The sequence below is a fragment of the Anomaloglossus baeobatrachus genome, chromosome 1 (assembly GCF_048569485.1).
Source record: "Anomaloglossus baeobatrachus isolate aAnoBae1 chromosome 1, aAnoBae1.hap1, whole genome shotgun sequence".
Lineage (NCBI taxonomy): Eukaryota > Metazoa > Chordata > Amphibia > Anura > Aromobatidae > Anomaloglossus > Anomaloglossus baeobatrachus.
Window position 1 is genome coordinate 420,983,157 of NC_134353.1, and position 144,179 is coordinate 421,127,335.

The 144,179-nt window shown below is 45.7% G+C and overlaps 1 protein-coding gene across 1 annotated transcript; it reads right to left on the minus strand.

Annotated features, from left to right (window-relative positions):
• Positions 1–21,069: 21,069 nt before the first annotated feature.
• On the minus strand, positions 21,070–107,863 carry SIRT6 (sirtuin 6). Its single transcript, XM_075337862.1, has 8 exons — positions 107,723–107,863; positions 96,980–97,107; positions 80,364–80,546; positions 67,902–67,961; positions 57,073–57,168; positions 50,193–50,273; positions 49,986–50,109; positions 21,070–21,406 (listed from the first exon to the last, which is right to left on the minus strand). The coding sequence occupies exons 1-8, from the start codon at positions 107,786–107,788 to the stop codon at positions 21,155–21,157; spliced, it is 990 nt and encodes a 329-aa protein (XP_075193977.1). The 5' UTR covers positions 107,789–107,863; the 3' UTR covers positions 21,070–21,154.
• Positions 107,864–144,179: the final 36,316 nt, after the last annotated feature.

The window sequence follows — 144,179 nt, forward strand, 5'->3', positions numbered from 1 at the left end:
ATGAATCAATTCTAATTTAGTAATTTGTGTTATTTTTAGAGTCTGTGCTTTGTGTGTGTGTGTGTGTGTGTCCGCTAAAGGAATCCGCACCATCGCATTTACAATCAAGAAATTTTGCACAGACATCCCATGTGACTCAGGGAACGTCATAGACTATGTTTTGACTGGAAAATTTAACCCCGTGCTTTACAGTTTCTCTAAAAAAATAAAACCTGCCTCCATTAAAGTGAATGGAGGTGGGATCTACATGTTATTAATAGCAGCTGTGAGTGGTTGCTATAGGAACAAAATAAATTGTCAGTATAAGAAGCTTATGTGTGAGGTAATAAGATGTCGGTGGAGAGACGGATAGAGAGACAGAAAAAGACAGAGAGAGACAGACAGAGAGAGGGAGAGAGGCAGTCAAAGAGACAGACAGACGCAGACAGACACAGACAGACAGACACAGACAGACAGGAAAAGAGACAGGCAGACAGGAAAAGAGACAAACAGAGAGACAGACAGAAACAGAAAGGGAAAGAAACAGGGAAAGAGACAGGGAAAGAGACAAAAACAGGGAAAGAGGCAGAGACAAGGAAAAAGACAGGGAAAGAGACAGAGACAGACAAGGAAAGAGACAGAGACAGACAGGGAAAAAGACAGACGAGACAGATGGGGAACAAGACAGACGGGGAACGAAAGACGGGAAATGACAGATGGGGAACGAGACAGATGGGGAAAGAGACAGACGGGGAAAGAGACTGACAGACAGACAGAGATTGAGAGAGACAGACAGACACAGAGATAGAGATAGACAGAAAAGAGAGACTGATACAGAGACAGACCGAGAGATAGACACAGAGAGAGATAGAGACAGACAGACATGGATAGAGAGACACACATGGATAGAGACAGACACACAGACAGACAGAAACAGATAGAGAAAGGGACAGACAGACAGAGACAGACAGAGAAACAGACAGAGCAGAAACTGCTGTGTCAATACTGACTTGAAAAATCCAATAGCTATATGTAAGAGTGAAAATGTGAAAAATGGAATCTGCATTACTGCCATGAACATATGAATCAAGAGAAATTTAGCTACTGAATTGATCAATGCAATAGAGCCCCAACACTACGCCAAAGTATTTCTCTACGTTGGGGTCCCTAGCTTGTGTGTGTCCTCTCATGCAGTTAAAAAACTTACCGTGTATGGGAAGCTGAGACCCAGGCTATTTATGCGTATGATATGGATTGGCAATAGGTGTGGTTGGGGAGGGTTCACAAACGAAAAACTACTAACAAATAAGGAATAACGTTTGGAACACCATTCTAAGTCTGAACTGGGTGCAAAAACCTAAAAAACATCACTATAGAGAGAGAAGGTATGCACACCAGTGACTATGCAAGGGGAATACACGTAATAGCAGAAACTGCTGTGTGAATACCGACTTGAAAAATCCAATAGCTATATGTAAGAGTGAAAATGTGAAAAATGGAATCTGCATTACTGCCATGAACATATGAATCAAGAGAAATTTAGCTACTGAATTGATCAATGCAATAGAGCCCCAACACTACGCCAAAGTATTTCTCTACGTTGGCGTAGTGTTGGGGCTTACATATAGCTATTGGATTTTTCAAGTCAGTATTCACACAGCAGTTTCTGCTATTTCATGTATTCCCCTTACATAGTCACTGGTCTGCATACCTTATCTCCCCATAGTTCAGACTTAGAATGGTGTTCCAAACGTTATTCCTTATTTGTTAGTAGTTTTTCGTTTGTGAACCCTCCCCAACCACACCTATTGCCAATCCATATCATACCCATAAATAGCCTGGGTCTCAGCTTCCCATACACGGTAAGTTTTTTAACTGCATGAGAGGACACACACAAGCTAGGGACCCCAACGTAGAGAAATACTTTGGCGTAGTGTTGGGGCTCTATTACATTGATCAATTCAGTAGCTAAATTTCTCTTGATTCATATGTTCATGGCAGTAATGCAGATTCCATTTTTCACATTTTCACTCTTACATATAGCTATTGGATTTTTCAAGTCAGTATTCACACAGCAGTTTCTGCTATTTCATGTATTCCCCTTACATAGTCACTGGTGTGCATACCTTATCTCCGCATAGTGATGTTTTTTTAGGTTTTTGCACCCAGTTCAGACTTAGAATGGTGTTCCAAACGTTATTCCTTATTTGTTAGAGAAACAGACAGAGACAGACAGAGAAACAGACAGAGACAGACACACAGACAGAAAGAGATAGGCAGACACAGACAGAGAAGGACAGAGAAAGAGACAGAGAGACATACAGAGACAGACAGAGACACACAGACAGAGACAGACAGACAGAGACGGACAGAGACAGATGGACAGAGACAGACAGGCGGACAAGGCCCGTGTACTACAGCTAGTCTAATATATAAAGCTGAGTGTATGTCTGTATGTATGTCCGCTAAAGGAATCCGCACCGTCGTATTGACAATCACAATCACTCCATGTGACTCAGGGAATGTCATAGACTATGTTTTGGTGGGAAAATGTAACCCCCTTTACAGTTACTCTCCAAAAAACCTGCCTCCATTAAAGTGAATGGGGCTGGGAGCTACAGGATATTAATAGTAGCTCTGATTGGTTGCTATAGAAACAAAGGAAATTGTTAGTATAAGAAGCTTATGTGTGAGGTAATATGATGTTGGTGTAGAGATGGATAGACAGACACAGACTGAGAGACAGACAGATACAGATAGACAGAGAAAGAGGCAGGCAGGGAAAGAGACAGAGACAAGCAGACAGAGACAGATAGGGAAAAAAAGCCAATCAGACAGAGAAAGAGAAAGACACATGGGGAAAGAGACAGACAGAGGCAGACAGGGAAAGAGACAGACAAAAAGAGGCAGACAGGGAAAGACACAAAGACAGAGACAGACAGGGAAAGAGACAGAGAGATAGGGAAATAGAGAGACAGGGAAAGAGACAGATAAAGACAGACAGACAGGGAAAGAGACAGAGACAAACAGAAAAAAGGCAAAGAGACAGGGAAAGAGACAGACAGAAAAAGGCAGACAGGGAAAGAGACAGACAGAAAAAGGCAGACAGGGAAAGAGACAGACAGGGAAAGAGACAGAGAGATAGGGAAATAGAGAGACAGAGACAGACAGACAGAGAGGCAGACAGGGAAAGAGGCAGACAGGGAAAGAGACAGACAGAGAAAGAGACAGATAGAGACATACAGAGAGATAGAGAAATAGACAGACAGGGAAAGAGACAGACACACAGAGACAGACACAGACAGAGAGACAGACAGAGAGATAGTCAGACACTGATAGAGACAGAGACAGAAAGAAACACTGAGACAGGCAGACAGAGACAAACAGGGAAAGAGGCAGACAGACAAATAGACAGATAGACAGACAGAGATAGAAACAGACAAACAGAGACAGAAAGAGAGACATAGATAGAGGAGACAGACAGACAAAGAGATACAGAGACATACAGGGAAAAAGACAGACAGTCAGACAGACAAATAGACAGAGAGAGACACAGACAGAAATAGAGAGACAGACAAAATACCAGTGTATAGTTGGACCAGAGAATGTTTCCAATACTAGTTGATGAGAGCTAGGGTAGGCCATTATGTTGAATTAAAACTGTAATCTTTATCAGATGGCTGTTGTAGTTTTCAAGAATTCTATAATTTCAACTGAAGTAGACCCTTTTTAAGAGGTTTAGTCAAGGCATAAGAGAGATGGGAGCTGTCTTAGGAGGTATCTAATATTGGATCAAGAGTGATATTCAGGTCTTCACATAACACCAGTTTCCCTAACCAATTGGAGAGTGGTATTGATTCATTTAGTCTTAAAATTCACTTTGTCTTAGGGGTATATGCAGTAATGATTGTAAACCACTTGACCATAGATCGAGAAAGAAAGGATAATATATATTGAATACCAATATTCTAAATAAATATATTTCTAAAGGTGCAATTGAAATTAATTTCTCATCAGATGTCGGTAACAACCAATCCCATCCACACAGGCAAAGAAATCAAACCGAAGATGTCCATAAATCCATAAATTAACTTATGTGTAATAATGAGAAATGACACAAGGAAAAAGTATTGAACATGCTTGCTCAAATGTATTGAATACTTTGCACAAAAGCCTTTTTTGGTGATGACAGCTTCCCCTGTATGGAGATACTAGTAACATGAATTGTTCAGGTGTCATTTTGGCCAAATCTTACACACAAACACTATAAATCCTAAAGTTTCTGTGGGCTCCTTCTATGAACTCTGAACTTTATTTTCTTCTATAAATGTCCTATTGGATTCACGTCAGGTGATTTACTGCGCCAATCTAGCAGCTTTATTTTCGTTCTCTGAAACCATTTGAGTTTCCTTGGTTGTTCCAAAGTCCAAACTTCACTGTGAGAATGGTGTTTTCGGGATGATATGCAGTGCCTTTAGTCCTCCAAACATGGCGTGTATTATGGCATTGAAAGACTTCAATTGTCATCTCATCTGACCAGAATATATGCTTCCAGTAGTTCATAGACTTGTCTAAATGTTGTTTAGCAAACTTTACATACGCTTGAACAAGATTTTTATTTAAGCAATGGAGTCTTGGAGTGTGCATACAGGCCATGGAGGTTGCGTGCATTACTGATTAATTTCTTTAAAACAATTGTACCTGTTGATTCCAGGTAATCCTGTAGCTAAGAAAATCGGTGACATGTTCAATACTGATTTCACAAACTGTATATATAGCCTCTGTGTCTATAAAGCATTTAATAATTTGATGTGTCAGTCACTTGTGGATAGCAATTGCCAACCTCTTTGAATGGGTGATTGGGTAATTAGCAAAACGCTAATTTGTGTAGTGTTTTTGCTTATCTTCCTGGTGAATGATTTGTTTAGAAATGGATTTTCTAAAAACTAATAATGTGTACCTTACCTCAATGGAAGTGGTGAAGAATTTATGCTTGTTTTTCAGGAATATTAAGTCCGCCATGGTATAGAACATTCTTCCAAAGGCATTCTTTTTAAAATAGGCCAAGCTAGTTGATCCCCATGGTTGTACAGAGAGTAAGAGAAAAAGGTTAGAAAGGAAATTAAGCAAATATAGGTAATAGGAATCAAACGCAGTATGATAGCTACTGCAACAGACACGAAACAATTGCAGATGTATGTTTTAATGAGCATGACAAGCTCTCCCAATGAACTGGAGGGAGGGGGAGGGTAGATATGTCACCAATCTCCTTTTAGTAATAAATATGTTTTTACACTGGCATGCAGGTAAAGATATGTAACCATGGCCGGCTTTACCTATGTGCGAGTGGTGTGGTCACACAGGGCGCCGGCCGGCAGAATGCAGAAGGGGCGCCCAGGGAGCAGAAATTCACTTTCACTTTGCTGCTCCTTCAGTGCACAGGTTCGAGAAGAGGGCGTCCTCCCCTGCTCTGCGCTTGGTGTACTGTCTGCTCCCTTCTTCACCAGACAGAGGGGGGAGGGGCGCCTGCACTGCCGGAGACGCTGCTACAAAAGACCCTCTGAACTGGAGCCCAGGAAGTAACGGTATGTGAGTATAATGTGCTGTGTGTCATATCTGTAATGTATTATGTGCTCTGTGTGTGTGTGTGTGATGTATAACGTGTGTGTACTGTATATTGTGCAATATCTAGCTGTCTGTCTGTCTATACATCCATTCTGTTTGTCTGTCTATACATCCATTCTGGCTGTCTGTATTCTGGCTGTCTGTCTATACATCCATTCTGGCTGTCTGTCTATACATCCATTCTGGCTGTCTGTATTCTGTCTTTCTGTCTGTCTGTCGGTCTATAAATCCATTCTGGCTGTATGTATTCTGGCTGTCTATACATCCATTCTGGCTGTCTGTATTCTGGCTGTCTATACATCCATTCTGGCTATGTGTATTCTGGCTGTCTGTCTATATATCTGTCGCGGGCGGGGAGGGTGCCGCTGCGCTTGCTAACGCTCGGGTCCTGCGCTGCTGCGATGGCTGCTCGGTGGCTCGAGTGGTGGGCCGGATCCGGGGACTCGAGCGGCGCTCCTCGCCCGTGAGTGAAAGGGGGTAGTTTGGTTTGAGGATTTGGTCCGTGACGCCACCCATGGGTTGTGGTGAGGTTGGGCACCACCGCTGCTGGTAACGGGGATTCCGGGAGCGATGGCAGGGAGCAGCTGGGATGTTGTTCTACCCCGCCGTGGGTAGGGGTTGGTGGTCCCGGGGCCCGGTGAGGTGACGGGGAGGCAGGGTCGGGAAGGTGCAGGGTAGCTTGGACTGCGCAGCGCGGTGCCGGACGGCACGGTAGTACTCACTTAGCCACAAATGTACGCAAAGTCTCTGGTAAACCAAACGGCTGGATGGACGGGTCCCGAAGCCGGCTGCTGTGGCTTCTCCCGGACGGTTGGTGGTGGCTGCCTTTCCCTGCACCTGTGTGTATGTTCGGTCCCGATGGATTCCCACTGGTAACCCACTCCCCAGCGTGTATATGTGCCGGAGGAGCCCTTTTGCCCGCAGGCTCTGGCCCTTGGAACTCTACCTGTGGCGGTAGCTTTATTTCCTTTTGCTGGTTGGACGGTTGCCTTCAATCGGGTCTTGGCTGTTAGGAAACCCCTGGGGTTCTGGTCACTGACAGATTTGACCTCTAGTGGCGGCTCCAAGCCTGGTCGGGGTCCGCAGGCCCTGCCTGTGTGTGCTGGCTTCACTTCGCTCCCTGGTTTGGTACCGGCGGGCCACCGCCCGTCCCCGGTCCTACGGTTCCGCGTTCATCTGCCTCTCCTGCAGATGGCCACCACCGTCTGCCAACCTTGCTCTAAGTGCCCGGGCCACACACCCGGACACGGTCAGATGGCTCCACACTCCTCTCTCCTTCCCTTCCCTAACTGCTCTCCCTTCCTTTTCCCGCCTCCAGGACTGTGAACTCCTCAGTGGGTGGGGCCAACCACCTGGCTCCACCCCACCTGGTGTGGACATCAGCCCCTGGAGGGAGGCAACAAGGATTTTGTGACTGGCTGATGTGCCTGTCTCGGGGTGGGGGTGTGTGTTGTAGTACCTGTGACGACCTAGCTAGTCCAGGGCACCACACATCCATTCTGGCTGTCTGTATTATGTCTGTCTGTCTATACATCCAATCTGGCTGTATGTATGATGTCTGTCTATACATCTATTCTGTCTATACATCCATTCTGGTTGGCTGTCTGTCCATACATCCCTTCTGGCTGGCTGTCTATACATCCCTTCTGGCTGTCTATACATCCATTCTGGCTGTCTGTCTATACATTCCTTTTGGCTGTCTATACATCCCTTCTGGCTGGCTGTTAGTCTATACATCCATTCTGGCTGTCTGTATTCTGTCTGTCTATACATCCATATTGACTGGCTGTCTATACATCAATTCTGGCTGTCTATATTCTGTCTGTCTATACATCTATTCTGGCTGTCTGTCTATACATCCATTCTGACTGTCTGTATTCTGGCTGTCTGTCTATACATCCATTCTGGCTGTCTGTCTATACATCCATTCTGGCTGTCTGTATTCTGGCTGTCTATACATCCATTCTGGCTGTCTGTATTCTGGCTGTCTATACATCCATTCTGGCTATCTGTATTCTGGCTGTCTGTCTATACATCCAATCTGGCTGTATGTATGATGTCTGTCTATACATCTATTCTGTCTATACATCCATTCTGGTTGGCTGCCTGTCCATACATCCTTTCTGGCTGTCTGTCTATACATCCCTTCTGGCTGTCTGTCTATACATCCCTTCTGGCTGTCTGTCTGTCTATACATCCATTCTGGCTGTCTGTATTCTGTCTGTCTATACATCTATTCTGGCTGTCTGTATTCTGTCTGTCTGTCTATACATACATTCTGTTTGTCTGTCTATACATCCATTTTGGCTGTCTGTATTCTGTTTATGTATATACATCCATTCTGGCTGTCTGTATTCTGGCTGTCTGTCTGTCTATACATCCAATCTGGCTGTATGTATGATGTCTGTCTATACATCCATTCTGGCTGTCTGTCTATACATCCATTCTGGCTGTCTGTCTATACATCCATTCTGGCTGTCTGTCTATACATCCATTCTGGCTGTCTGTATTCTGTCTGTCTATACATCTATTCTGGCTGTCTGTATTCTGTCTGTCTATACATACATTCTGTTTGTCTGTCTATACATCCATTTTGGCTGTCTGTATTCTGGCTGTCTGTCTGTCTATACATCCAATCTGGCTGTATGTATGATGTCTGTCTATACATCCATTCTGGCTGTCTGTCTATACATCCATTCTGGCTGTCTGTCTATACATCCATTCTGGCTGTCTGTATTCTGTCTGTTTATACATCTATTCTGGCTGTCTGTATTCTGTTTGTCTGTCTATACATCCATTTTGGCTGTCTGTATTCTGTTTGTATGTCTATACATCCATTCTGGCTGTCTGTATTCTGTCTGTCTGTCTATACATCCATTCTGGCTGTATGTATTCTGTCTGTCTGTCTATACATCCATTCTGGCTGTCTGTATTCTGGCTGTCTGTCTATACATCCATTCTGGCTGTCTGTATTCTGGCTGTCTGTCTATACATCCATTCTGGCTGTCTGTATTATGTCTGTCTGTCTATACATCCATTCTGGCTGTATGTATTCTGGCTGTCTGTATTCTGTCTGCTGTCTATACATCTGAGGAAACAAACTGTGGACAAAAAAGCGCAATAGAGTCTTAACTGATAAACAGTAAGGAGGAAAATAATGGAAAAACTCACCAAATCGGGGTTGTGCCAGTCACAACTCCTATATTAGCGTGATCACAGGGTGAATCAGCTGTAGCCTCGAAATTTTATGAATATGAGTGGTTGTAGAGGAGACCGGGTTTTATGCCGCACTTTTCACCAATTCCAAGATGCAGATAGGGTTAATCCATGTCTTTTATTAAACAAGAACAGGTCTACGCGTTTCAAGGGACTCAGCCCTCTTCCTCAGGACATGTGCTAATGACAGGATAATGCAGTCTAGAGAGACAAGACAGTACTTATATGCTTGTCATAGATCCTCCCTTTTTGAAAAAAATTGGCGGGATCTTTATCCATTTGAAAAAAACGGTCAATTATTATTTAGAAAAAACGAAACTAAAACTGATATCCGAAATGACAATAAAATGATTCCATGAAATTTTTGATTATACTCAGAATAAATGAATTTTTTTTTTTTTTTTTTTTTTTTTTAAAATATACATAGAAGGATTAAAAAATATATATGTGTATGTGAGTGGTCTGGAACTTCAAAAAGGAGGAAAAATATGTTTTTAAATATATACATGGAAGGATTAAAAAAAAAAAAAATAAAATATATATATGAACTGGTGAAAAGTGCGGCATAAAACCCGGTCTCCTTTACAACCACTCATTTACATCCAATCTGGCTTTCTGTATTCTGGCTGTCTGTCTAAACATCCATTCTGGCTGTCTGTATTCTGGCTGTCTGTCTGTCTATACATCCATTCTGGCTGAATGTCTGTCTATACATCTATTATCTATTTATCAATTGTATATATATTTGGCTTTCTATCTGTCTGTCTATCTCTCTATTATATATTTGTCTGTCTTTCTATTTATCCATCAATCTGTCTATTATATGTCTGTCTATCTATCTATAGTGCTGGCCAAAAGTATTGGCACCCCTGCAATTCTGTCAGATAATACTGAGTTTATTCTTGAAAATGATTGCAATGACAAATTCTTTGGTATTATTATCTTCATTTAATTTGTCTTCAATGAAAAAAATAAATAAAAATTGTCATAAAGCCAAATTGGATATAATTCCACACCAAACATAAAAAAGGGGGTGGACAAAAGTATTGGCACTGTTTGAAAAATCATGTGATGCTTCTCTAATTTGTGTAATTAACAGCACCTGTAACTTACCTGTGGCACCTAACAGGTGTTGGCAATAACTAAATCACACTTGCAGCCAGTTGACATGGATTAAAATTGACTCAACCTCGGTCCTGTGTCCTTGTGTGTACCACATTGAGCATGGAGAAAAGAAAGAAGACCAAAGAACTGTCTGAGGACTTGAGAATCCAAATTGTGAGGAAGCATGAGCAATCTCAAGGCTACAAGTCCATTTCCAAAGACCTGAAAGTTCCTGTGTCTACGGTGCGCAGTGTCATCAAGAAGTTTAAAGCCCATGGCACTGTGGCTAACCTCCCTAGATGTGGAAGGAAAAGAAAAATTGACGAGAAATTTCAATGCAAGATTGTGCGGATGTTGGATAAAGAACCTCGACTAACATCCAAACAAGTTCAAGCTGCCCTGCAGTCCAAGGGTACAATAGTGTCAACCCATACTATCCGTCGGCATCTGAATGAAAAGGGACTGTATGGTAGGATATCCAGGAAGACCCCACTTCTTACCCCGAGACATAAAAAAGCCAGGCTGGAGTTTGCCAAAACTTACCTGAGAAAGCCTAAAATGTTTTGGAAGAATGTTCTCTGGTCAGATGAGACAAAAATAGAGCTTTTTGGGAAAAGCCATCAACATAGAGTTTACAGGAAAAAAAAAAAAAGAGGCATTCAAAGAAAAGAACACGGTCCCTAGAGTCAAACATGGCGGAGGTTCCCTGATGTTTTGGGGTTGCTTTGCTGCTTCTGGCACTGGACTGCTTGACCGTGTGCATGGCATTATGAAGTCTGAAGACTACCAACAAATTTTGCAGCATAATGTAGGGCCCAGTATGAGAAAGCTGGGTCTTCCTCAGAGGTCATGGGTCTTCCAGCAGGACAATGACCCAAAACACACTTCAAAAAGCATTAGAAAATGGTTTGATAGAAAGCACTGGAGACTACTAAAGTGGCCAGCAATGAGTCCAGACCTGAATCCCATAGAACACCTGTGGAGAGATCTCAAAATGGCAGTTTGGAGAAGGCACCCTTCAAATCTCAGGGACCTGGAGCAGTTTGCCAAAGAAGAATGGTCTAAAATTCCAGCAGAGCATTGTAAGAAACTTATAGATGGTTACTGGAAGCGGTTGTGCGCAGATATTTTGGCTAAAGGTTGTGCAACCAAGTATTAGGATGTGGGTGCCAATACTTTTGTCTGGCCCATTTTTGGAGTTTTGTGTGAAATGATCAATGATTTGATTTTTGTTTCATTTTCTTTTGTGTTTTTTCATTGCAAGCAAAATAAATAAAGATAATAATACCAAAGAATTTGTGATTGCAATCATTTTCAAGAAGAAACTGAGTATTATCTGACAGAATTGCAGGGGTGCCAATACTTTTGTCCAGCACTGTATCTATCTATCCCTCTATCTATCTATCGCTCTATTATCTATCGATCTGTCTGTCAGATATGTATTTGTCTATCTATCATCCTTCCAGCGTTGGTGTGGCACACAGACAATGATGAATGCCCCGGTGGGCTCTCCAACTGGACATAGAGGGGACCTGCCATCAGGGGTGCCGCTGGCATCAAAGATTTGGGGCTCCAGCCCAGAATTTGTTGCCCAAAGCCCCGAATCTTCTGCAACCACCGCACTGAACTGTGTTGGTGTTGCGTTGCCCCGATACAGTTAAATCCTGTGATAGAGCACAGAGCAACCTGCTCTATCACTGCCCGCTTCCTAAGCCACAGATTGCTGCAGGCCTGTGTGTTAGCTGATGTTGGTATGCTCACGAGAGCAGTGCAGGGACATCATTGCATCGCGCTGCCTCTGGAGGCCGCCATAGAAGAGATGGAGGCTGAGGTGCTGGCAATCAGGATTAGGTGACTATAATATTTTTTTATGTCTATATGGGATCTGTGGGGGTTCCTGTTATATATGAGGCTATATGGGGGCCCCTGCTGTATATATGAGGCAATGTAGGGGGCCCTGCTATATATAGGAGGCTATGTGGAGGCCACTGCCTTTTTATGTCTATATGGGATCTGTGGGTGCTCCTGTTGTATATAAGAGGCTATGTGGGGGGGCCCCTGCTACAGTTAGGTCCAGAAATATTTGGACAGTGACACAAGTTTTGTTATTTTAGCTGTTTACAAAAACATGTTCAGAAATACAATTATATATATAATATGGGCTGAAAGTGCACACTCCCAGCTGCAATATGAGAGTTTTCACATCCAAATCGGAGAAAGGGTTTAGGAATCATAGCTCTGTAATGCATAGCCTCCTCTTTTTCAAGGGACCAAAAGTAATTGGACAAGGGACTCTAAGGGCTGCAATTAACTCTGAAGGCGTCTCCCTCGTTAACCTGTAATCAATGAAGTAGTTAAAAGGTCTGGGGTTGATTACAGGTGTGTGGTTTTGCATTTGGAAGCTGTTGCTGTGACCAGACAACATGCGGGCTAAGGAACTCTCAATTGAGGTGAAGCAGAACATCCTGAGGCTGAAAAAAAAGAAAAAATCCATCAGAGAGATAGCAGACATGCTTGGAGTAGCAAAATCAACAGTCGGGTACATTCTGAGAAAAAAGGAATTGACTGGTGAGCTTGGGAACTCAAAAAAGGCCTGGGCGTCCACGGATGACAACAGTGGTGGATGATCGCCGCATACTTTCTTTGGTGAAGAAGAACCCGTTCACAACATCAACTGAAGTCCAAAACACTCTCAGTGAAGTAGGTGTATCTGTCTCTAAGTCAACAGTAAAGAGAAGACTCCATGAAAGTAAATACAAAGGGTTCACATCTAGATGCAAACCATTCATCAATTCCAAAAATAGACAGGCCAGAGTTAAATTTGCTGAAAAACACCTCATGAAGCCAGTTCAGTTCTGGAAAAGTATTCTATGGACAGATGAGACCAAGATCAACCTGTACCAGAATGATGGGAAGAAAAAAGTTTGGAGAAGAAAGGGAACGGCACATGATCCAAGGCACACCACATCCTCTGTAAAACATGGTGGAGGCAACGTGATGGCATGGGCATGCATGGCTTTCAATGGCACTGGGTCACTTGTGTTTATTGATGACATAACAGCAGACAAGAGTAGCCGGATGAATTCTGAAGTGTACCGGGATATACTTTCAGCCAAATGCCGCAAAGTTGATCGGACGGCGCTTCATAGTACAGATGGACAATGACCCCAAGCATACAGCCAAAGCTACCCAGGAGTTCATGAGTGCAAAAAAGTGGAACATTCTGCAATGGCCAAGTCAATCACCAGATCTTAACCCAATTGAGCATGCATTTCACTTGCTCAAATCCAGACTTAAGACGGAAAGACCCACAAACAAGCAAGACCTGAAGGCTGCGGCTGTAAAGGCTTGGCAAAGCATTAAGAAGGAGGAAACCCAGCGTTTGGTGATGTCCATGGGTTCCAGACTTAAGGCAGTGATTGCCTCCAAAGGATTTGCAACAAAATATTGAAAATAAAAATATTTTGTTTGGGTTTGGTTTATTTGTCCAATTACTTTTGACCTCCTAAAATGTGGAGTGTTTGTAAAGAAATGTGTACAATTCCTGCAATTTCTATCAGATATTTTTGTTCAAACCTTCAAGTTAAACGTTACAATCTGCACTTGAATTCTGTTGTAGAGGTTTCATTTCAAATCCAATGTGTTGGCATGCAGAGCCCAACTCGCGAAAATTGTGTCACTGTCCAAATATTTCTGGACCTAACTGTATATACAGTGTGTCCACCCATATCCTGTCCACCGAATTAACTTGAGAACGGCAGCAGCTATAGGCATAGAAGTGTTGTCTAGGTATAGTAAAGTAGCTATGCGCTACGCAATGAAACCACCTATAGCGCCACCTGGTGGAACACAACGGAGTTAGCATTTTTATCTCGAAAATGGAACGAGATAGAGAAAAAAGTGAATTAAACAATTGTAGGGCATCATCAATTCAATACGAATCGACACCTTGCATACAGAAATGCTATGATATGAAACCCATGATCTCCCCCCAAAACAATGAATGCTGGTCACACATATGGCGTTCATTTAACTTTGATGCTCAAAGTTGCCACCGTCAGCTGCAATGCACATCTGGACTCTGGACAGCATACTGTATCTTGCTGCACGTTGTGCATTATGGTAGGTGACACGTTTGCACAAGCATCAGTGATACTTCGTCGTAGGTCCTGCAATGTTGGTGGATGGGTTGCATACACCTGCTGTTTGAGGTGACCTCACCGAAAGAAGTCCAATGGGGTCAGGTCAGGTGAGCGTGGAGGCCACTCCACGCAGCCACCATACGCAATGACTTGTAGGAAGGTCTCCATGAGGTATCGCTTCACGTCCGCAGACTTGTGAGTTTTACATATTCTTATCATAGCATTTCTGTATGCAAGGTGTCGATTCGTATTGAATTGATGATGCCCTACAACTTTGTAAACTTATCTTGTAGCAAAATAACATTGGAGTTTCATACGTGACATGGCGTAACTGTCGTCTGCACATTACATGTAATGGTTTAATGTAGGTATGAAGGCCATTCTATCAATGTAATACATCGCCAGCAGCTGAGGTGTATTATGCGGTTCTGCAGCAGCAGAGATGTGTATTATGGGGTTCTGCAGCAACTGAGGTGTATTATAAGATTCTGCAGCAGCTGAGATGTGTATTATGGGGTTCTGCAGCAGCTGAGGTGTATTGAGATTATGCAGCAGCTGAAATGTGTATAATGAGGTTTTGCAGCATCTGAGGTGTGCATTTTGAGGTTCTGCAGCAGCTGAGGTATACACGTATGATGAGGTTCTGCAGCAACTGAAATGTGTATGATGAGGTTCTGCAGCAACTGAAATGTGTATGATGAGGTTCTGCAGCAGTTTAGGTGTGTATTATGAAATTCTGCAGAATATCACAATTCGGCGTGGATGTATTGTACATATTTTCCAACAAAATTATTTGCAGCAATGCTAGCAGGTGTGAGCCCAAACTGGTTAATAAAGGGATTACATATATGCCGTAGTTCTTCCATACAAAGGGACCCTCCCTCATGGTGTGTATGTGGTATTGCACCTGTCTGTTCAGGTCATTGGAGCTGATAAACAGCGACACATACACAGTGCCCCCCGTCCTTATGATGTGTATGTGGTACTGCACCTCAGTCTGTTCAGGTCATTTTAGTTGAGAGGCAACAACACATACACACCATGAGGACGGGGGGGTGCTGTGTGTATGTGTTGCTGCCTCTCACCTAAAATGACCTGAACAGACTGTGGTGCAGCACCACATACACACCATGAGGACGGGGGGTGCTGTGTGTATGTGGTGCTGCACCTCAGTGTGTTCAGGTCAGTGAAGCTGAAAGGCAGCGACACATATAACCTGAGGACTCTTTATTATGTAGAAAGAGATTTTTTTCTAATTTTGTACATTCCCCTTTAACATCTGTATTTTGGCCTTTTTGGACCGGAGTAAACGCAGCATCGGCCGCTGGCTCCATCATGCATTGTCTGGTATCGTCCTGTACATTTGTCCTCAGGATTTGTATAGTAGATGCTGATCCCACCAATGGGGCCACGACCTGCGCTGCTGTGAGTGTATAGGAATTTAGATCATCTCTCCACGAAGAGCAGCAGCGCCTCATTCTCCAGATATGTGGCCCCATTGGTGAGATCCACATGTACCATCCATGATGTAATATCCAGGAATACGGCATGGTTGAAATTGGAAGACCTCTATAAGAACGAGGTCAGCCGTGGTGAATTTTTGAGGTGCAGATTCTCCAGCACAAATCTGGAGGAGTTTATTATACATTTGAAGAGATCAATTTTCTTAGGGTATAAAATAAAATGTCCTCCTGTCCTGGTTTGTTTCCTGGGAGACTGGGTAAAAAAAAATCAGTGAGGGTGGGGGGCAAAGGGCAGTTTCGCACAGGGTACCATTCAAGCTAAGGCCGGCCCTGTATGTAACTATGGCTAACCAATGTGAACGACAAATTACAGTACATTTCTTCAATAGAGTGGAAACCTGTAACTGAAGTGGAGTATGAATATAAGTAGTTTTATAATATTACTAGCTCTAGTACCTGGCGTTGCCCGGGATAGTAACTAAGTGTCTCTCTCACTCTCCCGCTCTGTCTATCTGTGTCATTTTTTGTGTGTCTGTCTGTGTCTCTGTGTGCATACGTGCGTGCGTGCATGTCCAAAAGAGCAGTTGCACTCAAGTAAAAGGAAGGAGAAAAAAAAACAAAAAACAAGAATGTAGATGGTGAACATAGGAATGTGAACATGCAGTACTGCCAAGGAAACATGAAAATATTTTTTTGAAAAAAATTAGTTACTTCGCAAATAAAAATGGCCAAATTTACTTGCGCCCAAACACCACGTCAAGGTGTAACTCATCTGGGTCCTACTCTAATTTTTATGCCTCTCTTGTCCAAACTAACCTTTTATATAGGCTAGAATAGAATAGAATCTGCAAAAGGAAAATTAAAAACATCTGAAATAACTGGGAGGAGTGCACAAAGGACATGACTCCATAATATTCATATTCCAATGTTTACCAACTACCGTATATACTGGCGTATAAGACGACTTTTTACCCCCTTAAAATAATGGCTACAGTGGGGGGTCGTCTTATACGCCGGATATACACATATATCATATATATCATACAGCATATACAGCGGATATATAGCGGATATATAGCAGGGGGCCGCACTGTGTGAGGAGGTGTTTTTTTTTCACTGTCCAGTATAACCAATAGGATTAGTGCAGTAACGCCAGATTCCCCTCGCATCCATGCAGGGACATTAATGAAGAGCTTACATGCTGGTGTAAGTGTGCATATTGCTACAGTACCGTAAGTGCTGCTGCCGACCTCGCCCCCTTTCTCGGCCCGGTGACTCCCCCGCCCCTGCACTAATCCTATTGGTTATACTGGACAGTAAAAAAAACACCTCCTCACACAGTGCGGCCCCCTGCTCTTAGCATACTGAAGCATACGCCAGCAAGACCTGTTACAATATCGCAGCTTACAGTTATGATCACCAGGCACTTGCTCTCTTGTTTGTTTTGCAAAGTTTTAGCTTTACCATACATGTTTGAAACAACCTTATGTTTATAAGTGATAGTTTTGCTGCTATATACAGTACCTGCAGACTTTTTTTCATTTGGGAGCGGGGTAGTCTTATACAGTGAGTTTATCCCAAATTCTATATTTTTAGGGCAGAAGTTGGGGGTCGTCTTATACGCCCAGTCGTCTTATACGCCGGCATATACGGTACAGGCTTGTTTTTTCTCCTTCCCTTTACTTGAGTGCAACTGTTATTTTCAATATTGTATCTCACGTTTAGTATGCATTAGTTTAGATTATGAGATTAGGAAGTGCCAGCAATTTTTCTAGAGTGAGAGTGAGAGAGTGTGTGTGTGTGTGTGTGTGTGTGTGTGTGTGTGTGTGTGTTTGTTTGTTTGTTTGTTTGTTTCGGGGGGGGGGTCTCTCAGACATTATACTACCTCACACGTAAGCTTCATATAATTGGAATGTCCTTCGTTGCCTACAGTAACCAATCAGAGCTCCTATTAATGACCTGTAGCTTTCAGCTCCATTGACTTTATTGTAAGTAGATTTTTTTGGGCGAACAGCTGTAAAGCGAGGGGTTAAATTTTCCCCAAAAAACAGTTACGTCGTTCCCTGATTCAAATGAGGTGTCTCTGCAAAATTGCGTGATTGTAAATGCAACAGTGCGGATTCCTTTAGTGGATAGATAAAAAAAAATTATATAGTATATATATATATATATACACATATATACATACACATACACACACACATATATATACATATATATATACACACACACATATATATATATATATATATATATATATATATATATATATATACACATATATATACAAACACATACACATATATACATACACATATATACATACACATATATACACACAGACACCTTTATATATTAGATCATATCAATAGAAAAACAGGTACGGCTCTATCACTTGCATCATATAATTTCCTGTATGGTGGAAGTGGGTGAGAAATCTATACTATAGTCTTTTTCAGGTGCAGCCTTTACAAAAAAGGGGGGGGGTTAAGATCAAGATGTAAAGAGAAAAAGGAGGAAACAGAATGAAATATTTGACATTCAGAGTTTACCCATTATGGCAAAAGTGGTCTCCAATGCACCATGAAAGTTAGGAGAGAGTCTCTGACCGCAGTAACATATTTGACCTGGAGGGAGTCACTTGTGTGTAGCTGATGAAGACAGGGCAGATAAGTCCCTCTATTTTTTTTCTTGAACTCCAAGACAACGAGTGTTAGGGGCCCTTTGCACACTACGACATCGCAAGCCGATGTTGCAATGCTGAGCGCGATAGTCCCCGCCCCCATCGCAGCTGCGATATCATGGTGATAATGTTCACTACGGCAGCTATCACTACGGCAGCTTCACATGCACTCACCTACCCTGTGACGTCGCTCTGGCCGGCGAACCGCCTCCTTCCTAAAGGGGCGGGTCGTGCAGAGTCATAGCGACGTCACACAGCAGGCGCCCAGTAGAAGCGGAGGGGCAGAGATGAGCGGGACGTAAACATCCCTCCCACCTCCTTCCTTCCGCATAGCCGGCCGGGACGCAGGTTGGAGATGTTCCTTGCTCCTGCGGCTTCACACACAGTGATGTGTGCTGCCGCAGGAACGAGGAACAACATCGTAACATCGGTCTTTCCCAATTCATGGAAATGACTGACGCTACACCGATCATACGATTACGCTTTTGTGCTCGTTAATCGTATCAAAAATGCTTTACACACTACGATGTCGAGAGCGTCACTTTCAATTTGACTCCCCCGACATCGCATCAACGATGTCGTAGTGTGCAAAGTGCCCCTTAGAGCTGGTCAATCGGGAAGAGGAATGTTAGGCACGTCCAGATTGTTTAAGTAGGTTGGTAGATCTGCTAGATAGCATAATGCAAATGTATGTGATCCCTTGCCCACTCTTAAGAAAAAAGCAAACTTCCAGCGGAAGGGAATTCCCCAGTCTCTCAACATGTACAAAAGAGGTTTTTAAGTGCAGAACGTTGCATTAGGGTATGACAGGAGAGGTCTGGCAGAATTCAAATTGGTTTACTGTTATAATGTAAGGTTTTGTTTTTTCTGGGCCTCAAGTATGATAAATTCCTCAATTACATAGAAATTGACACAACATATGTCTCTGGGGACAAAGTCATCAAGGTGCAGAGGCCTCAGAGAACTATGTGCTATGTCAATTTCTATTGGCAACCCCCGGAGGCAGTACGAGGAGTCTATTGAAGATAGATATCAGAACAGAATGGATGGCAGTTGCGGTGATTGATTCTGGCAGACCTCATACTCAAAGGTTATTACACCTATTTTTGTTCTCTAGATCATTTACAGTTTGCTGTTAGTGAATAGAGTTGTGCCGAGGGTTGTTGGATACGAGAATTGTTGTCCTCTTGGGTTTGAGACAAAACATCTACATTGACAAAATTTGAGAATTTTTTTACCACTTAAATTTTAAAAAAAAAAAAAATTAAAAAATGATATTTTTGTACTCCTACTGACCTGCAGAATCATATTGCCAGGTCAATTTTAACCCTTGCACCCAGTTAGATCTTTTTCATCTTAGTTTTTTCCTCCTCTTATTCCAAGAGCCATAACTTTATATATCATATAGCTATAGGAGGGCTTCGTTTTGCAGGACAGTGTTGTATTTTTGAACACCATTCATTCTGCCCCTTAATGTACTAAAAAAAAATTTGTAAATACAATTCCAAGTTCGGTGAAATTGCAAAAAAAGTGCAAATGCACGAATGTTTTTGGGGTTTTATTTACAGTGTTCACTATTTTGAAAAAAAAATGACCTGCCATTATGATTCACCAGGTCAGTCTAAGTTTGTACATACCATAGTTTTACTTTATCAAAGGGTAAAAAAAAAAAAAAAAAAAAAATCAGAGGTTTGTATACACTATAATTTTATATAAATATGTATATATAAAAAAAAAATATATATAAAACTTATATATAAACAGATATTATAAATAAAAAAAAAAAAAATATATATATATATATATATATATATATATATATATATATATATATATATATATATATATATATATATATATATACACACACACATATACATACGGTATATACACATATACATACATATATACATACATACATATATACATACGGTATATACACATATACATACATATACACATACATACATACATACATACATACACATATACATATACATACACACACAGTGTGTAAATTTGCACTTTTTTTGCCATTTTCTGAGACCCGTAGCATTCTCGTTTTTTGGGATCTGGGGTTCAGTGATGGCTTTTTGTTTGCGTCTTGAGCTGATGTTTTTAATTACACCATTTTTCGGTACAGACGATGTTTTGATTGCATGTTATTCATTTTAATGCAATGACCAAAAAAAAAACCCAAAACATAATTCTGAAGTTTTGTTTTTTTTTTTTTCCTTGCTATGTTGTGTACTGATCAAATTAATTGATTTTATATTTTGATAGATCAGGCATTTCTGAACATGGTGATACCAAATATGTGTATGTTTTTATTATTATTGTTTTATTTTCAATTGGGCAAAAGGGGGGTGGATTTGAACTTCAGTTTTGGGGGGGGGGGGTTCATATTTTTAAAACTTTTTTTTACATTTTTTATTGATCTTACTAGTCCCCCTAGGGGACTTTATGGCTACACACTCCAATCGCTTCTCCTGCTCAGAGTGAAGTTTTTCACCTATTCCGAAGCACTTAAGATAATTTTTTAGGACTCGTTTACATGTTGCATTCTTTCTGTGCATTTCTACTACAGTAAAGATACAGCATTTTACAATACTAACAAAGTGAGATTTCTGATAATTCATGCACATTCTGTTAATTTTTGTTTACAGATCTGAACCAGTTTTTTTTTCCAAATCTGCAGCATGTCAGCTCTTTTAGTATGCAGCTTTTTTTCACCCATTCAAAATGAATGAAAAAAAAAAATGAAAACAAAAATGCATGAAACACAAAGTGTGCATACTGCACATAGCACTTTTCCTGCCTGCAGAAATATCTGCTGCAAATACCAAACATATGCATATACCCTTAAATGTTTAATGGATCAGCACTAAAAAAACATTCCTTTTTTACAAAATCTTTCACCGATTGTAAACATTTATCCAACTTTATACACAGGTTGCCTCCAGTTTTGCTCTCTTTGCAAGGTGAGGCTTCTCTTCAATGCCCCTTCCTTCCATTTTGAGATTTGCAGAATCTGAATCTCTTTTGCAGTCAATATGGTGGTCAAAGACCCGATCTTTTGATTCTGATTTAGTTGGCGGACCAGTCCACACAGGAATTTTAAGATCTAGACTCTGCATTAACTGTGTCATTACTTCATCCACATATCCATGAATTCGCAGATCAGCATAACGATCCTAGGTAAAAATGGGGAATGGTCAAAATTATTATAAAGGAAAACAATCCAATTTACACTGCAGTTTGACTTGTATGGTTAATGACACACAAATGCACAAAAAACAAGACAAAAGTAGCTTTTGGCATATACTGCGTTCCATATATTAGTTTCAGAAATGCAGTATTGCAGGTAATAAGTATTGCAGTCCTTGTTATACAAAAAGTACAGAAATGTATACAAATTCACCTAATACTTAGTAGAGCATTATGACATGTCATCAAGCGTGTGAAAAGGGCTGGTACAACTCTAGCTGGTAAAACTAATCTCAAAATATGTGAGTTAAATTAACTGCAGTCAGAATTCTTAACATGTCTCTTGCAGGAGATCACAACTGACCCCATTTTGGAAATTGTACTCCCACGAAATACATCTATGGGGTGTAGTCAACAGTTCTACCCCACCAGTGTTTAACAGAATTTTTTTACACTGACGTAAAAATGAAAAAAGAAAAAAAAAATATTTTCCACTAAAATGTTGTTTTGGCCTCCAATTTTTAATTCTCACAAAAGGGAATTAAAATATTTGGGCACATGGCAGGGCTCGAAAGGGAGGAAGAGCCATTTGGATTTTTTAATAAAAATTTGGCTGAAATAGTTTGAGGTCACCATTTACAAAGCTCCTGAGGTGTCAGAACAGTAAAACCCCACAAACATTACTCCCATTTTGGGAATTATAACCCTCAGTGAATTCATATAGGAATACAGTAAGGATAGTTACCACACAAATGTTTCACCAATTCCTTTACCAATGAGCTACGTGATAATAAATTACACTAAATTTATTACATCAAAGCTATAGCACCAAGTGAGGAAGAAAGGATAAAACGTAACCTTTAATCAAATATTTAAACTGTGTACACAATACCTCAACCATAATAAAACCCAAATATTAACCATATCAAAAACACAAATTCCCTGTAATAAGGTGCACTGTGCAACAGATACCTACAGTGAATGGCATTTATAGCACATTACAGTTGAAAAAACAATGCAAGCTATAGCATGTGCCAATATTGCCACCCACAGAAGGTATAAATGCAATCAAAATTAACAATCAATCACCAAGCATATTAGTTCATGTCTGGGCCCATGAGGGGAAATGCATACAGTGGTAAAAATTAGTCTGCAATAGATAACCCCTCATTCAAAGGAAATACAAACATGGACAGAATAGGAAATATCTCACTCATCCAGGGGTTCATACGGTCCGTCACAGCAACATTTGTCAGGCAGAGTTGTAGTCAAGGACGGTCCAAATCTATTCCTCCTCACCGTCCCTATAGATGCCCCACATGCCTCCCGATGCGTTTTGTTCCTCCACAAGACTCATCAGCGGAAAAGGCATACACTCCTCATAGAAAGGGCTTATGCTGGTGTCCAGACACAGAGCACCAGACTGCTGTAGATAGCCGGCCCACACAAATGTACCTAGAATCAAACTAATTAAAGATTGTCATCAGAGAAAAGCAGGTGTTTAGTCATTAAGACTCCCCTGCTCCGTAACTCACGACAGAAGAGAGGGATGGAACGCACGCCGAGTCTTCCTTTCAAGTTATGCTGTGCATGTGTGCCATAGAGCCTGGCAGAATAAACAGAACGCTGCACCGCCCCCCATTAGCCTAGGTGACACCCCACTTTTGGGGTAAAGTCCACCGGAACACAGACAGTGGAACACACATCATCACAGTGGGTGGTACAATATTGCCATCATCATGAGACCTGAACAGTTTACATGGTAATCCGCGTCACCACACAGAGAGCCCTGCAACCGGGATACTTGTCACCTGGACCGCAGGCCCTGTACCGCATAGGATCTCAGATGATGTGCTGTCAACAATCTAACATGATGCAAACTACCACTATCAGTTTCCACGACCCCATCAAATACACTTTAAAAGAGGGGTTTACAGATTAAACCACACATTGTCAAGAATGCACAGTGGAGCAATCTAGATATTCTGCAACCTCACCCCTTACAAGGAATATATTAAATGCATATCATTAGGCAATACTACCTTGTTATCACTAGATATATATACCGTATTTTTCGCTTTATAAGACGCACCGGATTATAAGACGCACCCCAAATTTAGACATAAAAAAGGTAAAAAAAAAGAAAAATGGGGTCCGTCTTATACTCTGGTGTTCTCTTACCGGAGGGGGGCAGCAGTGGTGGTGAAGCAGGGTCACAGGAGGCACGGCGGATCAGTGGCAGCAGGGTCCGTGGTGGCAGGAGTCGTGGGGTCCGTGGTGGCGGCAGCAGCGGCGGCGGCGGGTGAGCCGTGCAGCAGGCCGGTGCAGTGAGTATCCGCGGTCCCGGTTCAGTGGTGGCAGCGGCGGCGACTGCTCAGTGGTGGCAGCGGCTGTGACGACTGCTCAGTGGTGGAGCAGACGGATGCGGTGTTTTCCCAGTGTGTCCGCGGTCCCGTTTCAAGTAATGGCGCCCGGAGCGACGCATGCGCAGATGGAGCTCTCATCCAAGGGCTCCATCTGCGCACGCGCTGACTCCCGGAGCAGCGCATGCGCAGATGGAGCGCTCATCCAAGAGCTCCACCGGCGCCATCATTTGAAAGTGGGAACGCGGACAACTGGTAACTTGCTGCACAGCCACCCGCCCCGCACGCACAGAGTGGCAGCCAGCAGGCTGCCCGCCCACCCTGCGTGCAAGCGGCTGGGTACCTGTGCTTGCGTGCGGTGGCAGCCGGGTACCCGTGGCTGTGTGCGTGCGGCAGCTGGGTGCTGTGTGCGGGCGGCACCTGGGTGCCTGTGTGAGGGCAGCAGCCGGGTGCCTGTGTGAGGGTGGCAGCCGGCTGCCGCCCGCACGGGCACCCGGCTGCCGCCCGCACACAGCCATGGGTACCTGGCTGCCACTGCCCGCAAGCACAGGTACCCGGCTGCCGACCCCACACAGCACTCGGCTGCTGCCCGCACACAGCCACGGGTACCCGGCTGCCACCGCACGCCAGCAGAGGTACCCGGCCGCTTGCATGCAGCCACAGGCACCCGATCGCCTCAGACAGGACCCCCCCCAGGTACCGCTATATAAGACGCACCCCCCATTTTCCTCCCAAATTTTTGGGAGGAAAAGTGCGTCTTATAAAGCGAAAAATACGGTAATTCTTTCCAAATGGTCCTCAACAAAGCACTTTCTCCATATTAAGATAGTAGTCTATTGTTACATATGGAAATTGATAGAATACTATCAATTTCAATTTAAAGAACTATGGTGAGCAGTGATGTGTTTCATGTGTTCTCATAAACTTGAGATATTCAACAACAAAAATAGTGTGAAAAGGGTGGGGTACCACATATGCCTTTCGCACTAGATACAGAGTAAGGGGCCCATATCATATTCGTCCTTAAGAAACTTTAATACAGATTTTTATGCAAATTGATGGAAAAAGGAAAATAAACCTTGACCAGAGATATTAGAATGTACCATTTGCCCTTATATAAAGTAGCCAAAATTTAGCTGCTCATTAAGGCCTTTTGGTGACATCGTATCCAATTTGAAGATCCACCTTGTCTCACGTTGGAAGACAAGGCGTTCTCAGTCCCCTCCTCTTACCACCATGCATATTATTCATATGTCGGGCCAATGATGTTTCCCTCTTGTGCTCTGTCACCCATGTGGGTCCCCTATATGCCTTCTAAATTCCCTTATGGTCTTTGCCACATATTCGCTACCGCAGATACATGTGGCCTTATAATGACCCTTTGGGAACAGCAGTTAATGAAGTGGCGTATGATGAACTCTTCCTGTGTGACATTCGATTTGAAGATTTTTGATGGGGAAACAGATATACAAGCCACACAGTTGCCGCATCTAAAGCATCCCTTTGTTTCCGATTTTAGCCATGTGTGTTGTTTGGGTGTAGTGAAATGGCTATGCACTAGTCTATCTTTAATCGATCTCCCATTTCTGTAGGTCACATGGGGATATTCACCAACCTTGGAATTAATGGCTTTATCCATCCTCAAGACGGACCAGTGTTTTTCCAAAATGTTTTTTTTACCTATTATGACCCATTTGAAAAGGTAGTGATGAAACGGATTGTTCAGTCACCCTTTTCCTTGGGAGTGGAAATCAAAAAGGTCAGATCTATTCATTACCCGTGTCTCCTAATAGGCCTTAATCAAAACTCTCTTGGGGTACCCACTTTCCAGAAATCTGCCTGTTTGAAAGACGTATCAGAGCAATTTCTCTGCATCCTGATGTATTGACCTTGCATTGTTTTTCAACTGTAATGTGATATAAGTGCCAATTCACTGCAGGTATCTGTTGCAGTGCACCTTATTGCAGGGCACCTTATTGCAGGGCATTTGTATTTTGTGGTTTTAGTATGGTTTAGGTGTGGTATACACAGATTACCTTTAATCATAAATATTTAAGCTAAGTTTCATCTTTTTTTCCTCACTTGGTGCTATAGCTTCGACTTTTGTGAGGTATTTCTGTCCAGGAACATTGCCCTCGGTGTACCTTGCTGTTATTTTTTTTTTTTTTTATTACATCAATTAGCAGATTTAGCTCAAAATTTTACATTTTTGCCATGGGAAATAAAAAAAGATTTTGCGGGAATAGTTTGAGGTTGTCTTTGTAGATTCCCTAAGGTGATGGCACAACAAAACTCCCCAAAAATTGACCAGAATGTTTATAATTACAACACTCAGGGGAATCATCTACTGGTGTATAGTGCTGGTCACCATTATTGACACTTCATTGTTTTCATAAATGGTATAATAGCTTCAGAAATAAATGGAAATTTACCAAAGTTATATACTCAGAACTTTTTAATTAGTGGTTCAAAGTAATACAACAATAAAACAATGTGCTGAAGTGCACATTTAGTGCTGGCTTTTTGTTTTTTCTTCATTGAATTGGTCGGTGGGTGACCTCCACCTTGCTATGCACCCCAATTTGGGATGTATTCCATCTGTCTAGATTTTGGCGGTTGGTGACTGTTCACATTAAGTCATCAGGCTTTGTCCACAGGCTATTTACTTCATGCAGCATTTGCTTGGACCTGTCCCGCCCACATCCATGACTCCGTCATGGGTACGGGATTGAAATAGACCAGGTGAGTGCTGCTAAGAGCAGTTCTACTGTTCATATGTGAGGCCGTATGGCACATTTTATAAAAATATTTTAGTGTAGGACTGCCTCAAATGAGATTTGCCGTGACGTGGCGAGGCAGCTCAAGAAATTGCAATTTTTTGCCAAAAATCTCAAAATTTTTATAATAAATACAGTTTGGAATGTTTAGTGCTGAAGTACACATTTAGTGCTGGCTTTTTGTTTTTTCAACAATAAAACAATGTACCGTATTTTTCGCTTTATAAGACGCACCGGAATATAAGACGCACCCCAAACTTAGACATAAAAAAGGTAAAAAAAAGAAAAATGGGGTCCGTCTTATACTCCGGTGTTCTCTTACCGGAGGGGGGCAGCAGTGGTGGTGAAGCGGGGTCACAGGAGGCACAGGTTGTGCTGGCAGGCGCGGCAGGTCAGTGGCAGCGGGGTCCGTGGTTGCAGGTGCCGTGGTTGCAGGCGCGGTGGCGTCCGCGGTGGCAGGATCCGTGGGGTCCGTGGTGGCGGCAGCAGCCGTGGCGTGTGAGCCGTGCAGCAGGCCGGTGCAGTGAGTGTCCGCGGTCCCGGTTCAGTGGTGGCAGCGGCGGCGGCAACTGCTCAGTGGTGGCAGCGGCAGGGACTGCTCAGTGGTGGCAGCGGCAGGGACTGCTCAGTGGTGGCGTGTGTCCGCGGTCCCGGTTCAGTGGTGGCAGCGGCGGCGGCGGCTCAGTGGTGGGAGCGGCGGCAACTGCTCAGTGGTGGCAGCGGCAGGGACTGCTCAGTGGTGGCGTGTGTCCGCGGTCCCGGTTCAGTGGTGGCAGCGGCGGCTCAGTAGTGGGAGCGGCGGCGACGGCTCAGTGGTGGAGTGTGTCCGCGGTCCCGATTCAAGTAATGGCGCCCGGAGCGACGCATGCGCAGATGGAGCTCTCATCCAAGGGCTCCATCTGCGCACGCGCTGACTCCCGGAGCAGCGCGTGCGCAGATGGAGCTCTCATCCAAGAGCTCCACCGGCGCCATCATTTGAAAGTGGGACCGCGGACAACTGGTAAGCTGCACAGCCGCCCGCCCCGCATGCACAGAGTGGCAGCCAGCAGGCTGCCCGCCCACCCCGCGTACAAGCCGCCGGGTACCTGTGCTTGCGTGCGGTGGCAGCCGGGTACCCATGGCTGTGTGCGGGCGGCAGATGGGTGACTGTGTGAGGGCGGCAGCCGAGTACCTGCACGGGCACCCGACTGCCGCTCGCACACAGCACCCGGCTGCCGCCCGCACACAGCCATGGGTACCCGTCTGCCACCGCATGCAAGCACAGGTACCTGGCTGCCGACCCCACACAGCACCCGCTGCCGCCCGTACACAGCCACGGGTACCCGGCTGCCGCTGCATGCAAGTACAGGTACCCGGGCGCTTGCATGCAGCCACAGGCACCCGCCCGATCGCCTCAGACAGGACCCCCCCCCCCCCGCTACCGCTTTATAAGACGCACCCCCCATTTTCCTCCCAAAATTTGGGGAGGAAAAGTGCGTCTTATAAAGCGAAAAATACGGTAAGTTGACATGTGGAAATTTCAAAGAAGAAACCAAATAAACAGCATGTGCTGCAATAGAGCCACTCCTAATTAATATTTGGCTGCATACCCTTTGGTATCATCTATAAGCGTCTTGCGCATCTCAGTTGGTAATTTCCACTCTCCCTTTGCAGTTTGTTCAAGCTCTTGAATTTTTGCCAGGTTCTTATTCCCAGTGGCAGATTTCAGCTCACCCCAAAAGATCCTCAATAGGATTGAGACTTATTAATGGCCATTTTAAAACAGTCCATCTTTTCTTTTTCAACCATTCCTGTGTACTTTTGGATGTGTGCTTTGTTGCTGGAGGACCCATGATCTTCAACTCAAACCAAGTTTCCTTACACTGGTTAAGACATTGCTCTAAAAGCTCTCCGATTTCATGATTCCTGTGACACGGTCAAGGTCTCCAGTGCTAGACGCAGCAAAGCAACCAAACAGCATTATGGATCCCTCCACCAGGCTTAATTGTTGATAGAGCGTTCTTTTTCTTATAAGCTTCACCGTCTATAATCAAACTGTTGCTTTGCATTGCCAAAAAAAGTCTATTTTTGTTTCATCTGTCCATAGAATATTTTCCCAGAAGGATTGTGGTTTGTCAAGGTACTCTTTGGCAAAGATCAGTCATTCCTTTTTATGTCTTTTCTTTAGCAAAGGTTTATTTCTTGGCCTTCGCCCATAATCTCTGCTTTGTTTAGTACAGGGTCTCAAACTCGGCTGGGTGTATGGGCCGCACAGAGGAAAAAAAATAATTTGGGGGGCCGCATTCTTTGCAGGACAAAGTGACTTTTTTTTGGTACCATATATAATATATTTTATTGTTTTTTTACACACCTTGGGATCACTGATTTTGAACATTTTCTTTTGTTCATTATAGCAAACGTGCACATTCTTTGTTTAAATATAAACTTTTTATATATATACACATATATATACACATATATATATATATATATATATATATATATATATATTATATATATATATATATATTATATATATATATTTTATTCCTTTCTTGTAACTAATAGTCTTACAATTAGCACTATACTAAAAGATGTTGGTCAAAATTTCTATAATGTTCCCCATATTGTTGTAATGTGCCCATCCTTGTCTCCTTGTAGTATTGTGCCCCATCCCACAGTAATGTGCCCATCCTTGTCCCCTTGTAGTATTGTACCCCATCCTAGTCCCCATCCCACAGTAATATGCTCATCCTTGTCCCCATCCTAAAGTAATGTCCCCAATCTATAGTAATGTGTCCATCCTTGTCCCCCATCTTATAGTAATGTTCCCCATCCTTGTCCCCGTGTAGCAATGTCCCTATCCTATACTACTGTCCCCATTCTATAGTAATGTGCCCAGCCTTTAGTAATGTGCCAACCTTGTCCCTACCCTATAATAATGTCCCCAGCATTATCCCTATTCTATAGTAATGTTTCCCATCCATGTCCCCTTGTCGTAATGTCCCTATCCTACAGTAATGTGCCTACCTTGTCCCCTTGTAGTAATGTCCCCATCCTATAGTACTGTGCCCACCTTGTCCCCATTCTATAGTAATGTGCCCATCCTAGTCCCTATCCTATAGTATCATAGTATCATAGTATCATAGTTTTAAGGTTGAAGGGAGACTCTAAGTCCATCTAGTTCAACCCGTAGCCTAACATGTTGATCCAGAGGAAGGCAAAAAACCCCAATGTGGCAAACAAGTTCCAATGGGGAAAAAATTTCATTCCTGACTCCACATCCGGCAATCAGACTAGTTCCCTGGATCAATACCCTGTCATAAAATCTAATATACATAACTGGTTATATTAAATTTTTCAAGAAAGGCATCCAGGCTCTGCTTAAATGTTAGTAGTGAATCACTCATTACAACATCATGCGGCAGAGAATTCCATAGTCTCACTGCTCGTACAGTAAAGAATCCTCGTCTGTGATTATGATTAAACCTTCTTTCCTCAAGACGTAGCGGATGCCCCCGTGTTCCAGTCGCAGGCCTAGGTGTAAATAGATCTTTGGAAAGGTCTCTGTACTGTCCCCTCATATATTTATACATTGTGATTAGATCTCCCCTAAGCCTTCGTTTTTCCAGACTAAATAACCCCAAGTTTAATAACCTGTCTTCGTATTGCAGCCCCCCCATTCCTCTAATAATCTTGGTCGCTCTTCTTTGCACCCTCTCCAGTTCCCCACCTTGTCCCTATCCTATAGTAATGTGCCCATCCTAGTCCCTATCCTATACTAATGTCCCCATCCTATAGTAATGTCCCCATACTATAGTAATAATGTCCCCATCCAATAGTATTGTGCCCATCCTTGTAATGTCCCAATCCTATAGTAATGTCCCCAGCCTTATCCCCATCCCATAGTAATGTGCGCACTTTGTCGCCATCCTGTAGTAATGGGTCAGCAGCTCCCCTCACCTTCAACAGCCGCGCCGGAGTGAAGCTGAGGGGAGTGGTCTGCGGCCCCAGATCCACAGTGATTGGACAGATCGGTCACAAGGCCGATCTCTCCAATCAGAGCTGGGGGCGGGTGAAACACAGGTCACCCAGCTCCAGCCAATGATCAGGGCTATAGCTGCACTGATCTTGGCTGGATTTCAATGTTTCAGCGATTTTCAATGGCTGAAACATTAGTGGCGGTGATTGGCTGAGCGTCGTTCGTCAGCCAGTCACAGCCTCCGTAGGTCCGGGGAGGAGACACCACCCCTCCTGAGGTCCCCTTCTCCCCGAATCTAAGGTATTTGCAGCGATCGTAGCCACTGGGGCTGCGATTTCGCCATGACGTGACGGGTCATTAAGTACCAGGGAGCCATAACGTACCCAGTACGTCATAGGTCGCTAAGGGGTTACGGTCCAACACACACACACACCATTCTTATCACCTGTCCCGCGCTGCCTCACATCTGCTTCGTGCAGCCCCCAGGCCCGTGCCACCGGTCACTATCGCAGCAGGTGCAGTGTCACTGTCAGTGATTTATGTGAGATGATTGTATTGCCGGCGCGAGAGCGCAGCGTCCCTGACTCAGAGCGCAGCACCAGCAACACATTCATCTGACAAAGTGCAGACAGTGGCTGCGGCCCCTGCACTGGCTGCGATAGTGAACAGGGGCACGGGCCTGGGGGCCACACGAACTACCCTGATGGGCCGCATGCGGCCCGCGTGTTTGAGACCCCTGGTGTAGTGTATGGCGTATGGTACTTTTTGAAACCATGACTCCAGACTATTCCAAGTTGGCTTTCAGGTCTTTGGATGTTTGAAGTGGTGTTTATTTTGCCATTTGCCTCAACCTTTGAAGACATCTCATAAATTGTCCTCTTTCTACCGTGTCCAGGGAGGTTCTTGATGTTTCCATGCTTGGCAAACCTCTTAACATTGCGCACTGTTGAAACTGGGATACCAAGGTCTTTGGAGATGGCCTTATACCCTTTGGAAGTCGTGTGTTTGCTAATAGCAGTTTTGATGTCCTCAGACAGCTCCTTTGTTTTCATCACTGTGACAAAGTAATAAGACCTACCATATGGCTTTTTAAAACTCTGAAGTAATCATTCATTGGCTAATTAAAGTCCCATGGGCACCAACAATTTATCACAGGTGATTCTCATTTGTGATTTACCACAAGCGAGTCAAAATGTGTTTCCATACTAATTTAATGTAAAGAATGTTAACACTAGTGTCACAGCATGCTTTAGGTTTTTAGATTTTCCCGCCCATTGTTTTTTGTTTTAAAATTGTTGTTTATCATTTGCACTTTTGAATTTAACACAGATACTCTATACAAAAAAGCTGTTTCACTTGATTCATTTTTTCAGGAGATATTCCAAATATGTACTTAAAGTTCATGGGTGCCAATAATAATGAGCAGGACTGTAATTATCATATTGCCGCCACTGGCATTTTCCAAAAATTAGCACACATTGGCCAGATTCAACAAAACATTTACACCAGAAAAATCAAAAGAGCATGCATAGTGTAGAGGCTTTCATGCTTTTTTTTTGTCCAGTTCCGACAAAGTGGGAAGATCTGGGGCAGTATGGGAGCGTGTTGACCTCTGCTCATCAAATTCATAACGAGCGGTGGCGTTACTTATGCCTTATGCCACTTAACTGGAGTAAGACTTGTGGCAAGGCACACATGGTAGTGCACGCCACTTTGTGTGTCACCATGATTCGTTAAGGAGCCTTTTAACCCCTTAAGGACGGAGCCAGTTTTGTCCTTAATGCCCAGGCCATTTTTTGCAATTCTGACCAGTGTCACTTTATGAGGATATAACTCTGGAACGCTTCAACGGATCCCGGTGATTCTGACATTGTTTTTTCGTGACATATTGTACTTCATGATAGTTATAAATTTAGAACGATATTTTTTGCTTTTATTTGTGAAAAAAATCGGAAATTTGATGAAAAGTTTGAAAATTTTGCAATTTTCAAACTTTTAATTTTTATGCCCTTAACCCAGAGAGTTATGTCACACAAAACAGTTAATAAATAACATTTCCCACATGTCTGCTTTACATTAGCACAATTTCTGAAACAAAATGTTTTGGGGTTAGGAAGTTAGAAGGGGTCAAAGTTCATCTGCAATTTCCCATTTTTTCAACAAAATTCACAAAACCATTTTTTTAGGGACCACATCACATTTGAAGTGACTTTGAGAGGCCCAGGTGACAGAAAATACCCAAACGTGACACCATTCTCAAAACAGCACCCCTCAAAGTACTCAAAACCACATCCAAGAAGTTTATTAACCCTTCAGGTGCTTCACAGGAACTAAAGCAAAGTGGAATGAAAAAAAGCAAAAAATAAAAATTTTACCTAAAATGTTGCTCTACCCCAAATTTATTCACTTTTAGAAGAAATAACACAACAAAATGAACCCCAAAACTTGTTACCCACTTTCTTATGAACGCGCCAACACCCCACATGTGGTCAGAAACCTTTGTTTGGACAAATGGGAGGGCTCGGAACAGGAGCAGCAATATTTGAATTTTGGAAAGCAAATTTGGCTGAAATAGATTGCGGGCACCATTTTGCATTTACAGGTCCGCTAAGGTACCTAAACAGAAGAAACCCCTCACAAGTGACGCCATTTTGGAAAGTGGACCCCTCAAGGCTTCTATCTAGGGGTATAGTGAGCATTTTGGATCCACAGGTACTTCACAGATTTTGATAACGTTACATTGTCACATTGAAAATTTTCATTTTTTTCTAAAAAATGTTGCTTTAGCATCAATTTTTTCACTTTTTCAAGAGGTAATTCCAAAAACTTCACCCCAATGTTTGTTACCCACTTTTTTATGAGCGCGGTGATACCCCACATGTGGCCAAAAACCTTTGTTTGGATAAATGGGAGGGCTTGGAATGGAAAGAGCACCATTTGAATTCTGGAAAAGTTGAAGTAAATTGCGCGCACCATGTCACATTAGCAGGGTCCCTTGGGTACCTATACATCAGAAACCCCCCACAAGTGACCTCATTTTGGAAACTAGACCCCTCAAGGATTTTATTCAGGAGTATAGTAAGCATTTTGAATCCACAGGTACTTCACAAAAATGTTGCTAGTACACAGTGTCAGCCTTCCTGCAGAGATGTGAGTGTTGTCCACGGGAGAACGCAGCTGCCCATGCCCACGATTTGGGTTCAGGCTGCTGTGGACTTTGGCTCTATTCTACCTGCAGAAAACACTCATCTCCGCAGCATAAATTGACATGCTGAGGCTCGGGAAGCTGCGCCACAGGTCGGTTTATGCTGCAGAGAAAAGAAACACAGTGGGCACGGGATTTCTAAAAATCCTTCCACTGTGCTTCTACTGCACAACGCAGCGTTATGGACGCAGGGAAAACACTCTGCGCCCAAAACGCTGCAAACCCTGATTGTGGGCACACAGCGTAAAATGCTACAATGGATGAATGGATAGATGTCAAACATATATATAATGTCCACCCCCCTCTGCAGATTCTAAGCTGGCGCCCTTTAGTGCCTTTCATGTGACACTAAAGGGTGCCTAGCCTTGTATTTAGCCCAAAAGAAAAAAAAATAATTAAAATAAATGACGTGGGGTCCCCCCTATTTTTGATAGCCAGCTAGGGTAAAGCAGACAGCTGTAGCCTGCAAACCACAGCTGACAGCTTCATCTTGTCTGGTGATCAATTTGGAGGGCTCCCGAAGCTGTTTTTTTTTTTTTAATTATTTATAAATAAATAATTAAAAAAAGAAAACAAACGTGGGGTCCCCCCAAATTAGATCACCAGCCAAGGTGAAGCTGACAGCTGGGGTCTGGTATTCTCAGGATGGGAAGAGCCATGGTTATTGGACTCTTCCCAGCCTAAAAATAGCAGGCCGCAGCCGCCCCAGAAATGGCGCATCCATTAGATGCGCCAATTCTGGCGCTTCGCCCCAGCTCATCCCGCGCCCTGGTGCGTTGGCTAACGGGGTAATAAATGGGGTTGATACCAGATGTGTAATGTCACCTGGCATCAAGCCCAGCAATTAGTTATGTCACGGCGTCTATCAGATACCCGACATAACTAATTGACAGTAATAAAAAAAAAAATTGACAACAAAAAAAAATTTATTTGAAAAAACACTCCCCAAAAACATTCCCTGATTGACCAATTTATTGAAAAGAAAAAAAAAAAAAAATCCGCTGTAATCCATTTGGACGTCCCACGTCGATTCTGGACCTTCTAGAATATGGGGGACACGTTCAGGGAACGTATCCCCCATTTTCTAGGTGTGCAGACCCTCCATTTGAGGAGAGTGGGTGCAAAGAATCTGCACCCACCCTCCCCGGGTCACAGCTGCAGACTCTGTGCAGCAGCAGCAGCAGCGTCCTGAACACAGGAAGCTGTCAGCTGCTCTGCTCATGTGACCGGCGTCTGCTGTGAAGGAGCCGGAGGAGGGGGCCGCGGGGGATCAGCGCTCCGACAGGTATGTATGACACCGGGGGACACCGGGGGAAATAGGGGGGGATCCGGCAGGGCCTAGGGAGCAGGTTTCTGTCGCATGTGTGATGGCACATGCGACAGAAACCATAGGAACAGTGTAAATGCGGCCGGCGCGCTGCTGTGCTCGCCGGTGCGCGCGGCCATCTTGGATTTTGGGGGGGGCACTTTGGGGATACCGAGGGGACCGGAGGGAACCGAGAAAGAGATTTATCTCCCATCTGACATGTTTGATCATGCCAGATGGGAGATAAATTATTTTTTATCGGCGCGGTCATTTACTATAACTTGATGATCGGTATACTATTATTATTATTATTATTATTTATTATTATAGCGCCATTTATTCCATGGCGCTTTACAAGTGAAAGAGTGTATACGTACAACAATCATTAACAGTACAAGACAGACTGGTATAGGAGGAGAGAGGACCCTGCCCGCGAGGGCTCACAGTCTACAGGGAACGGGTGATGGTACAGTAGGTGAGGACAGAGCTGGTTGCGCAGTGGTCTACTGGGCTGAGGGCTATTGTAGGTTGTAGGCTTGTTGGAAGAGGTGGGTCTTGAGGTTCCTCTTGAAGCTTTCCACGGTAGTGGAGAGTCTGATGTGCTGAGGTAGAGCGTTCCAGAGTATGGGGGATGCACGGGAGAAATCTTGTACACGATTGTGGGAAGAGGAGATAAGAGAGGAGCAGAGAAGGAGATCTTGTGAGGATCTAAGGTTGCGTGCAGGTAGGTACTAGGAGACTAGGTCACAGATGTAGGGAGGAGACAGGTTGTGCATGGCTTTGTATGTCATGGTTAATGTTTTGAACTGGAGTCGTTGGGCGATGGGAAGCCAGTGAAGGGATTGGCAGAGTGGCGAGGCTGGGGAGTAGCGAGGGGAGAGGTGGATTAAGCGGGCTGCAGAGTTTAGGATAGATTGGAGGGGTGCAAGAGTGTTGGAAGGGAGGCCAGAGAGCAGGAGGTTGCAGTAGTCGAGGCGGGAGATGATGAGGGCATGCACTAATGTTTTTGAAGATATACCGGTCATCAGGTGAGCGGGGACCGGAAAAACCGGCCCGAATCATGATCTCCAGGGTCTCAGCTACCCCCGGTAGCTGAAACCCCGGAGATTTTCTGACGCTGGGGGGCGCTAGATCCTTTTTTCTGGCCGCCGTTTTAAAACGGCAGAAAGGAATAAGTACCCTTTTTTGGTGCCGTTTTAAAACGTAACGCGGTCGTAATGGGGTTAATCGAATGCTTTGCCTTGCACAGAAAAACAAAAGCATAAAAACATCAGCTCACCGAGTGGGGACATTTCTTAAAATAGGGTTCGGTGTATGGCAGCTTCAGCTTAATGTCTGGGTGTGTGAGACATGAAGAAAGAGAATAACATTCCAGCAACCACAAAAAAAAAAAAAAAAAAAAAAAAAAAAAAAAGAGTAGACTAAAACATCACAATTATTTAAGTATATAAAAATTGATAGAGAATATTAAGGCTACATGCGCATGCTGTTTCAATTTTTGCAGTGTATTTTGGTGCAGTTTTCTTGTCAGAAAGTTCTCACTTTTGACTTCTCAGCAAAGTCTATGTGAATTCAGATTTTCTGTGCACACATTGCAGTTTTTTTGTTTGCAGTTTATTTGGTAGAAACTTCTCACAAATAAACGATAGCATGTTCATTCTTTTTTCCTTTTATCCCTGCGTTTCTCACTAGTGATGGGAGGACTTGCAAATTAATCCCCCATTGACTCGGGGGGGTAATTGATCCCTGGTATCTGGCCAGATGCTGGTCCCTGTATAATCTATGGGGACCAGAATCCGGCACAAAGGGGTAGGAACAAGCGCTTCACTTAGAGTCACTGGCGCAGCTGTACGCTCCCACAGCCTCTCCTTCTTCTAGGGCCGCTTAGTCTCATGCATATTCACTTATTCACTGCATCCCCTGCCCACCGGCATACGTGATTGGTTAGTCAGACACGCCACCACGCTGGATGATACTTGTCTGACACTTCCAATCACAGTCGCCGATAAGTGGGTCTATATTGTACAGTAAAATAAATAAATATAATTATTTGACTTTGGCTATTCCCACATTATGATACCCAGCACTGTAAAAACCCGCAGCCCCCAGCCGTGCGCTTATCTTGGCTGTGTATCAAAATAGGAGGAACCGCATGTGCCTTTTTTTCACCATTTTTTTAAATAAATAATTTTAAAAAATGGCATGCGGTCCCCCCATATCTTGAAACCCACCCGAGATATAGCCAGACACCTTGAGGCTAGTATTCTCAGTATACAGAGATTGGACCCCACAAGCCTAAAAACATTAGCCTGCAGTCGCCCAGGATTATTGAATCAATTGGATGCGACAACCCCAGCACTTTGCCACTACACTAGTGCAGTCAGAAAGACTCGGGTAATCGGGGTAATAAGGGGTTAATGTCAGCTCACAGCTGCCACTAAGCCCTAGATTTGTAATGGTAGGCGCCTATGAGACCCCCATCACTAACCCCTTTATTAACCTCAAAAACACCCAGGTCCAATGTAATCCACATGAAATCCCACAATTCCAGCTCTGCTACATCGGAATTCACACCGAGCGACCATAAAACATGACCACCCACTGTGAGGTTCAGGTAGAGGCTGGGTGAGTCGCGCAATGAGCGGTGAAGTCACTTAAGTTAGCCGCGGCCACAGCTGGAGGTTCCCTAGGTCTTCCACCTGTGACTGCAGGTAACCTGAACTCAGGGGACCTCAATGAACACAGGTAAGGTCACTGAAGTCAAGTTACCTGCGGTCACAGGTGAAATACCGTCGGAACCGCTGATCGCTGCTCAGTCTCTGCCTGAGTTTACAGCGTGCAGTCATGTACCATAATCACACTCTGATTCAGATGTAGCATAGCTGAATTGTCATGGGACCTTGTATGGATTACGGCGGACCTGCTGGGGTGTTTTGGGGGTTAATAAAGTTGTGAAAGAGGGTGTTTTTTGTATTTTATTTCAAATAAAAGATTTTTTGGGTGTTTGTTTATTTCTTTTAAATTTACAGATTAATGATGGGGTGGGGTCTTATAGACACCTCCCATTACTAATCTAGCGCTTAGTAGCAGCTGTGAGCTGACATTAGCCCGTTATTACCCCGATTGCCCTGGTGCGATGGCAATCGGGAAGATCTGGGATGTGGCAATCCTGGGCGGCTACAGGCTACTATTTTTAGGCTGGGGGGCCGCAATAAGCAAGGGTCTCCCCAGCCTTAGATTACCCCAGCCACCAGCTATCGGGCTTTATCTTGGCTGGGTATAAAAATTGAGGAAACCGCATGCTGGTTTTTAAAATGTATTTATTTTAAAAAAAACTGCATGCGGTTCCTTATATTTTGATACACAGCCAAGATAAGCGCACGGCTGGGGGCTGCAGCCTGTATGTTTTATCTGTGCTTGGTATCATAATATGGGAAGCTCTACATCAACTTTTTTTCATTATTTTTACTATATGCTATAGACCCGCAGACCGAGTCTGTGATTGGAAAAGTCAGACAGGCTGTCCCACAGGCTGGGGGCACTGTGACTGCAACCAATCACAGATGCTGCTGGGCGTGGGAAAGTAAATATGCATGAGTCTAATGAGCGTCCCTAGAAGAAAAATGAGAGGCCGCAGGAAAAGTTACAGGTACACGGAGACTTGGTAAGTATAGCGCACTCGCTTTATTATTATTTTTTCTTTATTTTTACTTTGTTTTTGTTATTTCCAGAGTGCCCAATCCGGATCAATACCCGGAATTCACTGAGAATTCCAGCCCGGGCCCAGCACCAGCGGTTTTTTTTTTTTTTTACATTTCCAGGCTCTGTGGTGCAGTTTTGATGTCTCAAAAGGTGCAGTTTTTTGGTGACATTTAGCCTAAAAATACTTACAGAAAAATGAGACAACGGGTCTATGCGTTTCGAGATAACCATCTGTTCATCAAGACTATGTTGTGGAAAGCCCTTTAAAAAGGGCATCTATCTGCGCAATTTTGTTATGTAATCTGAAGACAGCATGCTGTATGGGTTAACACAAATAATTCAGTAATGTTTCTCTTATGTCAAAGTGTGTTGTTGTTTACTTGCAATGTTTGTTTTAGCACTAGACCACCACCGATCAAAGGCTGGAGCTACGCAACGGTGGCATCACCAGCCCTAGCACCGATTGGAGCATTCGGACTATGACGTCCAATCGCACAAATCAGTGAGCAAAGATGTGGTCTGACCTCTCAGTAACCACTCTGCTCCGCCTAATTCTAGCTTAGAGACACAAGTAGAGCGGTCACTGTGCTGCTCTGCTGCTGGATTTGCTGAGATTTGTGTTGCAGACGATTTTACCCTGTGCCACCACATGTGCTGCTACTGACTGAAGAAAGATCTTCCTGTGTACAGCTTATTAAAGTCCACACCAATCCCTCTTTCCCCCTTCCCTCCTCTCCCTAACCCCTTCCCATCCTCATCCTTCAGGCACAGAGTACAGATGATCACTGATCAGTAATTGATCGCTCAATTTTTGGCAGTATTTTCTGTTGCACGCAGCCTTTCGAAATGTGGACTAGACAGCCCAGCCGGTAAACTAAATGAGCAAAATATTCAGTCTATACTGCAAAAGGAGGATCCTGCCCTAATAAAGGAAAGGCCAAGATTCCACGCTGGAATGTAGAAGAGCCCAGCCGGTAAACTAAATGAGCAAAATATTCAGTCCATACTGCAAAAGGAGGATCCTGCCCTAATAAAGGAAAGACCAAGATTCCACGCTGGAATGTAGAAGAGCCCAGATGTCTGTTATGAACAGTCCCCTAGAGGGGGAAGCTCTAGTGTCGGCATTAGGCTTTTTGGGAGACCATCAGAGGTGTAAGATCTCCAAATGCCCTGGAAGTCGATCGTCTGATCGACTTTCATCACCACTAGTGATGAGACAATATTACCATGCTTGGGTCTCTTAACGGGCAGTTGGATGGGGTTTGACTCGTGTACTGAGTATAATGGACGTCAATAGAGAACTCAAGCATTCTTCTGGAAGATTTTGCGGAAAAATGCTCGAGTTCCCCATGGACTTCCATAATGCTCGCTACACGAGTTGAGCCATGTCTGAGCATCCAACTCCTTGATACGAGTACTGAGCACCCGCGCATGACAGTGTTTGCTCATCACTAATTAACACTCCAATAAGATTGATTTGGCCAGAGCTTCTATAGCAGATGAAAAAAACTAGAATAAGGTGGAGATAAAGGAGAGAGAAAAGGATGCAAAAAAAAGTACTGAACTAGCAACTTCAAAATGAGGCCTAATTAGCCACTCAATGCATCTTAAAAGTACTGCCCTACTCAGGAAGCATCAATCCTGGTGTATCCTGATCTATGGTCTCTTATCTGCTGAAAACGGAAGGTAAAATATCATCTCCATTCATTTATGTGAAAATTCTTCATGAGAAGAGATGGAATTAGTCTAGAGCAATGAGAATAACCAGAACCCCCTTTCCCTAATCTTCTTGAGAAGTCTGGGTAGAAGACAGAGGTGGAAACAGGTAAGGCAGAGAGAACTGATACCAAGAGATTACTAAGACATTGATTGCGAATGCTTGAGGGTCCCTGCATCTTGTCACAAATTTTGGCACCTTAAAGTTCAGTCTGGACGCCAAGAGATTGACATTCACAGTTCCCCACCATTGACAAATTTGCTTGAATACTTCTGGGTGGAGAGACCACTCTCCCACGGGAAGCCACTGGCAACTTAAAGGTCCGCCTCCTAATTGTCCACACCTGGTTTATGAACCGCTGAAATTAATGGAATTTTGTCTAATGCCTATCCCAAAAATCCTTTTACCTCCATCATGGCAGTTGAGATTTTTGTGCTTTCTTGGTGATAGGTATGGGCCACTGCAGTAGCATAGTCCAAATGGATTCTTATCGGCAACCGTCTAAGTATGTGCTACCAATGTAAAATGGCTAGATGAACTGTCCTGGACTCCAACACATTGATCAGAGAAGTCTCTACTGGCTGCTCCAAACTCCCTGGACCGTCAAATGATGGAAGACCGCTCCCCAGCCAAAAGGGGTGGAGATTGTGGTGAGCACTTGCCACTAAATGGGGCAAAAGGAACGACCAAGAAGTAACACGGGAGACATTAGCCATCAATTGAGAGACAGACTACAGCGAAATGTTAGATGGATAGGCCGATCCAGAAGAGGAAGAGGCTAGAAGAGTGCTCCGCAAAGTTCTTGACAGAAACAGAGAAAACAGAACTGCCTCGAACATTACCACTATCTTCCCTATGACTTTCATGCAAAACTGAAGAGAATGCTTGCCTGAACGTCTCAAGGCCTTGATGGAAAACTGAAGAGATAATCTCTTCTTCTTCTTCTCTTGAAGAAATGTTGATTCTTATACAGTGTTGAACACCATACCGAAAAATCGTAACCGCTGCGTTGGGACCAAAACAGACTTTGTCCTGTTATCCAACCAAATGGCTCCAGGGGCTGAAGAATGATCTGCAGACTTTCCAGAATCTGAGCAAAGGATGGCACTTTGGCACATGAAAATACGCATCCTAAGTATCTATCAATGAAAGATATTCCCAGGCTTCCATTGATGCGATCTCAGAACAAAGTGATTCCATCTAGAAGCGATGGTGCTGAACCCATTTGTTCAGATGCTTTAAATCTAAAATTGGCAGCACCGAACTATCCTTTTTGGGGATAACGAATAGGTTTTAATAAAACTATCTAAAGCACTCTGAAAAGGGAACTTGCCTGAAGCAGGGAAAATATGGCTTGGTCAAAATAGAGTTTAATGCTAGAAGACGTGGGAAGACCAGAACAAATGATCCTGAGGTAGCGTGGTGAACTTTACTCTGCAACCTGAAGAGATGACTTCCCTAACCTAAAGATCACAGATTGCACCAAGCCATGCCTACTGAAGAAAAAAAGGAGACTGCCACCCAACTGGGAGAAATTTCCAAGTGGGTCCGCCTGTCAAACATTGATCTTTCTGCTGCCTCTGGATCTGCTAGTGTGGATCTTTGCACCTTGGGTCTGACCTGACGACTCCTGTGCTGGAAACTAAGGAAAGGGAAGAACTGAAAGCTCCCTGCATCCAAAAGGGATGGCTGATCCTGGACTGAGGAAGCAGGGTTCTATTGATAACTGTAACTTCACAAATTATTATATCTAGTCTGGCTTCAAATAAGTGAGAGCATTGAAAGGCAGACCTGTTACTTATTTCTTAGAAACTATGTCCGCCCTCCATACTTAAAAGGTAGAGTATAAGGTGGATCGCCAATTACTTGCTGCCTGGGCAGAGCACTACTGCATCTAAAGATGCTGAATAGAAATTTCCCTGCCTGTGCAATCTGATCAGCAATTTCGAACAACTCCAAATTCTGAGAGTCGTTCAAAAAAGTTTGCCGCAAATGCTTAGCCTATATGCTTACTGCCTTGGAGACCCAAGTGGCAGTAAAAAGCTGGACAACGGACGAAGCCTTCCACCTAGAAAGCAGACCAAATGGCCATCAGGTCTGTTGGCAAGGACTATACACCAAGATGAGACTACGCTCCTGAAAGCATTTAACTGGGTGCTCCCAAGCCCTTTGCAAAACCTCTGAAAATTCTTCTTTGTTAGAAAAAGACCTAGCCACTTGCTTAGCCCTCCTAAAAAACCCATGTGAGCTGTTATTCCTAGAGAGGTGTCAATGGCCGACAACAAACTGTCTACTTTCTCCTTTAGTTTTACCACATGATATCGATCTAAAACAGACTCCAAACTAGAACTGGAATCTTAGTGCTGAGGAGAGAAAGGGTAAAGGGAACTTGGGTCCCTACCCTGTGCAGTAGACCAGCATAAGGAGAAATCCCAAGGTTGTTTGAACTGCATTTGAGACCGGTCAAACTGGTGTGGGGTGGCTGGAGGATCTGATTGACTTGCAACGGCAATTGGACCTTCTGAGGAGACAGCAATCAAAGCCAATCACTCCACAACTGTAATCACTGTCCCATATTCTCCTCCCATGTCATAGGGTTCCCCAGGGCGGCTGGCAGCAGATAAGCAGGAGAGGTACAAGCGGTATAATAGGACACAGAATGACGGATGGAAAATGTAGTATTACAAGTTATACACACATAGAAAGAAACAAGTGCAGGTTGCATTAATGGAAGAGCACGGTCCACTCTACACTCAAACAGTGCAAGAGATAGGAAAAAAAAGCAGGAAGACAGCCACCAGAGTCCACTAGACTCTAGACTAGACTAAAAAAAAACAAAAAAACACAAAAACTGTTAAAGTGTCTAATATCAGCCTTCACTCACTTCACAACAGCCTACCCCATCTAAGTTTCATAAATCTGTTACACTGAGAACCACAACAAGAAAGACGCTGAGGTATTTGTGCCCCACACCACTTAAAGTTCTGTGCCATAAGAAAGAGGCAGAGCCAGATGGGACAGACCTTGCCTCTAACTGACACTACTGGAAAATGAGGAGGCCTGATTTTGGCAGGAGAGGTATAGTCTCCTGGGAAACAGCCAATTATATTTAGATGCAATAAAAGTGTCAGTCTCCAGGTGGCAGCAGACTATCCCATGGTTCAGTGTTCCACAACGAGAAAAAAAAAAAGATTTGCTGGGAAAGACAGTAACTCTTGCCTCTGGAATTAGAGGAAATGTTCTAAACACTGAATTCATAAATCAAAAGCGAACCCCGTCCTTCAGCAGAACAGCTGTAGCAGGGCTACCTGAACTGCTGAGGGATACCCTAAGCTGAGAGGTCTCTTCTTGAGCCAAAAATACTGGCTCAAAGTTGAGGAACTGCACAGGAGACCTGCGACTCCAGCAAATCAAAATTGTTCATAGAGGTCTGAGCCACCTAGGACGAGACCAGAGACCTGATGTTCAGCTGAAATACACCCTACTGAGGGGTCTGAATTAGCTGGACAGACTCCCTGGTCTGTATGTGCAAAATCACCTACCAAGCAGTTTCCACAAAATGGTGACTCACCCAGGACAGTTGTCCGGGTGCCAACTGGATTGCATGTATGATCAGCCATACAACAGGACTCGCTTTAGTGATGGCTTGTTTAGAAAAAAAAAACAATGGTCAGAATAACGCATGTGTAACATGCCAAACTGACGGTCTCAGCTAGCCTGACAGACTCCTCTCGGAGGAGACATCTGCCTTGGGAAATGGTCAGGGTGCCCTCAGAAACTGTTACATGCTACCTTCAACCAAAGAGTCAGATGGTCTGAATCATGAAGATAACAGATACGAGTAATGACTGGTCTGCTACTGCAATAGACCCTGTGAGTGATCTTGCTTAGTTGAACCGGCTAAGGTAAGTGGAAAGAGCAAAGCCTGGACTCTTTCCATGCCTCATAATGCAACCCCTCTGGGAGAGAGAGATGTGATCCGACAGGTCAAAAACGGAAGAAGTGGTCCAACATGTAGTGAAGTCATGCAAAAAAAATATCCCTAAACGGGAGACAATAATATAGCTGCCATCAATGGCCTATATATGAGCAGAGTGTGCGATTGATGACAACGGTACCAGTACTGCCAGAAGTGTAAATCGCAATGGACTGAACCTCTGAAAAGCCTACACTTACCTACGGGTAACTAGGGCAGTCTGGCAAATTCAACCAAGGTTGCTTGGTCAGCATCCGCCATTGGCCGTGCAGATTTAGTCCAGTTGGTGAGTGGGACATTGGGCAGCGGTCATAGAACAGTCAAGAGTGGTAGCGGCCCTAAACATTAATTTCACAACAGCCATCAGGGTGTAGGATATAGAAGAGTTAAAGGCCAGGACTCCAAAAGAGGGAAAGAAACCACATCATACTCAGGCTGCAGGGGTCCCCATTACAGCAATCGGTAGAGGAAGAGGAAGGAACCAACAACGCAATATGCTAAGGCTTAGTCAGAGAGAAATCCAATCTTGCACGAGATGTAAGCATACTAGGTAACCAGGTTGTCTGGATAATCGAGAGTGCTCAATTGAACACTATGATTGGTCAGAGGGTGAGCTCATGCTGGCACCACTGATTGGTCAGTGGGCGGGACCCACCAGCTGCGCTGTTTGGCAGGGAGTACGTGCACACTAACCATACTGTTTGGCTAGCACACAGACACATTAGCTCCACTGATTAATCAGCGGGCGGCTCAACGTCTATGCTGATTGTTCAGTGTTCTCACACCTCAAGGCAATGTAACTGTAAAGAGTAATATAGCATGTGACTAGAGGAAGGCTGCTCCCAAATTTGATACTGTCAATATTGCCTGTGGCCTGAGCATGTACAAGCTACGAGATTAATACATCTAATGTAACAAACACACACACCACCATCATACAGGACCAGCCAAACACACCTTTAACGGCATGAAAAGGAGTCCTTCCCAACACACACTACACAGGCTTTAGGCAGGAAAGGGTTAATCATGTATAAAGGACTACAGAGAATTTTATACTGCAAGATAATCGTGAACTAATGTTGTTAAAATGCTCATTTCATGGTTACCTTGCCATGTAAACAGGGTGGCAATCACGCGATAAATGAGCAAAATGCTTGTTCATCAGGTGACATGATCTTTTGTGCATCAGAAAAAAATCATCATCATTCTCTGTGGTACATTGTCCTTTGCAAACAGAACTTGCACGGATGAGAAACATAGCAGCCTCTGCACACTGAGTGATCTAGTATACAGTATCAATATACCTAATTTGGACGTGTCCGTGTATCTGTGAGCAATGAGTCATCCACAGCCCCATGTTGCCGAGGCAACCATCCACAGACCCATGTTGCAGAGGCAACCATCCACAGCCCTATGTTGCCGAGGCAACACTGTGAGGCAATATTGAGGGAACACTGAGGCAACAGTGTGAGGCAACAGTGTGAGGCAACAGTGTGAGGCAACAGTGTGAGGCAACAGTGTGAGGCAACAGTGTGAGGCAACAGTGTGAGGCAACAGTGTGAGGCAATATGTTCCCGAGGCAACACTGTGAGGCAATATTGAGGGAACACTGAGGCAACATTGTGAGGCAACACTGAGGCAACATTGTGAGGCAACACTGAGGCAACACTGAGGCAACAGTGTGAGGCAACAGTGCGAGGCAACAGTGTGAGGCAACAGTGTGAGGCAATATGTTCCCGAGGCAACACTGTGAGGCAATATTGAGGGAACACTGAGGCAACAGTGTGAGGCAAGAGTGTGAGGCAACAGTGTGAGGCAACAGTGTGAGGCAACAGTGTGAGGCAACAGTGTGAGGCAACAGTGTGAGGCAACAGTGTGAGGCAACAGTGTGAGGCAACAGTGTGAGGCAACAGTGTGAGGCAACAGTGTGAGGCAACAGTGTGAGGCAACAGTGTGAGGCAACAGTGTGAGGCAACAGTGTGAGGCAACAGTGTGAGGCAACATGTTCCCGAGGCAACACTGAGGCAACAATGTGAGGCAACATTGCAAAGATGGATCAAATTGATTACGCTGCTGCACGTAGAGAAGCGAATCGCATACGGATGCGTAACCTGCATCTTAATGAAACAGAAGACAAACGAAATTGTTGAAGAACTGCTGATGCAGCCAGACAGAGGGCGGTCAGAGCAAGAGAAACAAATTAAGTAACTGAATCATGTAGAACATCTAATGCTGCACGACAACGAGCAACACGCAATGCACAAACTGAGACACAAATTTCACAAAGACGAGAACAAGATAGAATACGTGTCGCAAAAGCAAGAGGTACTCGACAACGGCGGCAAGTTACATTTGCTGCTAGAGGGATTCTTAATCAAATTGATGAGACACGTATTGAAGAGCACTATACTGGTGAGCTGACATTTCGATGTTAGTTCTGCCAATCTAAACATTTCAAAGACGGAATGGCTCAGGACAAAACATTCCCTTCCTGCTGCAAGAGAGGGCACATCCAATTACATCCCATTCTGATCTGGCATATATCCTGAGTCATATTGCAAAGGATTGTTAAAAATCCACTTGTGACTTTTAGGATCACTACTTCCAATAGGTGGCGCTGTGCTAGAGTTTGTCTCCTTTACTGGAGAGACAATTCAAATTCATGGACAAATTTACCACAGAACTGCCCCATTGCATCCTGCTGTGGGTAGTACTCCCAAGTTTGCGCAGATTTATATCTTGGACAGTGAAGAAGCATTAAGTACAAGAAGTAAAGCTAATAAGAATTGCCTCCCAGCACTGCTGTCATCTCTTGGAAAGAAAATGAAAGCAATTAACCCACTCGCAGAGCCTTCACAATGATGAGTGAATTTGAAAGAGAGGATTGCTAAATTAGAAAATCGCGATCCACTTGAAATAACAATGTCAATTATAAATGACTACAATGATGACCAGAGGCACTACAACGCACCAAGGTGCAATGAAGCAGCTATAATTTATCAAAATGCAATGGGTGAACCCCGATTTAATAGGAACATCAGAGTTCACCTGAAAAGTGAAAACCAAACACTTCAAATCAGCTTTCTTCCCGGAAAGAGTGATGCAATGACATATCCACTTCTATTCCCATAAGGGGACAGTGGATGGATAATAAACGTAACAACTCCAATTGCCCTAAGTGTGCAACATCAAGGAATTGGTGACATCTACCACTCATACCAGTAGATCAAGATTGACAGGAAAAAAAAAAAAATCACCCTGTTGCAGCAGGGCTGTGGAGTCGGAGTCGGAGTCGTGGAGTCGGAGTCGGAGTCGGAGTCGGAGCTCATTTTGGTGGAGTCGGAGTCGGAGTCGGAGTCGGTATAAAATGCACCGACTCCGACTCCTAAAATATATAATAAATTGGGGACAGGAGTGCAATGCAGAATGTGCTGAATATTTTACTAAATAACAACATTTAGTATAATGCTTATATTTAAGTGAAAAATTTATTGTAGTACAATGTGAACATCAGACATTTAATTGTTTTTATGATACAATAATCAAGATATTTGGATAGAACATAAAATATTTATTGGAATACAACTTTAGAACACAAAAAAACTAATAAATTGTAAATATGTAATATATATAATATATATATACAGTGTATATACACACACACAAGATATATATGTAATCTACTGTATATTACATAGTGTATTACATATTTACAATTTATTACAGTTTTTTGTGTTCTAAAGTTGTATTCCAATAAATATATTTTATGTTCTATCCAAATATCTTGATTATTGTATCATAAAAATTATTAAATGTCTGATGTTCACATACACATATTCATGTACTACAATAAATTTTTCACCTAACTATAAGCAATATATGTAGGAGTCGGAGTCGGAGCCGGAGTCGGAGTCGGAGCCGGAGTCGGAGTCGGTGCAAGAGAATTTGAGGAGTCGGAGTCGGAGTCGAAGGTTTGGCTTACCGACTCCACAGCCCTGTGTTGCAGTACTATGCATACAGGCTTGCCAGTCGTGACAAGTTCAATCCCTTTTTAAATGCTGGGAAGTTGACGCAACAATTTATTGTTGACAGTTACGTCAAAATTGAATCTGAAAGGATCGAATATATAAAACAAAATCAAAAGGCATTACGTGTCAACAATTTTGCCGGCGTTATGGATCACATCCATAATGCTGCGTTAAACCAAGGGCTAAAAGCTGGAACACCAGTAATTTTACCATCCAGTTTAATTGGAAGCCCAAGAGCTATGCAGCAAAATTACCAAGATGCCATGACAATTGTCCGAAAATTCGGAAAGCCAGATCTTTTTGTTACGATGACCTTTAACCCAAAGTGGAAAGAAATTATTGAAAACTTAGAACCAGGCAAAGGCCAGAGGTCAGACCAGATTTGGTTGCACGAGTATTTATATCAAACTCCAAGCTGTGCTTAACGACATTTTGAAAAAGCACTTTTTTGGCCATGTCGGTGCCTATGTGCATGTTATAGAATTTCAAAAGCGTGGACTACCACACGCTCACATGCTCTTAATCCTCAGAGAGGAAGATAAACCGAGGGACATAAAAAGAATTGACGAATTGGTCTCTGCTGAAATCCAAAATGAGACAGCAAATCCAAAACTACATGAAGCAGTGATTAAGCACATGCTTCATGACCCATGTGACGAGGATTAATCGGGTGCTATATGCATGACAGATGGTCAATGCGCAAAAAAATTTCCAAAGAGACAGAGACAAACCCTAATGTTGATGGTTACCCACAGTACCGTCGACGCAATACGAATAGCGCTATCGAAAAAAGAAGCATTAATAGCACCATTCCCTCTCTTTTTCTTACACAAGGTAAGAGTGGCAGGACATGTACACCAGGTATTTATGTTTGCTCTTAGTCTGCACATACCCAGTCTGGTGCGTGGTTACACCCCATTACGAGTCAGTCTGATGCATGGTTACACCCCAATGCGTGGTTCGTAATGCCACCGCGCACCCGAAGGGCACGCAATCATTCGTATAATTTACTTTGGTGTGCCTGTGTAAACAGGCAGTCAAACAACTGCCAATCTGTAAAAGTTTACAGATCGTCGTATTTTACCACCAGGCAGTCAGTGTAAACAGACAAGTTTTATTACACTAATCAGTATAGCTAGTGGACTCATAAGCCATTGATTGGCGTCAAGTTGCCATAACAACCATCAACACCTCGTGGTCTGATCATAAGGGGGCTGGAGTAGGTCAGATGGAGTGAAAGAGGGTGCTCTTCTCACTCATTGTCATTTAAATGCAGTGGTTGCTATTAACTATGGTATCTAAAGGGTTGAACGCCCAGCAATAACAGCCATTGCACCAGGCTGTGCACTTATAACTTACAGTTGACACCCACTGCTGATGGTGGGAATGCTGTTCCTGTGCCGATTTCTTCAACACGATCTGGTGCATCACCACACTTAGGGAGAACATTTTGCCCGCTGTACCGTACATGTATGGCAGATGTTGGGAATGGGTTATACAAGCACAGCTCAAATTTTGCTCAGAAACTCACATGTTTAGTTGGCTGTAGATTTACAATCACTAGTTTCCCGCCCTTACGTTTAGTCAACAGAGGAAGATTCCCACTGGGTTTAATTTGGAGAGATGTTCCAAGAGTGATGGCCAGATCTGCATTCCTTGAAATAAAAAGAAAAACCAATATGACTTAATTATCGTATACAATGATTATTAAAACAAAATTAGCATTTACTCTAGATACCTGCAGGCTTCATCTGCAAGATTAAGATCTTTATCCGGCAGAGCATCCTCCCAGTCAAGTATTGTATCTATCAGTTTTCCCCTGAAAAACAATGATCTTCATACTCAAACAAGAGGAAACAAATTTAAGTCAAACAATGAATGGTCACTTTTTTATATTTACATGTTATGTACGTGTGCTTATAAGTTGATGTCTTATAACTTATATTTGTTACAGGCAATGTATGAAAACCCGGCATTCTCTAGAATACTTAGGTAATGTATACAATCCCTGTCATTTTCAGGCAAGCTAAGAAATATCCGCGTTGTTCTATACTTTCCCTATGCATTACATAAAACGTCTAGGTATTATAAAGAATGACAAGAACTGCTCAGGCAAAGTCTGATATAATGCCCAGATTGGAAAAGTTAGCCATTACATAAAATGTCTAGGTGCCCAGATTGGAAAAGTTATCCATTACATAAAATGTCTAGGTATTATAAAGAATGACAAAAACTGTTCAGGCAAAGTCTGTATAATGCCCAGATTGGAAAAGTTAGCCATTACATAAAATAAGGCATTTGTTAGTTTGGCACTTATGCGGGCGTCACACGAGACGATCTATCGTGCAATCTATCGTGCGATGTGTCGTCGGGGGTCACGGTTTTCGTGACGCACATCCAACATCGTTCACGACGTTGTCTCATGTGACACCTACGTGCGTCTCCAAATCGGTTATAAATCGTGGATTGTGTACTCGTCGCTCATTTTTAAAAAATTGTTTAAATCTTATTTGAGCAGGTTGTTCATCGTTCCCGGGGCAGCACACGTTGCTCCGTTTGACACCCCGGGAACGATGAACACAGCTTACCTGCGTCCCGCGGCACCCGCCGGCTATGCGGAAGAAAGGAGGTGGGCGGGATGTTTACGTCCCACTCATCTCCGCTTCTATTGGCCGGCGGCTGTGTGATGTCGCTATGACGCCGAACGTCCCTCCCCCTTCAGGAAGAGGATGTTCGCCGCCCACAGCGAGGTCGCTCAGCAGGTAAGTACGTGTGACGGCGGTTTAATGACTTTGTGCGACACGGGCAGCGATTTGCCCGTGACGCACAAACGATGGGGGCGGGTACGATCGCTCGTGCAATCGCACGATAGATCGTACCGTGTAAAGCCCGCATTAGTCTTGCACATACACCAAGTCTGCTGCTACGGCACAGCAAGCACACTACTTCATTTCAGAAAGCATACAGGGTGGTCCGTCCAAAAGTAGTAGGTGGATGGGCAGCAGATGTGTGAAACAGCCAGTTTCACAGATCTGCTGCTGCCTGCTCTGTCCATCTACTTTTGGACGGACCACCCCTGTTGTATTCTACACTCCGCCTGTTTGTCATTTAGGTATTCTATAGAATGACTAGGAAATGTATGAACATCTGATGTATTTCATAATTTGACGACCCATTTTTGGCATTGTATATATTGCCTAGGTATTCTATAGAATGCCTGTTTTTACATATTGCCGGTAACATATATAATATATTTTACTGTGCTGTCAAAACACATGGGGTTATGCAATTTGTGCTTTATGATATCATGTGGCCAAAGGGTTAAAAACTAATCATCCATGCTCCTACACGTTCAAACTGCTTTTCCATTCACATACCAGTCTAATGCTGGGTTTACACAGCACAATTCCATCAATAACTGATGGTCCGCTATATAAAAGTTCACGCTAGTCATTTACTGGCCTTCTCACAAAGGCCGTCAAATATGTGCACAGATACAATTGTTCTCTGCCCATAAACTCTCATTATTGGTAGCAACTGAAAGGGGATTAGTCACCACCAAAAGGCATTTTAAATGGGCTATAAGTCTCTATAACAATTATACTAGCACTGTATATGATATGGTACAGTGGCTGAGAAAGTAACGTAATTTATATGTAAAGGAGGAGGCTTCAGCACACCTTTGGCAAGGTCAATTGTTTGGTACACTGTTAGGCTATGTTCACACTGGGCGTTTTTGCAGCTTTTTAGCTACGGATTTGCCTTGGTTTTATGTAAATCTCTGCTAATAAAATGCTGCTTTTTACAGCAAAGTCTATGAGATTTCTGAAATCATGCACACACACACAAACACGTCAAGATTTATGTGAAATACCTCCGGTTTTGCTGCGTTCTGAAAAGAATGAGCATGTCAATTCTGTTCAGCACTTTTGCTATGGTTTTGACCCTAGTGACAGGTGCACTCGCAGATACCCTGCGAGTCCACTTGTCACTAGATACCCGGAATTGATCCAGGGTATCTGCCCAGCACTTAAATGGTGCTGGGGATAGGGGGATTGGAGCAGGCGCGGTATATTTACCGAATCCCGCGGCTGTACCTCCCGAGGCTGCTCCCCTTCCCCGCTCATTCCATATTCACTGCTTTCATTTGTGATTGGTTGCAGTCAGACACGCCCCCAGCATCTGACTGCAACCAATCACAGGCCCGGTCTGCGGGTCTATACAGAGAATGAGTGAGCTTCATATTCAGCGGGGACCTCACTCAGACTATTCCTGGTCACAGGTATCGCCAGCTGTGACCGGGAATCACCTGAGTGAAGTGACCGCTGATCGTGCGGCTCATTCATTCTCTGGAGCTCACAGCAGGCAGTCCGGTTCTATGGCTGCTCGCTGCAATCTTCAGATGTAGCAGAGCTGAATCGCTGTGGGACCTCGTGTGGACTACATTGGACCTGCAGGGGTGATTATGGGGTTAATAAAGTGGTGAAATATTTGTAATTTTATCTCAAATAAAGGATTTTTTCAGTATTTGTGTTTATTTCTTTTCACTTGTTACAGATTGGTAATGGGGGGTGTGTCTCATATATGCCTGCCATTACCAATCTAGGGCTTAGTCACTGCTATGAGCTGCGATTAACCCTTTATTACCCCGATTGCCAACGCACCAGTGCAATTTGGGAAGACCCAGGTAAAGGGCTTGGATTGTCACATCTAATTGATGCGACAATCCTGGGCGGCTACAGGCTGATATTTTTAGGCTGGGTCGCTCCAGCCTGAGACTTCCAGCCCCCAGCTGTAGGCTTTATCTTGGCTGGGTATCAATATTGAGGGGGACCGCAGGCTATTTTTTTTTTTTTTAAATTATCTATTTAAATAATTAAAAAACAGCATGGTGTCCCTCTTATTTTGATACCCAGCCAAAATAAGCACAGCTGAGGGCTGCAGCATGTAGCCGTGGGCTTTATCTATGCTGGGTAGCAAAATATGGAGGGACCCTACGTCCTTTATTTATTTTTTACTGTACAATAGCTCCGCAGACTCCAGTGGGGGGGGATGGGGGGGGAAGCACTGAATATGCATGAGGCTAATGAGCGGCATTGGAAGTAGGAGGGGCCGCGGGAGCAGGTACAGATGATCCTAAAATGTATGGGCTCTTTCCAGGTTAGTGGGCGTGACCAGCTGGGTTAGTGAGCTTGGCCACGTTTTCTCCCTTCCACTACAATCATGCTTCGCCCCCCTGCCCCCATGTGAAAGGGGCTTGTTGAAGACATCATACCTGGAAGGAGCCCATACACTCTAGCATCTACAGGAGACTGGTAAGTATAGCGCGCTTGCTTTACTTTTTTTTATTTTACTACCAGAGTGCCGGATCCAGGTCAATACCGTCCCGGAACAGCACTTGGGTACTCTTGAACCCTTGCAGGTCTTGATATTACAGAAAAAAACGCTGTAAAAACGGCACAAAAACCGCACCAAAACTGCAGATGACTCCCAGGAGACATCCTGCCACAAGGTCAGGTTTTGGTCAGGAAAAAAAACACTGCAAAAACGTCCTGTGTGAACATAGGCTTATGCTTCCTTATTTGCATAATGGGGCCATTTCCCCCACTTTCCATAGTGAGCACTGTCTGAGTTGCCGTTGGCATGTATGCGGATGTGCATATACACTGTGACCAGGCCCGTTCTTCCTATCTCCTTTCTTCTGATGTCGCTCGCTACACTACTACACTAGTTAGTGCAGCAATCCGTGTCAGAAGAAAGAGACGAGGAGAATGTGCGTCACACTGAGTGAGCACACAGCAGTGCACACGCCAGCAGCATTCAGATAATACTTTCTCTAGGAAGCAAACACTGTTAGTAAGTAGTAGTGGAATGGCCTCATTATGTAAATGAGGATGCGTAATGGTGGACCAAACATCAAAGCCTCCGGATTTCAATATGAACTAGACATTTTCTCAGGCACTGAAATGGTATAAAGCGGATGACATAGAAAAGGAGGAGCTGATCAAATAACATTTATGTGGAAAAATTTCCAGTAACACTAGCTTTTCATTCTTTGAAATTCCTGGTGTTTGTATACATATGAGTCCAGAGGGCGGATCAGTTATTAACAAGTCTTCTTTATATGACTGCACACAGAGGTGACCATCAATTCCATAGTAGGCCTGTTCACCAGACCCCTATATATACACACACACACACACACACACACACACACTAATATATATATATATATATATATATATATATGTAGGAGAATTGGGATCCAGCAAAAGGATGAAATTTCACCAGAATTATAAAAAACTTCTTCTTTATTGATCCATTATGCCATATATTGAGTATTGTGTGCAATTTTGGGCGCCGGTGCTGAAGAAAGACATTACTGAACTTGAAAGGGTTCAGAGGCGGGCTACTAAAATAATAAATGGAATGGGTGCATTACAATACACGGAAAGGTTATCAAAATTAGGTCTATTTACTCTAGAAAAGAGAAGACTTAGGGGAGACCTAATAAATATGTACAAATATATCAGAGGGCCATATAGAGATCTCTCCCATGATCTGTTTGTACCAAGGACTATGACAAGAACAAGGGGGCATTCTTTTCGATTGGAGGAAAGAAAATTCCTACATCAGCATAGAAGAGGGTTCTTCACGGTAAGAGCAGTGAGGCTCTGGAACTCTCTTCCTGAGGAAGTGGTGATGGCCAACTCACTGAATGAATTTAAGAGAGGAATGGATGCATTTCTTGTTAGCAAAAGTATAGAAGGTTATAAATAGCATAATCTTACAGGTAGATAGAAGAGCGACCAAGATTATTAGAGGAATGGGTGGGCTGCAATACCAAGACAGGTTATTAAACTTGGGGTTAGTTAGTTAGGAAAAACAAAGGCTTAGGGGGATCTAATCACAATGTATAAATATATGAGGGGACAGTACAGAGACCTTTCCAAAGATCTCTTTACACCTAGGCCTGCGACTGGAACACGGGGGCATCCGCTACGTCTTGAGGAAAGAATGTTTAATCATAATCACAGATGAGGATTCTTTACTGTACGAGCAGTGAGACTATGGAGCTCTCTGCCGTATGATGTTGTATTGAGGGATTCACAAGTAAAATTTAAGCAGAGCCTGATCGCATTAATTGAAAAATATAATATTACCAGTTATGTATATTGGATTTTATGACAGGGTGTTGATCCAGGGAACTAGTCTGATTGCCGTATGTGGAGTCAGGAAGGAATTTTTTTCCCCATTGGAGCTTATTTGACACATTGGGGTTTTTTTGCCTTCCTCTGGATCAACATGTTAGGCTACGGGTTGAACTAGATGGACTTAGAGTCTCCCTTCAACCTTAAAAACTATGAAACTATGAAACTATATAAAAGTATGAGGAACTCCAATCAAATAATAGCACTCCAGCAACGGACTACATGTTTCAGCACTATGTGCCTTCTTCACGGTCTTACTTAAACTGAGCTCCAATACTCTTAAGGCCGCTTTACACACTGCGATATCGATACCGATATCGCTAGTGTGGGTACCCGCCCCCATCTGTTGTGCGACACGGGCAAAATCGCTGCCCGTGGCGCACAACATCGCCCAGAGCCGTCACACATACTTACCTGCCTAGCGACGTCCCTGTGACCGGCGAACCGCCTCCTTTCTAAGGGGGCGGTTCGTTCAGTGTCACAGCGACGTCACAGCAGCGTCACTGAACCGCCGCCCAATAGCAGCGGAGGGGCGGAGATTAGCGGGACGTAACATCCCGCCCACCACCTTCCTTCTGCAAAGCGGCCGGAAGGCAGGTAAGGTGAGCTTTCTCGTTCCTGCGGCGTCACACGGAGCGATGTGTGCTGCCGCAGGAACGAGGAACAACTTCGTTACTGCTGCAGTACCGATATTTGAGAATGGACCCTCATGTCACCGATGAGCGTTTTTGCACGTTTTTGCGACGATGCAAAATCGCTCATGGGTGTCACACGCAACGGCATCGCTAATGCGGCCGGATGTGCGTCACCAATTCCGTGACCCCAACGACAATGCATTAGCGATGTCGTAGTGTGTAAAGCCCCTTTTAGTCTATTTGACTATACTATACTATAATATAAAATATATTATATATATATATATATATATATATATATATAATATATACATTATATATACATACACACATATACACACACACCAGGGGTTTCAATGACTACAATACAAGTTATACTGAATCTTTCCAACAACACTATAGGTGCTCTTTAAAAAAAACACTGCATCGAATGCCCAGGAGCTATCTCAATTCTCATGGTCTGCCTGACTTTTCTTACTTTCCAGCCTGTAGTATGGCTGCCGTTGTGCAATAGAATGCCTGTCCTGAAGTGAAAGCTTGCCTCTTTGTTATTCTGGCACGCAGTTTGCTTCTCTGCTCCCGCTTTCCTATGATCATTCTCAGTATGAATCACACCAGACTACAAGTGGTGGACAGTAAAGTAGACAGAAGTGAGCCATCCAGTGGCCGGTAGTTTGGAGACCTTTTACAATAAAGTAATTTGCAGATTGCCTATTCAGCACATTGTCCATTTAAACTGAATCATTTCTGCAGCTTCAAATTAACATTTTACCTGCAAGCTCTTAGGCCTCTTACTTTGGGAACATCACACAGTCTACCAGTAGCTTTCAAACCCATGGTTCCAACAACATAATCTCGAATATATTGTCTGTAAAAAAAAGAAAACGTATAGCAAAAGAAAAAATGGTAAAAACAAGTGTACAACAATACATAATGACTTCATTAACTACGACTTCCAGAAGTAGAGTTCTGTCCAGCTTCTATCTAGCGTGGAGCTATACCGCAACATGTACCGAAGATTTGTTACATGGATTTTACATCAGTTGCACAGATGAAAAGTCTGTCACAACATTTTTGTGTAGTAATATACGCTGACATGTGGGACAAAAGTTGCAGCCCACTAAGGAAACGTTATTGGACTTATTGTAAAATGTCTAACTCGTGTCCAGTCTCCTTGGAGCGTATATCATCTTCTTATTCATCTAATATAAGAGGCAGAATTTTCCACAATTTTTGGGCACGTACAGGGTTTTGGAAAACAATACTAGTCCTTTTGTAGAATCTGCTTTACCTATACTACTGGTACAATACAGCATGAACTGCAATATGCCCACTCCAAGCATATTAATCTCTGTATTAAAAGCATTCCGTTGTAAGATTGGTTTACTTTCTTTCCTTTATTTCTGCAGGCCATATGGTAATGCTAACATTTGTCTCTTTAACTCCAATACAATGTTTTTATTATCCCACTGTATTGATGGCTTATATTGTGTAAACAACAAATTTAATGTTTTTTTAAGATAAAAGAAAAATTGAGATTGAGAAATTCCTAAAAATATCAGTCCTACATGCAATCAGCAATTTTTTTAGATTCTGCATCTGGAAAGCCCAAGAATAAAAAGCTGTCGATTGCTAATCTATCCTCATCCTTTAAAGGGAACCAATCACCAGGATTTTCGAATATAAGCTAAAGCCAGTGCTATACTGGCACTATCAGGCTGCTTCTCTACATACCTGTAGTGGTCAGCTCGGATGTTTAGGTTTTGAAATCCAAGAAAGTAAAGTTTATAAATTTATCAGCTTCTTGACTGACAGCAGCTAAGGATCAGATAATATCTGGGGGAAGTATGCATGTTAGCCCCTCACCCTGTTAGAATTAGTATAAGTATTAGACAAATCAATGTAACTTTTCTTTCCAGGACCTGTGGTGAGGTCATATATCCATGTGACCAGAAGGGGCGAGGGCCTCAGCCAATAGGAGAATGTTGCTTCCTGATATCAGCGCTGTTGGCTGAGGCCCCGTCCCTTCTTGTCACATGGGTATTACCTCACACAGGTCCTGGAAGAGAAAAGTTACATTGATTTTATCATACGTATGCTAATTCTAACAGGAGGAGGGGATAACTATGTATTCCCTCAGATATTATCTGCTCCTCAGCTGCTGTCACTCAAGCAGCTGCCAATTTTATAAAACTTTACTTTCTTGGATTTCAAAACCTACACATCAGAGCTGACCACTAAAGGTATGTAGAGAATCAGCCTGATAGTGCCAGTACAGCACTGGCTTTAGGTTACGCACGAAAATCCTGATGATTGCTTCCCTTTAAAGTTTTAGTGTTTAGATTTTCATAAAGCGGCGCTCACATCAGTGGTACTTTGCTGCAGGGCCAGATCTGTTGAAGATACACTCCAGCTCAATTCACCTCCAATGGAATCGCGGCAAGATGCGGCCACTTATGACGCACGCACAAGTGCATGTGACTGCATCCCGCCGCGACTCTATTGGAAATTATCCGAACCGAATCACATCTGCAACGGATAACCGCTGATGTGAACAGCGCGCTAGTGTGCATATCCTTTACTATTGACCTGCTAAACTTTATAGTGAACTTCCACAACCAATAAGGGTAGTTGTCTATGAGATAACAACAGAAATTTCTCATATTACGTTATGCTGGTGAAAATATGAATGCCTAGATATTTCAATGTTGGCTAGCATATAAGTGGAATATTGCTTCAGTCTTGTCCACCGGCAATTTTAGACTGACTGAATATCAGAAAGTGAGTCTTCCTATAAAAGCTCATTCTTGGTGACTTCCGAGTGCATACTAATTCTTGCTTTGGGCGTCACATGCAAGAAAGAACATAATTGTGGGGCCTAATCCAATTGTTTCAAAAATGATAAGAACTCCTATCTGACATTGCCAAGACTTTGGTAGGTTCCAATGAGTGGACCACTCAAGCAATAAATTGTCGATTTAGACTTGGAGAAGATACAGTCATAGCCAAAAGTGTTGGCACCTCTGAAATTGTTCCAGTAAATGAAGTATTATTCTCTAAAACTTACTACAATTACACGTTTTGTTCTGCATGTTTATTTCCTTTGTGTGTATTAGAACAAAACAAAACCACAAAAAAAACCAAAGCAGGCAAATTGGACATAATTTCACACAAACCTCCAAAAATGGGTCAGCCACAATTGTTGGCACCCTCAACTTAATCTTTGTTTGCACACCCTTTGGAATAAATAACAGCAATAACTTGCTTCCTATAACCAACAAGCTTCTTACACCTCTAAACTGAAGTTTTGGACCACTCTTCTTTTGCAAACTGTTCCAGGTCTCTCATATTTGAAGGCGCCTTCGCCAAACAGCAATTTTAAGATCTATCCACAGGTGTTCAATGGGATTTAGATCCGGACTCATTGCTGGTGTGAAGCCCCACAAGTGCAGTGTCGGTGCATTACCTTCAGGGACTCCACTCAGCTGGATCTTGTCACAGGTAGGAGATCTTCTTTTAGGATTGTCGTGACGCCACTCTCAGAATTGCGGTCAGTGGGGACCGCCACTGCAGGTTAAGGGATGCCTGGGGCTGATGGTGGGTGCAGCCAGTTGTAATAGCCTCCTGAGAGTGAGGCAAGCCCCAGGGCCCTGTGTAGGTGTGTAGAACCACAAGGCGCAGAATAACTCCACACAAGCAGAATGTCTTTCAGGGGTTTTACTCACAGAAGGTGGCAGGGTGAGTAACCCGGGCGTAGCTGGGATGAACCAGGCTGGAACCAGGTGTCCTTCAGGCTGACTGATGAGGGTGGCTACCGACTCGCCTTCCTTAGCCCTTCTGTGGTTTGTGGTAACCCCGACTTTTAGTCCCTATGGGGGTCACCCAGGGAAGTTGCTGGTGCCTCTCTCCCCTTCGTTTTGGCCCGTTTGCTTGTAGCCTGGACCAGGACACTCCGGCAGCTTGCCTCCTGTGAACTATGGGCCCTAACTGTGGCTACGTGGCTGCGGACTCTGTAGTGTGGTCTTGGGGGTGTGAAGTGCCCCCTCAAGCAGGTTTGGCAAAGGAAAGGTGAATCTATCCCTGCACTGGGACCTGCTACCCGTTTGGGCCTGGTAACTCCCTGGCAGTCTCCTTACTTCCCACTCCGTTGCTCTCTCTTTAGCTGTGTGTGGATTTCGGGTAGCACTACTAGGTGACCGTTCTCCCCCGTCGGTAGTCACTGCGCGGACGCTGTTAGACTGTCACAGCTCCAGGGTCTGCTCCTCACGTCTGCTTTCCCTGAGCTGCACACTAAACCGGCTCACTGTTCCCTCCTCTCCTGTTCTTGCCTACGTCACCTAGCAACCAGGCTCTCTACCACACCCCTTGAGTGGAGATGGAGGCTTCGCACCGGCTTCGCCCCCTCCTGGGATCCCCAGGGGTCCTCCCAAAGGTACATGTGTGAGACCTGATCACTATGCGCCTGTGTAGTCACACCTCGGTCAGCCTTCTGGATTACCTGTTTGTACTGTCCCCAGCATGGGTGCAGTACTCAGTGGTGCCTGACCAGGTCAGGGGCGCCACATTGGCTGTAGAAACATGTTGGGTGCGCTCGTCCGCTGGCCTAGCTATTTTGTGAAAGGTTGCACAGACCGGGGCTCATCCCACTGAATGCTCACACTCCTTCCCTGTGAGCAAAACACTGCTCAGACAACAGAGAGTGAGTGAACCACACATTGGTAAGACTTTATTGGTTCACCAAATTCAGAAAAATATGAATAAGCATAACTGCTCTGATACATAAAGAAATGAAAAATACAATTAGCCATATGAAAAATGGAAAAATTGAAATGTGACATTGCATGACTACTAAGGATTATTTGAAAAAAAGAGATATTTAGCTAATGTATTGATCAATTCATTACTGCCCGATTATATGCGGTTAAAACCTGAAGTGGTTATCGGGCAGTAATGAATTGATCAATACATTAGCTAAATATCTCTATTTTTTCAAATAATCCTTCGTAGTCATGCAATGTCATATTTCAATTTTTCCATTTTTCATATGGCTAATTGTATTTTTCATTTCTTTATGCATCATAGAGCAGTTATGCTTATTCATATTTTTCTGAATTTGGTGTGCAGCTTTCCCTTTATATAAATTGTGTATTTTTTAGCTAGCACCCTGTTCACATTTACAATGGTGTTTCAGCAGTCTTTCTGATTGTTTATTGGTTCACCAACAGGAAAAAACATTTTTTACATTCCCAGCAAGATCACCAGATGGGACAGGCAACATAGTCTCACCCATCTGCTGGTCCGCCAGGAATTAGAGTCTGCATGACTTTGGGGCTTCCAGGGCCAACTATCCCAGCCCAGCAGCACCCCACTTTTGGCGGGCACAGGCTGAGAAGAGAGAGTGGCAAGCGTAGGAAGCAGTTCTTTGAACCTTCAGCTGGAACAGTGGATCCTAAGCTGAAATCCAGTAGAATATCCAAAGTGACGCAGTTCTGTGTTTCGCCAGTCAGAACACAAGTTCCTCGGTTAAGATGATGTAGAATCCTTCTGTCTGGTGACAGGAATGTGGCCGTTTTATAGCTCCGTTCTCAATTTAGGGTATAGTGTCTTACAGGATTGGTTAGAAATGGCTGCTCTCTCATTGGTTTTAAGTTCAATCCGACTGCATAATTTTCCTCTGAACTATGCAGTTAGAGTTATAGACAATAAGGCTATGATCAGTCTGGGAAGAGACAGCGATTAACTTTTCTTGATTTAACAAACAATAGGTCTGGTCTAATTAAGAACAGTTCATCTCCCATAAGTGGCCAAACAATAATTAATCATCACACTAGCTACTTCAGAACTCTCCAGCACTTTGTTTTCATCCATTTCTAGATGCTTCTTGATGTATGTTGGGGGTCATTATCCTCCTAGAACAGAGTTCCGCAACTCCAGTCCTCAAGGCCCACCAACAGTGCATGTTTTTAGGATTTCCTTAGCATTGCATGGGTGTTGGAATGATCACCTGTGCAGGTGATTAAATTATCACCTGTGCAATACTAAGGAAACCCTGAAAACATGCACTGTTGGTGGGCCTTGAGGACTGGAGTTTGGGACCTCTGTCCTAGAAGACCCATGATCTAAGAAGCAAACCAGCTTTTTGACAATGAGCACTACATTGCCATCTAAAATCCTTCAGTAATCTTCAGATTTCATGATGTCTTGCACACACTCAAGGCACTCCGTGCCAGAAGAACAACAGCAAAACATCTTTGAACGTCCACCATATTTGGCTGTAGGTAATGTGTTCTTTTCTTTGTAAGCGTCATTCCGTTCTGGGTAAACAGTAAACGAAGTGCTTTACCAAAAGCTCTCTGTCCACAAGACTCTTTCCCAGAAGGATTTTGGCTTACTCACATATATTTTGACAAACTACAGTTGAGCTTTTTATGTTTCTGAGTCAGCAGTAAAGTCCTCCTAGGTCTCCTGCTATAGTGTTTCATTTCATTCAAATGTAGAAGGACAGTTCATTCTGAGACTGATGCCCCTGAGCCTGCAGGACAGCTTGAGTTTCTTTGGAACTTGATTGGGGCTGCTTGCCACCATATGGACTATCCGGAGTTGCAATCTTTCATCAAATTTTCTCTGCCATCCATCTCTAAGGAAACTAGCTACAGTGCCATAAGTTGTAAACTTCTTGATTATGTTGCACCCCATGGACATAAATATTTCTGGTGATTGACTTGTAACCTTGAGATTGTTGATATTTTTCAAAAATATTGATTCTCAAGTCCTCAGACAGTTCTTTTCTCTGAGAACTTGAGAAATGCTCACTAATACAGATTTAGCCAAAATTTGTGGATAACATTTAAAAGGAAAAAGTCGTTTATGAACACAGAAAAAGTCATAAATCTTTGAGTTCACCTCTTTAAAACCTGGGAACAAAAGTGGTGCATTTATGTTTTTGTTCAGTACTGTATTTTTCAGATTATAAGACGCACTTTTCCTCCCTAAAATTTGGGAGGAAAGTGAGGGGTGAATCTTATAATCCGAATGTTGCTTTCCGGGGATGGTGGAGAGGGGGTCGCAGGAGCAATGCTGCGGGTGCTGTGCTGGGGCTGCTAACACTGTGTTGGGGCGCTATCCTGAAAATGTTGTCGGCGGTCGACTTCAAATAATGGCACCTGGAGTTGGCACATGCACAGATGGAGCTGTTGGCTCAAAATCTCATCTGTGCACGCGCCACCTCCAGCCCATTAATCTTCCAGCAGCAGACTAAAGCGGGCTTTACATGCTACAATATCATGAATGTTTTATCGTCGGGGTCACGCCGTTAGTGACGCACATCCGGCGCCATTAACGATATTGCAGCGTGTGACACTTTTGTGCGACCTAATTCGATCGCAAAAGTGGCAAAAATCATTTGCCGTGGAGAGCTCGTCCTAAAACCAAAAATCGTTTATTTCTAATTAGCGATGTTGTTCCCCGTTCCTGCAGCAGTACACATCGCTATGTTTGACACCGCAGGAGCGAGGAACCTCACCTTACCTGCCTCCATCGGTAATGCGGAAGGAAGGAGGTGGGCGGGATGTTACGTCCCGCTCATCTCCGCCCCTCCGCTTCTATTGGACGGCTGCCGTGTGACGTCGCTGTGACACCGCACGACCCGCCTCCTTAGAAAGGAGGTGGCTCGCCGACCAGAGCGACGTCGCAAGGCAGGTAAGCCGTGTGACGGGGGAGCGCGATTTTGTGCTCGACTGGCAGCGATATGCCCGTGTCGCACAAACGAGGGGGCGGGTACGCACGATAGCGATATCGTTACCGATATCGCTCCCGTGTAAAGCCCGCTTTAAGGAAAATGGCGCCGGAGGGGACACATGCGCAGATGAGATCTTGAGCTGAGGGTTCCATCAGCGCACGCACCAACTCCGGGTGTCATTTCTTTGAAGCCCGCACCGCCGATAGTTTCTGGAAGTTCTCTGTCTCACTGGGTCCGCAGAGAGTATCTGGAACACTCACCGCACCGCCCGCAGCATCGTCCTACTCTACTACCGCCCCTGCCTCCTGTGTCCCCGCTCCACCACCACTGCTGCCAGCGCCCGGTAAGACACCATCGAATTGTAAGACAGACGCCATTTTTTTTACCTTTTTTTCCCACTAAATTAAGGATGTATCTTATAAACTGAAAAATACGGTATATGTACAACTAGCCTTTTTTTCCTCCTTTTTTGTGTTGTTCCAATACACAAAGGATATAAATGTGTTTAACAAAATGTAAAAGTGCTATAATTGTTTGGGGGAAATACTACATTTTCTGGAACAACTTCAAGGGTGCCAGCACTTTCAGCTATGACTGAGAGTCTATGGTAAAGAATGTATTTGCTGGAATAAAGCTTATTTGGTTTGAACAGATCACATTTGTTACTAGAGGAAGCAGCCAATTAGCCAAAACCTTTGCTAGAATCCTAATATCAACCAGTAATAAAGAAACAGAATGGTAAACATCAGGGGATCTTTAGCTGGTTTGAGCAATACTACTATACTAAAACTAGGATATCTTCCGGTATGGAATCAGGAAGTTGGTGCTGAGATGCAGATTTTCACACAGGCTAATAGAGCAACCACAATAGTCTGACATTTCATTTCCTGCTTTATGTAGGTCATGTCGGTTTCATAGACTGGGACAGATGAGGTCATTATAATATGAGTAGTGATGAGCGGACCCGGACTGTAAAAGTCCGGACCTGGACTGTTTCAAAGATACCCGAGTGCCAGGCCCGTGTTTGATGCAGATCTGGCACTCGAGAAATTAAAAAAGGAAAAATAAAGATAATAATAATAATAATGAAGCGAGCACTTCATACTTACCGACGTTCTGTCATGGCGGCACACAGCTTCTATGTAGCACATTCACTTCCGCTGCCGCACACTAGGCTCATTGCATTTGCACTGCTTTCCCTGTTTTCCCCACCCACGGCCATCCTGGTGTCTGTGATTGCTTGAAGTCAGACATGCCTCCTACTGTGTTACAGCATCTGCCTCCAATCAATCACAGGCGCTGTCTGAGGGTAAGTATCAAAGTATAAAATAAACAATGGCGTAGGGTCCCCCTCGTATTCTGATACCCTGCACAGATAAAGCCTATGGCTACAGGCTGCAGCCAGGTGCGTATCTTGGCTGTGTATCCAAATAAGCAGAACCGCATGCGGCTTTTTTAAAAATTTAAATAAATAAAAAAAAAAAAAAAATACAAAGTGCAACATTGCAAACGACATCGCTGTAACGTCACCGGTTTTGTGACGTAATAGCGACCTCCCCAGCGACATTGCAGTGTGTGAAACACATCAGCGACCTGGCCCCTGCTGTGAGGTTGCTGATCACTACACATCTCTCAGGACCATTCTTTGGTCCTTTGTTTCCCGCTGTGCAGCATGATCGCTAGAAAGTCTCAGTGTGTAAAGGGGACTTTACAGCGACTTAGTTAGCGACTTCCCTTTCAAAAAGCTGCTTTACAACGTCACCAATGACTAGCTAGGTTGTTCTGCAGGTCCGGATCGCTGTTGCGTCGTTGGCCAGGTCTGCCTGTTTGACAGCTCACCAGCGACTCACCAGAGACTTTGTAGCGATCCCGGCCAGGTTGGGATCGCTAGAAAGTCTCAGTGTGTAGGGGCCTTAACTTACATGGAGCAGAGCTGAATTGTCGTTGCACCTCATGAGGATTACGTCAGACTTGTAGGGGTGTTTTGCTGTTAATAAAGTGATGAAAGAGGGTGTTTTTTGTATTTTATTCAAAATAAAGGATTTTTTCGGTGTTTGTGTTTATTTACTTTCACTTACAGATGAGTGATGGGGGTGTCTCACAGACACCTGCCATTACTAATATAAGACACAGTGGCTGCTGTTGGCTGCCATTAACTCCCTCATTACCCCGATTGCCACTGCACCAGGGCAATTGGGAAGAGTTGGGTAAAGCGCAGGGCTTGTCGCATCTAATAGATGCGACTATTTTGGGAGGCTGCGGGTTGCTATTTTTAGGCTGGGGGTGGTGGTCCAATAAGCATGGACCTTCCCAGTCTGAGAATACCAGCCCCCAGATGACAGGCTTTATCTTGGCTGGGTATCTTAAATAATTTAAAAAAGCCGCATGCGGTTTCTCTTATTTTGATACACAACCAAAATTAGAGCAGGGATGGAGGTTGCAGCCTGTAGCTGTGGGCTTTATCCGTGCTGGGTATCATAATACGGGGGGACCCTACGCCAATTAGTTTATTTATTTTATACCACAATACTGACCCGCATACAGCGCCTGTGATTGTTTGCAGTCAGACTGTCACAAAGGCTGGGGGGCACATCTGACTGCAACCAATCACAGTTGCCAGGACAGTCGGTGAAAGCAGGGAAAGCGGGCAACACCGTGCATATGCAATGAGCCTAATGCGCGGCAGCGGAAGTGAATGGAGGACCTGTAAGCTGTGTGCTGCCATGATGGATCCTCGGTGAGTACAGAGTGTGCACTCCTATTTCCCTATGCTTCTACCGACATTTTTAATCTCCGGATTCTTTTCTCCATAGACTTATATGGGGACTAGAATCCAAACTGGACCTGGATTTAAAAAAAAAACAAAAACACAAAAACGATAACAGGGACCCTTTGGTCCCGGTTACTTGCGAGTCCGCTCACCTCTAAATAGGAGTTAATTACCTCTCTATTGGACTGCTGGATGCCTAGATAAGGAAGAATGGTAAACGTATTTGTGCATTTAACATTCCCAATATTCTCTGGGAGGTGGTTGTACCCCACCTCTTCCTGTAGTCTAATAAGCCAAGATCCCTTTGTCAGCTGACTCCCATTCATTTCAGTCACCATAAAACATACCTTGTCTTGTCTATATAGATAAGAACAGAAGTAATTACATTTCTACAATTTAACAGCCCCCATCTAATTTAAAAAAATAAAAGTCTACAACATTATAATAGAACAACAAACACATTTCTATCAACAGACTGACATTTAAAAATGGTATCCAATCTCTAAGATCGTATCCCAATATGTAGTAGGTGCAGTAATAATAATATTAACAAATACTGCAGTTAGAAATGTAGTATAGTTCTCCTGATTAGCTATGTCGCTTACCTCATGTGCAGGGCATTGCAGTATCTTGGGTACCCATGGTTAAACGTCACTAAATGAGTGGTCATAACAATGGATACCTAAGCTGTAATGCACTGCACATGAGGTTTGCAATAGATTTATTTATTTTACTCACTTATATAGCGCTATTACTTCCACAGCACAATACAGACATTATCATCATTGTCCCCATTAGGGCTCACAATCTAAACGCTCTATCATTATGTCTTTGGACATAGCTAATCAGGAGAACTATACTACATTTCTAATGGGAGGTATTTGCTAATATAATTATCATTACACCTAATACATATTGGGATAAGATCTTTGAAATGGGAATACGCTAATCCAATTATAATAAAAAACATGACACTCTTTAATCTTTGCAGACAATACTGTACAGTACAGAAAAGCATCACATCCTCACAGCTGGAGGAACTGCGTAGTTGAACAGCAGCTTTGTATCATAAAATAATTACACTGACACTCACTTGCCACATTTTGTACATTCCTCAACAAACATGTTTCCATGAAGCTCTGCCATGTGATCCCTGGAAATTTGAAGAAATACAAAACTACCATAAATAAAAGCATTCACAAACCTGTGCATTATAAATTATTTTAAATTATTCTCAAATTGTGTCTTGAGCAGCACACAGCTCTGCAATCTCATGTCCTGGTTATTAGGGAGTGGGCACTTTTGGTTGAGTGACAGTTCTGGTCTGTTTCCTTCTGCTGAGCTTATTATACTGTAAACCATTAAAGGCCACGTCTCACTACGCAACATCGCTAGCGACATCGCTGCTGAGTCACGGTTTTTGTGACGCAACAGCGATCTCGTTATGTGTGACATACAGCAACGACTTGGCCCCTGCTGTGAGGTCGCTGGTCGTTGCTGAATGTCCTGGACAATTTTCTTCAAAAGGCGATGTCCTGCTGGACAGGACGCATCGCTGTGTTTGACACTGTGTGACAGGGTACCAATGACAGCAGAGATCGTTATACAGGTCGCTACTGTGACCTGTATCGTTACTGAGTCGTTGGTAAGGTCTGACTGTGTGACATCTCACCTGCGACCTCACAGCGACTTACCAGCGATCCTTAACAGGTCGCATCGTTTTCGGGATCGCTGGTAAGTCGCTAAATGTGACGGGTGCTTAACAGTGTCAGTGCTAGTTTTGGAATTTTAAATTTCCATATAGAGATAACAGTGCTTTTGAACAAGAAAGCAGTGATTAGGAAGATTACTCTGAAAATGCCATGCTGGGAGCTTGTTATTTGGCCAGACTAATAATAGTAGCTCAGGAGATGACAGGAAGGGGGAGGGAGGTGAGCAGCTGTGTAGAAATCAATGGGAGGGAGCAAGCTGACTGGGATCTTAGGAGTTAACTCCTCAGCTTGGAATGTAACTACTGTGCATACTGGGCCAGACTCTGGTGGGTGATCTCCTTTACAACAAGCTGTACACTATGTTGGATAAAAGCTCTTATTTCAGGAAAACAAAAGCATATGTATTGCAAACTTAATTATTTTTATGCTGCCTAACGAAGATAAATTTAGTAATGAGAGAATACCGATTTAACCATGACAAGTCTATGTTAAAGGCTGCTGTAGACAAGCATAAAATGATTTGATCTGAATGGTTCATATAAAATAAATGTATTTCTCAAAGCCACGTTCACACAATTTAATTCCTTATTGGATTGCTTGTCCTGCAATTCAAAAAAGCTTCATGTCTATGTACCGTATTCATATCTATTGAAGAAATACTCTTTTACAGTTACTTTCTAACATTCTGTATAGGAAAGACAGAGGTACATTTCAATATTATTGTCAGGAGTCATGTGGCTATAGTGGTTATACATATGCAAATTGCATATTTCTAATTTCCTTGCAATACTTGAGGACACTTGACAGTACAAAGTAAATAGAAACAGGCAAAAATTATGACACATACACACACTCCTGAACATTTAAACCAAGGAGAAAAAGTTGTGCGACGTCGATATATTTGAAAGTGCGATCCTGGGCGGGGGGGCTCGGTGCCAAAACTGACACCAGGGGCAGCCGCTCCCGTGCCCCATAGCAGTAGCATGCCTCTATTGACGGCACGCCATTGCCTTTGAGAGAGGTTGCATGAGGTCAATGTATTATCTGTAGCTGGATGTCTGGCAAGTTATCCAGTGTCACCCAAAGAACTTCTGATGATTGCGTAAACACTGTTTGATACATTAGGCTTGGTATGTGACATCTAATTGCACTTGCAATACAGAATGGCTCACAATGCACTATTATTTGAATCTGACAAGACCACGTAGGTGATGCAATGAACAGGACTTAAGGAGGAAAAAAAAAAATCACACCAGTCCTATAGTAGTATTCCTATAATTATGATGTAGGGTGGCATAATGTACAGAAGCCAGACTCATCTAGTCTTCATTCCAGGTGCACTAACAGCTTGACCTTTCTTTGATTTGGTTGTGGAGCCAATGGTACGGTCATCTCTACAAAGTGTAACAAGAGCATTATTTTTCAACACTACAATGCCAATCCAAATGTTATCCATGCTTTCAGCAGGCTGCATGGCCTATAAGTGCACAGCCTGCAGTGTCTTATCCATGCTTTCAGCAGGCTGCATGGCCTATAAGTGCACAGCCTGCAGTGTCTTATCCATGCTTTCAGCAGGCTGCATGGCCTATAAGTGCACAGCCTGCAGTGTCTTATCCATGCTTTCAGCAGGCTGCATGGCCTATAAGTGCACAGCCTGCAGTGTCTTATCCATGCTTTCAGCAGGCTGCATGGCCTATAAGTGCACAGCCTGCAGTGTCTTATCCATGCTTTCAGCAGGCTGCATGGCCTATAAGTGCACAGCCTGCAGTGTCTTATCCATGCTTTCAGCAGGCTGCATGGCCTATAAGTGCACAGCCTGCAGTGTCTTATCCATGCTTTCAGCAGGCTGCATGGCCTATAAGTGCACAGCCTGCAGTGTCTTATCCATGCTTTCAGCAGGCTGCATGGCCTATAAGTGCACAGCCTGCAGTGTCTTATCCATGCTTTCAGCAGGCTGCATGGCCTATAAGTGCACAGCCTGCAGTGTCTTATCCATGCTTTCAGCAGGCTGCATGGCCTATAAGTGCACAGCCTGCAGTGTCCTATCCATGCTTTCAGCAGGCTGCATGGCCTATAAGTGCACAGCCTGCAGTGTCTTATCCATACTTTCAGCAGGCTGCATGGCCTATAAGTGCACAGCCTGCAGTGTCTTATCCATGCTTTCAGCAGGCTGCATGGCCTATAAGTGCACAGCCTGCAGTGTCTTATCCATGCTTTCAGCAGGCTGCATGGCCTATAAGTGCACAGCCTGCAGTGTCTTATCCATGCTTTCAGCAGGCTGCATGGCCTATAAGTGCACAGCCTGCAGTGTCTTATCCATGCTTTCAGCAGGCTGCATGGCCTATAAGTGCACAGCCTGCAGTGTCTTATCCATGCTTTCAGCAGGCTGCATGGCCTATAAGTGCACAGACTGCAGTGTCTTATCCATGCTTTCAGCAGGCTGCATGGCCTATAAGTGCACAGCCTGCAGTGTCTTATCCATGCTTTCAGCAGGCTGCATGGCCTATAAGTGCACAGCCTGCAGTGTCTTATCCATGCTTTCAGCAGGCTGCATGGCCTATAAGTGCACAGCCTGCAGTGTCTTATCCATGCTTTCAGCAGGCTGCATGGCCTATAAGTGCACAGCCTGCAGTGTCTTATCCATGCTTTCAGCAGGCTGCATGGCCTATAAGTGCACAGCCTGCAGTGTCTTATCCATGCTTTCAGCAGGCTGCATGGCCTATAAGTGCACAGCCTGCAGTGTCTTATCCATGCTTTCAGCAGGCTGCATGGCCTATAAGTGCACAGCCTGCAGTGTCCTATCCATGCTTTCAGCAGGCTGCATGGCCTATAAGTGCACAGCCTGCAGTGTCTTATCCATACTTTCAGCAGGCTGCATGGCCTATAAGTGCACAGCCTGCAGTGTCTTATCCATGCTTTCAGCAGGCTGCATGGCCTATAAGTGCACAGCCTGCAGTGTCTTATCCATGCTTTCAGCAGGCTGCATGGCCTATAAGTGCACAGCCTGCAGTGTCTTATCCATGCTTTCAGCAGGCTGCATGGCCTATAAGTGCACAGCCTGCAGTGTCTTATCCATGCTTTCAGCAGGCTGCATGGCCTATAAGTGCACAGCCTGCAGTGTCTTATCCATGCTTTCAGCAGGCTGCATGGCCTATAAGTGCACAGCCTGCAGTGTCTTATCCATGCTTTCAGCAGGCTGCATGGCCTATAAGTGCACAGCCTGCAGTGTCCTATCCATGCTTTCAGCAGGCTGCATGGCCTATAAGTGCACAGCCTGCAGTGTCTTATCCATGCTTTCAGCAGGCTGCATGGCCTATAAGTGCACAGCCTGCAGTGTCTTATCCATGCTTTCAGCAGGCTGCATGGCCTATAAGTGCACAGCCTGCAGTGTCTTATCCATGCTTTCAGCAGGCTGCATGGCCTATAAGTGCACAGACTGCAGTGTCTTATCCATGCTTTCAGCAGGCTGCATGGCCTATAAGTGCACAGCCTGCAGTGTCTTCAAACTTTTATCCCATCGAGTGCATCTGCACATCATTCGTCAACAACTGCAAAAGGAGATGCCATTAGTGGATTGTGATGATTTGCATGCCCAAGTGCACTGAACACGAAAGAACATTCCTCAATCATAAATAACCTCATTGAATGCATGCAAATGTGTATATTTCTCTCTGTGGTGCTTATGCTCAAAACATATACAGCTGCACTCTAAAATGCTAACAATGAATAAGGAAACTCTGGTATTGCATTACTGCTATAGGAGTATTTGAAAAAAGATATTTAGCACATGTATAGTGTCTTGGAAAAGTATTTGGCTCTCTTGAATTTTTCAACCTTTTTCCTCATTTCAGGCTTCAAACATAAATATAAAAATTTTAAAAGTTATGGTGAAGATTCAACAACAACGGGGACACGATTGTGAGGTTGAACGAAATTTATTGCTTATTTTAAACATTTTTTAAAAAATAAATAACTGAAAAGTGGGGCGTACAATATTATTTGGCCTCTTTACTTTCCGCGCAGCAAAATCACTCCAGAGGTTCATTGAGGATCTCTGAAGGATCTAATGTTGTCCTAAATGACTGATGATAAATATAAGCCACTTGTGTGTAATCAAGTCTCCATATCAATGCATCTGCTCTGTGATATTCTCAGTGTTCTGTTTAAATCGCAGATAGCATCATGAAGACCAAGGAACACAACAGGCAGGTCCGTGATACTGTTGTGGAGAAGTAAAGCGGGATTTGGTTACAAAAAGATTTCCAAAACTTTAATCATCCCAAGGAGCACTGTACAAGCAATCATATTGAAATGGAAGGAGTATCATACCACTGCAAATCTACCAAGACCCGGCCGTCCATCCAAACTTTCATCTCAAAAAAGGAGAAGACTGATCACAGATGCAGCCAAGAGGCCCATGATCACCCTGGATGAACTGCAGAGATCTACAGCTGAGGTGGGAGAGTCTGTCCATAGGACAACAATCAGTCGTACACTGCACAAATCTGGCCTTTATGCAAGAGTGGCAAGGAGAAAGCTATTTCTCAAAGATATCCAAAAAAGTGTTGTTTATTGTTTGCCATAAGCCACCTAGGAGACACACCAAACATGTGGAAGAAGGTGCTCTGGTCACATGAAACCAAAATCGAACTATTTGGGCACAATGCCAAATGAGGTTTGGCATAAAAACAACACAGGTCATCACCCTGAAGACACCATCCCCACTGTCAAACATGGTGGTGGCAGCATCATTGTTTGGGCCTGCTTTTCTTCAGCAGGGACAGGGAAGATGGTTAAAATCGATGGGAAGATGGATGGAGCCAAATACAGGACCATTCTTAAAGAAAACCTGTTGGAGTCTGCAAAAGACCTGAGACTGGGACAGAGATTTGTCTTTAAACAAAACAATGATCCCAAACATAAAGCAAAATCTACAATGGAATAGTTCACAAACGTATCCAGGTGTCAGAATGGCCAAGTCACAGTCCAGACCTGAATCTAAATCAAGAATATGTGGAAAGAGCTGAAAACTGCTGTTCACAAACACTCTTCATCCAACCTCACTCAGCTCCAGCTATTTACAAAGGAAGAATGGGCAAGAATTTACGTTTCTCCATGTGCAAAACTGATAGAGACATACCCCAAGCGACTTGTAGCTGTTATCGCAGTAAAAGGTGGAGCTACAAAGTTTTAACTTAAAGGGGACGAATAATATTGCACGCCCCACTTTTCAGTTTATTATTTTTTTTAAAAAGTTTAAAATAAGCAATAAATTTCGTTCAACTTCACAATTGTGTCCCACTTATTGTTGATTCTTCACCATTAATTTAAATTTTTGTCTTTATGTTTGAAGCCTGAAATGTGGGGAAAAGGTTGAAAAATTCAAGGGAGCCGAATACTTTCTCAAGGCACTGTATTGGCAAATGCTTGTGAGCCTGGTCACCAAGGCAAGGTAATCTCTGTAAACCGGGAACCTAACTTGAAATACCACTATCTGGATTAAAAACATCCATGTCTAGGCAGCTAGACAAAAACCTAACTGAAATGCCACTATTTAGGTTAAAACCTTCATGGACAGCTAGATTCCAGCTATAAAAGGGAAGTGAACACAGCCTGGTTATAGGGCGGACTGCTCAATCAGAAAGAGATGCACTATAAATATACAAAAAGAAAGAATGACCCGCACATCCATGTTCCCTTATTCATTGTTAGCAGTTTAGTGTGCAGCCGTATATGTTTTGTAGTTGTGTGTTTTCGGCAAGCACCTGTTCACACTTGTTGGATGTGCGGGTCATTCTTTTTGTATATTTATACATCTCTTTCTGACCACACCTATTTCTCTAATAAGCAACTCACAGTCAATAGACTTTGTACACAGAAAGCTGTGATCTAAGAGGGACTAGCTTTCTGAGCTCTGCTTCATGCTACATCTATGAACTCTGTGTTACAACTGCTGCACTCCATAAACTAAGAGATACAGCATTTGAAAAGAGACCCTGAATCTTACATTATTCTGCTTTTAAATGAGGTGGCAGAAGCCAGATGTCAGATTTCCTTTAATTCATTTCTGTCATAAGACATAATAATATAGGTTATTTCGGATCTCCCTGTATAGAGTGGGCTGAGGAGCTTAGTCAAGACTACCTGGTAGATGCCAGCTGTAACTTATAACTGGTATCTGCTTGTAATTACAGCAGATAAAGTGCTCTACAATCATTATAGATTAACCTCCTAAATGCTGCTGTAAATCTTAGCAGTTTTCAAATTGTGTGAACATCAGCGCACATGGTCACCGGTGTCTACCGACTATCTGTGAAGCAATAATGGGGAACAGAAGGCTTACTATATCATCTAGGGACCAAAATAGCAGAAAAAAAAGCAATCAGACATCCTTGATGCAAAAGGTGGTATTTATTAGAAAAGGTGCAAAAGTGGCGGTAGTGTAACACCACAATGGTCGGAGAAAGGGCACTCAATTCCCTGAGAAATGTGTATATGTTAGATATCAAAAATAGCGTAGAAAAGATGACAAGACAAAATATAAAACATATACACAATAAAATATATCAATACAATATAACATTGAGGTGATAAGGCAAGTACAGCAAAAATAAAGTCAGTCATAGAATCACTAACAAAGTTATTTAGGCAACACATTGTGATGGTAAAAAACGCACAAAAAGAGTAACGAAAGTTCACGCCGAAACGGCCGTCGGGTGGGCGCCATACCCTATTACGTGCAGGCAGTACGATTTCAGCCTAGTACCGTACAACATAGTTTTTTAGTCTACAATCCTGTGGTAAGTTTATCTGCACGTTTCTATGATTGCGGTTTATTATAGAAACATATTTGTTCTTATTGTGCTACCTCTTATTTTTCTATTTGCTGCAATCTGAACATGTGCACTCCATTGATTGTGGTTGTTAATAGAGAGTAATACATTGGTCCTTATTGGTGCCATTTGCAGATTCATGTACCACAGTTTGCACATGTGCAGATTCATTATTGTGTACCTGCAATTTTTTACAGTTTATATTATCTGATAGAGAGCTGTGGATATTCTGCACTTGGGATAGAAACTTTCTTATTCCCACATGTTGCATCACGTGTGGCCCTTATTTATCCAGTTATAATTTTTGCTTTTTGTGCGGTTTTTACCATCACAATGTGTTGCCTAAATAACTTTGTTAGTGATTTTATGGCTGACTTTATTTTGGCTGGACTTGCTGTATAATTATCACCTCTGTGTTATATTGTATTGATATATTTTATTGTGTATGCATTTTATATATACACTCGTCATCCTTTCTACACTATTTTTGATATCTGATATACACATATTTCTCTGGAAATTGAGTGCCCTTTCTCGGACCATTGTGTTGTTACACCACCCCCACTTTTTCACCTTTTTGAATAAACACCACCTTTTACATCAAGGATGTCGGATTGCTTTTTTTCAGCTCTTGGTTTCTGTATGTTTGCGATTTTTCCTTAGCCCATCTTTCTACCCTTTTCAGGTACTATATACTTATGCATTTTGATTTTTTGTTATATGTAGGCATTATTACATATCTGTTTATGTTGAAAAAAGTTCCTAATATATAGTGGCCTGTTGAAGGCCCTTGTCACAAACATCTTGGTCCTCCTATTAAGCCCGCTTGTGAGTGTATTTTATAGGAGAACGTCTTTATAACACTATACTGTATTACTTTTTGGTTGTCACATGTACTCTACCAAACATTTTTGGTCGATTACATATTTTTGTGATGTCAATTGTGATAAAAATGTTTTTTAAATTATGGTTAAGGCTGCTTTCACACTACATCTTTTTAACATGCGTCCTGAACGTTTTTTTGCTGCAAAAGCGGATCCTGCTTTTACAGCAAAAAAACGCATGTGTTACTTTGCAGGATCCTGTCACTGGATGTTTAGGGGCGGGCATTGGAGTCATGTGATCGGGAGTGAGGGGAACTAAACGTGCCAGACTGGGAGCCGGCATCTGACAGCTGCGAGGGTCGTAACCAAGGTAAACATCGGGTATACTTGCTTGGATACCCGATATTTACTTTGGTTACGAGCTTCTGCAGCTGCTAGGAGCCGGGCTCCCTGCACACGTAACCAACGTAAACATCGAGTAACTAAGATAAGTGGTTACCCGATATTTACCTTGATAACGAGTTTCCGCAGCTCTCAGGTGGGGGAGAGGGAGGGGGAGAGACAGAGAGGTAGGAGAGAGAGGAACTGATCACGCGAGACTGCTTGTGTGCATGCTCAGTAGAGCAAGCAGGATCCTGTCTATCAGCACGCCAGCGTTCACATGCGTTTGCGTGCAGTATAGTCAGGATCCAGCGATTTGCAGTATTTGGACGAAGTTCAAAAACGCTACAAGTAGCGTTTTTGAAAGATGTTAAAAAACTGCAAGTCGCTGGATCTTCACTATAACGCACGCAAACACAGGTGAACGCATGTTAACGCGAGTCCATTGCAAATGCATTGAAATGAAAACGCATTTGCACTGGATCAGTTTTTGCGTAAAAAAAAACGTTCATGACGTATGTTAAAAAACGTAGTGTGAAAGCAGCCTAAGGGGAAACTTTTCTCCTAGCGGAGACTGACAAACCAATCTGGCTGCCAGTGAGGAGTCTTATAGCTGCAATGCTCCTCTGGGTAATATTCAAATTGTCTCTTCAGGGAGGAAGGCGACAAACTCTAGTGCCACCTATTGGAAGTAGCAAATTTCGCTCAAGCTGACAATTAAGAAACATTCTGCATCAAAACGCACCTATTTTACACAGCGTTTTCCCTGCCAAGAGATGCAGAAATCTCTACAACAAATACTTAACATGTGGACATACCCTTATACTTGTGTCCAAAATATATGTTAAAATAAAAAGTGGCAAATGCAACAGATGTGGTAGCATGAGGAAAAGAAAAAAAACACAACATACCACAGCTAAAAACATAGGATCTACTAGCAGTAGCACCACTGGCACTACCGGCAGCAATAGTCCTGGAAGGAGTCATGCCAAATGCAGATCACACTTTGCCTCCTTTGCCTTTGAAGGTGACTGTGTTTGCTGGCAAGCATATCCATGGAGAGAAAGAGGAAGATGAAAGGGAATATATGTAGCATTACTTGCGTCAAACAGAGCAGGATAATGTAGCCTCTGACAGTGATCTCATCAGCTTGAGTCGGTGATCTGCTCAGTCCACCACTTCTGACAAAACTCTTAATGACGTACATAGCAGAATTGCTATTTTGTCAACGACACCCGTTTGTGTTCTGCTTTTTCGTCCCCTGACAGCTAATACTACAAAGAATACCTTCTTTCAGTATATTTATTGGAATATATGAACAATTATTCTTTGTACTTGGCTGATACGGGGCCAGAGGAGATGGAGAATGCCATTTTGTTGGCTTTGTGAGTCCTGGTGGTAGAGACATTGATAATAATACTCAAACAGGGAAAAAACTTTGGTGGTAAATAGGTGAGGAGGGGGTGGGACTGGGAGAAGGACCACAGACCATTTTACACACTGGCAACTGTGAGCTTAGGCTGCTTTCACACTACGTTTATTTAACATGCGTCCTGAACATTTTTTTGCTGCAAAAGCGGATCCTGCTTTTACAGCAAAAAACGCATGTAAACGCATGTCTTACTTTGCAGGATCCTGTCACTGGATGTTTAGGGGCGGGCATTGGAGTCATGTGATCGGGAGTGAGGGGAACTAAACGTGCCAGACTGGGAGCCGGCATCTGACAGCTGCGAGGCTCGTAACCAAGGTAAACATCGGGCTTGGATACCCGATATTTATCTTGGTTACGAGTGTCTGCAGCTGCTAGGAGCAGGGCTGCCTGCACACGTAACCAACGTAAACATCGGGTAACTAAGAGAAGTGGTTACCCGATATTTACCTTGGTTACGAGTGTCCGCAGCTCTCAGGTGGGAGAGAGAGGGAAGAGAGGAAGGGGGAAAGACAGAGATAGAGAGGGTGAGGGAGGGAGGAGGAGAGAGAGACAGATCACGCGAGACTGGTTCTGGGCATGCTCAGTACTTTCTGGGCATGCTCAGTACAAAAGCAGGATCCTGTTACAACGCAACTCAACGCATTCTGCTAGGCAGGATCCAGCGCTCATTGAAATGCATTGCAGCTCACGGCGCAATGTGAAGGATCCTGTGAGATGCGTTATTTTGACAAAGGTAAAAAACACTACAAGTAGCGTTTTTGAAACATGTTAAAATAACGCAAAAGTACGGATCCGGTGTCTAACGCACGCAAACGCATGCGAACGCAGGTGGACGCGAGTCCATTGCAAATGCATTGAAGTGAAAACGCATTTGCACTGGATCCGTTTTTCCGCTAAAAAAACGTTATGGACGGATGTTAAATAAACGTAGTGTGAAACCAGCCTTAGTTAGATATTGATGCTCATGACTGGGAACCAAATCAGGGTGCTGAGCAGTCAGAGCGTAAAGGTGGTGGAGTTGGCATTAAAAAGAAGAGCCATTGTGCAGCCAAAAGATCTTCTGGGGTAGATATGTTTCTTTTGTGGTAATCTCGGGAGCAGGTGATGTTGCAAGTGATGTTGGTGTAAAAGGCTCAACACTGCCTGAAAGATCTGGTAGTGGCAGAGATTCCTGTGCGCGGTTATCTGGGGTATAGTAATTCTTTTCAAATGTTGCCAAAGGACCAAGCTATTGCAGTGTGCATGCTTTCCTGTTGGAAAATAAGCAATGTACATTCTGGCACATCGACTAGGAACCAAGTCACTCCTTCGGTATCACCCGCTCATGTGGGGAAAGTAAACTGGCCAGCAAGCTATTCTCCTTGTCTTTCTCGCAGCTAGTCCACATTCACATGTTGTGCCACTGCCTAATCATTGTCCTCATCTCCAACATCATCCTCATCTATTGCTTTTTGTACTCTTTTTGCTCATTATTTGCTTCATCAGCTATCCTTTTGTGTGGCCAAGAAACATGCACTCAATAGTCTGTTTGGGAACTGAACTCTCACATGTTTATCTTCACCATAATCGATGTTGAACCACTAAGACTATACGGTCTTTTCTGAAATTAACTGGTGCACTCAGCCTCAATGGAATATATCTAGCTGCCTTTACTTATTGAATAAAGCCATGTCTGCATTATACTTTCACGTAGTAGACATTGTGGTCCGCTCCGTGAACTTGACGTTTTGCTGCTAATTGCACTGCACTGTCGACAGGAGCAGTTATGGCTAGAAAATTTTTCCTGTATCTTATGCCCCATTGACTTAATGCATGGCATGGCTGAGAGGCATGACTGAAAGTCCACATCCTCCTCAATGAACATCTCCCTGCCTTTAAAAGCAAATAGGGCATATTGTATAACATGTCACACAAGATGACTTTTAGTCCACCACAAATATATATCTGGTAAAAGAATTGCGTCTTCTGAGACTCAAATCTTAAGGACATCTCAGTGTACTTATTTTTCAAAAGGTCAATAGAGTCATATCAGACCTCAGTGTTATATTGGTGTTTTTCTGGCATTTAGAAACTTGCAGTATCCAGATATCAGCCTTAAAGCCAGTCAATTCTGGATGTTAATGCCAGCTAAAATTGGTGGACAGTTTGTCATTTTTGGGCATAAAAGTATTTACATCGATTTGTTTGGCTAACACGGACCACAATATAATTTTGTATTGTACATCATTTGCTGAAATATAAATGAAGCATATCATTCTTGTACTCAAAACACATCCACAAATTTGAAAAACTATGATCTTATATACCTCTGTCCATATTTGAAAATTAAAATGTGAATTTATAAAATACAGAATTAGAAATAATGCAGCATACCTTGGGAACCCTGATCTTATATGCAGGCCATCTACATTTTGGCTGATCAAAAACTTCAAGATGCCAACTCTCTGTAGCTGAAGAAGCGCCATGTGTGTTGGAGATGGACATGCAGTTTCAAATGTTGTGTCAAACTTAGGATTTAAGCCCTTTTCCTCCAATGTCCACACACCATTAGGACCTCTGAAAGAAAAAAAAAAGTGACTTAATTTGAGTTTGATAAGGCTATACAGCGTTTCCATTCTATATTTGGTGTACAAGTGTATCTCACTAAGTTAGACTTTCATCAAAAAGTTAATTTATTTCAGTAATTCAATACAAACAGGGAAACACATATTATAAAGAGAGTCATTACACACAGAGTGATCTATGGCAAGTGTTTATTTCTGATAATGTTGATGATTATGGTTAACAGCCAATGAAAACCCAGAAGTCATCTCAGAAAATTAGAATAATTACCACAAAACACTTAAAATGGTCCCCTAGTCTGGTTCAGTAGGCTAAACAATCATGGGGAAGACTGCTGACTTGACAGATGTCCAGAAGGCAGTCACTGACACACTCCACAAGGAGGGTAAGCCAGAAAAGGTCATTGGTAAAGAAGCTGGCTGTTCACAGAGTGCTGTATCTAAGCATATTAATGGAAAGTTGAGTGGAAAAAAATGGTGCACAAGCAACCGGGATAACGACAGGCTTGAAAGGATTGTTAAGAAAAGGCTATTCAAAAATTTGGGGGAGATTCTCAAAAAGGAGACTGCTGCTGGAGTCAGCACTTCAAGAGCCACCACACACAGACGTATCCAGGACATGGGCTACAACTGTCACAATCCTTGTGTTAAGCAACTCATGACCAATATACAATGCGAGAACTGTCTTACCTGAGCCAAGGAGAAAAAGAACTGGACTGTTGCTCAGTGGTCCAAGGAGTTGTTTTCAGATGAAAGTAAATTTTGCATTTCATTTGGAAATTAAAGGTCTCGAGTCGGGAGGAAGAGAGGAGAGCACACAATCCAAGCTGCTTGAGACCTTCTTCACATTTCTATATTTCCTGAAACATGTGACGTCAGTTTTCACACATACAGGAGACACGGACACACGTAGACCCATTAAAATCAATACAAGTGTGCGTTTTCACATAGACCATGTGTCCGTGTTAAGCATACATGTGTCCGTGTGCTCCATATGTAGACATGTCCATTTTTCTCCGGTAGCACGGAGGTCACGTGGCCCGCGCACTGATGTGATCTGTGTGACATCAATGTGACACATACTGGAGAAAACATCTGCCTGTGAAATAAAATTATTTTCTATACTCAAGTTCTCCGATGCTGCTGTCTGTTGCTTCTAAGCCAAATAATTATGCTCATGAATATTCACAGCACCACAGACCAGGAAGTAACAGCAGCGGGGAGTGAGCAGGGCTGAAGACCGCAGAGCGGAAGACATCAGCACCACAGAAAGCAGCGCCGACAGGTACGCATAAAGTTCCTGTTCTCCATGTGTTTTCACGGATAGCACACTGAAAACATTTGTGTGCCAAAATCACCGCACGTGGAAGGACATAGGCACCTTTAACACGTCTGTGGAAAAACGTGTGTTTTTCACGGAAGTGTGAAAGAGGCCTGAGGTCTAGTGTGAAGTTTCCACAATCCGTGATCGTTTGGAGAGCCATGTCATCTACTGGTGTAGGTCTACTGTGTTTTATCAAGACCAAAATCAGCACAGCCGTCTAGCTGGAAATTTTAGAGCACTTAATGCTATCCTCTGCCGACAAGATTTTTGGAGATGGAAATTCCATTTTCCAGCAGCACTTGGCACCTGTCCACATTGCCAAAAAGTAGCAATACCTGGTTTAATAACCACAGTATTACAGTGCTTGATTGACCAGCAATCTCACCTGACCTAAACCCCATAGAGAAACTATGGGGTATTGTCAAGAGGAAGATGAAGACCCCAGACCCAACAATGCAGATGAGCTTAAAGCTGCTATCAAAGTAACTTGATCTTCCATAACACCTCAGCAGTGCCACAGGCTGATCACCTCCATGCCACGCCGCATTGATGCAGTAATTCATGCAAAAGGAGCCCCGACCAAGTATTGAGTGCATTTACTGTACATACTTTTCAGTAGGCCAACATTTCTAACTTTAATATCATTTTTTCACTTGGTCTTTTATAATATTCTAATTTTCTGAGATAATGACTTTTGTGTTTTCATTGGCTGTAAGCCATAAACAACATTAACAGAAATAAACACTTTAAATAGATCACTCTGCAATAACTTTAGATAATATATGTGTTTCCCTTTTTGTATTGAATAACTGAAATAAATTAACTTTTTGATAACATTCTAATTTATTGAGATGCACTTGTATGCAGGGAAAAGCTCAACATGCATCCAAGGAGTTCAACTGTCCAAAAGTATACAACTTGTGTGGCCTCGTAGCATATATTTCGGTGATAAGTTGCAGAATACCTTTTTACCCCCCCAGTTGTACTGAAAGAACGGAATTTTGTTTACTTACCGTAAATTCCTTTTCTTCTAGCTCTAATTGGGAGACCCAGACAATTGGGTGTATAGGCTATGCCTCCGGAGGCAGCACAAAGTATTACACTCAAAAGTGTTAAGCCCCTCCCCTTCTGCCTATACACCCCCCGTGCTCCCACGGGCTCCTCAGTTTTGGTGCAAAAGCAAGAAGGAGGAAATATAATTACAAACTGGTTTAAAGTAACTTCAATCCGAAGGAACATCGGAGAACTGAAACCATTCAACATGAACAACATGTGTACACAAAAAAACAGGGGCGGGTGCTGGGTCTCCCAATTAGAGCTAGAAGAAAAGGAATTTACGGTAAGTAAACAAAATTCCGTTCTTCTTTTTCGCTCTATTGGGAGACCCAGACAATTGGGACGTCCAAAAGCAGTCCCTGGGTGGGTAAAATAATACCTCGTAAGAGAGCCGTAAAACGGCCCTTTCCTACAGGTGGGCAACCGCCGCCTGAAGGACTCGTCTACCTAGGCTGGCATCCGCCGCAGCATAGGTATGCACCTGATAGTGTTTCGTGAAAGTGTGCAGGCTCGACCAGGTAGCCGCTTGACACACCTGCTGAGCCGTAGCCTGGTGCCTCAAAGCCCAGGACGCGCCCACGGCTCTGGTAGAATGGGCCTTCAGCCCTGAGGGAACCGGAAGCCCAGCCGAACGGTAAGTTTCGATAATTGGCTCCTTGATCCACCGAGCCAGGGTTGATTTGGAAGCCTGTGACCCTTTACGCTGGCCAGCGACAAGGACAAAGAGTGCATCCGAGCGGCGCAGGGGCGCCGTACGAGAAATGTAGAATCTGAGTGCTCTCACCAGATCTAACAAGTGCAAATCCTTTTCACATTGGTGAACTGGATGAGGATAAAAAGAAGGTAAGGAGATATCCTGATTGAGATGAAAGGGGGATACAACCTTAGGGAGAAATTCCGGAACCGGACGTAGAACCACCTTGTCCTGGTGAAACACCAGAAAAGGGGCTTTGCATGACAACGCTGCTAGCTCAGACACTCTCCGAAGAGAAGTGACTGCTACTAGGAAGACCACCTTCTGCGAAAGGCGTGAGAGAGAGATATCTCTCATTGGCTCGAATGGTGGTTTCTGAAGAACCATCAGCACCCTGTTCAGATCCCAGGGTTCTAACGGCCGCTTGTAAGGTGGAACGATGTGACAAACTCCCTGCAGGAACGTGCGTACCTGTGGAAGTCTAGCTAGGCGCTTCTGGAAAAACACCGAGAGCGCAGAAACTTGTCCCTTAAGGGAGCCAAGCGACAAACCCTTTTCCAGTCCAGATTGAAGGAAGGACAGAAAAGTAGGTAATGCAAATGGCCAGGGAGAAAAACCCTGAGCAGAGCACCATGACAGAAAAATTTTCCACGTCCTGTGATAGATCTTGGCGGACGTTGGTTTCCTAGCCTGTCTCATAGTGGCAATGACATCCTGAGATAATCCTGAAGACGCTAGGATCCAGGACTCAATGGCCACGCAGTCAGGTTGAGGGCCGCAGAATTCAGATGGAAAAACGGCCCTTGAGACAGCAAGTCTGTTCGGTCTGGTAGTGCCCACGGTTGGCCGACCGTGAGATGCCACAGATCCGGGTACCACGACCTCCTCGGCCAGTCTGGAGCGACGAGGATGGCGCGGCGGCAGTCGGCCCTGATCTTGCGTAACACTCTGGGCAACAGTGCCAGCGGAGGAAACACATACGGGAGCTGAAACTGCGACCAATCCTGAACTAAGGCGTCTGCCGCCAGAGCTCTGGGGTCTTGAGACCGTGCCATGAACATTGGTACCTTGTTGTTGTGCCGGGACGCCATGAGGTCGACGTCCGGCACCCCCCAGCGGCAACAGATCTCCTGAAACACGTCCGGGTGAAGGGACCATTCCCCTGCGTCCATGCCCTGGCGACTGAGATAATCTGCTTCCCAGTTTTCCACGCCTGGGATGTGAACTGCGGATATGGTGGAGGACGTGGCTTCCACCCACATCAAGATCCGCCGGACTTCCTGGAAGGCTTGACGACTGCGTGTGCCGCCTTGGTAATTGATGTATGCCACCGCTGTGGAATTGTCCGACTGAATTCGGATCTGCTTGCCTGCCAGCCACTGCTGGAACGCTTTCAGGGCAAGATACACTGCCCGAATTTCCAGAACATTGATCTGAAGCGAGGACTCTTGCCGGGTCCACGTACCCTGAGTCCTGTGGTGGAGAAAAACCGCTCCCCATCCTGACAGACTCGCGTCTGTAGTAACTACTTCCCAAGATGGGGGAAGGAATGATTTCCCCTTCGATAATGAAGTGGGAAGAAGCCACCACCGAAGGGAGGCTTTGGTCGCCTGAGAGAGGGAGACGTTCCTGTCGAGGGACGTCGGCTTCCTGTCCCATTTGCGTAGGATGTCCCATTGAAGGGGACGCAGGTGAAACTGCGCGAAAGGGACTGCTTCCATTGCCGCCACCATCTTCCCCAAGAAGTGCATGAGGCGCCTCAAGGGGTGTGACTGGCCTTGAAGGAGAGACTGTACCCCTTGCTGTAGTGACTGCTGTTTGATCAGCGGAAGCTTCACTATCGCTGAGAGGGTATGAAACTCCATGCCAAGGTACGTCAGCGATTGGGCCGGTGTCAGATTTGACTTTGGAAAATTGATGATCCACCCGAAACTCTGGAGAGTCTCCAGGGTAGCGTCGAGGCTGTGTTGGCATGCCTCTTGAGAGGGTGCCTTGATCAACAGATCGTCCAAGTACGGGATCACAGAATGACCCTGAGAATGGAGGACCGCTACTACAGTAGCCATAACCTTGGTGAAAACCCGTGGGGCTGTTGCCAGGCCGAATGGTAGTGCTACGAACTGCAGGTGTTCGTTTTCCATGGCGAAGCGCAAGAAGCGTTGGTGCTCTGGGGCAATCGGAACGTGGAGATAAGCATCTTTGATATCGATCGATGCAAGGAAATCTCCCTGGGACATTGAGGCGATGACGGAACGGAGGGATTCCATCCGGAACCGCCTGGTCTTTACGTGTTTGTTGAGAAGTTTCAGGTCCAGGACAGGACGGAAGGACCCGTCCTTCTTTGGGACCACAAACAAGTTGGAGTAAAAACCGTGGCCCTGTTGCTGAAGAGGAACAGGGACCACCACTCCTTCTGCCTTCAGGGTGCCCAGCGCCTGCCGAAGAGCCTCGGCTCGCTCGGGAGGCGGAGAGGACCGGAAGAATCGAGTCGGGGGACGAGAGATGAACTCTATCTTGTAACCGTGAGAGAGAATGTCTCTCACCCAGCGGTCTTTTATTTGTGGCAGCCAGGTGTCGCAAAAGCGGGAGAGTCTGCCACCGACCGAGGATGCTACTAGAGGAGGTAGAAAGTCATGAGGCAGCCGCTTTGTTAGCGGTGCTCCCAATGGCCTTTTTAGGACGTGACTTAGACCGCCATGCATCAGAGTTCCTTTGTTCTTTCTGAGACCTTTTGGACGAGGAGAATTGGGACCGGCCCGCGCCCCGAAAGGACCGAAACCTCGACTGCCCTCTCCTCTGTTGGGAGAGGTTCTGCTTGGGCTGGGGTAAGGATGTATCCTTTCCCTTGGATTGTTTGATGATTTCATCCAGGCGCTCGCCAAAGAGCCTGTCGCCAGAAATTGGCAAACCGGTTAAACGCTTTTTGGAAGCGGAATCTGCCTTCCACTCCCGTAGCCACAAGGCCCTGCGGACTACTACCGAATTGGCGGTCGCAACTGCCGTACGGCTCACAGAGTCCAGGACAGCATTCATAGCGTAAGACGCAATTGCCGAGGTCTGGGAGGTAATGGAAGCCACTTGTGGCGCAGCCGCTTCAATTTTCGCTTGACCTGCTGATATAGCTTGTAGCGCCCATACGGCTGCGAATGCTGGGGCAAAAGAAGCTCCGATAGCTTCATAGATGGATTTCATCCAGAGCTCCATCTGCCTGTCAGTGGCATCTTTAAGCGAGGCCCCATCTTCCACTGCAAGTATGGATCTAGCCGCCAGTCTGGAGATTGGAGGATCCACTTTGGGACATTGAATCCAACCTTTAACCACTTCCGGGGGAAAAGGATAACGTGTATCCTTAAGGCGCTTAGAGAAACGCTTATCCGGACAAGCATGGTGATTCTGGATTGCCTCTCTGAAATCAGAGTGGTCTAGAAACATACTCTGTGTACGCTTGGGGAACCTGAAGCGAAATTTCTCCTGCTGAGAATCTGACTCCTCCGCCGGAGGGGCTGAGGGAAGAATATCCAGCAACTGATGAATGGATGCAATAAGATCATTCACTATGGCGTCCCCGTCTGGAGAATTAAGATTGAGAGCGCTCCCAGGATCAGAATCCTGATCAGCTGTCTCCGCATCATCAACCAGAGAATCCCCCCGCTGAGACCCTAAACAATATGATGTCTAGGGAAATTCTAAGCGGGCCCGCTTAGACGATCTGGGGCTAGGTTCTAAGTCCGAACCCTCCGTCTGGGAGGTATGAGATACCCCGTGAGGACATTGTTGGTCCAACTGAGGGGGGTCAGGGACCAATGATTCAACAGAGTCCCTTTGCTGAGATACCGGTCTGGACTGCAAGGCTTCTAGTATCTTAGCCATAGTCTCAGAGAGTTGATCCTTAAAGGCTGCAAACTCAGACCCCGTCACCTGGACATTGTCAATAGGTGGCTCCCCCTGGGCCCCTCTTAGAGGATCCGGCTGAGGAAGTGTCACAGGGGTCGAACACTGTACACAATGAGGGTCAGTGGAACCTGCCGGTAGCTGGGTCTTACATGCGGCGCAGGCAACATAATAAGCCTGTGTTTTGGCACCCCTGCCTTTTGTGGGCGCCATGCTATAGTTTTCCCTGAGTAACACAATAGGGTATATAGCCAGAAAGAACTGTGCTCATACAGTGTAAATTATATACAGTACACAAATAATGTACCAATACAATACAGCACCATGGGGCTAGCACCACATGTGCTGCTTACCAGCCGCCTAAGCGGTTGTGAGGCCACCAGAGACCGTGTCTGGGTCTCCCATGAATATGTCCCTCTCTGCAGCGTCGGTGGAGCTGACAGGAATGGCTGCGGCGTCCTGACGAGCTGAGGAAGCTGTGGGCGTGGCCTGGAAAGAGCGCGAAACGGGCGCTCACACTGTGCACGGTGAGGGGAGTGGAGCATGTAAATCATACTCCAGCCCTCGTTGCTGCTCGCTCCGTGCAGCGTCCCGCCCTTCCCCTGCCTGTCAGGGCTGAGGGCGGGAGAGAAAAAGGGAAACTAGGCCGCAATGAAGCCGGGGACCGTAGTAATAAACGCGGCCGCCGTAAAAGCGCGGTCGCGTGAAAGTCCCCGGCGAACTACAAGTCCCAGCCGCGCCGCAGTGTCCCGTGGCAACGGCGGTCAGTGCGGTAGCCCTTACATATAAACACACTCAGCGACGCTGAGTGTGTAATGGCACATATAGACCCGGTCAGCGCCGCGGTCCCCGGTGCACTAGCACACCCAGCAAAGCTGAGGTGATGCCGTGCGCGGTCCCCATAGGGATACAGAGTACCTTTAAGATGCAGGGCCATGTCCCTGAACGGTATCGGCTCCTATCCATCAGGCTCCACAGGAGTTGTGGATGAAGCCCGGTCTCAGTGCCTGGTGACCGATAAGATCCCACTTCACCCAGAGCCCTAAGGGGGATGGGGAAGGAAAACAGCATGTGGGCTCCAGCCTCCGTACCCGCAATGGATACCTCAACCTTAACAACACCGCCGACAAAAGTGGGGTGAGAAGGGAGCATGCTGGGGGCCCTATATGGGCCCACTTTTCTTCCATCCGACCTAGTCAGCAGCTGCTGCTGACTAATCTGTGGAGCTGTGCTTGCATGTCTGCCTCCTTCGCACAAAGCAAAAAACTGAGGAGCCCGTGGGAGCACGGGGGGTGTATAGGCAGAAGGGGAGGGGCTTAACACTTTTGAGTGTAATACTTTGTGCTGCCTCCGGAGGCATAGCCTATACACCCAATTGTCTGGGTCTCCCAATAGAGCGAAAAAGAAAGTGAAGTCCACATTTTTCAACAGAAATCTCCACCAACAAAACATATACTGTATTTTTCAGACTAAAGCACACCGAGATTTGGACAACATAAAATAGAAAAAAAAAAAAGGTCTAATATCAAATCTACCATAGTGATGTAAAGGTATGCAGGTGGTAATGTCACTAATGTTGGTGGTCTACGTTTTCGCTTCTTTCCAAGTGCACTAGGGTTAGGGGGTGGGGGGGGTGAGTTATTTATTCCAAAGTGGTAGAAATATTTTAGGAGGGTTGCACCAAAAAAAAAAAAACAAAGAAAAGGGCTTTATATACTGTCCACAATAGTGATATCACAGGGTCCCAATACAGGTTACTTTGGTTGTCTTGTACCAAAGTTTATAAAGAGCACAAGTATATTTAGTGTGGAATCAGTTATGTGATTCATGTCTTACATGTGTAATGTCTTTGGTACGCCACTTACACTCCTTATACACAATTTAGCCAGCTGAACACTTTCAAAAGTTGTTATAATTTCCACACTCTAATAGATGCTTATTGTACCAAGCAATCCTGTGCTACACTGATTTTCTGTGACGTTCATTGCCTCACAGACTGGAAATGTGGGAATACAAGGATGGCATCAAATATATCTTCTATGTGGTGCAGACAGAGCAGCACTGGAAACGGAGATCGGATTTGGTGAGAGGTCCTCTTTAAACCTTTAACAACTTGCGATGTACCATGTCCGTCATAAGTTATGTCCCTGCCTTTGATGTGGGCTCACGTGCTCAGGCCTTATCTTTGCCGGTAGATGATGCTTGAATAATTCAGCCACCATGTGCCTCTAACAGCTGTGGGTGGAGCAGAGATCTGCCTTTAGCTGCTAGGCGTACTTTACATGTTGCGTCATCGCTAGCATCGGCTAGCGATGCCGAGCGCGATAGTACCCGCCCCGTCACACTTGCGATACGTGGCGATTGCTGCCGTAGCGAACATTATCGCTACGGCAGCGTCACACGCACATACCTGGTATGAATATCCCTCCTTCAAGGGGGAGGTGCATTCGGCGTCACAGCGACGTCACTAATCGGCCGGCCAATAGAAGCGGAGGGGCGGAGATGAGCGGGACATAACATCCCGCCCACCTTCTCCCTTCCGCATTGCCGTTGGGGCGCAGGTAAGGAGATGTTTGTCGCTCCTGCGGGTTTACACACAGCGATGTGTGGAGCTGCAGGAATGACAAACAACATCGTACCTGCGGTCCACCCGACATTATGAAAATGACCGACGCTACACAAATCACCGATTTTCGACGCATTTGCGATCGTTTATCGGCGCACAAAGGATTTACACCCTGCGATGTCGTTACCGGCGCCGGATGTGCGTCACTAACTACGTGACCCCGACGATATTTCGAATGCGATGTCGCAGCGTGTAAAGTACCCCTTAATCTGTTACATGCCACTGTCAATCTCTGACATTGGCATTTAACACGCGTTGTTCTATTCCCTCATCAGTGCACCACTTAAGTAAAAAAAAAAAAAATATATTATATATGTTTAGTATCTGCATAACCGTACTGATCTGGAGAATCATACTGGCAGGTCAGTTTTACAGTAAAATGAACACTGTAAATAAATTTTAAAAGATTTTTTGCAGAATTGCACTTTTTTTTTGCAGGAAGAAACGAAAGTGTAAAAACTAAAAATCGCCAGATCTATGAGGGGTTAAATTACTTTTCAAAGCGATATATGCATATATTGTGGCTTATGGGCAATGCACATTCTGACATATGTGAGGATTGTAAACGTATTAATAGTGAGCAAATCCTAAGAAGACCTAGGAGGACATATTGTGAAGCTTTCAACATTAACTATAAAGATGAATCTGAAACATGAATTGTGTCTCACAAAATCTGAGTTCACTGACTTACATCAATTTATATAATGCTTCGGCCAATCACAGATCACCAGACCCAAACTTACGGCCTCAGATATGCCTATAAAGCTGTAAGTTCAGGTCAGGAGATCCACAGTCTGTATGGGTGTTTCAGTCCATAAGGGCATGTGTATTCAGCCTTAGTCACCTGACTGATCCATGCTGTCAGGGTTCAGGCAGCAAAAATCACCTTAAGGCCTTGTGCCCACAGGGCGTTTTTACAGCGTTTTTTCTAGCATTTTTGATTGCTTTTTTTAAAATCAACAAAAGCAAGGAAAAAGCATCCCAGCAAAGTCTATGAGAATCGGGACTTGCTGTGCCCACGTTGCTTCTTTTTCAGTTGCTTTTTTTCTTGCTGAAAAAAGAAGCAACATGTCAATTGTTTTAGCGTTTTTTCCTGCTTTTTTCCCCAATTGACTTCAATGGAGTCAGGGAAAAAAGCAAGAAAAACCGCATGTGTAATGCCCACGTTGCTTTATATTTTATGCGTTTGGGCGTTTTTAGGGAGAAAAGAAAGCTATGGCTATGTAGATTCCTTCATAGAAGAAAGCCACATAGCCAGCGTCCGCAGCTGTTATCTTTTCTCCCATTGTTTACCGCGACACCTCTGCCGAGACCCCCGCTGACATCATAAGAGTTCATCCCAGCACGGATCTCCAGGAAATCCCCCAGTAATCCTCCTGCATGAATTGTATTCACCTCCTGACATCCCCGAACAAAAGGCCCAGTCAAACTAAACAACTTACCAGCGATCCCCACAACGATACAACCTGATAGGGATCGCTGGTAAGTTGCTAGGAGGTTGATGGTGAGATGTCCCACTAAGCGACACTCCAGCGATCCCACCAGCAACCTGACCTGGCAGGGATCGCTGGAGCGTCGCTACAAGTGCTGCGCTTGGTAACTAAGGTAAATATCGGGTAACCAACCCGATCTTACCTTGGTTACCAGCGCACACCGCTTAGCGCTGGCTCCCTGCACACCTAGCCACAGTTCACATGGGTTAATTACCCGATGTGTACTCTGCTACGTGTGCAGGCAGCAGGATGCCGGCTTCTGCGGACGCTGGTAACCACGGTAAACATCGGGTAACCAAGAAGACCTTCCCTTGGTTACCCGATATTTACCTTCGTTACCAGCGTCCGCTGCTCTCACACTGCCAGTGCCGGCTCCCTGTTCCCTGTACTCCCTGGACCGCCGCTGATGTCACAAGGTAAAGAGTTCATCCCAGCGGGGGGCATTGCTCGGTAATCCCCCTGCATGAACTGTATTCACCTTGTGACATCCCCGAACTTCCCTGCAGCGACGTGTCGCGGTAAACAATGCAGGGACCCCCGCTGACGTCACAAGGTGAATAGTTCATCCCAGCGGGTGATGTCCAGGAGCCCCCACCCCCCCCCCCCCCCGATTTTCCTCCTGCATGAATTGCATGCACCTCCTGACATCCCCGAACTTCCCTGCAAAGAGATGTAAAACCACGCAAGAATACTAAATTCCTGGTGCACAGCCTATGCCACATAAATGCAGGCAACCCCCGCTGACGTCAAGGTGAACCCCTAAAAACCCCGGTGTTCCTCCTGCATGAGCTGTATTCACCTTGTGCCAAGCACCAGGCATTCAGTATTCTTGCGGTATTTTTATGACACCACTCTACAGGGAGGTCCGGGGATGTCACAAGGTGAATACAGTTCATGTAGGAGGATCACCGGGGTTTCCTGGACATCCGCCGCTGGGATGAACTCTTCACGTTACTCACCTCTCTGCAGACTCCCGGGTCACGTCCGATGGGCTCCAGGACCCGCCGGTAAGCAGCTGATTGTTTACGTCCAGCGGTGAAAAGCCTGCCGGCTTTTTAACAAGCAGATGATGAATCAGCTGATCTTCGCTGAACTTAAACGATCAGATGATGCTATCAGGTGACAGCATCAGCTGCTTACCAGCGGGTCCTGGAGCCCATGGGACTTTTAAACAATCAGCTGATGTGTAATCTGATTCAGGTCCTTGAACCTGTGTCAGGTTCAAAGACCTGAATCCAATATCATCTGATCAGAAGGCAAACCGATCAGATGATGTGTCATCATCTGATCAGTTTGCCTTCTGATCAGATGATATTGGATTCGGATTGGACATCACGGGACCCTCGACCCAGGACTACGGCGGAGGGGGATTCTTTAGTTCAATAAAGATGGAGTCACTAATTGTGTTGTGTTTTATTTCTAATAAAAAATATTTTTCTGTGTGTTGTGTTTTTTATTATCTTTACTAGAAATTCATGGTGGCTATGTCTAATATTGGCGTGACACCATGAATTTCAGGCTTAGGGCCAGCTGATAATACAAAGCTGTCCCTAATCCCATTATTACCCAGCGAGCCACCCGATACCAGGGCCACTGGAAGAGTTGGATACAGCGCCAGAAGATGGCGCTTCCTATGAACGCGCCATTTTCTGGGGTGGCTGTGGACTGCAATTCGCTGCGGAGGGGCCCAGAAAGCTTGGGCCACCCTGTGCTGCGGATTCCAGTCCCCAGCTGCCTAGTTGTACCTGGCTGGACACATAAATTGGGTGAAGCCCACGTGGTTTGTTTTTTTTTGTTTTTTAATTACTTTATGAAATTCATGGAAATAATTAAAAAGAAGGACTTCCCTATATTTTTGGTTCCCAGCTGAGTACAAATAGGCAGCTGGGGGTTGGGGGCAGCCTGTACCTGCCAGCTGTACCTGGCTGGCATACAAAAATATGGCGAAACCCATGTCGATCTTTTGGTTTTATTTTTTTTTAAATTTATTAAAAAAAAAACCAAAAAACACACATAATCCAAAAGGGTTAGGGGTAAAGAAAATAAATGCGTAGGCTCCCGCTGCATTTTCTATTGCTAGCTAAGGGTAACCCAAACAGCTACTGGCTGCTAACCCCTACTTCTTAGTGTTACCTTCACTGGCAATGGAAAATCCAGGGAAGCAATATTTTCTTGAGGGTTTTTTTGCCAAAAAAAACTAAAAAGAAAAAAAAAAAAAAAAAAAAAAAGACGTGGACTTCACCCAATTTTTGTGTCCGGCCAGGTACAACCAGACAGCTAGGGAGTGGAATCTGCTTTCTGGGCCCCCCTGCTGCATACTGCAGTCTGCAGCTGCCCCAGAAAATGTTGCTTTCATAGAAGCGCCATCTTCTGGCACTGTATCCAACTTTTCCAGGGGACCTGGTGTCGGGTGGCACGCTGGGTAATAAGGCTTTAATACCAGCTTTGTTTTACCAGCTGGTATTAAGTCCGAGATTCTTAATGTCAGGCCAAGTTTGACCCGGCCATTAAGAATCTCCAATACAGTGTTAAAAAAAGACACCACACAGAAAAAATACTTTATTAGAAATAAATACACAGACACACTTAGGGACTCCCATCTTTATTACTCCCTCTCTCCCCCCTCCTCGATCCTGGTCTTCTGTCACTGATCTAGCTTTGCTATATCTGAAAGAACGGGGGAGGAAGAACGCTTCTGCTCCTCATGCTGTCTAATCACTCAATGTGTGAGCAAAGACTGCGGGTTGGTAAGAGGTGACATCACCACTGCCACCATTGCATAGTAACCTAATTAGAGGGTTACTATAGCAACGGTGATCTCCGTGCACCTGATTCCATCCGCCGCTATTCATGGTAAATAGCGGTGCCGGTAAACGATCTAGTAGATCATCATTTTCATATCACTTTTATCCCAAAATGGAGATTGAAGAAAATGGGTTGAACAAGGAAATTACATCAGAACACTTTTTTTTCAGATCCAACTTCAATGAGCTGAAACAAGCATTCAATAGTAACAAAAAAAGCATGAAAAGAAGCAGGAAAAAAAGCATGAAAAAAAACACGAAAGCATGAAAAAAAATCAGGGAAAAAAAGCATGAAAAAAGCATGAAAAAAAGCTTGAAAAAAAAGCATGAAAGCATGAAAAGAAGCACAGAAAAAAGCAGCTTTTTTGTGCTGAAAAAAAAGCACCGTGGGCACATAGCCTAAATGTTGTTCCCTTTAAGTACTATTCAAAAGGTATAACCAATAGGAAATTATATTTTTCTAAACAAGGCACTCTTACTATATGTCACAGTGAAAAAACAGTGAATAAGCCTGGGTTTTCTCATCGTGGATGCAGGCCGGTTGAGGTTTACAATACTTTCACTGAAAGCATGCATGAAGAACAAAATTCATGTCCTTAAAGGGAATCTGTCACCAGGTTTTTGCACCTCCATCTGAGAGCAGCATAATGTAGGGACAGAGACCATAATTCCTGCAAGGTCTCACTTACTGCACTGTTTGCTGTCATTTTGATAAAAATCAATGCTTTCTCTGCTGCAGATCTAGCAGTTATAGAGAGCTTATGAATACACTGGACTACCTGGCAGCACGCCAAATAGTCCTCTAATGATAATCTCCTGCTGATTATACAGTGATTTTTATCAAACGACACTAAGCAGACCAGTAAATGATACACCACTGGAATCAGGATCTCTGCCCCAATGTTATGCTGCTCTCAGATTAGATGGCAAAAACCTGGTGACAGAGTCCCTTTAACTTGCACTTAACCTACATTATCATGGCAAGTACAGGTTAAGAACGTGATTTTGAGGCAGATCATCTCTACTTGTGGTGAAGCCACATCAAATATTATATGGTGTGGCTGCATGGTACATGAATAGCCTGTGTCAGCCATGTGAGAACTCTGCCTAATGAGATATTAGGTTTACAACTTTTAGGCTATGTGCGCACTTACCGGATTTTGCCGCGGATTTTCCGCGGATTTGCTGCAGAAAATGTTCATAACATCTCTGCAGTGAATCACCAGCAAATCCTATGGAGAAAAAAAACCTGTGCGCACTAGGCAGAATTTGACAGCTGCATGTTTTGCTGCAGAAATCCCGCAGCAAAAACAAGTGCATGTCAATTCTTTTCCGCAGGTAGCTGCGGGATTTCACTAATTTCATTGAAAAATCCCGCAGGGAACAGCCTTCGGAAAAACCGCACCAATTCCGCACCAAAACGCATGCGGATTTTGGTGCGGATTTTTTCCACAGGTGAGGAAATCTTTGAGAGCCTGCGGAATTTTCACAAGAAATTTCCTTTTCCCATTGCGCACATAGCCTTAAAGGCATCCAAAAAATCCCACCTCTTCTCTAAAATTCAACTACTAAGGCTGCTTTCACACCTCCGGTTTTTGCTATGCGGCACAATCCGGCACTTTGCAGGAAAAACGCAACCGTTTTTTTTTTTTGCTGCCGGTTGCGTTTTTCCTGCATAGACTTTAATTAGTGCCGCATGGCCTTGCGTTCCGTCCGTTTTTTGCCGCATGCGGCAGATTTAGCCGATGCGGCGGCCGGATGGAACGTTGCCTGGCACGTTTTTTTGTGCGGCAAAAAAAAAAAAAACGCACTGCGCCGCATCCGGCCGATGCGGCGCTTTTCCCAATGCATCTCTATGTATGCCGGATGCGGCAAAAAACGCATCCGGCCGCCGCATGTGTTTTTTGCCACCACTGCGCATGCTCAGTAGGATGCCGCAAGCGACAAAAAACGGACGGGCCGCATGTAAAAAACTTATGCAAAGGATGCGGTGTTTTCACCGCATCCGTTGCATAGATTTCACAGCCGGATTGAGCCGCACGGCTCAAACCGGATGTGTGAAAGCAGCATAAGGCAGTTCTAAGTTTTTACACTAGGCAAAAAATGACATTTAAGGAAAGTGACAGGTCCTCTTTTAAGAGCGTGTTCACTCAGGTCAATGATCCAGATCCTGATGTTCCAGGTTATTTCCCAGTACATGATTGATCATTTCATTTATCATGGTATAAAAGTTATCAGTTGTTACAACATGTATCTGGGAATGAGCTACAGCCCATAAAGTAAACTGAAGGGAGAGGGGGAATATATCAGTTACATGTAAACTATAGTAAACAATCACCAATTGACTTGCTAGATCATTGACTGAAACAGGTCATATAAAATTTATTTTCCCATGTAGAAGAATATAGTATTTTAAAATAAGTATTAATACAAAAAATAACCATGGGTTTATTGAATTTAAATCTCAATACCTGGATACACATCGCAACAGATATATTATTAACTAAAAAATAATATTAGATTCAAACACAATCTCAAACCTAAAATCAGGGATTCCACATGACGTGCTTATTCCAGCTCCTGTATGAACAACAACTTTTGACGCTTTCCGAATCATGTCTGCAAGGTCCTCCACTTTTTGACGCATTTCTTCTGCAGTGTCAAAAATCTAGAAAAAAAATGGCAAATACTAAAATATTAGACTTCAGAAATAAAGCAGCCATTTAAAATCGGGTTTTTCTCAATACACACACACAAATATATTATATTATATATATATATATATATACTACACATATACTAGATATATATACACACGCACACACACACACACACACACATACATACATATATATATATAAAATATATATTACACTGTGTGTGTGTGTGCGCGTGTGAGAGAGATATATATATTATTATATAATACACTGTGTGTGTGTGTGTGTGATATATATATCACACACACACAGTGTATTATATATATACATATATATATATATATATATATATATATATATATATATATTTACACATACAATTTTTATTTAGTTTTTCATTTAAAAAAAAAAAAAAAATTTGATTTTGCGTCCCCATATTCTGGGATTCAAAAACTATATTTTTTTTTAATTGACAGAATGATATACGATTTGCTTTTTCTGCAATAACCTGCAGTTTTCAAGTTTTAATTGGTATCGCTAGCGATGTCGCTGCCTATCGCACCCGCCCCCGTCGTTTGTGCGTCACAGGCAAATTGCTGCACGTGGCGGACAAAATTGCTAGTACCAGTCACACGAACTTACCTTCCTAGCGACGTCGGTGTGGCTGACGTACAGCCTCTTAAGGGGGCAGTTCGGGTGGCGTCACAGTGACGTCACACGGCAGGCGTCCAACAGAAGCAGAGGGGTGGAGAGCAGCCGCATGAAAGTCATGCCTACCTCGTTGCCGGAGAACACAGGTACGCTGTTGTTCGTCGTTCCTGGGGTGTCACACGTAGCGATGTGTGCTGCCTCAGGAACGACGAACAACCTGCGTCCTGCACCAGCAACGACATTTCCGAAATGAACGACGTGTCAACAACCAGGTGAGTAATTTTGATAGTTAGTGGTCGCTCGTAGGTGTCGCACGCAATGACGTCGCTAATGAGGCCGGATGTGCGTCACAAATTCCGTGACCCCAACGACATCTCGTTAGCGATATCGTTGCGTGTAAAGCCCCCTTTAGGGTGTTTATTTTGTGGTTTGAGATTTTATTTTATGCTTTATTATTTTCAAAAGAAAACACAAAACAAATCACCACAACAGAAGGTCACATGTAGAGAAAAGGACAATGTTTAAACATTTTCTAATCAATCCGGCTTGTCTGTAATATAAATGAAATATTTGTATTTGATCAAGATGTGCTCTAAGAATGTCATATTTATAATGTTACGCACATAATCACACGTTATAACCTATTGTGACTGGTCGGGCTACCAGCCATTCCAATATAAGAGCACCCAAACAACAAAAAATGAACCTCTGCAGTCACATCTTGAATAAAGCAGAAATGCGCATGCTCAACCTCCACTCCCTTTACTATTTAAGACACTGACGAAGAAAACAAAATGCTGTCTTTGGGTATTTTCAGCAGGGCTATGGATAATGGAATCCATGATCAGCAAGTTATCCCCTATGTTATGGAAAGGGGATAAATGAGAATTTAAGTAATGACCTTTTAAAATTGCCTTATACCTCTTAGGGTACTTTCACACTTGCGTTATTTTCCTTCCGTTACAATCCGCCCTTTTGGGAAACAGCGGAATCCGTTAACGGATTCCGCTGTTTCCCATAGACTTGTATGGTTGACGGATTGTACCAAAAGGAGCTGCGTTGCTTCCGCTGGGCGACGCTCCGTTGCTTCCGCCCAGCGGGAGCAACGCAGCATGTAACGTTATTTTGAGCAGCGGAATCCTCTGGATTTCACTGCGCATGCTCTTTTTTTTTTTTTTTTTTAAATCAAACTTTATTTTGGCTCGCGGTGGCCGAACGTTCAGCTGAGCGCCCGGCTGCCGGCAAGCGACAGCGCTCAGCTGAATGACCGGCCACCAGCATGCCCGGCCGCCGGCAAGTCACAGCGCTCAGCTGAGCGCCCGCCCGCCGGCATGCCCGGGCGCCGGCAAGTGACAGCGATCAGCTGATCACCCGGCGGCCGGCTGCAGGGAGCGATCAGCTGATCACCCGGCGGCCGGCTGCAGGGAGCGATCAGCTGATCACCCGGCGGCCGGCTGCAGGGAGCGATCAGCTGATCACCCGGCGGCCGGCTGCAGGGAGCGATCAGCTGATCACCCGGCGGCCGGCTGCAGGGAGCGATCAGCTGATCACCCGGCGGCCGGCTGCAGGGAGCGATCAGCTGATCACCCGGCGGCCGGGAGCGATCAGCTGATCACCCGGCGGCCGGCTGCAGGGAGCGATCAGCTGATCACCCGGCGGCCGGCTGCAGGGAGCGATCAGCTGATCACCCGGCGGCCGGGAGCGATCAGCTGATCACCCGGCGGCCGGGAGCGATCAGCTGATCACCCGGCAGCCGGCTGCAGGGAGCGATCAGCTGATCACCCGGCAGCCGGGAGCGATCAGCTGATCACCCGGCGGCCGGCTACTGGGAGCAATCAGCTGATCACCCAGCGGCCGGCTGCAGGGAACGATCAGCTGATCGTTCACTATAGTCTGCCGCTGGTAAAACCGGGAAAAAAAAAAAAAAAAAATCAAAACGAATTGCGTTGTTTTGCAGCATCCGTTGCATCCGTTGTGTCACTATATGCAACACATCCGTTGCATCCGTTACACAACGCAATGCAACGGATACCGTTCAACGCAAGTGTGAAAGTAGCCTTACTTCCATATTAGCAGCCATCTGTCTTATTATTTGGAATAAAACAAGTACACAATACCTGCCAAGCATATAACAACCACGTCAGCAGCATCTTGCAGCTCAAAATGTTGAACCCAGGAGGTGCTGGATATGTGGACTTTTGTTACCAGAAAATCCCTTTCTCATAACATTCATTGGAGGACACAGAAAACCATGGGTATATATTGCCACCAGGAGTTGAAACTAAGAACTACAGTTAAAGGGAACCTGTCATCACTTTATTTGGCTATAAGCTGCGGCCACCACCACAGGGCTCTTATATACAGCATTCTAACATGCTGTATATAAGAGCCCAGGCCGCTGTGACTACATAAAAAACACTTTATAATTCTCACCCAACGGTCACGCTGCGGTGGAATTGGGTCACGGAGGAGTCTCCGTTGTCCAGTACCGCCTCTTTCGGCCACCTTTGTCCTCCTCCTTCTGAAGCCTGTGTGCATGACGCGTCTACGTCATACACACTCGCCGGTCCTCAGGGCAGATCAAAGTGCGCCTGCTCAGGACCTGAATACCGGCGAGTGTGGATGACGTCGGACGCGTCATGCACCGCGGCTTCATAAGAAGGAGGACGAAGATGGCCGAAAGAGGCGGCGCCTGACAACGGAAACGCCTCCATGACCCAATTCCATCGCAGCGCGACCATTAGGTAAGTATTATAAAGTGTTTTTTTATGTAGTCACAGCGGCCTGGGCTCTTATATACAGCATGTTAGAATGCTGTATATAAGAGCCTGTGGTGGTGGCCGCAGCTTATAGCCAAAAAAAGTGGTGAAAGGTTCCCTTTAAAGACGTTGGCTCCTTCCCATCAGGTTATACCTAGCCAGCTGACACCCATCTATTCATCTTGTGCAAAAGCAGTAATAAAAGCAGTGCAAAAGTGACAACCAGAAGGCTGGATGAAGGCTTTATGGTACGAACCAAATATCCCCTTTCCTTGCTTGCTTCATTGGGGGACACAGGAAACCATGGGGTATCCCCAAAGCAGTCCCAACAGACCATCAAAGGTCAAGGGATAATAAGGTAGATCCTTCAGGCCATAACCAAGGTTATTGCCAACTACAGAATCCTTCTACACAAACTCACGTTGGTTAAAGCAAAAGCTATGAACTCAGCAAAATTTTCAGAAACTGGGGAAAGATGAAGTCACAGCTTTACTGAGTGTAATGCTCGCAGGTGTGAGTGGAGTGGAACCACCGGGCCGCAGCACCAACTCAACCTGGAGGAACCTAACTAAGCGACTATCGGGTATTCAAGAGAACATTATGATGGTAAAGGTGGGCCCTGCTGCTGTGACAGCTGACCCCAGGAGACGAGATAGGACATAGACAGTCTGATATGATCAGGTGCAGACTGGGCAGCTGACGCAGACAGTTGCATCGGGCACAGCTGACTCGGCAAGTGAAGCAGATGCTGCAGCAACGTTAGGTACTGCAGGGTGTAGCGGATTCAGCTGAAACAGCAGGCACAGATGGTAAAAGCAGGTCCGGCAACTATGACAGGAGCGGACACTGCTGATACAGGCAAGTGTTAGAACACACAGCTTAGGACTTGATCAAATGGGAAGGGACTTGACAACTAGTAAGGCGTCTTTAAGGTTAGACCACGTTGCCCAGGCACCTCTCATAAGGGGAGGATGTCCTAAACATCTAGTGCCTCTCTGCCATAAGCTAAGAGGAACTTCTAGTTAAGGGCGTGTTGACCCTTTAAAACTAGGGACGCACCCCAAGAGTGCTCCATGGAAAACTGTGTGGTGTGCACAGGTCCTGGGAGCTGGTGGCAGGGACTGGAGGCACAGAAGCTATTGCTTGGTGGCTGTGAGGGTGAGTGTGCAGGCGTCCCCATCGGGGGAAGAGGGCAGGACAGTGTGGGGACACCACTAATGTCGCTACAGTACCCTCCCTCTTACACACACCCTTTTCCAAGACAGAAAGGAATCTCTTAACAAGATGGGCAGTAATATTTTCCTTGGGCTGCCCTGACCTCTCCTCAGGACCAAAACCCGTCCAATCAACTAAAAAGAGTTTGCTGTCGATAAACGCACTCTCCACTTCTGAAGTCCACACCTTAGGATATGTCCCCTTGTGGATCTGGGCTGTGATAGGGTGAATCCAAGATGAGAATTAAAAGATGAATTAGTGGTTATAATTGGCAAAATCTAGGAATCACTTTCACTCCGTCAGGACGATGCCACTTCAGTACTGCCGACACCTTCTCCGAATCCAATCTCAAGCCGATGTCAGAGAGATTATGTAACCCAGGAAGTAAAGAAAAGTCCATTTAAAAAAGGCACCTGGTGAACATTCCTGCTGTGTGCTGTCATATCTGATACACGTAGTTGGCGTCATGGGTATTAAAGGTAGTCTTCTATTCGTCACCAGACTGTATCCAGACAAGGCTGTATGCACCACAGAGGTCGAGCTTGGAGAAGATCCTGGAACCTCAGACACAGTTGAACAATTCCAAGATAAGCGGCAGCAGATACTTATTCTTGACTGTGATTTGGTTGAGACCTCTAAAATGAATACATGGCTGAAGGAAACCATCCTTTCTCTTTTCAAAAAAAGAACCCATCTGCGGCCGGAGAGAAGGACTTGTGGATAAATCCCCTTTCCAGATTCTCCTTAATGTACTCAGACATGGCTTGGGTCTGCGCCTGGGACAGAGGGTACATTTGGTAGCTGGGTGGTGAGGAACCAGGACTTAGGTCGATAGAGCAAACATACGGCCTATGTGGTGGAAGCGAGTCATCACCTAGTCGAAGATGTCCATGTAGGCTCAATAGGCAAATGGAAGACCCGGAAGATTTGAGGGCATCACTGGTGGACGGGCAGGATGGACTGGATAAAGAAATTTTTCATGACAAGATTGACACCATCTGAGCACAACTCTGGATCTCCAGACAAAGACAGACTTGTTGTCGCGCCTGGTCCTGTTCCCAGCGCAGCACCAACACACTCCCGCGGGCAGAGCAGAAAACATAGCATTGGTGCACAGAGGATTGACCCAAGTGAGAGTTTTCCCACCAAACTGCGATATGAGGAACGCCACTTTGGACCGGTCTGAAGCAAACTGGTGGGCCAGCAGTTCAAAGCACAGGGTGCACTGGTTGATGAAACCCTGGCATTGCTTGGGATCGCCATCAAAGCGAAGTGGAGCAGACAAATGAGGTTCGGATACAAGCAGAGCAGGAGCTGGGGCGTTCAGGCGCACATTCACTGACTGTAGATGGGCCAAAATATAATTTTGCTGTTCCCGCATCTGTGACATCTGTTGGTATATTTCCAATAGAGGCAGAGAGCCAGAGTCAGCGGAGTCCATGGCCTAATCATACTGTAATGCTCGACACCAGAGAAATTAAAGTGGCATGCACTGGACCACAGGGGGACTCCAAATTTACCTTTTAGTGGGATGGGCTTGACTAAGCACCCACCGTGAAGTGGACTCCATGTCCAACTCCCACTGGATTGGGGGTGGATGCACTGCTATAGGAATGTCTATTGTGGGATATGAGGGTATATGTAACGCTCGCCACCAGAGATAGTAAAGCGTAAAGCGGTGGGCAGGAGTGGACCCACTGGACCTTAGAGGGAGCCCAGACTTACCCCTTAGTAAGCGCCAACCACGGGGCGGACACCAGGTACCCCTCCCAGGGATCTGACCGGGACTGTAGCAGCTGACCCCCATGGAAAGGACGGATAAAGGTGTCGAGAGGCAGAGTCTTAGGGGTAGCAGGTGCAGCCGGGACGGAGGAGGCTGACGGTACGGCCAATATGGACAAACACAGACTTTAGTATAGCAAGGGCCTCAGGGCTAGCTGAGGCTGGTGGCACGGCCGGGCTGGACGGACACAGGTTACCGACAGGACCGGGAGACAGGCAAGGACACTGTATACTTTAACAGAAAAACAGTGGATAAGGGGACCTGACAACTAGCCGGCTAGGGCACCGAACCATTAACTGCATGAGCTCTTACAATTACAATCAGCCCTTTGAAGGCAGCCATAATGCTTATCTGGTCCTCAGTGAAATTATGTTTGACACCCCTGATCTAGAGGGCTCAAATAAGGCATTATTACCTTGTAAGGGGCAGAGCAGTGGTATTATGTAGGGGTGAAGGGGGGGGGGGGGGGGTGTGGACATTATTATTATGTGGGGCAGTAAAAGGAGCGCTGATATTGTGCCACCCAGCAGGTGCAGTAATGCGGACACATACAGCTGCAACCGCTCATCATTTGGACATCAGCAGGATGAGGATTTTGTGCAGCTAAGGCTGCTTTCACACCTCCGGTTTTAGCAGAGCCGGCCAATCCGGCTCTAAAACCTATGCAACGGATGCGGCGACAAAACCGCATCCTTTGCATAAGTTTTTTACATGCGGCCCGTCCGGTTTTTGCACCTTGTGGCAGGCTACTGAGCATGCGCAGTGGAAAAAACCGCATGCGGCGGCCGGATGCGGTGTTTGCCGCAGGACACCGCATGCGGCGTCCATAGGCATGCATTGCAAATCGCGCCGGATGCGGCGCGATGCGTTTTTTTTTTGCCGGACAAAAAACGTGCCAGGCAACGTTCCATCCGGCCGCCACATCGGCTAAATCTGCCGCATGCGGCAAAAAAACGGACAGAACACAAGCCCATGTGGCACAATACGGCACTAATGTAAGTCTATGCAAAAAAAAAACGCAACCCGCGGCCTAATAAACCGGTTGCGTTTTTTCTGCAAAGAGCCGGATTGTGCCGCACAGGAAAAACTGGATGTGTGAAAGCAGCCTTAGGAATTGTTGAGGATGGTGCTGGAAATGTGAGAAGTCAGATGTGTCTGTTGTAATCTCTGCAGACAAGTCCTGGCTGGAAGATGTTGTGCTGGTTTGAGACACATGGAAAAAATGGAAAAAGTGAGCGACTCCATCATAAAGGACATCACCATCTATACCTGTACTGTAATCTCTTATATGTTCTGCTTGAACTTCACAGCGGGTAATCATGTTCCATGATCGCACACTGTGACTCAGATGTAGCAGAGCTGGCATTGTCGTGGGACCTGGATTACGTCGGACCTACAGGTGTTTTGGGGGTTAATAAAGTGGTGAAAGAGAGCGCTTTTTTGTATTTTATTTCAAATAAAGGATTTTTTGGGTGTTTGTGTTTATTTATTGTCACTTAAAGATTAGTAATGGGAGGGGTCTCATGACACCTTCCATTACCAATATAGGGCTTAGTGGCTTCTGTGGGCTGCCATTCACCGCTTATTACCCAGATTGCCACTGCACCAGGGCAATCGGGAAGAGACAGGTAAAGAGCTGGGAATGTCGCATCTAATGGATGGCTGTTTTTTTAAATTATTTATTTACATTATTTTAAAAAAAAAAAAAAAGGCCACAGTTCCTCCTAGTTTGATACACAGCCAAGATAAGCACACAGCTGGGGGCTGCAGCCTGTAGCCGTATGCTTTATCTGTGTTGGGTATCATAATATGGGGTGACCCTATGTAAATTTGTTATTTCTTTGTTTTACTGTACGATAAAGATTCACCCACCAGTGTATGTGATTGGAAGCGTCAGACAGCTGTAACTCAGTGTGGTGGCACGTCTGACAGCAACCAATCACAGATGCTGATGGGTGGGGAAAACTCTGCATATGCATGAAGGTAATGAGTGGCTCTGGAAGTGTATGTGGCGCCCCTGAGTGTCAGGTGCTACAGAGTACTACATCTAACCCCGGATTCCTGGAAGACCACTCATAACACACATATCCACGCCCTTTTCCCCAGACTGGGTGACAGACTAGAGATGGAACTAATGGATGACCACCTATTGGTCGGGACTCATCCAATCCACTAGTTAGAAACCTGGGAGGAAGAGGGCCTAGTCAGTGAAGTGATGGGAGACGGACATCTTGCCACACGGAAGTCGGTTAGATAGAAACCAAGAACCGTGAAACCAGTTAGACGTGAAGTCAGCGAGACGTTAAGTCAGACGTCAGTACACAGACGGAGAGTGTAAAGTGACTGACTGAGTAAAAGGAGTACAGTTGCCAGGGAGACTCCAGTGCGGGTACTCACTGGACCGAGCACCGGCGGGGTACAGAGCCCTAGTTCAGGAGGATGCTACAAGCTCACCTGATAAATCTGCTTGTGAGAGGACCATCAAGGACCTTACCGACGTTAGTCTCCTGGGCACAGCAGCAAAGAGGGAACCTGGGAACAGGGACAGAGGTCCGACCCAAGAGAGGTTTAAGATACCTGCCATATGGGCCAAGACAGTGACAATAGGAGGGGACCCCCAAAACGCTCCAGGCCACAGGGACCCACCAACTACAGACGGGTGCAAGGAAAAACAGCTCACCAGGTCACTACACTGGCACTGGAACAAAGTGAATACCGGATTGGTAGAGACCAGCACCAGCCAGGTTGCAGCAAGTCCAAACCAGTGAGTAAAGCACAAGTTAAACCGCAGCCCCTGTGTTGTCTGAATTCTCCCTACATGTTTGCATTACGGTACTAAACCACCATCTCCTCCCCTGGGGCCCAGCTCTACTTGCGGAGAGCCATAACATCCAAGGTGCCTAATACCACCAGCCCCAGCAGCTTCAGACATATTGCCGCATACCGCAAGTGGCGTCATGAAGAACACTTTATTTTTATTCTTCCCCTTGTACAAAATTTCCCTTAGGCCCGTTTCACACGTCAGTGAAAAACACTGATGTTTTTCACTGGCGTGTAAAACACGCACATGTCCCTGCGTGTGCCGTGAATCTCGGCACACGTGGGTTGTCTAAGTGCAATCCGGGCTCCGTTCTCCGTGGCCCATGATTGCACTTAGTAATCAACTCACCTGCGCCCGCTCCCGCTCTCCATGGTGCTGAATCCTCCCGCGGTGCAGCATCCGGCCGGCGCTGACCAGCAGCTACTTCCGGGTCGGCTGTGTCGTGCATCATGAATATGTGCGACAATAATGAGCCGGCTCAGAAGCAGCAAGCTGCACGGGCTGCAGAGGACATCGCTGGACGCCGGGTGAGTAAAAATGATTTTTATTTTAAAAGCACGTTTTTTTCTGGCACGTGTTTCACGGACCACACCACTGCATGGTCCGTGGAACATCAGTGATGCCAGAAAAAAATGGACATGTCTCCGTGCAGCAATCACGCACACGCGGGTACGCCGCACGGAGACACGTGCAGTGAAAAATCACTGACGTGTGAGCAGACCCATTCATTATAATGGGTCTGCGTATGTCAGTGATTCTGGTACGTTTAAAAAAAAGCACAAACGTCCCAGAATCACTGACGTGTGAAAGGGGCCTTAACAAGCGACCCCCAGCACCAGCTACGTGATACGTCCCAGTGAATACAAGGCCCAGGACAGAGTACCCCAAAGCCCTGGGGCGAGTCACGTACAGCCGCGCCGAGACTTGGTAAGTATGCAGCGCTTGCTCCTACCCCTTTACGCTGGATTCTGGTCCCAATAGACTTTATACGGGAACCAGCATCTGGCCCGATGCCAGAGATCAGTACCCTCCGACCCAGAAATCTCAGACATTGGTGGGGAGGGAAATGTATGCATTTTGGTGACCAAAACTGTGGCAAAAAACCTCAGCGTGCGCATGAGGCCTAATGAGTCTTGGGGGAAAAATCGCGGCAGTCTTGAAGGGGTTAAGACTCCGTATTTCTACACATTCACTTACAAACCGCAGGGGACAGCGCCACCTGGAGGCCTGTGAAAGCTGCACTTCATAGCGTCCCATTGTTACCCCGTGTATGGTGCACATTTATCGCAAGGACATCACTTGTGTCCTGTGTATACAGGCTCCTGTCTAAGCAGCAGTGACCGCACACCGACGTCCTGCTGATGCTTACTCCTCGCTACTAGCAGTGCACAGCTCACCTCCGGCAGGCCGCATCGTCCTTTATCGGTGTAGGGAGACAAACCAGCAGCATAGTTCACCGACATCACCGGCAGCTCGTACGGTCCGAAACCGTGTGCCCAGACAGGAATGAATACTTCGTCTGCTATTGGTAAAGGACCTGCGATGATGTCATGGACATGTGACTCGTATGGGCGGAGCCTCAGGCTGGACGGGCAGGATACAGGAACTATAGGACTTGAGCTGGAGAAGATGTGGACCTGTAACGAGGGGGACATGAGGGTGCAGAGTGAGTGGCATATGAGGGGTGCACACTGTGACAGAGGGGTGTAACAGTGACAGGGGTAAGTGGGGTGCAAGGTATATGGGGGCACTGGGCAGATTGTGTGAGATGGGACTGCAGGATGTGTGGAATATGGGGGGCCCCAATATGTGTGAGTGACGGGGCAAGCTGTATAAGGTATGGGGGTGCTGGGAGTGTGGAATATTGAGGCACAGGCTGTGTGGTATACGGAGATGCAGGCTGTGTAGGATATGGGAGCTCAGGGCCTGTAGGGGATTTTGCATTGTAAGGTGTGAGAAGTGTGGGGGCTATTAGTGGTGCAGAGTGTGTGAGACATGCGGGCAGGGCCGCCACTAGGAATTTCAGGGCCCTAAAATTATGGGGCCCCCTTGAGATTCCGCCCAGGCTCCACCCCTGCTCCGCCTCTACCCCGCAAACTTTCCACAGTCTGCCACTACTCTGAGAAAAACATTTTTTATATATATATATATATGTTTACTCACCCTCCCCGGCTCCCAAGTTGCGCGGCATCCTCTCTGAGCCACGATGCATTTCAGCTGGATATGTGCCCTCACACACACATCCAGCTGAAGCAAGGTGGGGACCGGGGTCGGCGGGCCCCTCCAACACCCCCGGCGATCGTCCCGCACCTGTCTTCGGCTCACAGAGCGAATACCTGTCTCTGCCGGTTGGCGAGTCCTCGCCACCTCCACGGCTCTGTTTTCGTGCAGCAGAGTGATTACCTCATTACACTGCTGCACGCTAAGCCCTGCTCTGCCCCTGCCTTCAGCACAGGAGCGGACACTGAAAGCTGTGCAAGAAATTGTGCCTGGGCCTCCCTTTTTTTATGGTAACAAAGATGCAGATTTATATGTATATACATATATATTACATAGCAGCCTCTTTTGTTATGTACAGCACGATTCCATACATATTGGATTCTCTTGTCATTTTTGTTACTTATAGAGCTCTGTCTTTATTTCATAGCGTCCTCTCTTGTTAGATATAAAATTACATGACTGTTGATGGAACATGGTAAAGCTTCTTTTCTGATGGACTGGTCTTCTGGTCAGATGCTGCTCCATCAGCAGTCATTTTATATCTAACAAGAGAGAATTATATAATAAAGAGAGGGAGCTGTGAATAACAAAAATAACGAGAATATGCTATATAGGAGACGGTGCTATACAGAAAAAGAGAGGACACTATATAATAAAGGATAGCACCATACATAACTAGTGAGGATGCTAATAAGGGACAGTGTTATACATAATAAAAGGAGAAACGATGTACTTAAGGATGGCGCTTTACATAGTGAGTACACTAAATAATGAGGTTGCATCCTGCATCCGTGTGCAGAGTTGGTGTGCTGCCTGACTTTTTTTTCTCGGACAGCGCACAGACCCATGGAGTTTGTCCTATTCCTCATAATCAGATCAGAACAGCACATGCTCAGAGTCTCGCAGATTTCATTCTCAGAGCTGTGATTTTCACAGATATGTGAATGGATCTATGAAACTCGGGGTCCGCGAGCCGTCTGATAAACAAAAGTCTGGCAACACACGGAAATGTCACACAAATGTGATAATGTGGCCTAACGGATTTAACAAATAACAGCAATACCCCAAGTCATACAGTACAGAATAAATGTTTTCAGAAAGTTACTTACCGCTGATGTCTCATTTGGTAAGTTATTTTCTGTTGTCTCTTCTCTGTCTGGTCAGACCTTCATGTCGCCATCTTACAGCCACTACTCTTCTTGTCACATTGATCACCGCAGCCCTGAAAATAACAAGGTCACATATATTGTATACATACATTTACCTCCTGAATAAAAAATCCCCCACACTGTGCCCCTGAATATAAATATGTACCAGACTATACATTATACAATGAGCCACACACCATTCAGAATATAAGCTGATTAATAAGCTGGCACTGTGCCCCCCATTAACTATAATCTGTCACCTAATAAATATAACCTAATCAGTCTCTATGACACTCCCCCAATTAATTATAAGGCTATGTGCACACATTGCGATTTTGTAGTGGAAAATATGCAGCGTTTTACAGTTGCAAGCAAAACGCATATTTTATGCAGTGTTCTTCCTGCCAACACATCAGCACTTGCAGCACAATTTTATGCTGCAAATACTGAATGTGTGCACAAAGTCTTAGGGGTACTTCACACACAGCGAGATCGCTACTGAGATCGCTGCTGAATCACGGTTTTTTAACGCAGCAGTGACCTCATTAGCGATCTCGCTGTGTGTGACACTGAGCAGCGATCTGGCCCCTGCTGTGAGATCACTGCTCGTTACACACAGCCCTGGTTCGTTTTTTTATTGTTGCTCTCCCGCTGATAAGCACACATCGCTGTGTGTGACAGCGAGAGAGCAACAATCCTGAATGTGAAGGGAGCAGGAGCCGGCGTCTGACAGCCTGCGCTAAGCTGTAACCAAGGTAAACATCGGGTAACCAAGGTGGTTACCCGATATTTACCTTCGTTACCAGCCTCCGCAGCTCTCACGCTGCCAGTGCCGGCTCCTGCTCCCTGCACACGCTAAGTTAAGCGGTGTGAGCTGGTAACTAAGGTAAACATCGGGTAACCATACCCGATGTTTACCTTAGTTACCAGTGTCCGCAGCTTCCAGACGGCGGCTCCGTGCAAGCGCAGCGTCGCTTGCACGTCGCTGCTGGCTGGGGGCTGGTCACTGGTCGCTGGTGAGATCTGCCTGTTTGACAGCTCACCAGCGACCATGTAGCGATGCAGCAGCGATCCTGACCAGGTCAGATCGCTGGTCGGATCGCTGCTGCATCGCTAAAGTGTGAAGGTACCCTTAGTCCCTGTCATGTGACCTCCCCCCACAATTTATCATACGTCCATAATAGCTTCACAATGAATTGTGGGGGCGGGGGGGGGGGGCAAGACACAACCAGGGCTACATAATGAATTTTAGTTTGGGTAGGAGGTTATCAGGGCCATGTAATAAATTTCGGAGCGGAAGCTGTGAGGAACTTAGCATCCTCACCCACCATCCAACTCATTTTAAAGGAAACCTGCTGTCAGGTCCTCTGTGCCCTCCAGCAGCATTCACGTCTGTATGATAAAATTCCCTGCCTCACCAGCCCTGTGTAATGCTATTCACTAAAATGAATGTTTAAAAAAGAGGATTTATAAACTGAGCTGTTTCTATGCTAATTAGGTCTAAACTAGTCGCAGGGGCATTGTTTCCTTAGACTAGTTGGCCATTTTTCCATGCTATCACACCCCTGTGGACATAATAACATGATTTCCACAAGCCAGTGTCATCGTCAGCCCCTAGAAATTTTGCGCATGCGCCGCTGTGTTCTCTCACATTGAGCCTCATCTGAAGTTGGGTGTACACGTCCCGGCTTCAGAGAGGTGCACTGTACATGATCAGAGGAACAGCTTCTGCACCTCTGACCATGCTCAATGCGCCTCTCTGTAGCCGGACGTGTGGGTGAGTGAGCACAGCGGTGCGTATGCACAAAATTTCCAGGAGCTAGCGGTGACGCCGACTTGTGGAGATCATGTTGTTATGCCCACAGAGGTGGGATAGCATGGAAACATGGCCGACTAGTCTGGGGAAACAACGGCCCCTGCAATTAGTCACAGGCCTAATTAGGGCAGAAACAGCTGCTATCAAAGCTGGTGAGGCAGGGAAGAATTCTGAGATAGATAGATAGATAGATAGATAGATAGATAGATAGATAAATATATCTATCTCGTTTCATTGGGGGACACAGGACCATGGGTGTATGCTGCTGTGACTAGGAGGCTGACATTAGTAAACAGAAAAACAGTTAGCTCCTCCCTAGCAGTGTACACCCTGAGCCGGAGGCGGATCTACGCCAGTTTTTTGCTTAGTGTCGTAGGAGACTGAAGTAGGCCCATATCTTTTTCTATTTGGGCCAACTTCAGCCAATTTTCTTTTTTCCGTTTTTTTTTTTTGCCTTTTATCTACAGCATCGCTCAGCTCTCTCATTTTTTTTCAATTTTTTGTCTATGCAGGGTTGAATTCTCTGCAACAGAGAGCACCCCTCGCCTGCTCCATCCCTCCAGGCACCGTCCCCAGGGTTGCAGAGGCTCGAGACGTCAGGTCCTCTCCCCCATCCATCCCTACGGTATCGTCCCAGGGTTGCTTGGGGTCGACTTCCCACGGGCACTCTCCCCGTCCTCCCCTACGGTACCGTCCCAGGGGTGTTTCTGGGTGAGGCAGCAAGGGCTCTCTGCAACTCCCACGGTCCGGCCTCTACATCCCCCCGGCAGGTCCGGTGCCCAGGCCCACAGAGATCTGAGGTACAGCTTCTACAGCACCCCCACGGCAGGAGAGGATCGCACACTGCAGCGCAGGAGCGTTCACGCAGTGCAACGTCTCTCCAGCGTTCCCCCCGGTGTCACCCAGGGGCGTACAGCAGTCACCGTGCGGCCACAGGACACCGGCAGGAAAGGATGAGGCCGAAGATCACAGCGACACCGGCAGAACGCAGGTAAGCTTTCTCCTCATTGGTCAGCGCCCTGCTCCCGGCGGTCGCCCGCAAATTTAGTCCCCAGTCTGGGCCTACCTCAGGCCCGAACGCCCCACCTCCCGCTCGCGCGCGCACTATTTTTTCCGTGGCCCATGCCCCCTGCTTACTTCTGCCTGGATACAACGACCCGGCCAGCCCCCATGCACGCCCACTCCAAAAAAAAAAAAACACGCTTTTTTCTTCAACGGCTCTCTTCTTTTGGTGGGAAGTGGGCCTGTTACCAGCCAGCACGGACAGGAGTCGGATGCGCTACTTCTCTCCTGGTGCCCCCCCACAGCTCTGAGACCTCTGCTGACCTGGGCAGGACACAGGACCTGGGTGAGCGCTGCTCCTAGGAGCAGTATCTTTACATCTTTTTTTTCTCTCTTTTCTCCTATCTCCTGTCTCCTCCCTAGTGTCACTAGTGAGAGTTTTTCCTGAGCACCCATGCCTAACTCTAAGTCATCCCGATCCAAACATGCCCCATTCATAATGTATTTTGCGTGCACATCCTGCAAGGATAAATTCTCCCAAAGCCAGGCTACGCCCCTCTGCTCGGCTTGCGTCCCAGACCCTCAGCCCACGCAGATCCCCTCAGACGCCGCCGGCACCTCTGCCGTCGTCGCTACTGCAACAGTGCATGACGCCCCAAGCGCAAATGTGCCCCCTCCCCCGGACTGGTTGACTTCTCTGTCCCAGTCGGTAGACTCACTTTCAAGGACGTCACTGACCATCGCGCAGGCGTTGCAACCTCTACCGACGTCCATCCATGTCCCTCAAGTTCAGCCGTCTCAGGACGACAGTCGGCCTGATCCAGACCCTGCTACTGGAGCTCAGAAGCGGACCCGCCAGGTCTCGTCTCCAGGTTCTTCCCAAAGGTCTCTCTCACCCCCGGGTCCCGATTCCCACTCTTCTCCGGAACCGTCCAACCTCGCAGGACAGGAGTCAGATGGAGCCTCGCTGCTGGATTCAGATCAGACGGCCGATATCAGGCGCATGGTGGATAGTCTGGTGGAAGCAGTAAATCAAACACTGAAGGTCCAAACGGACCCAGTTGCCACTCAGAGCTCGCATGTCTCCTTCAAACGGATTGAGCGTGCCCACAGGCACTTCTGTGACCATCCAGAATTTGCTGAGATACTGCACAAACACAGAAAACATCTAGACAGGATGTTCACCAATGGTAAGTCGATTGATTTACACTACCCCTTCCCTGAGGAACTCGGGAAGGAATGGGCAGGCTCGCCTGTAGTCGACCCTCCTGTGTCCTGCCTGTCGTCTCACACAGTTCTATCCCTCCCGAATGGGGCATCTCTCCGAGACGCCACGGATCGAAACATTGAAAGATTTGCACGTTCAGCCTTTGAGGTGTCGGGCGCGGTCCTTTCCCCAGCCTTTGCCGCCGTTTGGGTCGCTAAAGCCATGGTGTCCTGGGCCAATACTCTCCGTCGGGGTCTTCGCGCTGGCTCTAGCGATCCAGAGTTCGTCAACATTTCAGCACAAATTGCTCTCGCGGGTAAGTACATAATCAATGCATCCCTGTCAGCGGCCAACTGTGCAGCACAAGCGGCTAGCAACACGGTGGCCATCCGTCGTGTGATCTGGCTCAGAGCCTGGAATGCGGATGTGGCCTCGAAGAAATCGCTTACCGCCCACCCCTTTGCAGGAGGTCATCTGTTTGGGGAAAGGCTGGATCAGATTATCGCCGAGGCTACAGGAGGTAAGAGCGCCTCTCTACCCCAGCTGAGACCGAGACGTATCCCGCGTCGCCAGCCAACCCCAAGGTTCCAGTCCTTTCGCAGCTTAAGTTCCCCAACACATCCTAAGAGAAACAGATCCCCGCAGAGAAATGGAAAGAATCCGTCTTTCAGAACAAGCCCTTCCCGGCGTTCTAGGCCACGCCAGCCATCCAAGTCGACATCAAGATCACAGTGTTTCCATGCTAAATGACTCGAGGTCTTCGCAGGCCAGCGGGATTAGGTGGGTGGATGCCTGTCTCGCTTCCAACACGTCTGGCTGCCTTGGATCACGGACGCCTGGGTCAGAGAAATTTTAGATTCAGGATACAAAACAGAGTTCTCATCAATTCCACCAAGTCTGTTCAGGTCACCATCAATACTCTGTCTCAATTAGGCCGGATTATCAATCGGAAGAAGTCCTCTCTGACCCCGGCCTGCCAGATTACCTTCCTAGGCATAGTGTTCGATACCATCCAAGGGTGCGTTTTCCTCCCACAGAAAAGGAAAAAAAATGTTCTCCCTGCAAAGAGACCTCAAGATCCTCCGCCACTCGGGTGCGGTGTCCATACGTTTTGGCATAAGAGTCCTCAGTCGGATGGTGGCGGCAATAGAGGCGGTTCCGTTTGCCCGCTTCCACCTTCATCCCCTTCAGCTAACCCTGCTGAACAAATGGGACAAATCTCTATTTACCCTGGATTGCAGGATCCATCTTTCTCCGGAAACCCGTCGCTCGCTTCTGTGGCGGACCAGCGGCCCCAATCTATCCAGAGGAAGGTCATTCCCACCATTGCACTGGCAGACAGTCACCACCGATGCCAGTCTTCTGGGCTGGGGAGCGGTTTTTCATCAACACACGGCTCACGGTCGGTGGTCCTACCAAGAGAGCCGGCTCTCTATCATCATCTTGGAGATCAGAGCCATCCTACGAGCCCTGTAGAAGTTCCAACGCTTCATAAAGGGATCTCCAATCACGATCCAGTCGGACAACGCCACAGCGGTGGCTTACATCAACCACCAGGGCGACACAAGCAGTGTCATGGCGATGAGGGAGGTGAAGAAGATCATCCAATGGGCAGAGTTTCACCACTGCACGATTTCTGCAGTACACATCCCCGGCGTGTAAAATTGGGCAGCCGACTTCCTCAGCAGGCAAGGCCTAGCATCGGGCGAATGGTCCCTCAACAGGGAGGTTATCAAACAGATCTGCAACAGATGGAGGACTCCGGATGTAGACCTGATGGCCTCAACAATCAAGTTCCACAGTTCATCTCCCGTTATCACGACCAACGGGCATTAGTAGTCGACGCTCTCATCGCTCCGTGGAATCAGTTCAAGCTGCCATTCATCTTTCCACCGCTTCCCTGATCCCAAGAGTCCTCAAGAAAATCAAAGCAGAAGGCATCCCAGTGATTCTCGTAGCCCCAGAGTAGCCCAGGCAATCGTGGTTCGCAGAACTCACGCAACTCATCGCAGATACTCCATGGTGGTTTCCAGACCATCCAGACCTGCTGTCTCAAGGTCCTCTCTTCCATCAAAATTCAGGGGTTCTCAATTTGACGGCATGCCTGTTGAATCCTGGGTACTAGCCCAAGCTGGCAGCCCTCTCATGCCGGTCACCATTTCTAATTTTCCACCAGGACAAAGTTGTCCTGCGCCCGTCTCCATCATTTTTGCCAAAGGTAGTATCTCCTTTTCATTTGAACGAGGAGATCGTTCATCCATCCTTCTGTCCGGCCCCCGTTCACAGCCCGGAAAGGTCTTTGCACACACTAGACCTAGTGCGAGCTCTCCTGATTTACGTCCCGAGAACGGCGCCTTTCCGCAAGTCAGACAGTCTGTTCATCCTGCCTACTGGTCCCAAGAGGGGCATGTCGGCGTCCAAGGCCTCGATTGCAAGATGGATTAGGTCGGCCATATCGGAAGCCTACAGGATTAGGGACAACTCCCCTCCGAGGGGAGTAAAGGCACATTCCACCCGTGTCGTAGAGGCGTCTTGGGCAATCAGGCGTCGGCCGAACAAGTCTGCAGAGCCGCCACGTGGTCCAGCCTACATTCCTTTTGCCAGGTTTTACCAGGTGCACACCCAAGCGTCAGTGGATCCCTTCCTTGGGAGAAAAGTGTTGCAGGCGGCTGTCGCACACTTATGAAAGGATGGTGCACATTTAGACAGGGCATTCTCACAGAGGTTTTTTTCTGGATCTGTGTGATTTGCTCCTTTGCCCACCCAGGGACTGCTTTTGGACGTCCCATGGTCCTGTGTCCCCCAATGAAACGATAGAGAAAGAGGGATTTTTGTGTACTCACCGTAAAATCTCTCTCTGTGTCTTCATTGGGAGGACACAGCACCCACCCTGTTTGGATATTGGGTTTTTCTTATCTTGCCGGATGTTCCTGGTTTTCCAGGACCGCGTTTGCTCTCGGCTCTATAAAGATAGATAGATGGATATTCTCTTGTGTTCAACACATATTATTGTTATTACCTTGATTAGTTATGGTTGTTCAGGTTTCTCCTACTACTGCCTGTACACTAAACTGGCGTAGATCCGCCTCCGGCTCAGGGTGTACACTGCTAGGGAGGAGCTAACTGTTTTTCTGTTTACTTAGCGTCAGCCCCCTAGTCACAGCAGCATACACCCATGGTCCTGTGTCCTATGGTCCTGTGTCTCCCAATGAAGACTCGGAGAAATATTTTATGGTGAGTACACAAAAATCCCTATATATAGCCTTATTCTGTCTGTCTGTCACCAAAATGGCGTCATTACAGTGACAACCGTCGCATTGGCCGCTGGGCTAGGCCTGGCCCCACCCCCCGCACGGATTGGCTGCTCGGCCAGGCCCCGCCCCCAGCACGCATTCCCCGAACCCACACAGAGCCCCGACTCCCAGGTGAGTGCTGCACCCCCGGGAGCCCACACCGGCAACCCAGCCGAGACATACCCTTCGTTGCTGGGGTTGCCGGCGTACGCTGGTAACCATGGTACACATTGGGTAACCATGGAAACCACTTTGCTTAATTACCAGATTATGTACCATGGTTACCAGCGTATGCCGGCTCCCTGCCCATTCAGATCGTTGGTCTCCCGCTGTCACACGCCGATGCATGCTGCACAGCAGGAGACCAACAAACAAAAAGTGAACCAGCACTTTCGCTTTGTATAGTTACCTGATGTGTACCATGCTTACTAGCTTACCCCAACTCCCAGCACATGTGTCCCGGAGCCGGCGTACGCTGGTAACCATGATACACATCGGGTAACTATGGAAACCGCTTTGCATAGTTGCCCGCTTGGCCACGTCCCCCCACACACTCTGCCCGCTCGGCCACCCCCCCCACACACATTGGGCACCTATACACCTCCCCCCAGGACTACTCCACCTATTATACTCCTCTCCCCCAGGACTACTCCTCCTATTATCCTCCTCTCCCCCCAGGACTACTCCTCCTATTATACTCCTCTCCCCCCAGCACTACTCCTATTATACTCCTCACCTCCAGAACTATTACTCCTATTATACTCCTCTCCCCCCAGGACTACTCCTATTATCCTCCTCTCCCCCCAGGACTACTCCTCCTATTATACTCCTCTCCCCCCAGGACTACTCCTCCTATTAGACTCCTCTCCCCCCAGGACTATGCCTCCTATTATCCTCCTCTCTCCACAGGACTACTCCTCCTATTATCCTCCTCCCTCTCCAGGACTACTCCTCCTATTATACTCCTCACCTGAGTTCTGCTCTCTACACTGTACAGAGCTGCGGATCGCTCCCTGCCGGGCACGCTGCATGCGATGAGGGCAATCGGGCCAGGAGCCCCCAGAGCCTTGAGCAGCTATAGGCCAGATTGTCCTCATTCCTGACAGGCCAGGAAATGTCCCCCTGAACCTCGGGACCCAGTGCAGCTGCAGCGGTATCTCCAGCAGAAGTGGCTAATTTGGATGCGATGCAAATTAGCCACATGTATAGTGGCAAAAGTAGCACTGCCGGGCCCCTCTGCTGTGACTGTGACTGGGGCCGGCGAAGAGGGGGGAGGGCCCGGCTGGCCCTGGGCTTAATAAAACTAAGTAATTGTCCCTGGCTCAGCCGGGCCCCCCCCCTCTTCACCGGGCCCAGTACACCAGGCACAGTAGTAATGCCCTGATGGCGGCCCTGCATGCGGGTGCAGCGTGTCTGGGATAGAGCATCACAAAATAGGTGAAGATGAAGGATATGGTAAGTGCTCCACCGAAGCGCTGAGGGTGCGAGGAATTTTTAATATAAGGTGTGAAAGGGGAATAGGGGTGTTCACTTTGTATACAAAGTGATGACACATTATAGGAGGCAGCATAAAGTAAGGACAGTGTGAAGGCACAGTATGGGGGGAGCACTATATGAGGGACAGTGTGAGGGCATATTTTGGAGGCTGTACAGTGTGAGGAAGGGGCACACCGTATGGAGAATGGGCAGTGTGGCAAGGGGCACGGTAGGTTTGGACAGTGTGGATGCCATTGTTCATATCACAAGTACAAAATTTTGTATGGATAGCGTATAGGACATGGTTCATAAGGACAGGTAGTTTGATGGATATTTTTCATGAGGAAAGACAGTGTGGCGGCCATAATTCATGGTGGTGGGATGGTGCAGTGGTTGTAGTATATGAGTGAGACAGTATGGGGGCCATGTACCATAAGGAGGAAAGTGTGGTGGGTCACTTTTTGGTCAAGGAGCATAGTGGGGCAAATATTTTTTTCAGGTGCACAGTATACGGGTTATTTAGTGCACAGCATGTGCCGATATTTTTTATTCAGGTATAATTATAATGACACTGTTATTTTTTAGAACATCACATTAGGATGTGCTGCAGAAGACCAAAGAAGATGGAAGTCTATGGAGACGATTTGTGGATGTCCAAAGTCATCACAATGTCCGGACCATATGATTAAGAATTGGATGATACAAAACTAATCAGAGAAGAAATTACCAATAAGGTACCTGGATGTAAGGGAGCATTTATACTGGACAATCCCCGCCTTTAAATCTCCGTCAGCTGGGTGGTTATATGAAGATGATCTGCAGTCATTTAATGGCCTGTGACTGCAGACTTGTGACTCCTCATAGCTAGTACACAGTGTGCTGTCAGGATTCTCCAGTGCCAGCAGTGAGAGCCGCCGTCATGTGACTAAAGTGTAAATATGGTATCTGGTTATTGGCCAATTCAGAAGTTTCGCCCCACCCCTGAGCTGAACCCCCTAGCTACACCACATAGACCATTCTGTAATAGAAACTTTTTATTAATATTTTCTTCTGCATTTTTTCCTATTGATTGGTGATCACTGACCATATTACATCTTTATGTCCTGGACTAACGACACATCTGACCCCCTGAGTGTGTGATAGCCAAAAGTACAGCTGGATGCAGGATGCTGAAGAATGCAGATAAGGGCGATATATATCAGTATTGCTTAGGATTTGAGGTAACAGATTTCTCAGAGATGGTTGCAATGTGCTATAGAGCGCTTTGCAGAGTCCCAAAAAGAGGAACAAAATGTCCCTCTGAAGCGACATGCTAAAGGCCTAATCTGTGTTCAACTAACAGAATGAACATTGATTAGGGTTTTCTACAGCTCTTTTGTTTAGATATGTCTCATGCAAAAGACTACACAAGGGTTTGAAGAGTCTACTGCTGTCCTGTGAGATCCCTGAGATCTCTCAGTGGACCCTGGGGCCTACTAGACTCGACTGTATAAAAGAAACCAAAGCGGACACAATGAGAGACTATATTGTAATGAATTATGTAATTAGGACCACTCTCCTACATTAATGCCATGCCTTAAAGCAAACTTGGAGCATATAAAGGTCCTTAGCATATAAACAAGACAAAAACATCCCTTGCTGTCAATAGGGAGCGATCCAAAAGGGCATTTCTTAAGATGAGTTCTGTTGTTAAAATGGAAAAATATCTAGTCAGAATATTTCTAATTTCATTCCACAGATTGTTAAACGTGGATATGAATCTAATGACTGGAGCAGGGGTGGGCATTTAATATTCCTGAGGGGCCCCATAAGAGTCTGTGATTGGCGTAGAGGGCCAAAACAATAGGCTATAATAGATTCTGCTCAATATTCATATTAACTATAATATTAATATAAAATAATTATATCACTTAATATTGAGTAGAATTAGGTATGTTGACAACCCTCAATATACCATATGAGCCCCTACACAGCCTACCTATATATAGTATGAGCCCACACACAACCCTCCTATATACAGTATGAGCCCTCACATAGACCCTAAATACAGTATAAACCCCCACAGCCTCCTATATAGAGTTGAGCCCCCACAAAGCCCTTCTATATACAGTGTGAGCCCCTATATAGCCTTTCTATATACAATAAGAGCCCCATATAGCCTTTCTATATACAATATGAGCTCCCACAAAACCTCCTATAAACACTCGTTAATCCAGACATAGCCTCCTATATACATTTCTTAGCCCCCACATAGCCTTCTATATACATATCTGATCCCCCATATAGCCTCTTATATACATTAGGAGCACCACACAGCCTCCTATATACATGCAAACAATTCCATGAAAAAAACAACACAGCACAACCACATACCTCACTCACGTTCTGCTGGAGATTTGCTCCCGCCTTTGATGCACTGACTCTACACAGCACATGGGTTTGTGACATCATTGTATCTGCTGTGCCTCACGCTGTTTTGTTGAAGATGGAGCCAGCGGCCCCTCTTCCACCAATATGTTCACTACTGTCTGCATCCTGAGGATGCAGACATCATTGATATCAAGAAGCGATTGGCATGATAGGTAGTGGGAGAGTTTATGGTGCTGCCCGTGGTCCAAGTTTTCACCCCTGCGTCTGTCTCGACCCGGAGGTCAGACTGGAACGGCCAGATTGAGCCAAACTTTGCCCAGTCCCTGCTCTATTATGCTGTATACATCACATACGATGCACAAAAACTGGTGTTTATACATGCCATGCCATGAGAGACATTAACTGCAGGCATATATCCTGGTTTATATACAGATGCACATATATAGGCAGGGTTCCACATAGACAAGGCAGGTTTATATAAACACACAGCCAGTCCTCATATACACACACGTAGCCAGGCCTTATATATACATGCACACACACAGAGAGAGACGCGGTATAACAATGAAGTCGGGTGACGTTCATCCGAGTTCCTTCTCATCGCGCGACTCTGTCTGTGTTTGCTGTCAGCGGGCATGTAGCAGAGCTGAATTGCCGGGGGAACGCACTGTCAAAAATGCATCCAACACGCATGGAAAATGCATCTAAAATGCATGCGTTGTGGATGCATTTTTTTTTTTTTTTACAAACGCAGTGTCCAGTCTGCCAGAGGGTGCATTCTTTTCCGCTCTGCCAACAACGCAACGTGCGCACATACCCTTAAACCACTCCCAGAGATCCACTGCCTGCTTCTCAAAAAAATCCTCTGTAGAATATACCCAACGAATTCTTAGAAATCGCCCTATGGGCACCATTTTGATCATGGAAAATGAGTGGGCCTATGTAGCATGTAGAAGGGCATTAATTGATGTTCCCAGTCTAAAATATCTAAACAGATCTATCAGGAGTAATTAATACCTTTAGATCCAGAAACTCAATTTCCATTGGATCACTTTGAAAAGTCAACTTGATTGTTCAAATTAAGGAAAGACACAAAGTCCTGCAGCTCATGGACGGTTCCCCTCTAAATGATGAATACATCATCAGTGTACCGAAGCCAGCACTGACCCTGGAGGCCATGTAAGTGCTGTCACTGAACACCTCCCTCTCCCAATAACCGAGAAAGAGGTTAGCGTAAGACAGTGCACGTGCTGTGTCCATCGCAGTGCCGCACTTTGGGAGGAAGACCTGGACCTTCAACAAAAAGAAGTTGTGTGTTAAAATAAATTCCACTAATTCCAAGACAAGATTCTGTAAAGGTGATCCCCAATTACTCATGTTCAGGAAATAGCTCACTGCTTCAAGGCCATGCTGGTGTTGGATACATGTGTACAGGGCCTCCACATTAGTGGCCGCCAGTAATACATCATTTTCCAGAGATAAGCCATTGATTCTCCTCAGGACGTCCGAGGTGTATCTAACATAGGAGGGCAGCATCTCCACCAAGTGTGCAGATAATGTTCAATAAATTTACATAATGGGTCACATAGCCTTCCAATGCTAGAGACAATCAGACATGACGGGCACCATAGGTTCTTGTGAATCTTTGGCAATAGATAGAAGGTAGGAGTTACCGTAAATTTAGTATAAAGTCCCTCAAATACTTTTTTAGTGATTATGCCCTGTGTAAGAGCCAAATCCAAAATACCCAACAAGTCAGTAGCAAACTTGTTGGTTGGATTATGGGACAATGATGTATAAGACTCTCGATGTTTCAACTGCTTGAAGGCCTCCCTCATACATTTGAGTAGGCCAGACCACCACATTCCCTCCCTTGTCTGCAGGCTTGAAGACAACCTCATCAAGGGACTTCAACTCATCCAGTGCCTCCCTCTGTTTCATGGAGAAGTTGTGTCTGCTACTTGTAAACTGGAGCCCTTCTAATATCTCTTTAGCCCCATCTAGTGACCAACTGTGGTAATACTTGTTGTAGAATTACCTTTCTGCTATGGACCTACTCATCACTATGTATATTATTATTGTCATTGCTAGACTCCTCTGTTCGTTGTGCTGACTGGTGTTGTGTCTGTGTGGATCTTTCTCTGTACACCCTGATCTATATTATATCTTGTTATGTACTGTACTACGTTTTTATCCCTTTTTCTGATATGAATGTTTTTTGATAAATAAAGGTGCTTTAATTAGTTAAAATTGATTTTTTTGGCTTGTTTATGTGCTTTCTAAGGACCTTTATACACTCCAAGTTTGCTCTATGGTATTGTAGACGTGACTGTATACCCGGTTTGTCTACAGGGCCTTATATGGCTGGAACCTGAGCCACGAGGTCCAGCCTTTCTATGGCCTTTTACTAATCTGGCTTTTATTATAAAACACAAGGGGTTGTGGAACATAAATAAGATTTGTCTGTTCTCCAACGCTCGCACCACAGTAGTGTTTAGTTAGAACAGCTTATTAGCAGTTTGGTAAGTGTCCAGTATTTGCATTACATACTTTTCTACTGCTGTTGTGTTGTCACAAGTCTCAGTGTGTTTTATGGTATGTGTATGTTTATCCCTATGGATGGTTAGCACATATGTCATAACTCTTGTACTATTCTGCAGTATCTCTGTCACATGTACCATTATTTAACAGATATTGTTTCTTAACAACCTTTTCTGCATATTTCCTGTTGATTGCTTGATCACTGACCATATTACATCTCCATGTCCTGCAGGCGAGCATCACAGAATTCATCCATTCTGGATTAACAACACATCTGATCCAAAAGAACAGCTGGATGCAGGATGTTGAAGAATGCAGGTTAGGGGCGATATTTATTTGTTATATCTGATCCATTATTTAATGTTACATTTAGCAGAGATGTTTAGTAGGGGGCTGAAGAGAAGTACACAGAGTCCCTAAAAATAAGTACAAAATACCGCTCTGCAAGTCCATGCCAGAGGTCTTATCAGTGTTTCACCCCTTTCCAACCTTGACCGTACTGTTATGTCCTATTTTAACATCACTTCATGACCAATGACGTAATAGTACGTCCAAGCAATCGCGTGGGCACAGGGGATGTGTGATCATAAATCCAAAACCGGAAATAGAGATCCATATTCTATCCATAAATGCAAATCAACCAAACTAGACTTGTTAACCTACATTAAACTTGCATATTAGTACTTATTAATCAAGAAAAGCTCTGTTCTGAAATGTGTGGGGATTAGACATAGATTGCCAGTGCTCTATGATGCAGTGGTCTGTATTAGGCAGGGTCTACTGGGTCTTTGTTGCTGCCCATATGTAATCTGCCAGAATTAAGAAATTGAGTTAAAATTTGTCTGTTATCACTCTTTAACATTGAAAAACACTGTGGAAAGAGAGCGCAATAGGGTCTTACCCCACAAAACAAAAAGGGTATGATTCACAGAGGTTACTCACCAAGTGTAGTTGTGAAAGTCACAACCACTATGCAGGCATATATACTGGGTCAACGGCAGCAGTCATCCCTGTGATAATGATTTTTGGTAAGGAGATGGATGTTTGAACACCGCGCCAAAGACCACTGATGCAGGAGATGAATTTAACGTGACTTTATTCCATGTTCAGGTCTACGCGTTTCAGGAGCGTCCGCTCCCTTCCTCAGGACAATACAGGCACAAGCAACATCAAAATCCATCTCCTTACCAAAAATCACTCTTTAACATTGGAAGAGGCACAGTGATGATAATGTTTTATCTACTGAAGCCTGGAATTACCAGCAGATATTGTGGTCCTGTCCTATTCACTAGAATAAGACATTTGCACATTATCTGATGATCGTGCATGTGCACTGTAAGTATTCTGTAACTGTGACATCATCGGCATTGCACATCTCCTGATGTGAGAGCAACAAATACATGTAATGATTGGTGTTTCGTACAAGTAGTCAATGTGTAATATTTGTCCTCCATGTGAACTGCTCACTTGCATGGTTCATGGTGGATTCTGTCCAACTCGTACCAGGGTAGTATTTATTAAATAAAGCTTGTTAGCTTTTGGGTAAGCGTCCAGTATTTCCATTACATACATTTCTTCTTTTGCTGTGGTATTACAAGTCTCAATATGCTTTATATTATGTGTATATGTTTATTATCATGGGTGATTGATACTTAGGCCATTAATCTCATACTGTTATGAGGATTTTGTTGGATCCACACCACATGGAACACTATTTTTTTTTTAAAAAAAACTTCTTATGAATATTTTCTTCTACATTTTTTCTATTGATTGATAATCACTGACCATATTATATCTCCATGTCCAAGGCAAGCATCACAGAACTCATGTAATCTGGACTAACAACACATCTGACCCCAGGAGTGTGTGACAGCCAAAAGTACAGGTGGATGCGGATGCTGAAAATGCAGGTAAGGGCGATATATATCGGTATTGCTATGAATTTGTGGTGACAGACATTTGACAGATGTTTGCAGGGGGGTTATAAAGAACTTCATAGAGTCCCAAAAAGAGGAACAAAATGTCCCCATGCAGTTCCATGCTAAAGGCCTAATCTGTGTTCAACTAACAGAATGAACATGGATTACAGATCTCTACAACTCCTTTCTGTTGACATTCACTCTGGATTAACAACATGTCTGATCCCCGTGTGTGGGACAGCCAAAAGAACAGCTAGATACAAGATATTGAAGAATGCAGTTAAGGGGAGATATTTATCAGTAGGGTCTAGAATTTACGATAGCAGATCCACATCTTCATAGTACCTGATAGGCACTAATTCCAGCTCTGCAGCAGACTGCTGGTATACACACATCTGTTATGGTACTAATACAGACATGTCTTCATAGTACTTCATAGGCACTAATTGCAGCTCTGCAGCAGAGTGCTTGTATACACACAACTGCAGTGGCAATAATACAGACATGCATCTACAGTACCTCATAATTCAAGCTCTGCAGCAGACTGCTGGTATACACACATCTGTTATGGTACTAATACAGACATGTCTTCATAGTACTTCATAGGCACTAATTGCAGCTCTGCAGCAGACTGCTTGTATACACACAACTGCAGTGGCAATAATACAGACACGTCTCTACAGGAACCTCATATACAGACATGTCTCTACAGTACCTCATAATTCAAGCTCTGCAGCAGACTGCTGGTATACACACATCTGTTATGGTACTAATACAGACATGTCTTCATAGTACTTCATAGGCACTAATTGCAGCTCTGCAGCAGACTGCTTGTATACACACTGTGACGGGGGTGTACAACAGAGCAAAGGATGGACGAGGCCGAGGGACGATCCAACAGGTTTATTCACAAGGACACTGGAACGGCACACGATAAGTCCAAATAAAACAGATTCGGGGGCACCTCCCGATAATCCAAAGTGCCAGATCACAACGTAATAGTCCTTTTCAGAGTCCCGGAAATCCCACACAATCCACTGGACGCCACACAGGCCTAGCTCCGTCCGTGTCCACAGCCACCCAGGCTGGGGCTCCTGCTCTCTTCAAGTTTCAGCTCACTCTGACTGAATCTCCCAGGTAAGCAGAGTTTACACTAGTTGGACTCTAGGCCCACCTCCCCCTACTCCCAGGGATGGAAGTGCCTCAAGAGGATACAACCTTGCATTTTAGGGGGTGATTACCTACAACAATAGAAATGTACACAGAAGTAGTTCAAATAAGACAATGAACCCAGCTTGAAATAGGAATCTGTACAGCAAGATACACCTCCCCCATAGCCCACCATCACAACCTGTCCCCCCTTTTTAATAAGTGAGTATGCCACGAGGTCTACACAGACCTCTGGCCATCTCACTTACGTCCATGTTGCTCAGCTGTGAATAGTCTATGGTTCTTCTGGCTGGGACAGTCCATCAGCATTTTGGTGTTGGCTTCCACACTTGTATTGGATGGAAAAGGTGTAGGTAATCCCCTGTAGAGCGATAGGGTTGGAAGGACAAGGTTCCTTTTGTGTATTCCCTCACTCAAACTCTGCTTTCTGCACCCACAAATCGGCATTGTATATCTCCCACATCATTGCCTAGGAGAATGTCTGCAGGAAGACCACCCATCACCCCAACCACACATCGCCTGACCCCAAAACCAAAGTTCAGATCCACAGTGGCTGTGGGAATAGTCCTCCATTGTCCACCAGCCAGTTCAATAACAATCCCAGGTCCTCTATGGATTGCCTCAGGCCGAACCACTCGGGGATCAGCCAGTGTGAGGAAAGCACCCGAGTCACAAAATCCAACAAGTCTCTGTCCATCCAGCACAACCTCCTGCAAGTGCTTACCTTGATGAGCAGAAGTCGTCATAACTGCGGGTCGCACCCCGTAAACTCCTGGTGGTGCAACATGGGGGGCTGAGTCACTAGGCCAGTCCTCACATAACGGTGCCACATCTTCCTCCATGGCACTGGGCTGTAAATAATTAACAATCCGATTGGGTGTAGGATCAGTCCTCATTTGAACAGCTGGGCAGGAGACTTGCCGATGCCCTGGCTGTCCACATTGATAGCATCTGAGCTGGGTCTCCCTCCATCCAAGGCGTCCTCTTGGGTAAGGGGTAGGGGAACTTGGAGGCCGGCTCCCACCTGAAGGTGCTGTAGGGGTTTGAGGATGATTCCTCCATGGGCTGGCTGGGTATGAGGCCTGCAAATGTCCGGGATGCCTACAAACATAACACCTGCGCTCTGTTACTTCCTCTCCCCGGCGTATTCCAGAAAGTGCAGTAGAAGCAACTGGAGGCACATTAACACGGGTATCAACATGTGGTGGCTTAGAGGAACGGGGAACAATGGGGACAGAATAACTGGGGGCATCCGGTGTTGTGGAGCTGTTAGGCGTCTCTCCATCCTCCAACAGAACCCTCCACTGAGGCTTGATGGTGAGCACCTCATCAGCGAGAGCAGCAGCTTGTTCCACAGTTGACGGCTTTCTCTCACGCACCCATTCTCTGATTTCCGCTGGGCGCCTGGCATAGAACTGCTCTTTTAGGATGACCTGCAGGAAGGTCCCCCAAGATAAGGCCTCCTCTGCCTCCAGCCAGCGATTACATATTTGTTTGAGTCTATGAGCATATATCTTAAAAGACACTTCCCCATCACAGGCTAAAGCACGGAACTGAGTCCTGTAAGTGTCTGGGGTCACAGCATAATGTTCTAGAATAGTCTGTTTAATATCCGCATACTCACAGTTCCACCGAGGGTCCATAGCTCTATAGGCTTCAGCAGCTTCCCCCTCTAGGAGCCCAACCAGATGCCGGACACGCTCCCTGTCCGGGACTTCCATTAATCGACACTGATGCTCAAAGTCCTGGAAGAAGCCCTCAATGTCACCTGCAGCCTCATTAAACGGCTTAAAGTCTTTGCGGGACACCCTGGGAAGTTCCCTCATGGTGGGTGCTGGGGTTACAGTCTGTCTGGAGCCTCTAGCTGCTTCCACAGCGAGCTCCTTATCCAGCAGTGCCATCTCCTCCATCCTGCGCTCCTTCTCTTTAGCTCCACGCATGGCCTCCCTCTTATCTTCTATGGTGGCCTCATCTCCAAGCAGTGCCATTTCCTCCTCATACCACACAATCCATTGACTTTTTTGGGTATTTACCTCCAGCTCCCGTCTTTCCTCCCCTTGCTGTGGAAATCCTTCCTCGGTGCCATCTTGCAGGCAAGCGTTTTCCAATGCCTCAATTAGTTGCTCCTTAGAGAGTCCTTTGTAACCGACTCCTAATTCACGGGCCATTGTTTGTAGGCTCACCACAGTCCAGTTCTTGTACTCTGAGGTTCTGATTCCAGATGTTAATGGGCCGTTGTCCTCCATTCTTTCTGCTCTGATCCCAGCGCTGCCAACCAGTTTGTGACGGGGGTGTACAACAGAGCAAAGGATGGACGAGGCCGAGGGACGATCCAACAGGTTTATTCACAAGGACACTGGAACGGCACACGATAAGTCCAAATAAAACAGATTCGGGGGCACCTCCCGATAATCCAAAGTGCCAGATCACAACGTAATAGTCCTTTTCAGAGTCCCGGAAATCCCACACAATCCACTGGACGCCACACAGGCCTAGCTCCGTCCGTGTCCACAGCCACCCAGGCTGGGGCTCCTGCTCTCTTCAAGTTTCAGCTCACTCTGACTGAATCTCCCAGGTAAGCAGAGTTTACACTAGTTGGACTCTAGGCCCACCTCCCCCTACTCCCAGGGATGGAAGTGCCTCAAGAGGATACAACCTTGCATTTTAGGGGGTGATTACCTACAACAATAGAAATGTACACAGAAGTAGTTCAAATAAGACAATGAACCCAGCTTGAAATAGGAATCTGTACAGCAAGATACACCTCCCCCATAGCCCACCATCACACACACAACTGCAGTGGCAATAATACAGACACGTCTCTACAGTACCTCATAATTCAAGCTCTGCAGCAGTGTAACTCTTTTAAACAATACATTCTTTGAGGCATATTCCATTTTGCTCACACTTTAGTGCTCCAATAATTGTTACCTTTTTATATCTTACTCTTTTGTTGGTCTGTGGTCCCATTCATCGTATGTGCTACCCGACCCTTTTTAATGTTTGTTTCTTTTTCGCTCCTAATTGGGAGACCCAGACAATTGGGTGTATAGCTACTGCCTCCGGAGGCCGCACAAAGTACTACACTTAAAAGTGTAAGGCCCCTCCCCTTCTGGCTATACACCCCCCCGTGGGAGCACGGGTCCCTCAGTTTTTGCTTTGTGCGAAGGAGGTCAGACACGCACACATAGCTCCACTATTTAGTCAGCAGCAGCTGCTGACTATGTCGGATGGAAGAAAAGAGGGCCCATACAGGGCCCCCAGCATGCTCCCTTCTCACCCCACTTTCTGTCGGTGGTGCTTGTTAAGGTTGAGGTACCCATTGCGGGTACGGAGGCTGGAGCCCACATGCTGATTCCTTCCCCATCCCCATTAGGGCTCTGGGCGAAGTGGGATTTTACCGGTCTCCAGGCACTGAGACCGTGCTCCATCCGCAGCCCCTGGAGAAGCCGCTGGATATGGAGCTGAGTATCGTCAGGGACATGGCCCTGCTCCGTCAAGGTACTCTGTGTCCCCGTGCATACGCGCGCACACCGCAGCATTGCTGGGTGTGTTAGTGCGCCGGGGACAACAGCGCTGCTGCGCTTGTGCCATTTCCTCACTTCAGCTTAGCTGAGTGGGTAGACTCAGGGAGAACGGTCGCGCCGGCCGCTGGGACTGCGACGCGGCTGGGACTTGTGGTGCGCCGGGGACTTCCGCGCTGACCGTGCATATATCACGGCCGCGCTTATTACTACAGTCCCCGGCTTTTGCGGCCTAGTTCGTTCGTTCCCGCCTCCGCACCTGCCAGTCAGGAGGAGGGCGGGACGCTGTACAGAGCATCAGCGCTGAGGGCTGGAGTCTTTTTTACATACTCCAGCCCTCACACCAGGCACAGTAGGACGCAGTTTCCCGCACTTTGTTTGTGGCACGCCCACGGTCCGCCCCTCTTCACAGAACGCCGGCAGCCATTCCTGCCTGCACGCTGAGCTGCAGAGGGGAGACGGGGAGACCCAGACACGGGATTCTACGGCCTCATACCCGCTGTTCAGCTGGCGGTAAGCAGCCCTCAAGGGCTCACCCCCACTTGTGCCGTTTGTATACTGAGTATTTTGTGTTTGCAAATACTTTGTACTGTACGGTCGCTGGTGATTCTCGGCTATATACCCTCCTAGATTACAAGGAGGCAACAGCATGTCGTCCGCAAAACGCAAGGGTGCCAAGGCACAGACATTATATGCTGCCTGTACCGCATGTGGGGCTGCTCTACCGGCAGGTTCCACTGACCCCCATTGTGTGCAGTGCTCGGCCCCTGTGCAACTTGCACAGCCGGGGCCTCTGCTGGACGTGACCCAGAGTGTACCACCTGTGAATGCTGTCCAGGTGACAGGAACGGAGTTTGCAGCTTTTGCTGACAGATTGTCTATGACCATGTCAAAGATTCTTGAAACATTGCAGTCTAGACCAGTAACTCAGACCATGGACACTGTGGCATCATTGCTCCCTGGTCCCCCTCAGCTGGAACACTTCCAAGCTCCGGGGGTGTCACATGCACCCCAGGGTGACGATTCTGACTCAGACAACAGTCCCAGACAACCTAAGCGGGCTCGTTATGAGGGGCCCTCAACTTCGTCTCACTGGTCAGGATCCCAGCGGGACGAATCTATGGGTGATGAGGCGGATGTAACTGATCAAGATTCTGATCCTGGGACCGCTCTCAATCTGGATACACCGGATGGTGACGCCATAGTGAATGATCTTATAGCGTCCATCAATAGGATGTTAGATATTTCCCCGCCAGCTCTTCCTGCGGAGGAGGCAGCTTCACAGCAGGAGAAATTCCATTTCAGATATCCCAAGCGTAAATTAAGCACTTTTCTGGACCACTCTGACTTTAGAGATGCAATCCAGAAACACCACGCTTATCCTGAAAAGCGGTTTTCTAAACGGCTTAAAGATACACGCTATCCTTTTCCCCCTGACGTGGTCAAGGGTTGGACCCAGTGTCCCAAGGTGGACCCTCCAATCTCCAGGCTTGCAGCTAGATCTTTAGTTGCAGTAGAAGATGGAGCGGCACTTAAAGATGCCACTGACAGACAGATGGAGCTCTGGCTGAAATCCATCTATGAAGCTATTGGAGCGTCGTTGGCGCCAGCTTTTGCAGCCGTATGGGCACTCCAAGCCATTTCAGCTGGGCTTATACAAGTCGACTCGGTCACACGTACATCTGCCCCGCAGGTGGCACCATTGACCTCTCAAATGTCTGCATTCGCGTCTTACGCGATTAATGCTGTCCTGGACTCTACGAGCCGTACGGCGGTGGCGTCAGCCAACTCCGTGGTTTTGCGCAGAGCCCTGTGGTTGAGAGAATGGAAGGCAGATTCTGCTTCCAAGAAGTGCTTAACCAGTTTGCCTTTTTCTCGTGACCGATTGTTTGGGGAGCGTTTGGATGAAATCATTAAACACTCCAAGGGTAAGGACTCATCCTTACCTCAACACAGACAAAACAAGCCCCAACAAAGGAGGGGTCAGTCTGGTTTTCGGTCCTTTCGAGGCTCAGGCAGGTCCCAATTCTCCTCGTCCAAAAGGACTCAAAAGGATCAGAGAGGCTCAGATTCTTGGCGGACTCAGTCACGCCCAAAAAAGACAGCAGGAAGAACCGTTACCAAGACGGCTTCCTCATGACTTTCAGCCTCCTCTCTCCGCATCCTCGGTCGGTGGCAGGCTCTCCCGCTTTGGCGACATTTGGCTGTCACAGGTCAAAGACCGTTGGGTGAAGGACATTCTGTCTCACGGGTACAGGATAGAGTTCAGCTCTCGTCCTCCAACTCGTTTCTTCAGAACTTCCCCACCGCCCGACCGAGCCGATGCTCTGCTGCAGGCGGTGGCCGCTCTAAAGGCGGAAGGAGTGGTGACTTCCGTTCCTCTTCAGGAACAAGGTCACGGTTTTTACTCCAATCTGTTTGTGGTGCCAAAGAAGGACGGGTCCTTTCGGCCCGTCCTGGATCTAAAGTTGCTCAACAAACACGTAAAAACCAGGAGGTTCCGGATGGAATCTCTACGCTCCATCATAGCCTCAATGTCTCAAGGAGATTTCTTAGCATCAATAGACATCAAAGATGCTTCTCTTCACGTGCCGATTGCGCCAGAGCATCAGCGTTTTCTACGCTTCGTTATAGAAAGCGAACACCTGCAGTTCGTAGCGTTACCTTTCGGGCTGGCAACAGCCCCTCGGGTCTTCACCAAGGTCATGGCAGCAGTAGTAGCTGTCCTGCACTCGCAGGGTCACTCCGTGATCCCGTATTTGGACGATCTACTTATAAAGGCACCCTCTCAAGAGGCATGCCAACACAGTCTGGACGTGGCACTGAAGACTCTCCAGAGTTTCGGGTGAATTATCAACTTTTCAAAGTCAAATCTAACCCCGACCCAATCACTAACATATCTTGGCATGGAGTTTCATACTCTCTCAGCGATAGTGAAGCTTCCACTGGACAAGCAGTGCTCTCTGCAGACAGGGGTGCAATCTCTCCTGCAGAACCAGTCCCACTCCTTGAGGCGCCTCATGCATTTCCTAGGGAAGATGGTGGCAGCAATGGAAGCAGTCCCTTTCGCGCAGTTTCATCTGCGCCCTCTACAATGGGACATTCTCCGCCAATGGGACGGGAAGTCGACGTCCCTCGACAGGGATGTCTCCCTCTCTCAGGCAGCCAAGGACTCTCTCCGATGGTGGCTTCTTCCCACCTCATTGTCAAAAGGAAAGTCGTTCCTACCCCCATCCTGGGCGGTGGTCACGACAGATGCGAGCCTATCAGGGTGGGGAGCAGTGTTTCTTCACCACAGGGCTCAGGGTACGTGGACTCAGAGAGAGTCCACCCTTCAGATCAATGTTCTGGAAATCAGAGCAGTCTATCTTGCTCTGCGAGCCTTCCAACAGTGGCTGGAGGGCAAGCAGATCCGGATTCAGTCGGACAATTCCACAGCGGTGGCGTACATCAACCACCAAGGGGGTACACGCAGTCGGCAAGCCTTTCAAGAAGTCCGGCGGATTCTGACGTGGGTGGAAAACACAGCATCCACCATATCCGCAGTTCACATCCCAGGCGTGGAAAACTGGGAAGCAGACTTTCTCAGTCGCCAGGGCATGGACGCAGGGGAATGGTCCCTTCACCCGGACGTGTTTCAGGAGATCTGTCGCCGCTGGGGGATGCCGGACGTCGACCTGATGGCGTCACGGCACAACAACAAGGTCCCGGTTTTCATGGCACGGTCTCACGATCACCGAGCTCTGGCGGCAGACGCCTTAGTTCAGGATTGGTCGCAGTTCCGACTACCTTATGTGTTTCCACCTCTGGCATTGTTGCCCAGAGTGCTTCGCAAAATCAGGTCCGACTGCCGTTGCGCCATTCTCGTCGCTCCAGACTGGCCAAGGAGGTCGTGGTACCCGGATCTGTGGCATCTTACGGTAGGACAACCGTGGGCGCTACCAGGCCGTCCAGACTTGCTGTCTCAAGGGCCGTTTTTCCATCTGAATTCTGCGGCCCTGAACCTGACTGTGTGGCCATTGAGTCCTGGATCCTAGGGACCTCAGGTTTATCTCATGATGTTGTTGCCACCATGAGACAGGCTAGGAAACCATCCTCCGCCAAGATCTACCACAGAACGTGGAAGATATTCTTATCTTGGTGCTCCGCTCAGGGAGTTTCTCCCTGGCCATTTGCATTGCCTATTTTTCTTTCCTTCCTGCAGTCTGGGTTGGAAAAAGGTTTGTCGCTTAGCTCCCTTAAAGGACAAGTCTCTGCGCTATCCGTATTCTTTCAGAAGCGCCTGGCGCGACTTCCTAAGGTACGCACGTTCCTGCAAGGGGTTTGTCATATCGTTCCCCCTTACAAGCGGCCATTGGAACCCTGGGATCTGAACAAGGTTCTAATTGCTCTCCAGAAGCCACCTTTCGAGCCTATGAAGGAGATTTCCTTTTCTCGGCTTTCACAGAAAGTGGCTTTTCTGGTGGCGGTCACGTCTCTTCGGAGAGTGTCAGAGCTGGCGGCGTTATCTTGCAAATCTCCCTTCCTGGTGTTTCACCAAGACAAGGTAGTACTGCGTCCAATTCCAGAGTTTCTTCCCAAGGTGGTATCTTCCTTTCATCTCAATCAGGATATCACTTTACCATCTTTGTGTCCGCATCCAGTTCACCAATTTGAAAAGGGTTTGCATCTGTTGGACCTGGTGAGAGCACTCAGGATCTACATTTCCCGCACGGCGCCTCTGCGCCGTTCGGATGCACTCTTTATCCTGGTCGCTGGTCAGCATAAAGGGTCGCAAGCTTCCAAATCCACCCTTGCGCGGTGGATCAAGGAACCAATTCTTCACGCCTACCGTTCTGCTGGGCTTCCGACTCCTTCTGGACTGAAGGCCCATTCTACCAGAGCCGTGGGTGCGTCCTGGGCATTACGGCATCAGGCTACGGCTCAGCAGGTGTGCCAGGCAGCTACCTGGTCGAGTCTGCACACTTTTACCAAGCATTATCAGGTGCATACCTACGCTTCGGCGGATGCCAGCCTAGGTAGACAAGTCCTGCAGGCGGCGGTGGCCCACCTGTAAGAAAGGGCTGCCTGACAGCCCGATCACGAGGTATTCTTTTACCCACCCAGGGACTGCTTTTGGACGTCCCAATTGTCTGGGTCTCCCAATTAGGAGCGAAAAAGAAGAAGGGAATTTTGTTTACTTACCGTAAATTCCTTTTCTTCTAGCTCCAATTGGGAGACCCAGCACCCGCCCTGTTTTTTCGTAGGGTATTTGTTTTTCGGGTGCACATGTTGTTCATGTTGATAAGTTACGTTCTCCGATATTGTTTATCGGATTGAATTTGTTTTTGAAACAGTTATTGGCTTTCCTCCTTCTTGCTTTTGCACTAAAACTGAGGGACCCGTGCTCCCACGGGGGGGTGTATAGCCAGAAGGGGAGGGGCCTTACACTTTTAAGTGTAGTACTTTGTGCGGCCTCCGGAGGCAGTAGCTATACACCCAATTGTCTGGGTCTCCCAATTGGAGCTAGAAGAAAAGGAATTTACGGTAAGTAAACAAAATTCCCTTCTTTTTGAATAAAATACACAACAGTTGTAGGCTACATTCACATGACCCTCAAAAAATGGTCCTTTTTTTCACGGATGCATCCGTGTGACATCTATTCCGTTCCGTATATGGTCCGTGTGTCATTCGTGTGCCTTCCGCGGTCCACAAAAAACGGAAGCAGCTAGAAAGATAAATAGATGGGTAGTTATAAAGATGGATAGACAGAGACAGAGATATAGAAGGATAGATGGATGAATGAATGTATGAATGAATGAATAGAGGGATAGATAGATAATAGATGAGAAAGACATACATACTGTCCCACCCCCCTGCATATTCTAAGCTGGCACCCTTTAGTGACTTTCATGTGGCACTAAAGGGTGCTTAGCCTTGTATTTAGCCAAATAAATAAATAATTAACAAAACAAACAACGTGGGGTCCTCCCTATCTTTTGTAACCAGCTAGGGTAAAGCAGATGGCTGCAGCCTGCAAACCACATCTGGCAGCTTCACCTTAGCTGGTAATCTAAAAGAGAGGGCACCCCACGCTGTTATTTTAAATTAAATAAATAATTTAAAACAAACAACGTGGGGTCCTGCCCAAATTGGATCACCAGCCAAGGTAAAGCGGACAGCTGTGGTCTGGTATTCTCAGACTAGGGAGGTCCACCATTATTGGTCACTCCCCAGCTTATGGAAATACGGAAATTGCAGCCCTCCAGGGGCAAATCAGTACCTCTTTATCAACTGAGGCTTTAGCTAAACTAAATAGCGATTTAGAACGCGAATTTCTAAAATTTTAAAATTTCTAAAATGGAAAAAGGATGTAATGGCTACGAAAACAAAAAAATTCCAGCGGGACCTGAACGATCTGAAAAGCAATAAGGTGTATAAGTGGGGTAAATATGACTCACGTAAAAAAACACCATCTATTACCCGGTCAAACTCGATGACATCATCATTTTCAATTGAAGAGGAATATGTAGGGACAAATAGTGCCCAACATAGAGTATCTGAAAGACTGGGAAATACAAGAGTCCTTCGGTATCATAAAGATAAAAAGGCTCAAAAGACGGGGGTGCCTGCCGGCCAGCAGTTGGATAAGAGACCCAAATCTAGTAATTTGGAGGTAATAAACCTATGCAATTACATATTGACTGAAAAACGGAGAAAAGTGCTGGAATTAGGACTTTCTTTTGTCCCAAATAACAACTTTTGTTTTTTCACAGCACTAAAGGATTTAAATCTATTCTCTCGGAAAATGATTTTGAAAAAACTCCATTCCGAACGGTTTGATGACTTGGGTCTGAATTCTGAAACTGAACGCCAGGCAATTTCTATCTTGGAGGCATTAGAACAAGAAAGCCATTCTAGCACTGCAGGTAATTTTCCCTCCACAGTTGTACCTAGGTCCACTACTTTTCCATCTTTCGCCCTTTGTCCACAGATAGAGATCTACAACAGATTGGTAACAGAGGATTTTAAAACCCTCCCACCATTTGGTACCAACGATAATTTAACATAACATCGACGTGCCATTAAACTACTACAGGCAATGGAAGATGTGGTATTTAAATCTGCGGACACAGGGGGTAATGTGGTAGTGTGGCCAGTCACATTATATGAAAAAGAGGTATTTAGGCAGCTCCGTGATAGAGAATCATATAGTACATTATCATCTAATCCCCTCACAAAATTTTCGGAGGAACTACAGTCATATGAAAAAGTTTGGGCACCCCTATTAATGTTAACCTTTTTTCTTTGTAACATTTTGGGTTTTTGCAACAGCTATTTCAGTTTCATATATCTAATAACTGATGGACTGAGTAATATTTCTGGATTGAAATGAGGTTTATTGTACTAACAGAAAATGTGCAATCCGCATTTAAACAACATTTGACCGGTGCAAAAGTATGGGCACCCTTATCAATTTCTTGATTTGAACACTCCTAACTACTTTTACTGACTTACTAAAGCACTAAATTGGTTTTGTAAATTCATTGAGCTTTGAACTTCATAGGCAGGTGTATCCAATCATGAGAAAAGGTATTTAAGGTGGCCACTTGCAAGTTGTTCTATTTGAATCTCCTATGAAGAGTGGCATCATGGGCTCCTCAAAACAACTCTCAAATGATCTGAAAACAAAGATTATTCAACATAGTTGTTCAGGGGAAGGATACAAAAAGTTGTCTCAGAGATTTAAACTGTCAGTTTCCACTGTGAGGAACATAGTAAGGAAATGGAAGAACACAGGTACAGTTCTTGTTAAGCCCAGAAGTGGCAGGCCAAGAAAAATATCAGAAAGGCAGAGAAGAAGAATGGTGAGAACAGTCAAGGACAATCCACAGACCACCTCCAAAGACCTGCAGCATCATCTTGCTGCAGATGGTGTCAATGTGCATCGGTCAACAATACAGAGCACGTTGCACAAGGTGAAGCTGTATGGGAAAGTGATGCGCAAGAAGCCGTTTCTGCAAGCACGCCACAAACAGAGTCGCCTGATGTATGCAAAAGCACATTTGGACAAGCCAGTTACATTTTGGAAGAAGGTCCTGTGGACTGATGAAACAAAGATTGAGTTGTTTGGTCATACAAAAAGGCGTTATGCATGAAGGCAAAAAAACACGGCATTCCAAGGAAAGCACTTGCTACCCACAGTAAAATTTGGTGGAGGTTCCATCATGCTTTGGGGCTGTGTGGCCAATGCCGGCACCGGGAATCTTGATAAAGTTGAGGGTCGCATGGATTCAACTCAGTATCAGCAGATTCTTGACAATAATGTGCAAGAATCAGTGACGAAGTTGAAGTTACGTAGGGGATGGATATTTCAGCAAGACAATGATCCAAAACACCGCTCCAAATCTACTCAGGCATTCATGCAGAGGAACAATTACAGTGTTCTGAAATGGCCATCCCAGTCCCCAGACCTGAATATCATTGAAAATCTGTGGGATGATTTGAAGCGTGCTGTCCATGCTCGGCGACCATCAAACTTAACTGAACTGGAATTGTTTTGTAAACAGGAATGGTCAAATATACCTTCATCCAGGAACTCATTAAAAGCTACAGGAAGCGACTAGAGGCTGTTATTTTTGCAAAAGGAGGATCTACAAAATATTAATGTCACTTTTATATTGAGGTGCCCATACTTTTGCACCGGTCAAATTTTGTTTAAATGCGGATTGCACATTTTCTGTTAGTACAATAAACCTCATTCCAATCTAGAAATAATACTCAGTCCATCAGTTATTAGATATATGAAACTGAAATAGCTGTTGCAAAAATCCAAATTGGTATAAAGAAAAAAGGTTGAAATTAATAGGGGTGCCCAAACTTTTTCATATGACTGTATCTGTTATCCTGGAAAGGGCTTTCGATAAAGGCATCATCCCTAAAAAAATTTTCGAGGGCCTTATGACTAAGGAACCTGTAATCCCTACCTTCTACCTTCTCTCAAAGGTGCATAAGGACCCGGTGGAACCTCCAGGACGTCCGATTGTCTCTGGTATAGGAGGACTATGTGATCCAGTCTGAAAGTTTATTGAATACTATTTACATCCACTTGCAGAGACCTTGCCCTCCTATATCAGAGCTACTACGAACATCCTGAAGCGCTTGGATGGCCTGACACTGGATAAAGACATGATTTTGGTTACGACGGATGTAGAGGCATTGTACTCAAGCATCAACCATTCGGATGGTTTGTGAGCAACAAAATTCTTTTTGGGCATGACTAGAATCGATAAGGAGATGCAGGCTCTAATCTTGGAGCTATTGGATTACATTCTGCACCACAATTTCTTTACTTTCAAGGATCAAGTTTTCTTACAGCGATGGGGTACTGCGATGTGCGCGGCATGCGCGCCTTCGTATGTGGGTCTCTTCCTCGGTCTTTGGGAGAGGGAGGTCTTCAGCGGGGGCTCGCTCGCCGCGTCCCATGCGCAGTGCTGGTACAGGGATATAGACGACCTGCTCGTCATCTGGCAGGGGTCGACTGAGCTGTTGCAGGACTGTTTCAAAGATCTTAATGACAACAGCCTTAACCCCTTAACGACCTTTGACGTACTGGGTTCGTCACGGTGACATGGTGCTAAACGACCCATGACGTACCCGGTACGTCATGGCGAAATCGCGGTCCCGGAGCCCCGGGGAGTCCAATTTTTTTGATTAAACGGTAGATTCGGGAAGGAGGGGACCTCTGCCTGACCTCAGGAGGGGTGGTGCCTCCTCCCCGAACCTACAGAGGCTGTGATTGGCTGACAAACGCCGCTTAGCCAATTACAGTCACTGTAATGTTCCAGCCATTGAAAATGGCTGGAACATTTAAATCCAGCCCTGATCAGTGCTGCTGTAGCACTGGCCATTGGCTGGAGCTGGGTGATCGGTGCTTCACCCGCCCCCAGCTCTGATTGGAGAGACCGGTCTTGTGACCGCTCTCTCCAATCAATGTGGATCTGGGCCTGTGACCGTCCCTGAAAGCCGAGGAGAGCGGTCTCTGCGGGTGCCCATCGGTAAGTTGCCGCCCGCCCCTGTCCCCGATCGCCCGCCCCTGTCCCCGATCGCCCCCGCCCGCCCCCCGCCGCTGTCTCCGATCGCCCCGCCCGCCACCGCCGCTGTCTCCGATGCCACCGCCAGCCCCGCCGCCACTGTCCCCGCCGCCACTCCCGATCCACCGCTGTCCCCGCCGCCACGCTCGCCACTGTCCCCGCCGCCGCTCCGGATCCACCGCTGTCCCCGCCGCCACGCTCGCCACTGTCCCCGCCGCTGCTCCAGATCCACCGCTGTCCCCGCCGCCACGCTCGCCACTGTCCCCGCCGCTGCTCCGGATCCACCGCTGTCCCCGCCGCCGCTCCCGATCCACCGCTGTCCCCGCCGCCGCTGCCGATCCACCGCTGTCCCCGCCGCCACGCTCGCCACTGTCCCCGCCGCCACGCTCGCCACTGTCCCCGTCGCCACGCTCGCCACTGTCCCCGCCGCCACGCTCGCCACTGTCCCCGCCGTCACGCTCGCCACTGTCCCCGCCGCTGCTCCCGATCCACCGCTGTCCCCGCCGCCACTGTCCCCGCCGCCACTCCCGATCCGCCACTGTCCCCCGCCGCCACGCTCGCCACTGTCCCCGCCGCCACGCTCGCCACTGTCCCCGCCGCCGTCGCACCCACCTTTTTCAGCCGCTGCTGCCCCCGAATCAGCCCCCACTGTTCCCGATCGGCGGCCGCCGCCTCCTTCATCGGCTGCCCCTTCTCCATCGCCACTACACCTCCTATCCCTCCATGTGCTGCAAGCCACCCTCCCCCCACATGTGGGGGGAGGGTGGCTTGCAGCACATGTGGGGGGCGGGTGGCTTGCAGCACATGTGGGGGGAGGCTGGCTTGCAGCAGCACATGTGGGGGGAGGCTGGCTTGCAGCAGCACATGTGGGGGGAGGGTGGCTTGCAGCAGCACACGTGGGGGGAGGGTGGCTTGCAGCACATGTGGGGGGAGGGTGGCTTGCAGCACATGTGCTGCAAGCCACCCTCCCCCCACATGTGCTGCAAGCCACCCTCCCCCCACGTGTGCTGCTGCAAGCCACCCTCCCCCCACATGTGCTGCTGCAAGCCACCCTCCCCCCACATGTGCTGCAAGCCACCCTCCCCCCACATGTGCTGCAAGCCACCCTCCCCCCACATGTACTGCTGCAAGCCACCCTCCCCCCACATGTACTGCTGCAAGCCACCCTCCCCCCACATGTACTGCTGCAAGCCACCCTCCCCCCACATGTGCTGCAAGCCACCCTCCCCCCACATGTGCTGCAAGCCACCCTCCCCCCGGGGGCCCCCCCTCCTCCATGTGCCATCTCTCTCTCCCATCAGACTCTGCCCCCCTCCCCGATCTGCTGCCTGCTCTCTCCCATCCTCTTCATCTACTGCCCCCTCTCACCCTCCTCAATCTGTTGCCTCCTTCATCTGCTGCCTCTTCTGTCTGCTGTGATCCTGCTGCCTAGATCCATCCTGTAAGGTAGGTATCCCCATCTCACCTCCCTCCCCCCCCCATCCTCTGCCGCTCCTCCATCCGCTGCGCCATTTCCCATCATCCATCCGCTGCGCCCTTTTCCATCCTCTGCCGCTCCTCCACCCGCTGCGCCCTTTCCCATTTTCCATCCGCTGCGCCCTTTCTCATCTCCCGCCCCGCCCTCTCGCATCGCATTATCCAGCGCAGTTGCTCGCTTCCAGACTGCAGTGGATGATGCGATGCGAGACTCGTGCACTGCTCTCACGTTTGGCACTGGTCTTAGTGGCAGGCGCTCATTTTTTTTTTTTTTTATTCATTTTTTTTTTTTTTACTGATGTCTGTATTTTTTATTTTGCCAAACTAATTTTTTTGTATGGGGGGGGGTGTCTAGTTTCCGAAATGGGACCACATGTGGGGGAGCTCCATTGTTTAGGCACCTCAGGGGGTCTCCAAATGAAACATGGCGTCTGCTAATAATTCCAATCAATTTTACTGTGAAATGGCGCTCCTTCTCTTCTGAGCCCCGCCGTACGCCCAAACAATTGATTTCCACCACATATGAGGTACCTGTGTACTCAGGAGAAATTGCACAATACATTTTATGGTGCATTTTTTCCTGATACCCTTGTGGAAAAAAAAGCTACCTGTTTGAACAAACAATTTTGTGGTAAAAAAAGGAATAAAATATTTTCACGGCTGAACATTACAAACGTTTGTGAAGCCTCCAGGGGTTCAAAGTGCTCACTAAACAGCTAGATAAATTCCATGAGGGGTCTAGTTTCCAAAATGAGGTCAATTGTGGGGGAGCTCCATTGTTTAGGCACTTCAGGGGGGTCTCCAAACGCAACATGGCGTCCGCTAATAATTCCAACCAATTTTGCTGTGAAATGGCGCTCCTTGCCTTCCGAGTCCTGCCGTGTGCCCAAACATTTGATTTCCACCACATATGTGGTATCTGCGTACTCAGGAGAAAATGCACAATACATTTTATGGTGCATTTTTTCCTGATACCCTTGTGATAAAAAAAGCTACCTGGTTGAAGCAACAGTTTTGTGGTAAAAAAAAAAAATTTTCTTTTCACGGCTCAACGTTATAAACTTCTGTGAAGCCCCCAGGGGTTCAAAGTGCACATCAAACATCTAGAAAAAAATATTTGAGGGCTCTAGTTTCCAAAATGGGGTCACTTATGGGGGAGCTCCATTGTTTAGGCACCTCAGGGAGTCTTCAAACCCGACATGGCGTCCGCTAATGAGTGCAGCTAATTTTGCACTCAAAAATTCAAATGGCGCTCCTTGCCTTCCGAGTCCTGCCGTGTGCCCAAACATTTGATTTCCACCACATATGGGGTATCTGCGTACTCAGGAGAAAATGCACGATACATTTTATGATGCATTTTTTCCTGATACCCTTGTGAAAATACTAATTTTTATGGCTAAAGTAACATTTTTGTGTTAAAAAAGTAATATTTTCATTTTTTCGTCTACATTGCTTTGGTTGCTGTGAAGCTCGTAAAGGGTTAATAAACTTCTTGGATGTGGTTTTGAGCAGAGTGAGGGGTACAGATTTTAGAATGGGGTCACTTTTGGGTATTTTCTGTCGCCTAGGTTTCTCAAATCACTCCAAATGTGATGTGGTACCTAAAAAATTTTTTTTTGTAAATTTTGTTTGAAAAATGAGAAATTGCTGATGAACTTTGAACCCTTCTAACTTCCTAACGGAAATTTTTTTTTTTTTTTCAAAAATTGCGCTGGTGTAAAACAGACAAGTGGGAAATGTTATTTAGCAACTATTTTGTGTGAAATATCTTTTAGATTTATGGGCATAAAATTTCAAATTTTGAAAATTGCAAAATTTTCAAAATTTTCGCCAAATTTCCGAAATTTTCACAAATAAACGCAAAACATATCGGCCTAAATTTACCACAGACATGAAGTACAATATGTCACGAAAAAACAGTCTCAGAATCGCCAGGATCCGTTGAAGTGTTCCAGAGTTATAACCTGTCAAAGTGACACTGGTCAAAATTGCAAAAAATGGCCGGGTCTTTAAGGTGAAAACAGGCTGGGGGCTGAAGGGGTTAATATACATTTAACGTGTAAATACGACCCCCATCAGATAGATGATTTTTTGGACGTTAGGATTGTGGTGCAGGATGATGGAGCAATAGTGACTGACGTTTTCTGAAAGGAAACGTCAGTCAACGCTCTTCTCCATGCCAACTCTGCCCACACAAACGAAACCATCCGTGCTATATCAGTGGGCCATTTCTTGCGCATGAAGAGGATCTGGTCCACGAAGGAATGTTTTGAACATCAGGCCAGGGAACTTTGGGACCGCTTTGAGGCACGTGGTTACAGCCAACGCAATATTAAGAGGAACGAGGACACCTTAAGAGAATTAGATACAGAAATTGGAGCCCTCCAGGGGAAAATCAATACCTCTTTGTCAACTGAGGCTTTAGCTAAACTAGGGATTTAGAACGCGAATTTCTAAAATGGGAAAAGGATGTAATGGCTACGAAAACAAAAAAATTCCAGCGGGACCTGAACGATCTGAAAAGCAATAAGGTGTACAAGTGGGGTAAATATGGCTCACGTAAAAAAACACCATCTATTACCCGGTCAAACTCGATGACATCATCATTTTCAATTGAAG

What these genes read in the sequence shown, in the direction of transcription:
- SIRT6 (XM_075337862.1), bottom strand. Translation starts at nt 107,788, where the DNA reads ATGTCGGTGAACTATGCTGCTGGTTTGTCTCCCTACACCGATAAAGGA. An exon ending in TGTGGAATCCCTGATTTTAG is followed by an intron (nt 80,547 to 96,979) that starts GTTTGAGATTGT and finishes TTTTTCTTTCAG; the next exon opens with AGGTCCTAATGGTGTGTGGA. An exon ending in GAATGTACAAAATGTGGCAA is followed by an intron (nt 57,169 to 67,901) that starts GTGAGTGTCAGT and finishes TTTTTTTTACAG; the next exon opens with ACAATATATTCGAGATTATG.